This window comes from Dendrobates tinctorius, unplaced genomic scaffold, assembly GCF_039654945.1.
Source record: "Dendrobates tinctorius isolate UK_male_01 unplaced genomic scaffold, ASM3965494v1 ptg000016l, whole genome shotgun sequence".
Classification (NCBI taxonomy): domain Eukaryota; kingdom Metazoa; phylum Chordata; class Amphibia; order Anura; family Dendrobatidae; genus Dendrobates; species Dendrobates tinctorius.
The window spans coordinates 88,801,006-88,945,184 of record NW_027361684.1 but is presented as its reverse complement, the minus strand read 5'-3'; the positions used below and the strand labels follow the sequence as shown (position 1 = coordinate 88,945,184).

General features: G+C 45.1%; 1 protein-coding gene across 1 annotated transcript; it reads right to left on the bottom strand.

The window, feature by feature from the left end:
- Positions 1-63,563: 63,563 nt before the first annotated feature.
- NYX (nyctalopin) lies at positions 63,564-139,691 on the bottom strand. Its single transcript, XM_073566073.1, has 3 exons — positions 139,627-139,691; positions 72,412-72,482; positions 63,564-71,568 (listed from the first exon to the last, which is right to left on the bottom strand). The coding sequence occupies exons 1-3, from the start codon at positions 139,689-139,691 to the stop codon at positions 70,196-70,198; spliced, it is 1,509 nt and encodes a 502-aa protein (XP_073422174.1). The 3' UTR covers positions 63,564-70,195.
- Positions 139,692-144,179: the final 4,488 nt, after the last annotated feature.

Sequence of the window (144,179 nt, the reverse complement as noted above, 5' to 3'; positions counted from 1 at the left end):
TGTGTAATGCACATAATGTCAGAGCCCGCATCATTTACCAAATGGAGCATGACAAGTTCTCACATTGAAATTAAATTACAGAATTCTATTTGAGAAGATTAGGCTACGTGCCCGTCTGTTGCATAACAATCACAATGTCTGTGCCACAGTTTTAGTTTCCTACCAAATTCTGAAATTCAGGGTTAAAAAATAATATACACACACACTGCTCAAAAAAATAAAGGGAACACCTAAACAACAGAATATAACTCCAAGTAAATCAAACTTCTGTGAAATCAAACTTTTCACTTAGGAAGCAACACTGATTGACAATCAATTTCACATGCTGTTGTGCAAATGGAATAGACAACAGATGGAAATTATTGGCAATTATCAAGACACCCTCAATAAAGCAGTGGTTCTGCAGGTGGTGACCACAGATCACATCTCAGTACCAATGCTTTCTGGCTGATGTTTTGGTCACTTTTGAATGTTGATTGTGCTTTCACACTCATGGTAGCATGAGATGGACTCTACAACCCACACAAGTGGCTCAGGTAGTGCAGCTCATCCAGGATGGCACATCAATGCGAGCTGTGGCAAGAAGATTTGCTGTGTCTGTCAGCGTAGTGTCCAGAGCCTGGAGGCACTACCAGGAGACAGGCCAGTACACCAGGAGGTGTGGAAGGGGGTGTAGGAGAGCAACAACCCAGCAGCATGACCGCTACCTCCGCCTTTGTGCAAGGAGGAACAGGAGGAGTACTACCAGAGCCCTGCAAAATGACCTCCAGCAGGCCACAAATGTGCATGTGTCTGCACAAACGGTTAGAAACTGACTCCATGAGGATGGTCTGAGGGCCCGACGTCCACAGATGGGATTTGTGCTCACAGCCCAACACCGTGCAGGACGCTTGGCATTTGCCTCAGAACACCAGGATTAGCAAATTCACCACTGTGCTCTTCACAGATGAAAGCAGGTTCACACTGACCACATGTGACAGACGTGACAGTCTGGAGATGCCGTTGAGAGCGATCTGCTGCCTGCAACATACTTCAGCATGACCGGTTTGGCAGTGGGTCAGTAATGGTGTTGGGTGGCATTTCTTTGGAGGGCCGCACGGTGTTGGGCTGTAAGCACAATCCCCATTTGTGGACGTCGGGCACTGAGACCATCCTGTGAGTACAGTTTCACATAGTATTCAGAAATTTAAGCTTCATGGGACTGTAGCCAACCTCCCTGGACGTGGCCGCAGGAGGAAAATTGATGACAAATCAAAGAGACGGATAATATGAATGGTAACAAAAGAGCTCAAGAAATCTTCTAAACAGATTAAAGGTGAACTTAATGCTCAAGGAACATTAGTGTCAGATTGCACCATCCGTCGTTGTATGAGCCAAAGTCGACTTCATGTGAGATGACCAAGGAGGACACCATTGTTGAAAAACAATCATAAAAAGAGCTAGACTGGAATTTGCCAAACCTCATGTTGACAAGCCACAAAGCTTCTGGGAGAATGTCCTGTGGAAAGATAAGAAAAAAATGGAACTTTTTAGCAAGGCACAACAGCTCTATGTTCACAGATGGAAAAATGAAGCATATCAAGAAAAGAACACTGTCCCTACTGTGAAACATGGAGGAGACTCTGTCATATTCTGAGGCTGATTTGCTGCATCTGTGCAGGGTACAATGAAATCTCAAGACTATCATGGGAGTCTAGAGATAAATGTGCTGCCCAGTGTCAGAAAGCTTGGTCTCAGTTGCAGATCATTGGTCTTGCAACAGGATAATGACCCAAAAAACATAGCTAAAAACACCCAAGAATGGCTAAGAGGAAAATATTGGACTATTCTGAAGTGGCCTTCTATGTGCCCTGACCTAAAACCTATTGAGCATCTTTGGAAAGAGCTGAAACATGCTGTCTGGAAACGGCAACCTTCGAAAATGAGACAACTGGAGCAGTTTGCTCTTGAAGAGTGGGCCAAAATATCTGTCAAGAGGTGTAGAAATCTCATTGACAGTTCCAGGAATCATTTGATTGCAGTGATTTCCTCAAAAGGTTGTGCAACAAAATATTAAGTTAAGGGTACCATCATTTCTGTCCAGGCCTATTTCACGAGTTTTATTTATTTTTTTTAAATTCTGTGGAAGCATGGTTGAAAAGCAATGTCTGACTTTCAGTTGTTCAGTTTCATAGATTTTTAATTTATTATTACTTTTGTCAGATTCAAGTTATTTCTGTGACATTGTGGGTTTTTCTGTCATTAAACGAGGGGCAATTTTCACAACGTTTGTGTGTATATCAATAAATATATATATATATATATATATATATATATATATATGTATATATTTAGTACTCACTACTAAATATTTTTATGAAAAAATATATATAAAGAATAAAAGTACACACATTTGGTATCGCCTCTTCTGGAACGACCCAGCCTATAAAACTGTCCCAATAGTTAGTCACTTTAGTGAACGCCGTAAAAAAAACAAACAAAACTAGGTAAGGCACATTTATCCTGTGCTCTACGCTGAGCGCATACACTGGGGTTTCCATGTAAATCTCTGAAAAATGTGATTCAAACAGAGGCACTTTGGACGCCATCTGGCCTCTGAACCGGCGTTGTCCATCTTTTTTAGGCATGCATAAAAGTGCAGTCAGCCACAGTTTTGTATACTTTTGAAAAGAAGGACACCACTGAACAGATGCCAGACAGAGTTCAGATTAAATCTGCTGCCTCATTATAGTGAATTGATCCCTCAGGGGTTTCATCTGAATCACGTCACTTAAAGATTTAGTTGAAAACGTAGAGCGCAAGATAAATATGATCCCAAACGTTATGTAAAATGTTCCTAATAAAAGGTTCAACTCAATCCACAAAAAAAAGACAGTCACCACTCAGGTCCGTCATCAACCGAAATATAGGGGACTTCTACGTAATTGGTAGTACAAAGACTCTGGAAAAGTGAAATGACTCCTCACCCTCCAAAAGAAATTCAGCAAATTCTGTACTCCCAAATCCAAATTGCCCCCCCTCCCTTCAGAGCCCCAGTGTGCCTAAACCACATATAGAGTCCACATGTTTGGCATTTCTGTGACTATGAGAACCCCCTAATATATGGGTGCGTACCTCCAGAAGCATGAACTGGGCGTAGCATACCAGTCACTATAGGTTCCTGGTCACTACAGCGTACTAGTCACTAAAATGACAGTTTGCAATTTTCACTCAGCAACATCAACCGTTGATTGTTACTGGAAAACACCCATGGAGTCAAAATTGTCACTGCATCTGTAGATAAACTCCCAAAGAGCTATAATTTCCAAAACGGTGTTACTTGGGTGAGGGATTCTGCTCTTCTAGCACTTAGTGGCTCTGTATATGGAGACCGCAAAGTATTCTAGGAAAATCTGTACTCCATGAGGCAAATAGCGTTCCCTTCGTCCAGAGTCTCGCCGTATGGCTAAGCAGTACTGTACCGCTGCATATGGGGTTTTGCTACGTTCAGTAGAAATTGTGAGATAAATTTTGGTGCCATTTTTCCCCACTTTTTGTGTGAAAAAGTAAAATATGGGGCCAAAACTAAATTTTGGTGGTAAAAATGTAATTATTTTTCTTCACTGCACAATGGTATTGTGACGGCATCAGCTTACCCTGAGTCGTTTTCTTTAGAGTGGACCCTCTGGGTCGTGGCACCCACTCACCTAGGGCGAGCTAACCTTGTGAGGAACCACCCCCTATACAGGGAGTGTCAGGGGCAAGACCAAGGGGGTGAGCCACCAACCAGACGGCCGGCTCAGGTAGACACTTGCAGGAACAGGACAAGACAAGACGTGAATTCAAGGTATCTTCATTAAGGCAAACTCAGGGTTACATCAGGTGCAAAACGTGATAACAGGGAAAACACAGCAAGGTGCGTGCGAGGGCACGCCAAGGTCCATGTCATGGTACGTGCCAGGTGGCACGCCTGGGTAGAGGCAAGGGCACGATGACGTCGGACTCCGGACAGCAGGCAACCATCAACTGGGTCATCAGGTTCCGGAGCTCTGATGGCGATTGGCAGGATCCGGGCATCCGGAAAGAAGACCAGGTTCAGGCAAGGAGGCACGACAGTGTTCAAAACATGGTGCATGTTAGGGAACACGCCAGGTCCAAGGCAAGGTTCTAGGCAGGGTGCGTGCTAGGGGAACACCAGGGTGCAGGGCAAGGTGCATGTGTAGGGGACATGCCAGGGTTCAAAGTTCAAAGTACAAGACATGGTGCGTGTGTAGGGACACGCCGGGGTTCAAGATCCAAGGCAAGGTCCTGCACGTGCCAAGGGACACGTCAGGGTACAAGGCATAGTCCTGCACGTGCAGAGGGGCACGCCAGGGTCAGGGTTCAAGGCAAGGTCCTGCGCGTGCCGAGGGACACGCCAGGGTCAGGGTACAAGGCATTCAATTCTGGGTGCGTGCTAAGAGACACTTGTTGTGAGTTCATTCTCTGGTTCCCCTTCTGGACTCCCTCTGGTGGTGTCGGGAGGTGGTGCGGCTGGTTTGATCGGTGGAGATCTGCCACCTGAGAATGAGGATGACGATTGGATCTCAGGATTCTCAGATTGGATTTAAGACAGCTGACTCCCTATTCAGTTGCTGGTGATTCCTTCTGGCTTGTCAGCTCTTGGTTTTCAGCTTTGTTCCAGTCATCTAAAGATAAGTTTTTCTGCTAATGTTCACACTTGATTTTGTTGGTCTATTCAGTTTTTTGTGTGGTCTGCCAGCCCCGGCTGGGGGCTGAGCTGAATTTCCACTCTTATTTATTAGTATTTTGCCAATTGGCTTTTTGTCCCTTACTAGTTTGGTCTCTTTTTGCTCTGTCTCAGAATATTTCAGAGTGCTGATATAGTGGGAGAAGTCTAGTGACTTCAGGGTTAATTTTGCTATCAGAAGTGTTGGACATTATTTTTGTAGGGTTTTTTGCAGGTTGCAGACAGTGTCTTCCCTTTCCTTTCCTGTCTAGTTAGTTTGGGCCCCATCATTTGCTCAGCCTAATTTCCTGCCTGTGTTTGTGCGTTCATCTTGTTTCACCGTCAATATATGTGTGGGGGCTGTCTATTCCTTTGGGGTCTGCTCTGGGGCAGTTAGTTTTCCCTTTTCTTGCTTTAGGCTTATGTAGTCCTCCGGCCGTGACGAGGCGTCTAGGTTCATCGTAGGCACGCTCCACGGCTACTGCTAGTTGTGTGGTAAGATCAGGGATCTGCAATCTGCATAGTTACCAACCACTCTGGTTTTCCGTGGCTTAGCTTGTTTTGCCTTTTTCTCCTCGGTGACACATTCATAACAGACACGTCAGGGTTCAGGCTAGGGCCTCTGCGTGCAAGAGGGCACGACAAGGTGCAAGCTAGGGCCTGTGCGTGCAAGAGGGCATGACAGGGTATAGGCTAGGGCCTGTGCGTGCAAGGGCACGACAGGGTACAAGCTAGGGCCTGTGTGTGAAAGAGGGCACGACAGGGTACATGGCAAGACGACCTGCGCGTACTTTTACAGAAGCACGGGGAGGTATGCCAAGGAGCAGGCTAGGGCCTGCGCGTGCTATTAGAGAAGCACACAAAGCACAGTGCAGAGACAGCGTGGGTGCAAGGAAGCACAGAGAGCATGGCTGGGGCACTGGCTAGCTGGTCGGGCTGAGGCACAGACAGAAGGGCAAGACTGAGGCGAACCCGGCTGAGGCATAACAGGCGACACAGCTGTTACTGGCCGACGAGCACGGTTGAGGCACAAGCAGGCGGGCACAGCTAGGGCAGGCACGGCTGAGGCACAGACAGGAGGCTAGGAAGGCCAGGCAAATGCAAAGGGCACACGAAGAAACAAGGCAAGAAACAAGGCACAGCTAGACAAGGTACGGAATAAGGAGCGGAACGTAGGCAGAAGCACAGACCGGGGTCAGAGAGAGTATAAGGCTAGCAGCGGAGCGTAGGCCGAAGCCCAGAGCCGGGTCAAGGGAGGACCTTGAAACTAGCCATGAAATGTGCTAGAGAGCACGATAGGACAGAGTCTAGCAGTGGAGCGTAGGCCGAAGCCCAGAGCCGGGTCAAGGCAGAACCTTCAGACTAGACATGGAATGTGCAGAAGAGCATCAGATGACAGAGTAAGAAAAAACAGGCAGAGACAGAGAACATGGAAGTACTACAAGGCTCAGAATAGCAAAGGCCAGACATGGCGAAACAGGCAAGGCAGAGAACATAGGAAGTACTACAAGGCAAAGCATAGCAAGGACAAGACATGGTGAAAACAGGCAAAGGCAGAGAACATAGGAAATACTACAAGTCCAAGGATAGCAGAGACAAAACATGGCACAAAAGACAACACAAGACGTGGCATAAGACAAGAGGCAGAATACAAGCACAGAGCGTGTGCAGAGAAGCACTACAGGGCAGAGTGCAGGGGCACAGAATACAGGGAGCGACCAAGCAGACCAAGCAGCTATGCAGGGAAGCAACACGATACTCAGCTCCCGACCATAGGAAGGGGCGGTCTGATATAGCACCATAGCAACTGCACTTCTGGGTCAGGACCAGGAAAGGACTCCCGGTTCAGATACTCCAGGATCATAGAGAGCATTGCTAGATCAGACTGGGCTGGACCATAGAGAAGGTCACATGATCAGGGGCTCCAGAAACACTGAGAGTTTAGCTGGGTCAGACAGTGCTGGAACATAGGAAAGGTCACATGATCAGGGGCAGAACCACAGAGATAACCACAGCAGGCAGAGCAGAGACCGGCGCGCATACAACAACGGCGTGCAGCCATAAGGTACTCATGCGCCGCCCTACACACTACTCCAAGAGTCACGCAGCACAACAGTCATGAGGTGTGCAGGCACACTGCTCCAGGGATCTTGCAGCATAGCAGACATGAGGTGCGCGTGCACACTGCTCCAGGGATCTTGCAGCATAGCAGACATGAGGTGCGCGTGCACACTGCTCCAGGGATCTTGCAGCACAGCAGACATAGCGGGCATGACAGGTATAAAATTCTGTGACACACCAGTGGTTTCAATATGATCACTGTACCCCTAGATGAATTCATTGAGAGGTATAGTTTGTAAAATGGTGTCACTTATGGGGGATTTTTACTGCTTACAGTTTGAGCTGTGGATACCGCAGAGCCTCACCTGGTGCTGCAACACACAGCATCCCCTTTATCCAGGTGACTGATGATGGTCTTGTAGTGACGGAAACGTCTCTTGTTATTTTTCCTGGATTTTCTACAATTACTATTTATATTCCAGGTGAATACACCGATTGAGTGCCAAGTCTTTTTTCAGTACTGCCGTCAGAGATTGACAGCGGCATTTAACATGTTAACAGCCACATGTGAATCGTGAATCCACCCGCGGCTTTTAGAGGCACATGATAGCTGATCAGATCAGCCGTCATGTGCCTGAAAAGATGTTGGCTAAGCACCAGAGCCCGCCTCAAAGGGAGGGAAGAGACCTATGAGGTACTTATAAGTCATAGGTCATAAAGTGGTTAACTCCATATCTGCAGGCTATTGGTGTTTTTCACATGTCAGATTCTCTTCAAGTCCTGCAAAACCCTTTTAAAAGTAAGGAAAATGTGAATCTACCTGAGCTTCTCCAGATAACAACCACCATTCAGTCACTAGTTGTCCCTGGCATAAAGAATATTGCTATTTACATAAGAAATTACATCAGGAAATGAAGAGTCAGCATCAAACATTTCCATATCTCTATTATAAATCTAAGATATTTTTCACTTTAGGTTATAATTAAGTTATTTTTCTTCTGTGCTGCTAATTCATCTTAAAAAGGCCACAAGATTGAAACGTTCTTCGACCTTTACTACTTAAAACATAATGGAGCTTAAACGGTTTAGAGTAAGTAGCTAGCTCATAGTCATTAGTAGGTGAATTATGGCTACATTTTTAGCATTTTATATATGTCAGATTTACTTCCAGAATGGGTTGTGACTTAGTGCTGAGGCAGCACATAGGAGTGTGGTCTTTCATCAGTGCAGAATTCTGGAGTAAATGAAGCCCATTATTTTACTTCTTAATTTGCTCCTATTTTCTTTTAACTCATGATGTGCATTTCCAATATTTCTGAAGATAACCTTCTTCATTGTGGCATGAAACTGACTAAGAATGTATAAGGAATTACAGAGCTATATTAACATATGCTGTTTGCAGTTAGCCCAGTGTTTGTGTATTTTACAGCATCATGTATTTTTGGGATATATTACTAGGACTTGCCAAACCATTATGATCAATGACAACAAAGCATTCACCCAGCTCCGATTAAGTACACTAATTTTTTCTGGGAGGAGACATCATTAGCAAATTAATTTATTGGCTAACCTTGTGTTTCAAACCCCTAAACTGTGGACAATGGATAAAACCTCATTCAGACAAGTGTTTTTACTTGCATGTTCTATCTGTGATTTTCACGATTAGAGCATGTAACCATTACAGTCTATGGGGCTTGTGGGAGATCAGCTCACTCGGCTGCACAAAGAGGTAGACATTAGCGATGAGCGAGCATGCTCGTCATTACTTGGTGCTCGCCCGAGCATCGCAGTGCTCACGATGCTCGGAGCTCGCCGAGTATTTCCGAGGTTGCTTGGCGGGAGCTCAGGTCCCTGCCCTGCACGTTTGGCGCTCTTTAGAGAGCTAGTGAACATGCAGGGATTGTCTACCACATACTGTAATGCGGCAGCCATGTTGGTTGTGGCATTACAGTGATTGGCTGGCCGCAGAGCGTCATCAGGTCTAAAGCAGACCAGGCGGCGCCATGCTCATCACAGTGTGCTCCAGACTCAGGCAGTGTAGGGAGAGTTGCTGCTGAGCTAGGGAGAGATTTGGTTGTTTTATTGTTAAGTGTGGGTATACCATCTCTAATACACAAATTCATCTCAACCAACAGTCCTTCTGAGGACTAATAAAGGTGCGTAGAGATCAGTGGTAGGCAGGCAGGCAGTGTATGTGTGCAGACTTCATTGCATAAAACAAGAGGGTTCATTCCAGTCCTGTCTGCTGCTGCTGCTGTCTATTACAGATATTTAAAGACATAGCCCCAGGTATCGGGCCAGGAATTTTTTTTATCTTATTCTTGATTATTTTATTTAAAAGCAATACAGAGAACACCATTTTTCTGCTCCATTTGCTTTTTGGTACTGCAGAATGCAGCCAGATCCTTTCCATATTATAGCACATCCCACGGATCACATCTCAGTGCGCTAAAAATTGTGCCATTTCAGGTCTCAATTTAATTTCTCTTTTTCAAAGTTTTAAGGAAGTTATTAAGACCAGTTTGCTGAAAACAAAAGTTACCTACAGTTCAGATATTTTAAACTGTGGTTTGTCTGTCAAATGGATCACATAGTGCACTCGAAATTGTGCCATTTCAGGCCTCAATTTAATTTTTTTGAGCGGTATTTTAGGCAAGTTATTGAGACCAGTTTTCTAAGAAAAAAAAGATAAAATAAATAGCTACCTACAGGCCAGACATTTCAAACTGTGGTTTGTCTGTCCAGTGGATCACATAGTGCGCTCAAAATTGTGCCATTTCAGGCCTCAATTTAGTTTTTTGGGAAGTGTTTTAGGCAAGTTATTGAGACCAGTTTTCTGAGAAAAAAAACAGTTACCTACAGGCCAGATATTTCAAAAGGTGGTTTGCCTGTCAAACAGATCACATAGTGCGATCAAAATTGTACCATTTCAGGCTTCATATTATTTTTTTTGTTTTGCAGTGTTTTAGGCAAGTTATTGAGACCAATTTTCTGAAAAAAAAAATTGTTACCTACAGGCCAGATAATTCAAACTGTTGTTTATTGTCACAAGGATCACATATAGGTTCGTTCCAAATTTAGCCATTTTTAGTGAACGTGGAAAATATTGTCCTCCATTTAAAATGGGCAAGGCGCATGGCAAGGGATGGGGAACTTGATGTGATAGTGATGGTGCATGCAGAGACCGAGGCCGTGGGCAAGCTGAAATTGTGTCACAACAAACAACTACATCTTCTTTCCCCGAACTTCCTGTCCCAATTACTAGGGGACCGCAGCACCACACCACTATTGAACCCAGAGCAGTGTCAAAAGGTTGTTGGTTGGATAGCGGATAATGCTTCCAGTCGGTTTGTCACCACCACCACCACCACCCTGTCTTCCGCACGGTCATGTCTCAGTAGCTGTGAGTCTGGACCGCGTATTCATCACCCTAATCCTCATTCGAACCACCATGTCGAGTGCCTGGAGACAACTGATCCTATACTTGAACACTCCGAAGAGCTGTTCACTTTTCCATTTATAGATTCGGGTCTCTCGCCTGGTCCACAATGAAGCGGGGTAAGAGGAGATGATATTCAGCGATTCCCAAATATTTGAGCAGCCACGGTCACACGAAGGCGACGGTGGGAACGTGTTGTAGAAATTGCAGGAACGCGGGATGCAGTGACGAGCAGGAGGCAGAACAAGAGTTAACGTGTTTATTACAGGGAATACTCTATGCAGGGAGGTAATGGGTTAATAGAGAATAAACGTGAATACTATGTCTAACTAAGAAAAATGGTTCATGACACAGGTAGACTTTTCAGTCTGCTGGTGTCCTGGCTGTGAAGGCTTGCAATCCCACGGCAGCGTCCACGTAGGTGATGCGTAAAGTCTCTGGCGTGATCCTGAAGATAGTTGAGGAGCTGGCTCCCGACGAAGGCGGAGTATCCAGGCTCTTTTGAGCATGGTCCTGCGTTACCAGGTTGACAAACATGCGGTGTCACAGTCTGTGGAATCACCGAAGTGTGGCTCAGTTTATCGGTGGCAGCAAGGGTGAAACTGCCCGGCTCTGTGTGAAGCACCACGTCAGTCTTAGGCCGCAAACCCGTGGCAATCAGCGGGACGGTGAAAGGAGGCTTCTCGGTGTCAGATGTGAGCGGACTCACAGCTACTGTCTGTTCACAGTCAATGCGCGCATAGGCCGGGGAAATATAGCGCGGAACTGTGGTATCGCGTCTCTGACAGGAGAGTGAACCAACCTTCTCCTACTGCGCACTCTGTCTTCCCGCCAAGTCCCCTGCTTTCCCGCGTGCCATCCCTTTTATCCCAGACACGCCCCCTACAGTCCAGTGCAAGGGTCTGTCTGGGTTAGAAAGCGTTCCTCATTGCAACAATGGTGACATCCCCGACAGGTCCGGAACCGGCGCAAGAGAGATACCACCAGCCCGGTCCATCTTCCTACACTCCACCTCTCCTTTTACTCGCCATTCCATGGGTGAGTGCTCCTGTAAAATGCATGGGCAGTCTTCCATTCTCTGGACAATTCATTGCCAAATAAATTAGTCCTGATTGTATCGGTTGGGGGCTATTCCGGCTGTTGTTGGATCGTAGCACCGTAAGTCAGCAGTAGCCAAGTCACATTGAGTGGTCGAATCTGGTTGTATTGGTGAGGATGGAAAAGCGTCTCCTTCCCTTAGATTTTCGGATAGCTTTTCAGGACTTTCTTCTTCACAATCTATTTGGTTTGGCGGAGGTAACTCAGGGGCATCTTGCACCTCCGCCAATTGATCAGGGTCTCCTGGCAGACAGGGCCGCAGCATATTCCGATGAACGATATGAGTGGCAGCGTTCTCTCCCCCTTCAGGCTGAATCTCGTAGACAGGCCCTTCGGCGTTAATTCGCCGTTTCACCCTATACGGTTTTCTCTCCCACCTGTTTTCCAGTTTATCTCAAGGACGTTTTTCCCAAACTAGTACATGGTCACCAGCTTGGAGATCTGTCCCCTGCAGAGGAGTTTTTTCTGCATGTTCCAATTCCTAAAATCGGGTCCGCACCAGGCGATGCAAAGTCTGTAGATGATGACGATGTTCTCGGACCCAGGTGGACATCCCCGTCCGTGGGTAGTCCTCCTCTGGATCAGGCTCCAGCTCGGTGATCTTTCCTGAATGGCCAAATAGCAAGGTATATGGAGTATAATCAGTGGTTCGATGTATTCGATTGTTGTATACTCACACTCACTCAGCTACGTACTCGGGTCATCGGGCCTTCCGAACTTGCTCCTCTGTTCTCAGGATCTGAATTAGAGTGCGGTTAAACCATTCACAGGCTCCATTTCCCTGAGGATGATACGGCGTGGTGCTAATTCCTCATCTCAGTTGTGCCCAGGTTCTCCATGTGTCACTCTGGGTAAGGCGTCAGCATGAGTATTTTCGGCTCCTCTCTAGTAGGTGATTTTATATAGAAACTTTGCCATCCTTGCCACTCACCATTGTTCCAGAGCTTCAAGTTTTGCATTCTCCAGATGGGCCAAAGGATTGTTATCAGTTCACACCAGTACTTCAGACCTGGATAGGTATTCAGCGAACTTCTCCGTCATAGCCCACACCAACACCAGCAGCTCTAACTTGAAGGAACTGTAGTTGTCTGGATTTCGTTCTGAATCATGAAGGGACCAACTTGCATAAGCGATCACCCTCTCTCTCCCGTCCTGCATCTGTGACAACTCAGCCCCAAGTCCATGCAAGCTTACGTCGGTGTGTGAGAATGAATGTTTGAGAGAAGTCCGCATAAGTCAACAAGGGTGCTTCAGTCAACGCCTTCTTCAGAGCTTGAAATGCCTTTTCCTGACGATCTCCCCATTGTATAGTCTGGGTCTTGGCGCCTGAGGGTACTCCCTTTAGAAGTTCTAGAAGAGGATTCACTATGTGGGTAAAGTTTTTCACGAAGCGGCGATAATACTCAGTCAGCCCCAAGAACAATCTGACGTCTTTCACAGTCGTCGGGGGAGGCCAATCCTGTACCGCAGCAATTTTCTCTCGACACGGTTTTACTCCCTCAGCAGAACCGACATGACCCAGATATTCAATTTGAGTGCGAAACAAATGACATTTCTGAGGATTCACTTTTAAGCCATGTCTCTGAAGGCGACTCAGCACCTGTTCTAGTCTTCGTAGATGATCCTCAAACAAAGCGGCATATACGATAATACAATCTAAGTAGATGAGCATGGCTTCAAAGTTCAAGTCACCTAAACATCTCTCCATCAACCGTTGAAAAGTACCAGGGGCATTGGCCAACCTGAACGGCATCCAGTTGAATTCATATAATCTCATGGTGAGTATGAAGGCAGTCTTCGCCCGATCCTGTTCAGACATGGGCACCTGCCAATAACCGCTGGCTAAATCCAACGATGAAAAGAATTTGGCATTTCCAAGTGCAGACAAGGATTCTTCAATCCTGGGTAACGGATAGGAATCTCGCACAGTGCGGGTATTGAGTTTGCGGTAGTCTATACAAAAACCTACTGTCCCATCCTTCTTTCGCACTAGCACGATGGGGGTGGCCCCCAGGTTTTGACTCTCCCTTATGACACCTTTCTGCAGCATCTGAGTTAGCATATCTTTCACCTCTTGATATTGTTGCGGTGGAATATGTTGATACCGTTCTCTTATGGGTGCAGCATTTTCAGTGGGAATCTCATGTGTGATTACTGTGGTGCAGCCGAAGTCATCCTCATGACGTGCGAACACATCCTGGTATCGCCCCAGTAAAGCTTCCACCTGCTGGATCTGTAACGGAGTAAGGTCTGCCAGCTCAGCCCGCATCTGCTCTAATATACGACATCCCTCCTGTATATGTTGCGGTTCTGGTGTCAGAGATGTATCTACAGTCACGGTCCAAGGGTCTCCCTGTTTCACCGTCAATTGTATGGCCTGTGGTGTTATCAATTCTTCCGGCATGCCCAGAATCCGTGCCACTTCACTTCTAGAAGATAGCGTGATGTTATCTTCTCCCAAATTGACACAGCATACTGGGACCTTCCCGTCATGTACAACGGCTAACGTTCACGCCACCAGGAGCCCTGGAGGTAAGTGTTTCACAGTAGCTGGCTCAATCTGTATCTCAACTCCTTCCAGAGGGGTGCAAACCTGTACGGGCAGGGTAAGCATTGTCTGTCCTGGTGGCAAAACGAGTTTAGCAGAGACTGTTACAATCACCTTTCCCAACGTCCCTCCATCACTGAAGGATTCCTGAGCTTGAGCCACACGTACTAACTGTTGAAATACTCTCCTTTGGGGAGTGTGCGGGCTTCACTGCTTCAAGGCATCACCTGATGGCTCATGGATGAGGAGGCTCCCGAACTCCTTCAGGACATTCATCCCTAGGGTGATGGCATGCCAGTTACCTGCTTCCCCATTGGTTAACACTACTCCCTTTCGACTCAGGTCTTTGCCGCAGATGGAAATTTGCATCCAGACCACACCTGCGATCGGGATGGGTAAATGATTGGCAGCTATCAATTTTATCACTGGGCCCCACTCAGGCCATATTGCCTCAGGAAAGTGTCACCGGAAGTAGGTTTCAGGCATCACAGTCAGTCACTTGTGAACTCGTGTCCACCAGATAGCATACTGCATGATCATCCATTTCAGCCAAGATGAGAGAGCACATAGAAACTAAATTTGTGGGACTTCTGATACTCCTTCGCGACTGTTCCGTCTCCGGGTGGCGTGAAAGGAGCCTACTCCGTCGTGTGCACTCCCGAGCCAAATGTCGTTTCTCCACAATTATAACAAGTGAGGAGCCTCTCCTGACGGAACATCCTTGCTTCACGGCGAGGTTCAGGGCCATCTCTGCCCCCTGATGAATTTGAGGTCCCTACTGACTTCTTTTTTTGTCTCAGCCAACTCTTCTCATATATCCTGGATTTCCTTCTGCAATTCCTCCACCCATCGTGTTTCGGTGACCATGTTCACAGATACCTCCCCGCTCCAGACATTCCCTACTGGAACTATCACCCCCTGCTCTTGCTCACGTGTGCATGCCTCGCTTCCTATCTCTGAAAAGGTCATGCGGTTATTCACTCGCAAGCGCTCTCGCAACGCCTGTGTCCCCAGTTGACCCCGCAACAATGCGTCAGTAGACCCTACGTCTATGCCATATTTTCTAGTGATAGCAGTATGGATCTCCTGAAGGGCGTTCATGTACTGAGTCACCATCTCCCCCTCCCTTTGAATACGGCGAAATAGATGCATCCGTAATTTCCCTACATCTGTGGGGTCCCCATTGGTCTCCTCCAAGATTTGGAGCACCTTGTTAAAGGTGTCTCGCTCTCTCAGGGGTCGTAACATAACTGAATCTCTGGCTTCTCCATCCAGCGCCATCATGGCCACGTCGGCTTCTAATGCAGGAGTCATGGGGTGCATCCTCATCATCCCTCTAATTCGCTCAGTCCAGCTCCATAACATGGTATTTTTCCCTGTGAACTTAGGGAGGTTACTCAACATTGCCCCAAGGGAGATACTGGACGGGCTCACCCCAACTGCTTGATCTGCCACCTCTGCACCTGTAGACTGCATCCTGCTGACTACGCGAAGAAATCACAGGAACACGGGATGCAGTGATGAGCAGGAGGCAGAACAAGAGTTAACAGGTTTATTACAGGGAATACTCCACGCAGGTTAGGTAATGGGTTAATAGAGAGTAAACATGAATATTATGTCTATATAAGAACAATAGTTCATTAAACAGGTAAACTTATCAGTCTGCTGGTGTCCTGGCTGTGAAGACTTGCAATCCCATGGCGGCGTCCACGTAGGTGACGCGTAAAGTCTCTGGCCTGATCCTGAAGATAGTTGCGGAAGAGGAAGATGAGGTGGTGGATGATATAGTAATTGACACAACCTGGCAGGAGGACATGCAGAGCAAGGACAGCAGCACACAGGAGGAGGGAGGTATAGCACCCCAACAGGCAGGAAGAAGCAGTGTGGTGGCCGCAGACAGAAGGCGGGCAACCGTTCCCCGTAACACCAATACGACGGAAGTTGCCAGTCCAACTGTTAGGTCATCCTGAGTCTGGTTGTTTTTAAAGACTCTGCCAATAACCCCAAAAAGGCCATTTGCACCACCTGCCAGGCCAGCATCAGCAGGGGTAGCAAAACTACCAGCCTGACCACCACCAGCATGATCAGGCACATGGCAGTAAAGCACCCGACTTTGTGGGCTGAACCCCAGGATCCAGGAACACTGTCTGTGGGTGACACCACTGCTTCTTCCACTGTTGTTCGTGCAAGCCAATCAGCTGTCCATGGTGCTTGCAAAGATGCCTCTTGCCCTGCACATGTCGTTGTGCACACTCAACTAGCACCATCATCAAGCACGTCCACGTCCTTGTCCCAGCCCAGCGTTCAGTTGTCTATACCCCAGTCCTTGAAACGCAAGCGCAAATACGCAGCCAATGGCCCACAGGCCACACTACTAAATTCACACATTTTGCGACTGCTTGTGCGCAAAATGTTGCCTTTTAGGCTCATGGAGAAGGCACTATTTCTCCCGGTGTGCCATCCCCGCATTACACAAGCACGTGTCTCACAACATTAACTGTGCCCTCGACAATGCAGCTACTGGGAAATTCCACCAAACAACGGACATGTGGACAAGTGCATGGAGGAAGAGATGGTACATTTCGTTGACATCACGTTGGGTTAATATAGTGGAAGCCGGGACCCTGTCGGACCATGGGATGGAACACGTCCTCTCGACACCGAGGACTGCGGGCCCTAGCTCAATCAGGGTTGTCCCCATAGTCTACAGCTCCTGCACCTCCTCCTCCTCCTTTTCAGCCTCCATCTCCGAAATGAGTGTATCAGTCACAAGCTGGAAGCACTGCAGCACTGCCTCAGCCAAGTGGCAACAGGCTACTATTAGAGTTGAGCGATACCGTCCGATACTTCAAAGTATCGTATCGGATGGTATCGGCCGATCTTTAAAAAAGTATCGGTATCGCCGATTCCGATACCGGAAGTCCCATTCAAGTCTATGGGACTTCCGGTATCGGAATAAGAAAAACCCTTTCCTGCCCTTGTACAGCCTCTCTGGGGTCTGTACGGGCCTTTCGGGGGGCTGTGCCGGCCTGCCAGGGGGTCTGTGCAGGCTCCGGTGGTCTGTGCCGGCCTGCCGGTGGTCTGTGCAGGCTCCGGGGGGCTGTGCCGGCCTGCCGGGGGGCTGTGCCTTGCCTGCCGGGGGGCTGTGCCGGCCTGCCGGGGGGCTGTGCAGGCTCCGGGGGGCTGTGCCGGCCTGCCGGGGGGCTGTGCCGGCCTGCCGGGGGGCTGTGCTGGCCTGCTGGGGGGCTGTGCCGGCCTGCCGGGGGTCTGTGCAGGCTCCGGGGGTCTGTGCAGGCATCGTCCGATGGGACTACAAGTCCCATCGGGCGATGCCTGCTACCATGACAGTGATTGACACATTAGCCAATGATGGGACAGTAGTAGTCCCATCATCCGGCTAATGTGTTAAATGTAAAAAAAAAAAAAAAAAAAAAAAAAAATTACATGCTACATACATACAACATGCATACTACATACATGCTACATTCATACTACATACTACATACATGCTACATTCATACTACATAAATACTACATGCAACATACATACTACATATATACTACATGCATGCTACATACATACTGCATGCTACATACATACCACATATATACTACATACATACTACATGCATGCTACATGCATGCTACATGCTACATACATAACACATATATACTACATGCATGCTACATACATACTACATGCTACATACTACATATATACTACATGCATGCTACATACTACATGCTACATACATACTACATATATACTACATGCATGCTACATACATACTGCATGCTACATGCATGCTACATACATACTACATACATACTACATGCTACATACATACTACATATATACTACATACATACTACATACATACTACATGCATGCTACATGCATGCTACATACATACCACATACATAACACATATATACTACATGCATGCTACATACATACTACATGCTACATACATACCATATACATACTACATGCATGCTACATACATACTACATGCATGCTACATACATACTACATGCTACATACATACTACATATATACTACATGCATGCTACATACATACTACATGCTACATACATACTACATATATACTACATGCATGCTACATACATACTACATGCTACATACATACTACATATATACTACATGCATGCTACATACTACATGCTACATACATACTACATATATACTACATGCATGCTATATACTACATGCTACATACATACTACATATATACTACATGCATGCTACATACATACTACATGCATGCTACATACATACTACATGCTACATACATACCACATACATACTACATATATACTACATGCATGCTACATACATACTGCATGCTACATGCATGCTACATACATACTACATACATACTACATGCTACATACATACCACATATATACTACATACATACAATACATTCATACAATACATACATAGACATACAGTACATATAACATAGAGTAACATACTTACCAATACTTGTCACATTGTTCCCCGAAGCCATTGTCTTTTCCGGAATAAATATTAACATAACAAACCACAAAAATACTCACCCACGATCCGAAGCAGTCCACGAGTGTGTCCCACGACGATCTTGGGTAGAGAACTGCAGCATCAGATGATGCTGCCGTTCTCTACGGGCTGCAGGAATCCAATGACGGAAGGTAGGTATCCTTCCGCACTGTATTCCTCCGCCACTTAAAAAAAAAAAAGTCCCTAGTCTCACTTTATGCCATTGCTGTGTGGGAAATTCCCACGCAGCAATGGCATAAAGTGAGACTAGGGACTTTTTTTTTTTTAAGTGGCGGAGGAATACAGTGCGGAAGGATACCTACCTTCCGTCATTGGATTCCTGCAGCCCGTAGAGAACGGCAGCATCATCTGATGCTGCAGTTCTCTACCCAAGATCGTCGTGGGACACACTCGTGGACTGCTTCGGATCGTGGGTGAGTATTTTTGTGGTTTGTTATGTTAATATTTATTCCGGAAAAGACAATGGCTTCGGGGAACAATGTGACAAGTATTGGTAAGTATGTTACTCTATGTTATATGTACTGTATGTCTATGTATGTATTGTATGAATGTATTGTATGTATGTAGTATATATGTGGTATGTATGTAGCATGTAGTATGTATGTAGTATGTATGTAGCATGCATGTAGCATGTAGTATGTATGTAGCATGCATGTAGTATATATGTAGTATGTATGTAGCATGCATGTAGTATATATGTAGCATGTATGTAGTATGTATGTGGTATGTATGTAGCATGTAGTATGTATGTAGCATGCATGTAGTATATATGTAGTATGTATGTAGCATGTAGTATGTATGTAGTATGTATGTGGTATGTATGTAGCATGTAGTATGTATGTAGCATGCATGTAGTATATATGTAGTATGTAGTTTGTATGTGGTATGTATGTAGCATGTAGTATGTATGTAGCATGCATGTAGCATGCATGTAGTATGTATGTAGCATGCATGTAGTATGTATGTAGCATGCATGTAGTATGTATGTAGTATGTATGTAGTATGTATGTAGCATGCAGTATGTATGTAGTATGTATGTAGTATATATGTAGTATGTATGTAGCATGTAGTATGTATGTAGCATGCATGTAGTATGTGTGTAGTATGTATGTAGCATGCATGTAGTATGTATGTAGTATGTATGTAGCATGCATGTAGTATATATGTAGTATGTATGTAGCATGCATGTAGTATGTATGTAGTATGTATGTAGTATGTATGTAGTATGTATGTAGTATATATGTAGTATGTATGTAGCATGCATGTAGTATGTATGTAGCATGTAGTATGTATGTAGCATGCATGTAGTATGTATGTAGCATGTATGTAGTATGTATGTAGTATATATGTAGTATGTATGTAGCATGTAGTATGTATGTAGCATGCATGTAGTATGTATGTAGTATTTTTTATTTTTTTTTTAACATTTAACACATTAGCCGGATGATGGGACTACTACTGTCCCATCATTGGCTAATGTGTCAATCACTGTCATGGTAGCAGGCATCGCCCGATGGGACTTGTAGTCCCATCGGACGATGCTTGCACAGACCCCCGGACATCAGCACAGCCCCCCGGCAGGCCGGCACAGCCCCCCGGCAGGCCGGTACAGACCCCCACAGGGTGCACAGACCACCGGCAGGCCGGCACAGCCCCCCGGCAGGCCGGTACAGACCCCGGGCAGTCCACACAGCCCCCCGGCAGGCCGGCACAGCCCCCCGGCAGGCCGGCACAGCCCCCCGGCAGGCCGGCAGAGACCCCCGGAAGGCCCGAAATGACGGCGCATCATGATGCGCACACACCGCGCATCATGATGACGTCAGGCCGTCAATCAACTGAACTTCCGATTCCGATGCCGAATTCCGATATTGAAAAAATATCGGAAGTCGGTATCGGAATTCCGATACAGCAAGTATCGGCCGATACCCGATACTTGCGGTATCGGAATGCTCAACACTAGCTACTATGCTTTGGTGACAAACTGCACAATGCTGAAGAGTTGTGGACAGCTCTGAAAGAGCAGGCAGATCTCTGGCTGACACCACTAAACCTACAGTCAGGCATGGTCATGTGTGACAATGGCCGGAACCTGGTGGTGGCTCTGAGGCAAGGTGAGCTCACCCATGTACCATGCCTGGCCCATGTGCTTAACCGTGGTTCAGCGGTTTCTCAAAACCTACCCGGAGCTGCTGGATCTGCTGGTGAAAGTATGCCGCCTGTGTGCCCATTTTAGAAAGTCAGCTTCCGCCTCCCTTGCCATGCTTCAGCAGCATTTGCAGCTTCCGGCTCACCGACTAGTGTGTGATGTCTCCACGTGTTGGAACTCTACACTGCAGATGTTGGGAAGGATTTGTGAGCAGAAGAGAGCAGTTGTTGACTACCAGTGTAAGGGAGTGAGATATGATGTCTTTTTTGCTTCCCTTCCTCAGATTGTCCCTCCAATGTTATTGTGTAAACTAGTAAACTATATATTGCTTGTCATGATCCAGGCTGGATCTGACAGCTTAAATGGACAAAGTTGAACTTTTTTCCTTTGGCTAGGTGCCAAAGTGATGTGATTGCCCCCGGTGGCCATTAGAATTATTACACATGGTGTTTCATTCTAAGTTGCCCGGTGGTGGTGAGTGGTATCGCACCTTAGCGTTAGGGTTAATGTGCACGCAATTACAAATCAGGTGTTAGGCTCTATAAAAGGGAGCCAGGTGGGTTCAATCACGGTTGGTGATATTGATTGTGTGTTAGTCATTCACAAGGAAGCCTGGGTGAATGAAGGAGCTGAACATGAGTCCTGCGCAGCCCAGCCAGAGGGGACGAGTGGCAGCTAGGTGGTCTGCAAGAAGGGCTGGCATGGCGTGGTGGAGTCCCAGTTTATGGTGTTGGCAGGAAGTGCTTGCATGGCTTGGTGGAGTGACGACTATGGAGAGAGTTGCACTCAGCATGCGGGACTTGGTTGCTGAGAGCTGGACTCAAGCATGCTTGACTTTTTGGGCAGGAGCTGAACTCATCTTTGGGACTCTGCTACTGGACTTCTGCAATTGGTGGTGGACTCTGCTCCAAGGCTGCACTATGGTGAAGGATCCAGTTATGGTGATGGATCCGGGTGGAGGAGAAGATGCACGCAGGTGGTGGGCTCTGTTGCTAGGAGCGTACGCAACAGAGCAAAGCTAAGTGGCGTTTCGCCTGTTTTGTCATCTTTCCTCATGTGTGTTTGAGTGCAGTGGTGGGATTAGTTTCCGCACCTACCAATTCCCTAGTGAGGGTTTAGGTCAGGGCGAGCTAGGGTTGTGCGGAACCGGCATAGGGAACATGAGGAGTGCAGGGACACTGGCTCAGGGGAGGTCAGGAGGTCTCCACTTCCCTATTCCCTATCACAGGGCCCACCATTGTTAATGTTTCCCAGGTTTCCCTTATTATTTAAATTCGCCTTACTGGAGGCGGGTTTTCCAGACTTGTATATACGTGTAATGTCTAAATTCGCCAGTTGGAGGCGGTGTATCCAGCTGCACATGTTTATTATTTAAACTCGCCCCACTGGAGGTGACATTGCTAAGTGATAATATTTATGATAAACGTCTGCAGTACTTCTACATAGAAATATGTATTATCTCTCGTCTTTAATGGTATTGCCACATGTATGTGTCACCATTGTGTAGAAAGCTGTAACATATTGTCTTGTGTTTCTGTATTATATTATTGCATAATATAGTGTGCCTGTTGTGCATTTACAGTTAGGATAAGTTAGTGCATCCTTGTGGGAACACTAGAGGAGAGCACTTTAGTATATAGTTTACATAGTCATGGGTAAGTGTAGTTCTGTTGCGGGTCACTAGATGGGGGGATACTTCTGGGCTCTAAAGGTATAGCTGATAGGATGTTCATAGAGGGTTAAGTGTAGGAGGGGATGCCGGGTAGTAAGTGGGGACCTCGTAGGAAGTTAGGTCAGACGGGGCCAGGCTGCCATAGTGTCCACAGGGGCTATAGGCCCGAACAGCTTGGCAGCCACACAACATTCAATCTGTGCAGCCCACGTTACCCACGGCACTGTATGTCATAGCAGTGGGCCAGTACAGAAACGGAAAGATGTGGCGACTTGTCACCTGGGTCGATGCTTTTAGAGCAGGAGTCAGCTGGACAGCTGAAGAGAAGGAAGCTGGAGCTTTGACAAGTTCAGTACAGATGGGCCGGATGCTTTACCAAAGGCAACCAATCCTGGTAGCTGATGATTTCGAGTCTGGGGCGAAACAGGCAGAAGGAATTGTCATCATGGCAAGGTTAGGCCAGGAAGGAACTGGGGAGCAGTCTAGGACGGTCTGATCCGGGCGTGTACTGCACAGAAGCGACAGCCAGAAAGGAAAAGATAAGGAAACAAGCAAATGTCACAATGTACCAACTGTGGATGTAACGTGTGAAGTACTCAGTAAAGAAAGTGTTAAAGTTAAATTGGACTGTGTCTCCATTGATGGGGGTTGCCTGAGAGAGGGACTGCCGTTGCCTGGGAAGTGCCCAGAGGAAGCTGAATCTGGAGATGCAGTTAGAACAGAGAGAAGAGTAGAGTTTTCTGTAGAGGAAGGACTGGACATCGATATTGCGGATATCCGGGTCACGACTTCAGTCTTGTCCCTCCCTTACACCAGCATCAACTCCACACATAAGACCTCAGGAGTGGACATGGATGTCAGACATATGTACCATCCTCCAAAACTTGGAGGACTCCACCAAGATGGTGAGTGGCGATGACGTCACAATTAATGTCACGATCTTGCTTCTCATCTTCTGCTCACAATCAAAGAGGATGCATTGTAGGCTGAGCACGATGAGATGGTGCAAGGAACCATACAGGGTGATTTCACACAGCCCAGCCTCATCTCATCCCAACGTGGATGCTAGTTTCATGCGCTATAGACGGTACTCAGGGCTGGCATTAGGGGCAGGCAGACCGAGCAGCTGCCTAGGGCCCCTGCTCCCCCAGGGGCCCCCCACTAGCGACACATCACGCAGCCGCTATGGGGCCCGTGAGGCAGGGGGGCTCGCCTGCTGCCAGCGCTGACTCCCCCCGATGCCGCATTGAACTGTACCGGCGTCTTAGATGCCAGTACAGTTCAAAGCAATGATGGAGGAGAGAGCGTCAGCCTGTGTGCCAGGCAGAGCTGGCTGAGACAGGAGCCAGGAGCAACGCGAGCATGAGGAGAAGGTGGAGTTTTTTTTCCCATTTTTTTAATGTAACAGACTGAGGGGCCATTCTCGGGGGGGGCTGTGCTGTATACCATGGGCCTGTGCTGTATACCATGTGGGGCTGTGCTGTATACCATGGGCCTGTGCTGTATACCATAGGCATGTGCTGTATACCATGTGGGGCTGTGCTATATACCATGTGGGGCTGTGCTATATATACCACATGGGGCTGTGCTGTATACTATTTGGACTGTGTGATATACTATGCGGCTGTGTTATATACTTTGTGGCTGTGCTATATACTATGTGGTTGTGTTATATACCATGGGGGGTACATTATACATTATATTCTAAGGGGGAGGCTATGTTATTTAATATGGGGGCTACATTATATTCTATGGGGAGGAGGGCTGCATTATATTCTATTTGGGGCTACATTATAATCTATGGGGAGGCTGTATTATATTATATTCTATGGGGGGTAATTGCATCATGAGGGGGCTACATTATACTATATGAGGAGGCTACATTGTATTCTATGGGGGGCTGCATTATATTCTATGGGGGCTAGATTATATTGTATGGGGGCTTCATTATACTTTATGAGGGGGCTACATTATATTCTATTGGGGCTGCATTATACTATATGAGGAGGGCTACATTGTATTCTATGCAGGGGCTACATTATACTATATAAGGGGCTGCCATATATTCTATGGAGGGGCTGCATTATACTATATGAGGGGGCTGCATTATATTCTATGGGGGTTACATTATATTGTTTGGCAGGGCTGTTTTATACTCTGTGGGGTGGCTGCATTATGCTCTATGGGCTGGTTGCATTATAGTATATGTGGGCTGCATTATACTGTATCGAGGACTATGGGAATACATTATCATATAAGAAGAACTATAGGGTGCATTATATTGTACTATGGGAAGTGAATTATACTACATTGATGATTGGTGGTGTATTATACTATATGGAGCACTATGAGGAGTAGACTATACTATATGGAGGACTATGGGGAGTGTATTATACTATATGGAGGACTGAGGAGTGTATTATGCTATATGGAGGACTATGGGGCACTGTTGTGAACTCTTTTTCTGGTTTACCTCTGGCTTCTGGTGAGGGTGGTGGAGCTGGCTGTGTTGACAGAGGAGTCGTGAGTTCTCCATCTGGGCTCCCTCTAGTGGTGACAGTAGGTAATGAAGCTGATCTAAATGGCAGAGACCGGCCACCTGAGGAGGAGGACTGTGAGTGGACATCAGGAGTCTCTGACTGGATTTAAGACAGCCGACTCCCTAATTTTGTGCTGGTGATTTTTCCTGCCCTGAGGTTCTGGTTTCCAGTTCTGTTCCTGCCTTCTCAAGCTAAATGTGCTCTGCTATTTTTTCACATGAGATTTGGTCTGGTTTACTCAGTTTTTGTGGTCAGCCAGCCCCTGCTGGGGCTGTGCTGAATTTCCATTTTTATGTCTCTGTTTATGTCAGTTTGCTTTTTGTCCCTGATCAGATTGGTCTCTTTTTGCTCTGTCTTCAGAATATACCAGAGTGCTGATATAGGGAATTGAAGTCTAGCGACTTCAGGGTTTTTGTTACCAGAAAGTGTTGGACATTTTTGCAGGGTTTTGTGCATGATTGCAGACAGCATCTTTCCTTTCCTGTCCTTTCCAGTTAGTGTGGGCCCCATCATTTGCTCAGCCTATTTTTCTATCTGTGTTTGTGTTTTCATCTTGTCTCACCGACAATACATGTTTGGGGGCTGTCTATTGCTTTGGGGTCTGCTCTGGGGCAGTTTAGATTTCCCCTTTTCTTGCTTTAGGCTTATTTAGTTCTCCGGCTGTGACGAGGCATCTAGGATCATCGTAGGTACGCTCCACGGCTACTGCTAGTTGTGTGGATAGGATCAGGGGTCTGCAATCCGCTTAGTTACCAACCTCTCTGGTTTTCTGGGGCTTAGCTTGTTTTTGTTTTTCCTCCTCGGTGACTCATTCATAACAGAATCACCAGCCATACCGCAGATTCTAGGGTACTCAAAAGCAGGAAAAAAAAAATTGTTAAAAAAAGTGTCCGAATTTTATTTTTTTTGTATTTTTTCCTCTTTTTCTCTGGGGCCGTAGGAGTATTTTTTTTTCCTTAACGGAGATTAAGCAATTGTCTGATCGTGTGGAGCAGCTCACTGCTGAAGTGCGGGGAATTTCCGTCTATCTCGCTCAATCACATGCTGTTGAACCAAAAATCCCTAATCCTGATGTGTTTTCTGGGGATCGGTTTAAATTTTTGAATTTTAAGAATAATTGTAAATTATTTTTTGCCTTGAAGACGAACTCATTGGGGAGCTCTGTGCAGCAGGTTAAAATTGTCATTTCCTTGCTGCGCGGTGATCCCCAGGATTGGGCGTTTTCTTTGACACCTGAAAATCCTATTCTGACTAATGTGGATGCATTTTTTCAAGCCTTGGGGTTGTTGTATGATGAACCTAATGCTATTGATCAAGCTGAGAAAGCCCTATTGGCATTGAACCAGGGTCAGGATTCTGCAGAGTTATACTGTCAAAAATTCCGAAAGTGGGCGGTCCTTACTACATGGAATGATGGTGCCTTGGCAGCTCTCTTTCGCAAGGGTTTATCAGAAACCATAAAAGATATTATGGTGGGATTTCCTGTTCCCTCTGGTCTTGACGATTCTATGTCATTAGCCATTCAAGTTGATCGGCGTTTACGTGAACGTAAAACTACACGAGAGGTGTTGCCACCTTTTCAACAAATGTCTGAACCTATGCAATATGATAAAGTTTTGTCTAGGGTGCAACGTCATGAGTATAGAAGGCGTAATAAGCTGTGTTTTTTCTGTGGAGATGCCTCTCATATTATTTTTGTCTGCCCTAAACGAGAGATACGTTTTGCACACACATTTGCTGTGGGTGGCGTACAACCTAAGTTTCTTTTGGCAATTACTCTGATCTGCTCTTTATCCACATTTTCCGCCAAGGCTTTTGTGGATTTAGGAGCGGCTTTGAATCTGATGGATTTGGATTTTGCTAAACGTTGTGGTTTTCCCATGATACCTCTGCGGACACCTATTCCTTTGAGGGGTATTGATGCTACTCCTTTGGCGGAGAATAAACCTCAGTTTTGGACCCAGGTGATAATGCGGGTCGCCCCAGACCACCAAGAAAATTGTAGATTTTTGGTACTGCATAATTTGCATGATACTATTGTTCTGGGTTTTCCCTGGTTGCAAATCCATAATCCAGTTTTGGATTGGAAATCTGTGTCTGTGGTGAGTTGGGGCTGTCGGTGTGCTCTTGGTGACACTCCTGTTTTCTCCACCTCTCCCCAGTCTCATGATGTTCCTGACTATTTGGCTGATTTTTATGGTGTATTTAGTGAGAGTAAGTCTGCGTCCCTGCCTCCTCATAGGAGTTATGACTGTGCAATTGAGTTGAGGCCTGGGTGTAAATTTCCCAAGGGTCGGCTTTTCAACTTATCTGTACCTGAACACGAGGCTATGCGATCTTATATTAATGAGTCATTGGAGAAGGGTCATTTTAGACCATCCTCTTCACCCTTAGGTGCTGGGTTTTTTTTCGTGGCTAAGAAAGATGGTTCATTAAGGCCTTGTATTGACTATCGTTCCCTTAACAAGATTACGGATAAATATCAGTATCCGTTACCCCTGATTTCTGATTTATTCTCCAGAGTTAAAGGTGCCTGCTGGTTCACTAAGCTTGACCTCAGGGAGCGTATAATCTTATTCGCATCAAGCATGGGGATGAATGGAAGACGGCGTTTAATACTCTGGAGGGACATTTTGAGTACCTTGTGGTGCCTTTTGGGCTCACTAATGCCCCTTCCGTCTTCCAATCCTTCATGAATGATATTTTCCGGGACTTTGTGGATAAGTTTTTGATCATCTATTTGGATGATATTCTGGTCTTTTCCAGGGATTGGGATTCTCATGTGGAACATGTTCGGACTGTGTTCCAGATTTTTGAGGGAGAATTCCCTGTATGTTAAGGGATCGAAATGCCTTTTTGGCGTACAGAGGATTTCATTTTTTGGATTTATTTTGTCTCCGTCAACTATTGAAATGGACCCGGCCAAGGCACAGGCCATTTGTGATTGGGTTCAGCCCACTTCTTTGAAAGCTCTCCAGAAGTTTTTGGGTTTTGCTAATTTTTATCGTAAATTTATAGCTAATTTTTCTGGTATTGCCAAACCACTGACTGATCTGACCAAGAAGGGCGCTGATGTGCTGAATTGGTCTCCAGAGGCTGTTTCTGCCTTTCAGGAGCTGAAGCGGAGGTTCACTTCTGCTCCGGTTTTACGGCAACCTGATGTCTCACTTCCATTTCAGGTAGAGGTACTGTAGATGCTTCGGAGATTGGTGCAGGAGCTGTTTTGTCCCAAAAAGATCCAGTGACTTCTAAAATGAATCCCTGTGCATTCTTTTCCCGAAAGTTCTCCCCATCTGAACGCAACTATGATGTGGGGAATCAGGAATTGTTGGCCATGAAGTGGGCATTCGAGTAGTGGAGACATTGGTTGGAGGGAGCTAGACATCAAGTTGTGGTCCTCACTGACCACAAGAATTTGATTTACCTGGAGTCGGCCAAACGCTTAAATCCTAGACAGGCTAGGTGGGCCTTGTTTTTCACGCGTTTTGATTTTGTGGTCTCCTTTCTTCCGGGCACTAAGAATGTTAAGGCAGACACCCTTTCTAGGAGTTTCTTTGCTGATTCTCCTATTGTGACCAAACCTACTACCATCCTTGGTGAGGGGGTAGTTCTTTCTGCCATCTCGCCCGATTTGAGACTTGCCCTGGAAGAATTTCAGGAGGACAAACCTGAGCGTTGTCCTATGGGAAAATTGTATGTTCCTGACCAGTGGAGGAAGAGAGTGATGTTTGAAGTTCATTGCTCCGCGTTGGCTGGTCATCCAGGTATTTTAGATTTTCGAAGAAGGTCCATCTTGTACCACTCCCAAAGCTGCCATCTTCCTCAGAGTTGGTGCCCTTGTTTTTACAACAGGTGGTTCGGTTGCATGGGATTCCTGAGAACATTGTGTCGGACAGAGGAGTCCAGTTTGTCTCCAGATTTTGGAAAGCTTTTTGTTCCAAGCTGGGAATTCAGTTATCCTTCTCCTCTGCGCTTCACCCACAGACCAATGGGCAGACCGAGAGAACAAACCAGACTTTGGAGTCCTATTTGAGATGTTTTATATCTGCTGATCAGGATGATTGGGTCTCATTTTTGCCCTTGGCCGAATTCGCCCTAAATAATAGCGCTAGTTCTGCCACATTGATGTCACCCTTTTACTGTAACTTTGGGTTTCATCCTCGATTTTCTTCAGGGCAAGTGGAATCTTCAGCCTACCCAGGTGTTGACACTGTGGTAGAGAGAATGCAGCAGATTTGGGACCAATAGTAATCAACACAAACCCAAATAAATAGTACTGTAGGCAAAAACTCAAAAGTCTCAATTAATGCACAACACCAAACTAGTATAAATTGCCAATAATTACAAAATTTTATTAAATACAATAGCATGACATTACAAGAAATTTCACAGATAAAACAGGGATACTGCGATCCTAAAGAGGAGCCATATTGCACATTTGCCCGAAGTTGGCATTAACAAATGCATAATATTGCAAAGGCCTTCATGCCTACAAAAAATGCCAAACTTATATGTCCATGGTAACACCCATATGAATTGCTTTCATATCACCTGAGAAAACATGCTAAAAATATTCCTTATGGACAAGGGCATAACCCAATATGTGAAAATACTCTATGAGCAAGCAATACCATCTAGCTCTAAATGAACATCTCAAAAAGGTGAACTAAGAAATTAGAAATTTAATCAATGGAAAATTTCCCAAACGGACACTTACATGGAGGGAGTGTGTAGCACTGGCGTCCCCGTCGCCCCAACGCGCGTTTCGCTTCTTCGTCAAAATTTATTTTAAATCCCAGTGTAATACACTCTTCAGGGAAGCTTGGATTGGCATAGTGATTTCAGCTCCTGCTGAGTGAGTGAACTGTATAAGGGTATTTCAATCTGTTTCTTCCACATATTAAGTTCTACTTTATCTGCTGTTTGTGTAAAGATACTTTTGGGATTTCTGTCTCAGTCACGATTTGTGATACACTGGATCTTATTCGGACCTCTGGTCATTACAAGTTCAACACACCTCAATTTTTGTAGTAAAAAAAGTAGACATGTCCAAGAGCGGTAAAGGATCCAGCTTTCAGAATATCATTTTTTTTATTTAATACATTGAAAAAAGTGAAAAAATATACAAACTTTGCAAAAGTTTGAAGTGAACACTTTCTGTAAGAACCAACGTGTTTAAAACGTTACAACATTCTTAGTCCTGGTACGAAATGCGTCATTTTTTGTGAAGAGTGTTCAGATGGTGAAATCTCTATTCCCCTGTACTTTATACACTCTTCCCTGCTCCAGGACTGAATCTCTGGTGCCACTCATGGTGTCTGTTATTGTCTTCAGCGCTGAATTCACATCGGCAGCGCTGCCGGTGGTTAGTGAGCTCAGCAGCTTATGTTATCAACTCGAGCAGAGTCATGGAGATAAGTTGTCTGGAGTGCTGTCATCGATGTAATGATGAAGTCAGTAAGGATTTAGGGCACTTTTACATGGAGATATTTTGCATCAGTATTTGTTAACAGACTCCAGGAGTGGATCCAAAACACAGACGAGGTGAAAGTGATTCAGTTATTTTTTTCTCTGCGTTTGCTCCTGTCTGTTTTTTAGCTTCCAAATACTGATGTAACATACTGCCCCAAATACTCACTGTGTGAATGAGGCGAGGAAGCTGCTTGTAATCCTGCTGTAATATAAATCCTTATTCCAATGATGAATGCACACTTGCTTGTCTTCTCTGCTCCATGATATTCAGCAGAGCAGGAGCAACACCTGGGGCAAAACTGTGGCCGGCAGATGTCTGGCCCTATGACACAGTGACGTGATAGACCCCGACTCCCAAACAAAATGAATCTGACAGATGCACACAAAATAAATACACAAAGCATTGTAATTAGGTGTCAAACATTCTCAATTTTATTTAAATTCATGACATCAAAAATGGCACAACCCCCGACTCACGAAGAGTCACCCTCCAGCACTCAGGAGAGGAAAAACCCCCTGTGGTGGAAACCTCTAGGAAACCAAAGCTGGAGGATTGCCCTTCCCTTGGGCTTAGAAAGTTAGTGCTGATATAGCAGATGAAACTGCAGAATTTTGCAATTTGTACATTTTACTAAATTTACAGAGAACGACATAACAAATATAAAATATAAATGTGATAACCAGATGTGGGAGAGATCTGGCAGCGATATCGGTCACCACATTGGTTGCTAGACCCAATTTAGTTGATCTGATTGTCCTGATGGATGAACCATTTCTTCCTTATAGATCCAGGTCCAACTCTCAAAAATGTAGACTTTTGGTTACTGGGATTGTTCATAATGAATAATCCCTAATAGGATAAATACTCCCCCCCTTCCTCCACCCCAATTTATCACCCATTAAAGTCATAGGTGCTTCTATGAAATCCCAAATGAGAGCAGCTCTTTGTAGAGGGTGATAGAAGGGGATCCGGTGCTGGGGACCCCCCTCTTTTACCTTCCCATGCCCTGGGGGTGTCTAAAGCAGACAACCCCTTTCCCTGCTAGAACCTCCAAATTTCTCCAAGGTCGGCACATTACGTGGGATGATCAAGCTCAACGTCCTCAGGCGCATCAGTAATGGCGCTGATCGTGGCAGCGCGCCCTTCTATTATGGAATCTTCTTTATCATGCGTGTTTATGACCTCATAACAGTTGTCATGGTTACTACAGGGCTATTACTGATTCAGGACCCAAGTATTAACCTTTTCATAAATGGTAATTCACTTCATTATAGAGGCAACTTACCGCGCTTGTCACCAAGCAGGCTCCTATCATTATGGCTTTACTTAGGCACCATAAGAAATACAGATTAAATGTGTAATTGTTTCAGGAGGGTTTTGCAATTTTTTTGATCCAGGGATTGGGTTTATAGGTAGCACGTTACACTGAAACAAATAAGTGAAATTCTTAGAATATAATATTATAGGGAATTGCATTTCAAGGATTTTCCTAATGTACAGCTTACATAATTACATAGGTTGAACTTGATGATTCTAGGTCTTTTTTCTTTTTTTCTATAATATATTTCTTTACTAGCTGAAGAGCCTGGCGTTGCCTGGGCCTAGTAACCAACTGTGGTTAGTTATAACAAATTATAATGATTATATTGCACATAAAAACATTTCACATCATATATTCAACACTACAGATTTGCAACACAAATGAACTAAACGATTACCCAAATATCCTCTCCTGTGTGATACTTTCTGCTGAGCTGTGTATCTAATCCTATCGTGTGTTACTGACTGCTCAGCCGTGTATCTAATCCTATCCTGTGTGATGCTGACTGCTGAGCAGTGTATCTAATCCTATCCTGTGTGATACCATCTGCTGAGCTGTGTATCTAACTCTATCCTGTGTGATACTGACTGCTGAGCCGTGTATCTAATCCTATCATGTGTTACTGACTGCTCAGCCGTGTATCTAATCCTCTCCTGTGTGATACTGACTGCTGAGCAGTGTATCTAATCCTTTCCTGTGTGATACCATCTGCTGAGCCATGTATCTAACCCTATCCTTTGTGATACTGACTTCTGAGCCGTGTATCTAATCCTATCATGTGTTACTGACTGCTCAGCCGTGTATCTAATCCTCTCCTGTGTGATACTGACTGCTGAGCCGTGTACCTAATCATATCATGTGTGTTACTGACTGCTCAGCTGTGTATCTAATCCTATCCTGTGTGATACTGACTGCTGAGCTGTGTATCTAATCCTATCCTGTGTGATACTGACTGCTGAGCCATGTATCTAATCCTATCCTGTGTGATACTGGGCTTCCCCTGCTAGTCTGTGTCAGAGAGTGGTCTGTGTTGGTACGGTAATAAATTGTGTTATTTCCAGCTTTACAGAAGGACGATAACACCATAGAAATGATAAGAATAATAGGCCTTAGTTACCACAACTGTCTACAAAGAAAACTGTTGCTGATAGCAACCAATCACAGCTCATTTTTCATCTTTTAAACAGCTGTGGCACAGCGTGGCGAGTTTTGAGTGGCGACTTTTGTGTTTCAACTTTTATGTGGCGAGGTTGGTGTATGTGTGGTGAAATGTGTGCTGAAGGTGGTATATGTGTTGAAGCATGTGGTAGTGTGCGGTGCATTTTGTGTGTGTGTTCATATCCCCGTGTGTGGTGAGTATCCCATGTCAGGGCCCCACCTTAGCAACTGTATGGAATATACTCTTTGGCGCCATCGCTCTCATTCTTTAAGTCCCCCTTGTTCACATCTGGCAGCTGTCAATTTGCCTCCAACACTTTTCCTTTCACTTTTTCCCCATTATGTAGATAGGGGCAAAATTGTTTGGTGAATTGGAATGCGCAGGGTTAAAAATTCACCTCACAACATAACCTATGATGCTATCGGGGTCCAGACGTGTGACTGTGCAAAATTTCGTGGGTGTAGCTGCGACGGTGCAGGTGCCAATACATACACTTTTCCCCCATTATGTAGATAGGGGCAAAATTGTTTGGTGAATTGGAACGCTCGGGGTTAAAATTTTGCCTCACCACATAGCCTATGACGCTCTCGGGGTCCAGACGTGTGACTGTGCAAAATTTTGTGGCTGTAGCTGCGACGGTGCGGATGCCAATCCCGGACATACATACATACACACACACATACATACCCACATTGAGCTTTATATTTTAGATTGAAGAAAAATATAGCAACAATACAGCTAATGAGTACTTTTCAAGTAAGAATGCAAATATTAAGCAGCATTTCACAGAAATTAGAAGGTTTCACTAACAGAGTCAAACCAAATACAACAACAAAATTAACAGTAAAACTTTGCATTGGTACAGGGTTATGAAGAGATTAATAAATGATTATGTCATCTATGATATATTTCCGAAGAAGTAGATTCCTTTAGAAGCTTTGTTTGGGGCTTGAACCAGTGAGGGAAGTGTAAATGTCTATATAGCCAAGATCTGTTAGCGGGAGGGAGCATTTAGAAAAGGGCAGCAATCAGCTAGTGGACCAGCCTAAAAGAAGATAGAAGGTGTCAGGGAACTTTTAGAGGATTAGGTTTGGGCATATTTTAGCCTCCATGTGGCCCAGGCCTTTATAAAAAAGGGTGTGAGTGAGATTCCCAACTGGAGAGCTCCTCCATTCTGTATATGAGTTTGATTTCTTCGAACCATTCGGCAAGGGGTGGAGGAGATGGATTCTTGCAGTGGGATGAGATTAAGTGTTTGGCTGCGCTCAATAACAGAGCCAGAGGCCCATGCTTCTTTAGCCTACAATCTGATGTGGGACAAGAGAGCAACATTTCCTTGGGAGCAAGGTTTCTGGTTATTAACTTTAGGTCTATCAGCGTTTTGCTGACCCCTGACCAAAAGTCTTTCAGAAGAGGGCAGGTCCAGTAAATATGCGACATATTGCCTATTCCCAAACCGCACCACCAGCATGATTTTGACTCGATTAATCGTAGATGATGCGGAAACTCAGGTGATCTATACCATCTCGTGAGGATTTTGTAAGCGTTTTCTTGTAACAGAGTGCATCTGGAGAACCCTTTTGAGTTAGCCAGAATCTTATGTATTTCTGAGTCAGTTAGCGAAATGCCTAGCTCTTTTTCTCATGAGAGTAAGCAGACTGGTTTCGGTGTGCTGGAGGGGGAGATAATGTTTTTGCAAATTCTGGAAAGCAGCTTGGGGATAGGCATGGGGAGTTTTGTCAGCATTTCAATCCAGGACCAGTTTCTGGTCTTAGTGTATTTTTCATTAAATTATTTTAGAATTTCAGAGGCATGAGCTTCTTGTATAAAGTTCTCCGGGTGCGTGCGTGCGGGCGTCTTTGGGCCAAATATCTAATAAACAATTCCCAAGTCCAATTGGGAGACTACCTGGTACGGGAGTCGGTACCACAGATTGAATATGTCACTATAGTTGGGGATAAAAAAGTATGGAATGATGTTAGTGGGTGTTAATGCGGAAAGTTCGTCTGATATGGGTGAAGTTTTGCTTAAATCTCTTTTGACTTTTAAAGTAGTCAGGGTGATTGGGTCTAATTTTAAATGAGTGGGGGGTATCAGATCGTTCCAGATATAGTGGTACGCATTCTTCTCAAGGAGAAGTGATTCTAGGTTATTGTGATGCGGGGATTGATAGGCTAGTGCGAGTTTTAACCATCTATTGATGTGAATGGCTTTATGATAGGAAATGAAGTCTGGAAAGAATAAGCCCCCTGATAATTTCGGGAGAGTAAGAAATCTGTGGGAAAGCCTTGTTTTTTTGAACTTCTAAACATATTGTGAGATAATTCTCCTAATGGTCGTAAAGAAAGTTTTGGGGAGTGGAATTGGTACATGGACATTGTATATAGTATTTTAGGTGTGATATTTGTTTTGATTATGTTTATTTTTCCCAACCAAGAGATTCTAGGTCTTTTTTCAACCTGGGTTTAGTAATGGATAATATCTTTTCCTTTACTTGATCCATAAATAAAACATATTTTAATTGCAGTTATTTCAGGTAGCAGGGCAAATATTCTTCGCTCACGATTACATAATGTTATCCCTGGATTAAAAGAGGCAGAAGAACATAAAACAAGCAAATGATCCCAGATGGTGATTTGTTCTGGTTGAGCATTAAAGGGAATCTGTGAGCAGTATGATGTGGGGGCAGAAAGCAGCCAATCAGTGGTGGGCGGGGTTACACAGTGATCATGAATAAGGAGAAAGATCACATGACAGCAGGTGTATTAGTCCTTTAGTGATAATCTCCTGCTGATAAATCAGTCATTTTATAAGAATTACAGCAAGCAGCCAAGTAAGTGACATATCACTGGAATCAGGGTCGCTGCCCCTGCATTATGCTGCTCTCAGATTAGGTGGCCAAAACCTGGTGACAGATTCTGTTTAATGGCAGTAAAATGAGTTTTAAATGTTTCTGGAAGCACAAAAAACAAACAAAAAACGCCTGTTTAGTGTTTGCTGAAGTCAACACCCCCCTAACGAGTGCCCTGTAGTTGTCGTATGCCTGGTTTGACACCCCATTTCTGTTGTACACAGATGGTAGTCTTCATGGATTGGGGGCGGTACTAGCACAGGTGCAGGATGGCCGAGAGTGAGTGATTGCCTATGGCAGAAGGTCTTTAAGAGACAGAATGCTTTGCCAAATATCTATCAGGAGCTGAGGTGCTAGTCATGATAGATAACAAACCGCTGGCTCACTTAGAGAATTTAAAACTGGGAGCGTTGGAGCAGCAGTGGGTCGCCCGCCTTGCTAAGATCAATTATTGCAGTAAATTCCTCTCTGGCTGAGAAAATGGAAATGCAGATGCATTGTCAAGGGTACCCCATGGGTCCTCAGGGGGAAGATGTTGATGACCAACTTGAGGACACTGAAACTACGGCCTTGGGGCAGATACCTATCTTATAAAGTGTGGTACACTCAAGTGGGGTGGCTTCCGGGATGCCCTGTGTCCTGGCTAAACCGCCCTTAGATTGGGCAAAGGTCCAGGATGAGTGTCCGGACATTGCAGTTGGGTACAAAACGAGGTCTGTATGTGCACATGTATTCTCCATAAAAATCCTTTAATGATTCAATTTAAAATACACCAGCCCAGTGAAAAAAGGTATATGTTGAGAATATACCCAAAATAGACTAGCCTGGGGGGTGTGGCTATGTAGCGGCCGGGAGAGGACGCGTTCAGGGAGAGCTCTTTGCATCCTGAATCGATCCTGTTGGCGGACCCGTGGTACCGTGGCAGACTTGCCGGTATCAGACCCCCTGACCTGTGGTGCATCTCGGGACCCCCACGGGAGGCCGAATTTCGGTGGACCGATGGCGGTGAGGGCTGGGGTGGCCGGCGGGGCCTGCATGGGGCGGTGGCCATTTTCAGAAGCGTGCACTCTGGATGTGAGAGACGCGGCGCTGGCTCCCTCCTCGCAGCGCTGACAAGACGGTGAGCACATATCCTATGGATTTGAAGGGGAGTAGCGGTGAGCACTCTAGAAGATTGGGCCCCGCACTCCTCTCTGCTAAATCGCCCAGCTAGTCGGTGCCATTACTTCAGGGTCCTTTAGACTCATCCCTGGTTGCTATCTCTGTGGGCACTGCGGATCCCTCCCCTGCCATAGGGCCTCTTGGTTGCTCCTCAGAGCAGAGTTCCATTCTCCTGTGTGGCCCTTCTGCTTTGTGCCGCCCTTGGGATGCTTATCATATTATAACACTGCTGTGCATAACTTGGACCTGGGGGTCTCCTCGACACACCATTTCTGCTACCCGGTTGTGCCATATTGCTATTGAGAATGAACCGCTCCAAGGGGGCAGGAGCAGCTGAAAAATTGAAAGAATTTGCTAGACCTGACCACTCTGATACTAACCAGTCCCTCAGAAATAACCCCTCACAGACTCAACATAAAAACCGTCCCTCTGAGGGTGAAGAGGAGCAGGAAGAATTAACCCTCAAGCAGGCATCTGAGCAACTGATGCAGGCCATCTCCTTAACTAGGACATCACTGACGGGGAAAATAGAGGACGTGCATACCGAGGTGGGGCGTCTTCGGCAAGATATGCAGGCCATGAGAGGGCGCATGACGGAGGTGGAGACAAGGGTGTCCAAGGTAGAGGACACCATTGCACCCATGGAAGCCAAGCTTATGAAAGCGGCGGGCTTGGTGAACGCATGGAGGCAAAAAGCAGACGACCTGGAGAATAGAATGCGTCAGAATAACATCCGGGTTATTGGTCTGCCGGAACGCTCGGAAGGTCAACATCCGGAACAGTTTTTAGAAGAGTGGCTCAAAACTTCTCTGGGAGATGAATTCTCCCCAACATTTGCTGTGGAAAGGGCTCATAGGGTCCCTACAAGACCTCTTCCTCTTGGAGCCCCACCTAGACCCTTCTTGGCACGTCTCCTCAACTGCAGGGCCAGAGATGTGATCCTACGTCTGGCTCGACAGAAAAGTCCCATCAAGTTCAACAATGCCACAATCTCAATTTTTCGGACTTTTCCATGGAACTCCAGAAACACCGAGCACAATTCATGGAAATCAAGAAGCGGCTCCGGGAGAGGAATGTTTTGTACTCAATGGTCTATCTGTCCAGGCTTCGGGTGGTCCACGAGGGTTCTTCTATATTTTTTACGGATCCGGCGGAGGCGGCTGAGTGGTTGCGGCCCCACAAAGGGTCTGCTGCGAAGGAATCCTAATGTTTTTTTTACTGTTAATCAGAATCCTTTCTTTTCTCTTTGTTATTAACGGTCTGATTGGAGCTTTTTCCACAGGCGTCCGGATTACCAACAATACCTGACACTGAGCCCAGTGATGGTATCCTCGTGTTTATTTCGTGTTGGGAGAGCAGGACTTTGTTCCCGTACTGTTTACTTTTCCACTTTGATGTTTTTTTTGTAGTGGTTTTATTTGTTCTCTAGATATAATTCGCAGCCAGCAGCACTTTCAGTTTATGTGTGGTGTCTCTAAATTTTACTCGGATATTGATGTAGGCCATGTCCAGCGGAGTAAATATGGGGTCTGAAATGATATTTATGACATGGAATGTGAGAGGTATAAAAAACCCCCGGAAAAAGATCAAAGTTTTCTCGCAGATTAGACATTACCTCCCTCACATTGTGGCCTTGGTGGAGACGCATCTGACCAGGGATACAGCCCGATGCGTGCACAAGCCTTGGGTACAATGGTCTGTTCATGCATTCCATACAAGTTACTTGAGAGGGGTTTCGCTGCTGGTACACAGAGATGTTAGATGGGAAGCCAGGGTGACCCAGAGGAATCCTGAGGGTTGATTTGTTTTCGTATATGCATAAATAAATGCCAGGAAATATGTAATTTTATGTGTTTATAATCTGCCTCTGGCTAATTTGTCCATTCTTCAGAAGGCGGTGAGTTTCGCCCTAAATTATCCGGACACGGATGTTATCTGTATGGGGGACTTTAATATGGTTATGAACAATTGTCTCGACAAATTGAGATTGGATGACGGAGTAGCTGGGGGGGTTCCTTCGCCGACAACAATCCAAATGTCGTTGTTTATGGAGGGTAGTGGGTGGCTAGATTTGTGGAGAGTGCGGCACCCTGAGTTGAGAGAGTATACCTGCCACTCATCCACTAAGTGCTCCCTATCGTGCATAGATTACATTTTCGGAACCAGCGGTCTGGCGATGTGGGTGGATAGTGTGGAGCATGGTCATCCTCAGACTCAAGTACAGGCAATTAAATAACAGGATGGCTTGGAAGTTGAACCCTTTCTGGCTGAAATTGATAGTAACTCCCGATAGAACAATTGATCAACTGCATTGTTTCATTTTGTCTCACCAGGAACCTCAGGATATTAATATATTTTAGGATGCCCTTAAGGCATATCTGAGGGGTTGCTTGTCCTCCACAATCTCTTATATTAAGCGGGTAACGTCAAGAGAGGATGAGGTGGTGGAACGGCGATTGAAGGATTCAGAGGCTGCATACATATCTAACCAAACCAGTGGCAATAGGATTGAGTGGTTGGCGGCCCAGCGATAATACACCCAGCATATAGACACTAAGTCTAAGCGCAAATTATTCTTTGCTCGCCAATCCTATTTTGAACTGGGAAACCAAGCAAATAAGCTTTTGGCCTATCTGGTGCGCCAACATAATACCTCTAGGCTCTAATACAATATTGCAGATCCGGAAGTCGGATGATTCGTTGGTGTCTTCAACTGAAGAGATTCCTGGGTGCTTTTGTAATTATTATAAGTCATTATATGAATCTAAAAGTGGCTTTGATAATCTGGAGTGTTTGGATTACTTGTCGGATGTAACATTCCCTACCTTAGATCCTGATCAGCAAGCCTTTATGGACGCTGAATTCACTGTGGAGGAGATAGAGAATGCCATAACAGACATGGCCTCTGGGAAGGCCCCTGGGCCGGACGAGTTCCCTATTGAATTGTATAGGAAGTACCGAGACATATTAATGCCACTTTTGGAAAAGGTATTTCGTGGAATATGGGAGGGGGAATCTATGCCTGAATCCTTTTACGAGGCCAATATCATAGTGCTTAGGAAGGAGGGAAAGGACCCTTTGGAATGTGGCTCCTATCGTCCCATATCGTTAGTAAATGTGGACTATAAAATCTTTACTATGATTCTCGCCACCAGATTAAATTCGATTATACTGAACCTTATACATCCTGACCAGACGGGCTTTATGCCTGGTAGGAGCACTTCAATTAATATCAGAAGAGTCCAGTCAATAGTTCAATATAGTTCTCTAATACCAGACAACAAATGGGCACTGGCATCGTTAGATGCTGTCAAGGCTTTTGACTCTCTTGAGTGGCCTTTCCTCTCCACATGCCCACAGAGGTATGGCTTCGGTGATAAGTTTATAAAATGGGTTAAAACACTATATATGAAACCTAAAGCCCGTATTATTGTGAACAATTCCATATCTGAGTCCTTTTCATTACACAGGGGGACCCGTCAGGGGTGCCCCCTTTCCCCGGCCCTCTTCGCCCTTGCAATTTGAGGCATTGGCAATATGGGCAATATGTATAAAGTCTTCCCCTGGTATTAGGGGTATAGATATAGCGGGTCAGGTAGATACCATAGGTTTATACGCAGATGATATGGTGATATTTATGGATGAGGCGGAGGAAACTTTGCCTCAAGTGATTGCCACCATAGATAGATTCAGTAAATATTCGGGCTTATATATAAATTGGGAAAAGTCTGCTCTGCTACCCCTATCCGATGTCCCGATGCCCCGACTTGAGGCTCTTTCCTCGTTGTCTATTGTATCTAGTTTTAAATACTTAGGGGTTCATATATCCCATAACAGCATGCTCGACTTACAACTTAATATCTACCCATTGCTGGAACTGGTTAGAGTTAAATTTGCAACTTGGAGCAAATTACCGCTGTCTGTGGCCGTATGCTTCAACCTGATTAAAATGATATTACTTCCCAAACTTAGCTATTCCCTTCAGCACAGTGCTGTAATGGTACCTAAAGTAGGTCCTTTTTTGTGAATCTTAATTCCCAGGTCACATCTTTTATATGGGGGAAAACCAGACCCAAACTTAAATTGTCCACTCTACAGAGGCCTAAAAAGGGAGGTGGGGCGGCGCTACCAGATTTCTTTCTATATTATTTGGCTGGACAGGCTAAAGCACTCAGTGAATGGATGCCGGGTAATGATCTCCATAATTCTGAAAGTCACTTGCTTCACGCTGCAAGAACTGATTGCCCACTGGGTTTCCTGGAGATAGAGAAGCCTAGTGTCACTCCTTTACTGCCCCTGCTCCGTCTGGCATGATTAGTATGGAGGCATATTAAAAAAGTGATTGGATTTAAGGATACCATAGCTGAAATGCCCCTATGGAAAAACGCCTATTTTCCGATATTACTAAATCACCCGTCCACTGATTTTTGGATTCAACATAATGTCTCCCTGATAGGAGACCTGTACAATCATGGGACTTTATTGTCTTTCGAGCAGATACAGGCTAAACATGATGTCCCAAGATCTCAATTTTTCCACTATTTACAACTAAGATCTGCTCTTCAGTCGCACATAAGGTGTGTAGGTGTGGGCCGTGCCATTTCATCCCCACCATTGATAGGAGTACTTACAGTAATTCACAGGGTCCCCAGGGCCTTATCTCCTCTTTATATACGTACATGCTGTCGGTGGGAGCAGTGTCTACCATAAGCTCAGTTAAAGGGAAGTGGGAAAGACTCATCCCTAATTGGCAGGGAGAGGAGCGGGAAGAGATACTGGAGTCTCCGATCGGAGTATCACCATCTATTAATAATAGAATGATACAGCTGTATATAATAAACCAATCATATTTGACTCCGATACGACTTTTTAAGATGGGTCGATTCCAATCATCAGAATGCTTGCACTGTTATGCACCAGATGCGGACTTTATCCACATGATATGGCAATGTCCCACTATCCTACAGTACTGGAAAGAGGTGACGCTATTCTTGTCATCACTGGTGCAAACTTCTGTCCCTCTTGAGCCACTGGTCTGCTTATTTGGGGTATGGGAGGAGGAGATTTGGGGTCACCATGTTGGGATATTTCTACGTGAAACGCTGTTTATGGCAAGGAAAGTATTGGCACTACGGTGGATGGGCAATTCATGTCCCTCTCTCAGAACCTGGATTGACCTAGTAAATACGATTGTTCCATACGAGCGCATATTATATCAGAACAGGGGATGCCCGGGTAAATTTGAAAATATCTGGGAGAAATGGAATTCTTCTCATCTTACATTGTAGAATGGAGACATGGCATGTGAGACACTATGGTGAAGGACAGTAGGCTGCGAATTGGTAAATAGTTGATGTAGTTGTAGTTTAGTTTAGGAATTTATAATCGATTCGCATTATCTAAGCGACATGATAGAGGCCTGTGAGATATGATTGATGTATGTGGCGCCCCCAGGAGTATGGTGGCGTCAGGAATCACTCATAAACTTTATTCCATCATTTCACCACCTTTTACATGGGCGCCCAGGGCCACGGACCGGGTCACCGCTGCTGTGACACCTCCCTCTGAGAGACCGGCCCGGTACCGAGTACCCCACAGCCCTGGGAGGGCGACCCATTTTGGCATCACAAACAGTATTTACAGAGCCCGGTGTCCCCGGGTCCTGTGTGCCAGAGACTGTGTTGTGTGCATTAGACTGTTTGTACCATTGCCGTCATTATCCCGCTGCTTGGCGCGTGCGGGAAACCAAAGAGGCGGGCCGTCATGGGCGGAGCCAGCCGAAGAGCACGAAGGAGTGAAGTGCCACGCGGGAAGAGGACAGTGCGCGAGAAGTGGGAGGAGCAGAGGCCTGCAGCCGGTAAGCCTGCTCAACTCCGGGGCCTGGCTAACGTTAACTAGGGGGGAAGAGAATGTCGGAGGCACGCGCCGATGCAGTGGCGGACACCCCCGCCAACCCCTCAGCGCCACAAGATGCAGGGCCCAACGCGGCTGCGGCTCCAATAGCACCCACCGCAGCGGTCCCCATAATGCCGCTGTCTGTGCCTTACATACCGGGAGCAGCATGGCTACCGCAGTATTCAGGGGAGTCACATACCCTGAGTGACTTCAAAGAGAGACTGTGCAGTTTGTTTGAAGTGTATCCTCTGTCTGAAAGCCAGAAGGTGAACATCCTTATTGGGCAGCTAACAGGTGCAGCACAGAGAGAAGTAAAAGCCTGGCAGGACACTGATAAGGAGACTGTTTAAAAGATCCTGGCTAAGCTAAGACGCACCTTTGACACCCGCAGTGCCGCTGAAATCAAGATGAGATTCTTTGGGTGTGAGCAGAAGCGCAGGACAGTATACGGGACTATGCTCTTAACCTGCAGGAGGCACTGCGAGCCGTCAAGCAGATTGACCCAGACAGTGTGAAAGATGGAGACGGACTGTTAAATAAGCAATTCTTTGAGGGACTCCTATCCAATACCCACAGAGCACAGCTGCGCATCATAGCCCTACAAAACCCTGACCTAGACTTTGCTGATTTCAAAGACAGGGCTATCCGGGTGCTGCATGAGCCAAATGTCAGCCGTCCAGCGCCCTCTAGGCGCCCAGCGATTACATACCACCAGGAAGCAACATCTTTCCCTTCCATCTCTGTGGAGGCTGATGCACAGACTCTGGACAAAGATCCATCTGCAGAACTGCGTTTTCAGGTCCAGGAGTTGACCAAGGGTGTGGCTGCACTTGCTAAAACCGTGCAGTCCCTGCAGGTATCCTCCAAGGAGAAGATCCAGCTCCACTCCAGTCCAGAGGATGTCCCGTGGCTAAAGAAGAAGAGGATCCCGCCACTCCGAGGAAGGAACAGCGATCGCTATGACCAGGACGGACGTCCCATCTGTCGTCACTGCCACAAGGCAGGCCACATCGCAAGATTCTGTTATTTTAACGAGCAACCCCTGGGGCAGAGGGCCAACCCTCAGGAGTAGGACCACAAGCCCCAAAGAACTGGCGAGCCAAGTATGTTGGAGGGAGACCGATCCTCCCAGTGGTGATTGACGGCATTCCCATGAACGCTTTGCTAGACACTGGCTCCCAGGTGTCAACTATGCTCCTTTACAAGCGGTATTGGGCTAATTCTGAACTTACTCATGGCTAGTGTTGAGCATTCCGATACCGCAAGTATCGGGTATCGGCCGATACTTGCTGTATCGGAATTCCGATACCGACTTCCGATATTTTTTCAATATCGGAAGTCGGCATCGGAATCGGAAGTTCAAAGTTGATTGACAGCCGAAATGACGTCATCATGATGCGCGGTGTGTGCGCATCATGATGCGCCGTCATTTCGGGCCTTCCGGGGGTCTCTGCCGGCCTGCCGGGGGGCTGTGTGGACTGCCCGGGGTCTGTACCGGCCTGCCGGGGGGCTGTGTCGGCCTGCCGGTGGTCTGTGCACCCTGTGGGGGTCTGTACCGGCCTGCCAGGGGGCTGTGCCGGCCTGCCGGTGGTCTGTGCACCCTGTGGGGGTCTGTACCGGCCTGCCGGGGGGCTGTGCCGGCCTGCCGGGGGGCTGTGCTGATGTCCGGGGGTCTGTGCAAGCATCGTCCGATGGGACTACAAGTCCCATCGGGCGATGCCTGCTACAATGACAGTGATTGACACATTAGCCAATGATGGGACAGTAGTAGTCCCATCATCCGGCTAATGTGCTAAATGTTAAAAAAAAAAAAAAAAAAACTACATACATACTACATACATACTACATGCATGCTACATACATACTACATGCTACATACATACTACATATATACTACATGCATGCTACATACATACTACATGCTACATACATACTACATATATACTACATGCATGCTACATACATACTGCATGCTACATACATACTACATACATACCACACATATACTACATACATACTACATGCATGCTACATACATACTACATACATACCACATACATACCACATATATACTACATACATACTACATGCATGCTACATACATACTACATGCTACATACATACTACATATATACTACATGCATGCTACATACATACTACATGCTACATACATACTACATATATACTACATGCATGCTACATACATACTACATACATACTACATGCATGCTACATACATACTACATGCTACATACATACTACATATATACTACATACATACTACATACATACTACATGCATGCTACATACATACTACATACATACTACATACATACTACATGCATGCTACATACATAACACATATATACTACATGCATGCTACATACATACTACATGCTACATACATACCACATACATACTACATACATACTACATACATACTACATGCATGCTACATACATACTACATATATACTACATGCATGCTACATACATACTACATGCTACATACATACTACATATATACTACATGCATGCTACATACATACTACATACATACTACATGCATGCTACATACATACTACATGCTACATACATACCACATACATACTACATATATACTACATGCATGCTACATACATACTGCATGCTACATGCATGCTACATACATACTACATACATACTACATGCTACATACATACCACATATATACTACATACATACTACATACAATACATTCATACAATACATACATAGACATACAGTACATATAACATAGAGTAACATACTTACCAATACTTGTCACATTGTTCCCCGAAGCCATTGTCTTTTACGGAATAAATATTAACATAACAAACCACAAAAATACTCACCCATGATCCGAAGCAGTCCACGAGTGTGTCCCACGACGATCTTGGGTAGAGAACTGCAGCATCAGCTGATGCTGCCGTTCTCTACGGGCTGCAGGAATCCAATGACGGAAGGTAGGTATCCTTCCGCACTGTATTCCTCCGCCACTTAAAAAAAAAAAAGTCCCTAGTCTCACTTTATGCCATTGCTGCGTGGGAAATTCCCACACAGCAATGGCATAAAGTGAGACTAGGGACTTTTTTTTTTTAAGTGGCGGAGGAATACAGTGCGGAAGGATACCTACCTTCCGTCATTGGATTCCTGCAGCCCGTAGAGAACGGCAGCATCAGCTGATGCTGCAGTTCTCTACCCAAGATCGTCGTGGGACACACTCGTGGACTGCTTCGGATCATGGGTGAATATTTTTGTGGTTTGTTATGTTAATATTTATTCCGTAAAAGACAATGGCTTCGGGGAACAATGTGACAAGTATTGGTAAGTATGTTACTCTATGTTATATGTACTGTATGTCTATGTATGTATTGTATGAATGTATTGTATGTAGTATGTATGTAGTATATATGTGGTATGTATGTAGCATGTAGTATGTATGTAGTATGTATGTAGCATGCATGTAGCATGCAGTATGTATGTAGCATGCATGTAGTATATATGTAGTATGTATGTGGTATGTATGTAGCATGTAGTATGTATGTAGCATGCATGTAGTATGTATGTAGTATGTATGTAGCATGCATGTAGTATATATGTAGTATGTATGTAGCATGTAGTATGTATGTAGCATGCATGTAGTATATATGTAGTATGTATGTAGCATGTAGTATGTATGTAGCATGCATGTAGTATGTATGTAGTATGTATGTGGTATGTATGTAGCATGTAGCATGCATGTAGTATGTATGTAGTATATATGTGGTATGTATGTAGCATGTAGTATGTATGTAGCATGCATGTAGTATATATGTAGTATGTATGTGGTATGTATGTAGCATGTAGTATGTATGTAGCATGCATGTAGTATGTATGTAGTATGTATGTAGCATGCATGTAGTATATATGTAGTATGTATGTAGCATGTAGTATGTATGTAGCATGCATGTAGTATATATGTAGTATGTATGTAGCATGCAGTATGTATGTAGCATGCATGTAGTATATATGTAGCATATATGTAGTATGTATGTAGCATGTAGTATATATGTAGTATGCATGTTGCATGCATGTAGTATATATGTAGTATGTATGTTGCATGTAGTATATATGTAGTATGTATGTTGCATGTAGTATATATGTAGTATGCATGTTGCATGCATGTAGTATATATGTAGTATGTATGTTGCATGTAGTATATATGTAGTATGAATGTAGCATGTATGTAGTATGTAGTATGAATGTAGCATGTATGTAGCATGTAATTTTTTTATTTTTTTTTTACATTCAACACATTAGCCGGATGATGGGACTACTACTGTCCCATCATTGGCTAATGTGTCAATCACTGTCATGGTAGCAGGCATCGCCCGATGGGACTTGTAGTCCATCGGACGATGCCTGCACAGACCCCCGAAGCCTGCACAGACCACCGGCAGGCCGGCACAGCCCCCCGGCAGGCCGGCACAGCCCACCGGAGCCTGCACAGACCACCGGCAGGCCGGCACAGCCCCCCGGCAGGCCGGCACAGCCCACCGGAGCCTGCACAGACCACCGGCAGGCCGGCACAGCCCCCCCGGCAGGCCGGCACAGCCCACCGGAGCCTGCACAGACCACCGGCAGGCCGGCACAGCCCCCCGGCAGGCCGGCACAGCCCACCGGAGCCTGCACAGACCCCCCGGCAGGCCGGCACAGCCCCCCGGCAGGCCGGCACAGCCCCCCGGAGCCTGCACAGCCCCCCGGCAGGCCGGCACAGACCACCGGAGCCTGCACAGACCCCCTGGCAGGCCGGCACAGCCCCCCGAAAGGCCCGTACAGACCCCAGAGAGGCTGTACAAGGCAAAAACAGGGTTTTTCTTATTCCGATACCGGAAGTCCCATAGACTTGAATGGGACTTCCGGTATCGGAATCGGCGATACCGATACTTTTTTTTGAGATCGGCCGATCCATTCCGATCCAATACTTTGAAGTATCGGACGGTATCGCTCAACTCTACTCATGGCCCAAGTGATGAACTCACAGTAGTTGCCAGTAATGGTCAGTCTTTACCGCAAGTGGGATGTAAAGAAATTACTGTTAAAGTGGGTAGAGTAGAGTTAAAATCTCAAGGTCTGATAGTTGTAGATATTGATCGACGAGAATGTAACCCAATGATGACTCTTGGTACCAATGTGATTGAAAATTGTCTTTCCGAGGTTATTGTCTTGTTGCAACAGGTGGCTGAGACTGCTGGTTCCAGTGAACAACGAGTCCTGCAGAAGGAGATCAGGGCCCTGATGCAAAGACAGCAGGTAGAACTCTCTGGCGGAGAAAATGGCAGCGTCAGAGTGAGTGATTCTTTCCCCATTGCAATACCCCCCAGATGTGACATGTTGATTTGGTGTCGGGCAGCCATAGGCCTCAGAGGAAAAGATTACCAGGCAATGGTAGAACCAGTGTACTCTGATAGCAGGCCCACTGTCCTGACAGCCAGAGGGGTAGTTGATACCCGTAAAGGGAGGGTACCTGTACGCCTCTGAATTGTGGGGAGGAGGAGGCCACAATACCTCGGTATGCCACAGTTGTTAAGCTGCTTACTGTCAGTAACAATGCAATGAGGGCAGCAGAGCCCTTGGTCTCATCTGACCAGGTGGAGGACAATGGCTCTGTAAAGCAGCTGGAGGAGTGGTGTCAGCAGCTGCAGGTGAGAACTGACTCCACCCCTTCATACCAAAAGAATGGGGTTTACCGGGTGACCCAGGAGTATGAGCGGGTATTCAGTAAACACCCTCTAGATTTTGGGAAGGCAAAAGGGGTTCAACATCATATCCCCACTGGAGATCATCCACCCATTAAAGAAAGGTACCGGCCTGTACCCCCAACACAATACCAACGTGCCAAAAGTATGTTGAGACAGATGAAGGAAGCTGGGGTGATCAGAGACAGTTGTAGCCCTTGGGCAGCCCCAATAGTCTTTGTGAAAAAGAAATATGGTACCATGAGAATGTGTGTTGATTACAGAAAAATTAACAGCATTACACATAAAGATGCCTACCCATTACCCAGAATTGAGGAGTCATTAGCTGCACTTAAAACTGCTATTTTTCCACCTTAGATCTCACTACTGGGTATTGGCAGGTTCCCGTGGCAGAGGCAGACAAGGAGAAAACAGCGTGTACCACCCCAATGGGTCTCTGTGAGTTCAACTACATGCCATTCGGGCTCTGCACTGCTCCAGGGACATTCCAACGGCTAATGAAATGCTGTCTTGGGCACAAGAACTTAGAGACAGTCCTCTTGTACCTTGATAATGTCATTGTTTTCTCCAATACTTATGAAGACCATCTGAAGCACCTAGCTGAGGTGTTTGAAGCCTTGTCCAACTTTGACCTGAAGGTGAAGACTTCCAAATGCCACCTCCTGAAGCACAAGGTTCAGTACCTTGGTCATGTAGTGACTGCAGATAGTGTAGCACCGGATCCTGACAAAGTCACAGTCATCCAGGACTGGCAGAAGCCCAGCAACCTCCATGAAGTACGTCAATTCCTCAGGCTGGTAGGCTACTACCAAAGGTTCATCAAAGGCTTCACTGAGATAGCCACTCCTTTGCAAAATCTTCTGGTGGGTCAGCCCAAGAAGGCCAGAAAGCAGTGTCCTACATTCGAATGGAATGAGGAGCTGGAGAGGTCCTTCACTCGACTGAAGATGGCTCTCACAGGAGATGAAGTTCTGGCCTACCCAGATTATGACCAACCCTTTGTGTTATATACTGATGCCAGCAACATGGGACTTGGAGCAGTACTGTCACAGGTACAGAATGGCAAAGAAAGAGTGATCTCCTACGCCAGCAGGAAGCTTCGTCCCACTGAAAGGAACTCTGACAACTACAGTTCTTTCACGCTGGAGTTCCTCGCCATAGTCTGGGCTGTGACTGAACGATTCAAGCATTACCTAGCTTCAGCCAAGTTTACCATCTTCACGGACAACAACCCGTTGACTCACTTGGAAACTGCCAAACTAGGTGCACTGGAGCAGCGATGGATGGCTTGGCTGTCTAACTATGAATTCACCATCAAGTACCGAGCAGGGCACAAGAATGCCGATGCTGATGCACTATCCAGAATGCCTAATCTGCCAGATGGAGGAGAAGACCCTGAGGCACTTGAAGAAATCGAGTTACCTGCCTTCCACCGGCCAATTGTGGCCCAATGTGCCCAAGGAGTGAGAAACAGACGGTCTGGCTTGAAAGAGGCCACCCTAAATCCATTGCCTCATTATGACTGGGCAGAAACGCAGGATAGCGACCCCACAGCCCGCCTGGTGAAGGAGCTACTGTCACAAGCTGACTCACGCCCAGCGTCGGATGCTCCTGAAGAAACCCAGCAGTTGTGGAAGGAAAGAGACCGGCTGTTCACCTATGAAGGAAAGCTGTGTCAGAGGAGTATCAATGCCAGCACTCATGAGTTGGTTTGGCAAGTGGTAGTCCCAAAGAGGGAAGCATCCATGGTCTTGGAAGCATACCACAATTGAGCTGGACACTTCTGATGGAAGAAGTTGGAAGCCTTGCTCCGAGAGAGATTCTACTGGGCTGTTATGAGGAAGGCTATTGAAAATTGGTGCCGGGAGTGTGGACAATGTAACCTGCACAGAAAGGACTGTAACAGCCAACGAGCTCCTTTGCAGCCAATAATAACCAAACAGCCACTTGAGTTGGTCGCCCTGGACCATGTGAAGCTGGTTCCAAGCCGTTCAGGCTACATTTATGCTCTTACCATCGTTGACCACTACTCGAGATTCCTAGTAGTCGTTCCTGTCAAGGATCAAACAGCCAGGACAGCAGCCAGAGCATTCCAACAGCACTTTTGTCGACAACACAGATACCCCGAGCGAGTGCTTACAGATCAAGGTCCAGCCTTTGAGGCAGAAGTGTTCCAGGAATTCTGTAACTTGTACGGTTGCAAGAAGATCAGGACAACACCGTACCATCCACAGACCAATGGCATGTGTGAATAGATGAATCAGGTGGTGATCGACCTACTGAAGACCTTGCCTTTGGAAGAGAGGAATCTGTGGCCAGAAAAGTTGCCAGATCTGGTAGACCTCTGCAACCACATTCCTGTGAATTCCACCAACTGCACTCCAGCCTACCTAATGAGAGCGAGGCCTGGTAAGCTGCCTATCGATTTGGATATGGGAGTCCTTACACCTGAGGTGACGTCAGCAGATGCTGACTGGGACACAGAGAGGCAGCAACGATATCGAAGAGTGCAAGAGTGTGTAGAAAAGAGTCTAGCTCAGGCAAGACAAAAGCAAGAAAGGCACTACAATCACCATGCACCTGCAGTTCCCTTGTCACCAGGAGGACAAGTCCTAAAAAGGAAGAGGAGGATGCACAAATTAGATGACCATTGGGAAGCTGAACCCTACACCATCTTACCATCAAACTTCGATAACACCAAGGTGTGCCTTATCAGTAAGGATGGGGGAGAAACCTCAGCAGCAGTATCAAGGGATCATTTGAAATTGTGCCCTGACCAGTTAAAAGAAAGAATGGAAGAGCAAAACAACATCCAACCCATAGAGGAAGAAGAAAAGGTCAGCACTGTACTTAGAGAATTCCCTGCAAATTGGACTCGAGCAAATAATGCCATAGTGGTGCCAGTTTTGACCTTTTCTCAACTGGTAGTACAAGAAGAAGTGACTCAAGAGAACTCTGAAAATCAGGAAGTTCAGGTAGCAGATGCCACACCAGCAGTGGAGCCAGAGAATCCTCGCCATGCCAGTGGTGAATCTATCATACCCATGGTGAGTCTAAGAGTCCGTAGACGGCTACTACCCAGTCTACCCAGTTTACCCACACCAGAGCTACGTAGGTCTGTCCATAGTACCCAAGGTATTCCACCCCTCAGATATCAAGTATAAATCCGTTAATGTAAATGTTAAACTGTATGTATATATGTAACGTTTAAGTTTTGTGCCTACAGAGACTCTGTAAGAAAACCCCTTTTTGAATTTTCCAGTTTATTTTGATGGACAATTGGGCCACAGGACTAGGTGTGGCCAAAAACTTTTTTTGTACATAGTTCACCATTTGCCCAGGAATGGACCATGGACATTGACGCATGAACTAATCCTCACAGGACTATTTTTGAGCTTTTGGTTTTTGTAATGTTTCATTTTTCTTAATTCTTGTACATTTATAATTGTTTATTTGTTTATATGTTCATATTTTTTTTATCAGTCCAGGAGTACTGAATTGCACTAGGGGGGAATGTGGTGCCCCTAGGAGTATGGTCGCCACAGTGGCACTGCCTTCCTCCAGGGAGGGTGATGTCAGGTTTGGAAGCAATGAAGGGTCTCTCTAGCAGTTAACCATAACATGCAACACAGTTCCCACTCCAGGCCAGCAGAGGGAGCTCTGAACCAGAATTGGGGGAGGATTGCTCTCTGAGGGCCAGGAAGGGAAATGAGGAGTTAGTGTGAGGAGGCCGAAGTGTGTAGACGTGGAGAGAGAAGCTGGGAGACTGAGCGGAGTTGAGAGCTCATTCCCAGCTAGAGCGCATGATCTGGAGCCTGGTCTCCACGGTTGTATGGATACAGAAGGTCCTGCAACAGAAACCAGAGGAATAGGAAGCTGTAAATGCTCTATTCCCACCTAAGACTCGGAGGCACAACAGCAACGGGTGAGCCAAGAGAAGAGATAGAAGGCTACAGCTGTCTGCCATACGAGGTAGATCTGAGAGGGAACAAGAAGGAGGAACTTCAGTGTAACACAGTACTGCATGTACCTCAAGTAAGCGCTAGGAAGGAGACTACACAACCTATCTGCAGAGAGAGATTCCTGAGTTGCTTCCAGGCTAATCAGCTCCTGTGCCATCTGTAATCTGGACCCTGTACTGCACTTACAAAGTAAAGGTAAAGAAACTGCACCGTGTTGTGTCCTTGCCTTCTTCCTACAAACTCTCCGGCACTGCTACATCCCGGTGCCTAACCCTGCACCCTCGTCCCCAACACCTATTCTCTTCATCTACTCTGCCCTGGGACTACAGCCCTACCTATGGAGGGCTATAACATCACTGCTGGACCCCACCATCTGTCCCAGAGGATCTGTCTGCAGCGTCGGCTTAGCACCTCCCTTGCCGAACACCACAGGTGGCGTCACGAATCACTCATAAACTTTATTCCATCATTTCACCACCTTTTACATGGGCGCCCAGGGCCACGGACCGGGTCACCGCTGCTGTGACACCTCCCTCTGAGAGACCGGCCCGGTACCGAGTACCCCACAGCCCTGGGAGGGCGACCCATTTTTCACAGTCTTCTACTAAGCATTGCTCCTACTGGCCAGTTACCAACTCCACACTGATGAGGGGCAATACCCCGAAACAGCTGTCTGTGGATGGATACCATGTTTTGGCATAGGTGGTTTCCTTCATTGGACAATAAAAATGAGGATGAGTGATCTCATGGAGATCAACATCCAACACTGCGGAGACACCATCACATGTTTCTCAACGCAGTGATTCTAGAGCAATGCCCCCATCCCTTATGGGAAATATGCAAAAACATGTAAATCAATCAGCCGCGGAGACACCATCACATGTTTCTCAACGCAAGCAATGACTAGCCAAGTCTTTCACCGGGAAGGAACAACCACGGGAAGGGCAGTCTCCAATGAAGGAAACCACCTATGCCAAAACATGGTATCCATCCACAGACAGCTGTTTCGGGGTATTGCCCCTCATCAGTGTGGAGTAGGAAACTGGCTAGTAGGAGCAATGCCTAGTAAAAGACTATAAAAATGAGGATGAGTGACCTCATGGAGATCAACATCCAAAACTGCGGAGACACCATCACATGTTTCTCAACGCAGTGATTCTAGAGCAATGCCCCCATCCCTTATGGGAAATATGCAAAAACATGTAAATCAATCAGCCGCGGAGACACCATCACATGTTTCTCAACGCAAGCAATGACTAGCCAGGTCTTTCACCGGGAAGGAACAACCACGGGAAGGGCAGTCTCCAATGAAGGAAACCACCTATGCCAAAACATGGTATCCATCCACAGACAGCTGTTTCGGGGTATTACCCCTCATCAGTGTGGAGTAGGAAACTGGCTAGTAGGAGCAATGCCTAGTAAAAGACTATAAAAATGAGGATGAGTGACCTCATGGAGATCAACATCCAACACTGCGGAGACACCATCACATGTTTCTCAATGCAGTAATTCTAGAGCAATGCCCCCATCCCTTATGGGAAATATGCAAAAACATGTAAATCAATCAGCCGCGGAGACACCATCACATGTTTCTCAACGCAAGCAATGACTAGCCAGGTCTTTCACCGGGAAGGAACAACCACGGGAAGGGCAGTCTCCAATGAAGGAAACCACCTATGCCAAAACATGGTATCCATCCATAGAAATACCCCGAAACAGCTGTCATGTGATGGTGTCTCCGCAGTGTTGGATGTTGATCTCCATGAGTTCATTCATCCTCATTTTTCACCACCTCCCTCTGAGAAACCGGCCCGGTACCGAGTACCCCACAGCCCTGGGAGGGCGACCCATGTACATGTTTATAATATATAGGCCGTTGTTCTTTGTATATGCTTGGGGGATTACGCATGTATTACCCGTATATTAATAAGAGTGTTTATGCTCTGTATAATGTTCATAACCACAACTAAAAATGTATACTGTACATTACATCCTTTTCTTGTTTCGAATTTAATAAACGAATTTAAAAAAAAAATAGACTAGCCTAACAGATACCCTATAGTAGGCCTATGATTGCCCCTACCTGACTATGGAGGTTGGCACCCTAAAAAACGATTTTTTTTGGCACCCCCACTCAACGTAGACAATCCCTTACTGCCCTATTACGCCCTACCACAAAGCTGAGAAAACAATATATTAAAGGGCAGAGATGAAGAGAGTCTTGGAACTAAAGATGATTTCCCAAAGGGTATCTGATAAACATATAAATACTTCAAATATAAACATCATGAACCATGATTAGTGCTCCATCTCATCATCCGTTATAAAAAATTATCTGATACAAGCCCACAGTAATGAACTCATAAGATGGACTCAGTATTTCATTCTAAGTCAAGGGAACATATGTACCCCACAATGGCAACTGCAGTCATGATTAAAGCCCCACAATATAGAAAATGAACTTAAACCAGTGCCGTATTGCTGCACAAAGGCTGCAAGATCTTTTGGAGCGTAACTTATCATGATTCAGATGCACCCAAATGCATTTCCTCATCAATAGCACTGTTCATCAGGAGGTTACAGAGATACAGATGCCGGATGCCATGATGGATGATTACATACATCGGCAGTTCCAGGGTGGACTTAAATTACCCCCATCAATTAAGAATACCTCAATAATCTCTGCCCACCCAATTGCTGGCGACATTACCGGGTCATAAAACTATGCTACTTTGTAGATATACCAACAGGGCCGCCATCAGGGCATTACTGCCCTTACTGCTGTATGGGGCTGGTGAGCAGCAGTACAGAAGGGGGCCCGCAGGTGCTGTGTGCGCTGCGGCACACACATAAACAGAGCCACCACAGCGACCAACATCAGAGAGCTACATGAAGTGGAAGAGCTGAAGGACCTGTGGTGACGTCATTGTCACAGGCCTTCACTATTTATCAGCTCCGCCATCTGATCATATGACGATGATGTCACCACAGGTCCTTCAGCTCACACAGCAGCAGCTGTCCTGGTTGTGTGCAGCTAGTGTTCTCTGGTATGATACCATCTTAGCCGCAGGAGTACAGCCAGGTAAGAAGAAAGTTTTTTTTAAAATTTTATTATTGAAAGTGGCAATATGTTTCACCGGCAGGATGGAGACACATAGACCAAGTGTCTCCATCCTGCCGGGGCAGAATGGAGACACACAGGGGCAAAATGGACATACGGGGCAGAATGGGAGACAAGGGGCAGACTGGAGACACACAGGGGCAGATTGGAGACACACAGGGGCAGATTGGAGACACAACAGTGGCAGATTGGAGACACGGGGGGCAGAATGGAGACGTGAGGGCAGGATTGGAGACAAGTGCAGGATTGGAGACAAGGGGCAGAATGGAGACAAGGTGCAGATTGGAGACACATAGGTGCAGGATTGGAGACACTGGGGCAGAATGGAGACACGGGGCAGAATGGAGACACGGGGCAGAGTGGAGACACACGGGCAGAATGGAGACACGGGGCAGAATGGAGACATGGGGCAGGATGGGAGACAAGGGGCAGATTGGAGACACACAGGGGCAGATTGGAGACACACAAGGGCAGAATGGAGACAAGTGGCAGATTGTAGACACACAGGGCAGAATGGAGACACAAGGGCAGAATGTAGACACGGGGCAGGATGGAATACAGGGGGCAGATTGGAGACACACAGGGGCAGAATGGAGACAAACAGGGGCAGAATGGAGACAAGTGGCAGATTGGAGACACACAGGGGCAGAATGGAGACACGAGGGCATAATGGAGACATGGGGCAGGATGGGAGACAAGGGGCAGATTGGAGACACACAGGGGCAGAATGGAGACACAGGGTTAGAATGGAGACACGGGGGCAGAATGGAGACATAGGGCCAGGATTGGAGACATGGGGCAGAATGGAGATACAGGGGTAGAATGGAGACAAGGGGGCAGAATGGGAGACAAGAGGCAAATTGGAGACACACAGGGGCAGAATGGAGACACGGGGTCTGGATTTGTAACACGGGGCAGAATGGAGACACGGGGGCAGAATAGAGACAAGGGGCAGATTGGAGACACACAGGGGCAGATTGGAGACAAGCGGAAGATTGGGGACACTCGAGCAGAATGGAGACTAGCGGCATATTGGAGATACACAGGTGCAGAATGGAGACATGGGGCAGAATGTAGACAAGGGCAGGATTGGAGACACGGGGCAGAATGGAGACAAGGGGCAGAATGGGAGACAAGCAGCAGATTGGAGACACATGGGGGCAGAATGGAGACACGGGGCAGAATGGAGACATGCGGCAGTTTTGGAGACACGGGGCAGAATGGAGACAAGGGCAGGATTGGAGACAAGGGGCAGAATGAGAGACAAAGGGCAGAATGGGAGACAAGGGGCAGGATGGGAGACAAGGGGCAGGATGGGAGACAAGTAGCAGGATGGGAGACACATGGTGCTGGATCATAGGGCAAGATAGAGACACATGGTGCAGGATCATGGGGCAGGATGGTGCCTGGGGGGGTCTCAAGGGGGCCCTGAAAATGTTGCCAGTATTGGGCCCTGAAATTCCTAGTGGCAGCCCTGATACCAAAAAGTGTCACCCCTAACATCCCCTCCAATGACTTATTTCTGGTACACCAAGACACGTGCTGTAATATCCGGAGATGAAACTCCCGCTCACAGGATGCACTGTGTGGTCCAAGACGTGGAACGCACACATCATTTCCGCCTCCCTACTTCCATATGGAAGTATGAAGAACCTGACAGTCACATGCTGCGTTCCAGGTTGTGGAACGCTCGGGAATAAACAATGGGAGAGACTAATACACTGTATAACATAGAGGAAATCCCCCACTTCAGTCCTAATATCCACCATTCATAAAAGAAGCAGGGAATTGTCTTTTGGATACAAAATCTATCAATATCAATAAAGAGCATAGATTATATACAATAAATACTAAAGAACAACTGATACCAATGTTTTAACACCTAATAGGGACATGTAAAAAACATTTAATAATATGGTGTTTAAACATAGCATATCATCAAAGAGAGACAAAACAGGAGCATAATCAATTCAAATGAAACATGTACAGTGCTTTGCAAAATTATTCGGCCCCCTGGAACTTTTCAACCTTTTCCCACATATCATGCTCCAAACATAAAGATACCAAATGTAAATTTTTGGTGAAGAATTAACAAGTGGAACACAATTGTGAAGTTGAATGAAATTTATTGGTTATTTTAAATTTTTGTGGAAATTCAAAAACTGAAAAGTGGGGCGTGCAATATTATTCGGCCCCTTTACTTTCAGTGCAGCAAACTCACTCCAAAAGTTCATTGTGGATCTCTAAATGATCCAATGTTGTCCTAAATAACTAATGATGATGATAAATAAAATCCACCTGTGTGCAATCAAGTCTCCGCATAAATGCACCTGCTCTGTGATAGTCTCAGGGTGTGCGCACATGTTGCGGATTCTGCTGCGGAATTTTCCGTGCGGATTTCGCAAAATACGCAGGTAAATCTGCAGGTCAAAAGTCCTGTAGTTTATCTGTGGATTAGTCTGCGGTTTTCCCCTGTGGTTTGACACCTGTACAATGGAGCAGGTGTGAAACCGCTGCGGATTCTGCACAAAGAAGTGACATGTTGCGGATTTGAATCTGCAGAAAATCCGCGAAGAAAAATCCGCAGCATGTGCACTGCTGTTTTTGTTTTCTATTGAAAATAAAGGTACTGTACACCACAGCAGAAACTGCTGCGGATCCGCAGGGCCAAATCCGCTGCGGATCCGCAGCAGAATCCGCAACGTGTGCACACACCGTCAGAGTTCTGTTTGATGCACAGAGAGCATCATGAAGACCAAGGAACACAACAGGCAGGTCCGTGATACTGTTGTGGAGAAGTTTAAAGCCGGATTTGGATACAAAATGATTTCCAAAACTTTAAACATCCCAAGGAGCACTGTGCAAGCGATCATATTGAAATGGAAGGAGTGTCATACCACTGCAAATCTACCAAGATCCGGATGTCCCTCTAAACTTTCATCTCAAACAAGGAGAAGACTGAACAGAGATGCAGCCAAGAGGCCCATGATTACTCTAGATCAACTGCATAGATCTACAGCTGAGGTGGGACAGTCTGTCCCTAGGACAACAATCAGTAGTACACTGCACAAATCTGGCCTGTATGGAAGAGTGGCAAGAAGAAAGTCATATCTCAAAGATATCCATAAATAGTGATGTTTAAAGTTTGCAACAAGCCACCTGGAAGACACACCAAACATGTGGAAGAAGGTATTCTGGTCAGATGAAACCAAAATCGAACTCGATATGTTTGGCGTAAAGGCAACACAGCTCATCACCCTGAACACACCATCCCCACTGTCAAACATGGTGGTGGCAGCATCATGTTTTGGGCCTGCTTTTCTTCACCAGGGACAGGGAAGATGGTTACAAATTGATGGGAAGATGGATGGAGCAAAACACAGGACCATTCTTGAAAAAAACCTGTTGGAGTCTGCAAAAGACCTGAGACTGGGACAGAGATTTGTCTTCCAACAAGACAATGGTCCAAAACATAAAGCTAAATCTACAATGGAATGGTTCACAAATAAACGTATCCAGGTGTTAGAATGGTCAAGTCAAAGTCCAGACCTGAATCCAAACGAGAATCTGTGGAACAAGTCCTACCATTGGCGGCACTACAAAATGTCTTCACCTGAGTCAATATACCACATCTAGAGCAATTTCCACACTTTGTAGAAACCTAGAGACTTCCTGTTGAGCCAGGTACCTGCCTTACCCGGTCTCTGATAGAGTCTATGGACCAGCCGGTCCCCGATCGAGCGACCCCCCTCCTATATGTAATACTTGGTCTGGCCGAGACAAATTTACATACATTGGGGTCCGCTAGAAGAACCCCCCAGTGTTTTTTTACAACCTGGTAAATCCTTTCAGATTGCCCATCAAATGTTCCAATGAGTCTAACCAGATTCTTTTGATCATCAGTCTGGACCCTATTATTACTAAGGAGGGTTTGCCTATCAACAGAAGAAGCCTCATTTAGCGGTCCATCCAAAGCTTGTTAAGATGGACGAGTCATAATCCAACCCCTCTTAAAAAGGGAATACCCAAGGGACAGTTTCCCCGGATCAGAAGGAACTGTTCTGATTTGGGTACCTTTAGTAGGCAATCTAGGGACCTGTATTACAGAGTTAGGAGGAGGGGTTATCCATGCAGTGCTCACCAAGGTGTTGCCATTGTGGAGTACATTTGTTCCCTTGACTGACAATGAAATACTGAGTCCATCTTTTGAAGTCATTACTGTTGGCTTGTATCAGATAATAATTTTTTATAACGGATGATGAGATGGAGCACTAATCATGGTTCGTGATGTTTGATATTTGAAATATTTATATGTTTATCAGATACCCTTTGGTAAATCATCTTTAGTTCCAAGACTCTCTTCATCTCTGCCCTTTAATATATTATTTTCCCACATTTGTGGTAGGGCGTAATAGGGCAGTGAGGGATAGTCTACGTTGAGTGGGGGCACCAAAAAATTGCTCTTTAGGGTAACAACCTCCACAGTCAGGTAGGGGCAATCATAGGCCTACTATAGGGTATCTGTTAGACTAGTCTATTTTGGGTATATTCTCGGCATATACCTTTCTTCACTGTGTTGGCGTATTTTAAATTGAATCATTAAAGGTTTTTTAAGGGAAATACATGTGCACCAACTAATTCTTCATGTCCTTAGCTTATTTGATACGTCAATACAAAACGAGGTCTGGCCTAGTCCAGAGGACAAGTCTCAACTGTCCACGGAAGGAATGAAACTACTGCGACAATGGGACAAGTTGTGTGTGGAACAGGGCCTTTTATATCAAAAGGTGTACCTACCATCTGAGCTGCAGCACTGGTACCAACTGATAATCCCTGTGTGGATGGGTCCGGTGGTTGCTTGCGAGGCGAATGAGAAGGGCGGCTCACTTTGGAAGTGAAAAGACACTTCAGTGGTTGCAGCGAATCCTCTATTGCCCTGAGATGGGAGGGATGGTGGCAGACGCATGTAGGTAGTGTCGGGTCTGTGGGCTCAGCAAAAGCCCTGAGCAGCGGGCTCCCAAGCAGTCTATTAAGACTTCGGCTCAGCTAGAGCTATTCATGATTGACTACACATTTTGATAGGGTACTCTATGTCGGGGTACTCCTATTGCCTGCTAATGACAGATCACTTTACCAAGTATGCTGTAGCTGTTTTGACAAGAGACCAGATGGCAAAGTCGGCGGCTGAGGCCGTGTGTCGACATTTCTTCCAAGTGTTCGGGTGTCGGCAGAAAATACACCCGGATCAAGGGTCATGCTTCCAGGGGACGCTGATGAAGGTGCTGCACCAGCTGTATGGTATTGAACAGTCGAGAACAATGTTTTTTCACCCCCAGGGTAACAGGGCATGTGAGCGCTTTAATCGGATCCTGTTGAAAATGTTGAGGACATTAGAGGGTCAACAGCAGTCACGCTGGCCTGAGTATCTCCCGTAATTGATGTGGGCCTACAATAATAGAGTGCAGAGCACTACTGGCTATTCACCACACATATTGATGTTTGGGAGACCCAACCAGGACATTGAAGATTTGAACATGCTGGATCACTCCTCCAATCCCCCTCAAACTGCATCTGAATGGATACAAGAACACCGGCGGTTGTTGAGGGTGGTGCTTCAAATGGTGGGTGATCCTCTTTGTCAGGTGGCCCAAAGGGACACGCGACCGGTGCAAACAGAGATGTTCTCTCTGTGAGATAGAGTGTTAGTGAGGGCAAAATGATGGTCAGGAAAGCTTAGTGACCGATGGGAGGCGACTCCGTATCTGATAAAAAAATAGGTAAATCCTGAGATTCCAGTGTACGTGGTGAAGCTGGTGGGGACAGGGGGGCCTACCCATAAATTGCACCATAACATGCTACAACGGTGCTGGTTTGAAGATTTGGCTCCCATTCCCAAGGAGCAAGACGCCACATCCCAAAGGATGGTTACTCTTAGTGATCTTGAATTTGATGGTGTGCTATCTCCCTCGCCTGCTTTCTTGCCACCTTTGACCACTCTGTCGCCATGTGACGAGAGTGTTGAGAATGTGGTGGATCCTGCTGAGGAAAGAGAATCAGGTCAGCTGCTTGGTCCAGACGCTGTGTCACAGAAAGCTGTGCTGCAGGAGTAGGCAACCTCACTCGTTCCCTCTGGCAACACCATAGAAGAGGCTTCCGCTCCCTCTGGGGCTGCGCCTGTTGAAGTAGGCCTCAGGAGAACTACCCAATCTATAGCAGGAATACTGCCCCAGCGATATGCTCAGGATGACTTTAAGTGGGGAGGTATGTTGAGGACGCTAACCTCTAGTGGGGTGGCATGTAAGAGGGTGAACTGTGATTACACCAAGAGAGCACTAGGACCCTGTGGTGTTTGCCTGCTGCAGCTAAGAGTAGGTGCTGTGAGTGCTCGGGAGTCTGTGTGTGCTGGGGGGTGGGGCCCAATGTCGACTGTCTAGAGCTGTAAGGAAGCTTCCAGAAACAGAGACACTGCCCAGAGAGACACTGTGTGTGTGGAGCAGCTTATGAGAAGCTGTGTGGAGCAGCTTATGAGAAGCAAGGAGACTGGACACTGTATGAGACTGTTTACTGCAACCCTTTCATCTTGGGAGCCTGAGGCCTAGCTGTGGAACAAAAACACAGAGTTCCTGAGAGCTGTGTCACTTTGGAGCTTTGTGGAGTCCCTGTTGTGATGAGCTGAGAAGCAATATTGGACAGATGTTTTATAGAGAAACAGGCGTATTGCTTCTAGGAGAATTCATGAGGATTACTGGATGAGAGATGGCATCTTGAGGCTACAGAACTATAAGTCTGGGCTCGGCACCAGCCGACGAGGAACCTTGTGTTGCTGCAACTGATTGGTGGTGAAGATTGGGACTGGCTGTAGCCTTTGTATTCTATATGCATGAGAGGAGACTCACCTCAGGTTAAAGGTACCATAATCATAGATACCCGGTTATCCCTAGTTGAAGCGCTTAAGGACCTTTGTATTATATTTATATGTATTGTTATTGTAGATTTGTGTAGGTTATACACAGTGTGCCAGTCCCTTGATATCACTACATTTGATTTACACCTGTTCTCTGAGTACCTAAATTGACCTTTCTGTTAGGTAAATTTATTTTAAATCCCAGTGTAATACACTCTTTATCTGCTGTTTGAGTAAAGATACTTTTGGGATTTCTGCCTCAGTCACGAATTGTGACCCACTGGATCTTATTCGGACCTCTGGTCATTACAAATTCAACACACCTCAGTTTTTGTAGTTAAAAAAAGTAGACATGTCCAAGAGCGGTAAAGGATCCAGCTTTCAGAGTATCATTTTTTTAATTTAATACATTGAAACAAGTGAAAAAATATACAAACTTTTGAAAAGGTTGAAGTGAACACTTTCTGAAAGAACCATCGAGTTTCAAACGTTACAACATTCTTAGTCTTGGTACGAAATGCATTGTTTTTTATGAAGGGTGTTCAGAAGGTGAAATCTCTGTTCCCCTGCACTTTACACACTCTCCCCTGCTCCAGGACTGAATCTCTGGTGCCACTCATGGTGTCTGTTATTGTCTTCAGTGCTGCCTGCGATTACTGAGCTCAGCAGCCTATGTTATCAACTCGAGCAGACTCATGGAGCTAAGTTACTGTCTGCAGCGCTGTCATCGATGTAATGATGAAGTCAGTAAGGATTTAGGGCACTTTGACATGGAGATATTTTGCATCAGTATTTGTTAACTGACTCCAGGAGTGGATCCAAAACACAGACGAGCTGAAAGTGATTCAGTTATTTTTTTCCACTGTGTTTGCTCCTGACTGTTTTTTAGCTTCCAAATACTGATGTAAAATACTGTCCCAAATACTCACTCTGTGAATGAGGCGAGGAAGCTGCTTGTAATCCTGCTGTAATATAAGTCCTTATTCCAATGATGAGTGCACACTTGCTTGTCTTCTTTGCTCCAGGATATTCAGCAGAGCAGGAGCAACACCTGAGGCAAAACTGTGGCCAGCAGATGTCTGGCCCTATGACACAGTGACGTGATAGACCCCGACTCCCAAGCAAAATTAATCTGACAGACGCACACAAAATAAATACACAAAGCATTGTAATTAGGTCTCAAATGTTCTCAATTTTATTTAAATTCATAACACCAAAAATGGCACAACCCCCGACTCACTAAGAGACACCCTCCAGCACCCAGGAGAGGAAAAAACCCCTGTGGTGGAAACCGCTAGGGAACCAAAGCTGGAGGATTGCCCTTCCCTTGGGCTTAGAGAGTTAGTGCCGATATAGCAGATGTAACTGCAGAATTTTACAATTTGTACATTTTACTAAATTTACAGAGAACTACATAACAAATATTGACTATAAATGTGATAACCGGATGTGGGAGAGATTTGGCTGCGATATCGGTCACCCCATTGGTTGCTAGACCCAATTTAGTTGATCTGATTGCCCAGATGGATGAACCATTTCTTCCTTATAGATCCAGGTCCAACTCTCAAAAATGTAGACTTTTGGTTACCAGGATTGTACACAATGAATAATCCCTAATAGGAGAAATACTCCCCCCTTCCTCCACCCCAATTTATCACCCATTAAAGTCATAAAAGTCTGTTACCTTCCCATGCCTTGGGGGTGACTAAAGCAGACAACCCCTTTCCCTGCTAGAACCTCCAAATTTCACCAAGGCCGGCACATTACGTGGGGTGGTCAAGCTCAACACGTCCTCAGGCGCATCAGTAATGGCGCTGATCGTGGTAACGCACCCTTCTATTATGGAATCTTTTTTATCACATGTGTTTATGACCTCATAACAGTTGTCATGTTACTACAGGGCTATTACTGATGCAGAACCCAAGTATTAACCCTTTCATAAATGGTAATTCACTTCATTATAGAGGCAACTAACTGCGCTTGTCACCAAGCAGGCACCTATCATTTTGCACTTTTTTGATCCAGGGATAGGGTTTATAGCTAGCACGTTACACTGAAGCAAATAAGTGAAATTCTTAGAAAATAATATTATAGGGAATTGCATTTCAAGCATTTTTCTAATGTACAGCTTACATAATTACATATGTTGAAGTTGATGATTCTAGATCTTTTTTCAACCTGGGTTTAGTAATGGATAATTTATTTTCCTCTACTTGATCTGACTCTCCCCCAGAGGCCGTGGGGTACTCGGTGCCTGGCCCGTTGGTTTCAATGGGAGATGTCACAGCGTCAGTGACCCGGTCCGTGGCCTCAGGCGGTCAATGTAAAAGGGGTAGAGTGATGGGGATAAAGTTGTTGAGATGATTCGTGATGCCACCTGTGGTTTCTGGTCAGGTTGACCAGCGCTGCAGGGTTGCTTCTCTGGGACAGATGGTGTGGTGCAGCAATGATGTTGAAGCTCCCCACAGGTGGAGCTGTAGTTCCAGGGCAGTGAAGATGAGGTTGGCAAGTGGGGAGATGGTGTAAAGAAGTAGATGTAGCAGAGCCGGGTGTAAGGCGCAAGAATAAGTGGAGGATGCACGGGCATGTAGTTCCAAGGCATTACTCACAGTCTGGTGCACACAGATGCCCGCTTCGGTGCCGTGTCCTCCAGGTCAGGGGCTCAGCTAACTCCCAGGCAAGATAAAGTACACCTTTCCAGCACTCCTCCAATATGTGCCTTCTCTGAACGTCTCCACACTAGCGCCTAATCTGAAGTACTTGTAGTTGCGTATTAAACTCAAGTTCCTCCTTCTTGATGTTACTTAGAACTCTACTTGTACGGCAGACAGCTGTAGCCTGCTTCGGGGACTCCTTGCTATCATGTCCCGGCTCACCCACGTTGCTGTTGTGCCCCCAAGTCTTAGATGGGAATAAATTCCTCCGGTTTCTGCTGCAGGAACATCAGTATCCATACAAACTCGGGGACCGGACCCCGGCCATGCGCTTCAAACTTGAGGAAGGGCTCTGCTCTGACCCTAGTCCTTAGTTCTCTTCTTCTCCTTACGTTCCATACTAAACTATCTTCCTTCTGAAGAATCAGGCTTTCTATGGCTCTTTCTTGTGCCAGCAGCTCCAGGTCACAGGCGTCTGCTGCAGCACTTCCTTCACTCCATCCCTCTCAGGGGATCTTCTCTCACAGACTGACTTTTTTTTCCTAATATTCTCCCGCTCTCATGTGCAGTCTAAGCTCCACCCACCTCCCAGCACTCTTCGTGTTCCAAGCAGGGAGCCACAAAGGTTGCTCTGCTACACTACTGGTGTGCGTGTGGGATGTGAGTGTTGGAGTGTGGTCAGGTGTCTCCACCTTACCTGGATAGTGGGGTACCACACCTCAGGAGGACAGGGGGAGGTGCAGTACCTCTGTGGCGACTGAACCCTCAGGGGCACCACAGATCTATAAATAAAACATATTTTAATTGCAGTTATTTCAGGTAGCGGGGTAAATATTCTCCGGTCACGATTAGGCCTGTTTCACACGTCAGCTTTTTGACGTCAGTCAAAATCCGCCAATTTTTGGAAAAAAAAACTAATCCGCCAAAAAAGGGGCGGATCTGTTTTTTTCCCCCCATAGACTTACATTATTGGCGGATCTTGACTGACGGTCGTCCGTCACCCCCGGTTTTTGACGGATCCGCCAAAATTTTTCTGTCTCCCGGGCGGATAAGACGGACTCTGCAACGTTTTTTCTGCTTAACGGTCCGCTATTTTCATGTGCTCATGCCCGGAAGCGTTGCTCCGGGATCATTTTTAACCCAGAAATGCCGTTCCAGGATCGTAAAGAATATTCTCTCTCTCTCTTTCTCTCTCTCCCTTCGCCGGATCCGTCAAACAGTGGCACACGTTGTTGTCAAAACGCTGATGGATCCGTTTTCCGCCATTTTCGCGGATTACAACTGATCGAAAAAACGTAAGTGTGAAACAGGCCTTACATAATGTTATCCCTGGATTAAAAGAGGCAGAGGAACATAAAACATGCAAATGATCCCAGATGGTGATTTGTTCTGTTTGAGCTATAAAGGGAATCTGAGAGCAGTATGATGTAGGGGCAGAAAGCAGCCAATCATTGGTGAGCGGGGTTACACAGTGATCATGAATAAGGAGAAAGATCACATGACAACAGGTGTATTAGTCCTCTAGTGATAATCTCCTGCTGATAAATCAGTCATTTTATAAGAATTACAGCAAGCAGCCCAGTAAGTGACATATCACTGGAATCAGGGTCGCTGCCCCTGCATTATGCTGCTCTCAGATTATGTGGCCAAAACTTGGTGACAGATTCTGTTTAATGGAAGTAAAATGAGTTTTAAATGTTTCTGGAAGCACAAAAAACAAACAAAAACCGCCTGTTTAGTGTTTGATGAAGTGAAAACCACCCTAACGAGTGCAACTTTGTTGGCATATGCCTGGTTTGACAGCCCTTTTCTGTTGTACACAGACAGTAGTCTTCATGGATTGGGGGCGGTACTAGCACAGGTGCAGGATGACCAAAAGCGAGTGGTTGCACATGGCAGCAGGGTTTTAAGAGACAGAATGCTTTGCCGAGTATCTAGCAGGAGCTGAGGTGCTAGTCATGATAGATAACAACCCGCTGGCTCACTTATAGAATTTAAAACTTGGAGCGTTGGAGCAGCAGTGGGTCGCCCGCCTTGCTAAGATCAATTATTGCAGTAAATTCCGCTCTGGCTGAGAAAATGGAAATGCAGATGCATTGTCAAGGGTACCCATTGGGTCCTCGGGGGAAGATGTTGATGACCAACTTGAGGACACTGAAACTACGGCCTTGGGGCAGATAACTATCTTCCGAAGTGTGGTACACTCAAGTGGGGTGGCCTCCGGGATGCCCTTTGTCCTGGCTAAAACACCCTTAGATTGGGCAAAGGTCCAGGATGAGTGTCCCGACATTGCATTTGTGCGCAGTTGGGTACAAAACGAGGTCTGTATGTGCACATGTATTCTCCTTAAAAATCCTTTAATGATTCAATTTAAAATACACCAACCCAGTGAAAAAAGGTATATGCTGAGAATATACCCAAAATAGACTAGCCTAACAGATACCCTATAGTAGGCCTATGATTGCCCCTACCTGACTTTGGAGGTTGGCACCCTAAAGAATAATTTTTTGATGCCCCCACTCAACGTAGAATATCCCTTACTGCCCTATTATGCCCTACAACAAAGCTGAGAAAACAATATATTAAAGGGCAGAAATGAGTAGAGTCTTGGAACTAAAGATGATTTACCAAAGGGTATCTGATAAACATATAAATACTTCAAATATCAAACATCATGAACCATCTCATCATCCTTTAGAAAAAATTATTATCTTATCTGATACAAGTCCACAGTAATGACCTCATAAGATGGACTCAGTATTTCATTCTAAGTCAAGGGAACATATGTACCTCACAATGGCAACTGCAGTCATGATTAAAGTCCCACAATATAGAAAATGAACTTAAACCAGTGCCTTATTGTTGTACAAAGGCTGCAAGATCTTTTGGATCATAACTTAACGTGATTCAGATGCACCCCGACACATTTCCTCATCAATAGCACTGTTCATCAGGAGGTTACAGAGATACAGATGCCGGATGCCATGATGGATGATGACATACACCGACAGTTCCAGGGTGGACTTAAATTACCCCCATGAATTAAGCATACCTCAATAATCTCTGCCCACCCAATCGCTGGCGACATTACCAGGTCATAAAACTATGCTACTTTGCAGATATACCAACAGGGCCGCCATTAGGGCATTACTGCCCTTACTGCTGTATGGGGCCTGGTGAGCAGCAGTACAGAAGGGGGCCCGCAGGTCAGGGGCCCCGCTCCTGTGCTTCTAGTCATCGGGCCCCAAGTGCTGTGCGTCATCAGGCCCCAAGTGCTGTGTGCGCTGCGTCCGGGCCTGCGGCGCACACATAAGCACAGCCACCACAGCGGCCGACATCAGAGAGCTACATGAAGTGGAAGAGCTGAAGGACCTGTGGTGACGTCATGATCACAGGCCTTCACCATTTATCAGCTCCGCCATCTGATCATATGACGATGACATCGCCACAGGTCCTTCAGCTCACACAGCAGCAGCTGTCCTGGTTGTGTGCAGCTAGTGTTCTCTGGTATGATACCATCTTAGCCACAGGAGCACGGCCAGGTAAGAAGAAAGTTATTTTTAAATTGTATTATTGAAAGCGGCAATATGTTTCCCCGACACGATGGAAACACATATACCATGTGTCTCCATCCTGCCGGGGTAGAATGGAGACACACAGGGGCAAAATGGAGACACAGGGCAGAATGGGAGACAAGGGGCAGATTGGAGACACACAGGGGCAGATTTTAGACACGGGGGCAGAATGGAGACATGAGGGCAGAATGGAGACAAGGGGCAGATTGGACACACAGGGGCAGAATGGAAACACGGGGGCAGGATTGGAGACACTTGGGCAGAATGGAGACACACAGGGCAGAATGGAGACACGGGAGTAGAAAGGAGACACGGGGGCAGGATGGGAGACAAGGGGCAGATTGGAGATACACAGGGGCAGAATGTAGACACAGGGCAGAATGGAGACACGGGGACAGAATGGAGACATGGGGGCAGGATGGGATGCAAGGGGCAGATTGGAGACACACAGGGGCAGAATGGAGACACGGGGTAGAATGGAGACACGGGGCAGAATGGAGACATGGGGCAGGATGGAAGACAAGGGGCAGATTGGAGACAAGGGGCAGATTGGAGACACACAGGGGCAGATTGGAGACAAGTGACAGATTGGAGACACACAGGGGCAGTATGGAGACAAGTGGCAGATTGGAGACAAACATGGACAGAATGGAGACACGGGGCAGGATTGGAAACACGGAGGCAGAATGGAGACACGGGGGCACAATGGAGACAAGGGGCAGATTGGAGACACACAGGGGTAGATTGGAGACAAGCGGTAGATTTTGGACACACGAGCAGAATGAAGACATGGGGCAGAATGGAGACAAGGGCAGGATTGGAGACACGGGGCAGAATGGAGACAAAGGGCAGAATGGAGACAAGGGGCAGAATGGGAGACAAGCGGCAGATTGGAGACACATGGGGAAGAATGGAGACACGGGGGCAGGATTGGAGACAAGGAGCAGAATGGGAGACAAGGGGCAGGATGGAGACAAGGGGCAGGATGGGAGACACATGGTGCAGGATCATGGGGCAAGATGGAGACACATGGTGCAGGATCATGGGGCAGAATGGAGCCTGGGCGGAGTCTCAAGGGGGCCTCGAAAATGTTGCCAGTATGGGGCCCCGAAATTCCTAGTGGCAGCCCTGATTGTGAAGTTCTATGTTGTAAGACCGAAATGTCATATATGAATTATGTTAGATTGCTACAATTAATCCCATCTCAGCATTACTATCCAGAGCGCTAAGTTCTAGGTACAAAATAGGGTAGAATACTTAAAAACGCAAACAAATCAATTAAGGGCAAAGGTAAGGATAGCAGAGCTCATGATTACAAGAACAACACAACACAACACAACACTAGCTTCTCACTAAAAGAACAAGCAGCAAATAAAACAAAGTGATTCTTTTTTTAACTACAAGGAGTCCAGTTAGTAATATACTGTTGAGTCCTACCCCTGTTGGGGCAGTATAAATCTGGTTACAGATTCCCTTTAACCACTAGACATAAAAAATAACATTGAGTGTTGCAATTGTGTAAGTTAGTGAGCAGCTGTCAAGACGTCATTTTTTCAGTACAGTTCATGAGATCCTTATTGACAGCCTAAAATATATTTATTTCCCAATAAACTAGAAACAACATAAAAGTTATATTCTGTGATGATGGAACAGTAGCGGCCTTGCTAGTTTCACTATATGTGCTGTTATCAAAACTTTCAGTTGTGTTTCCAAAATCTTCATTAATTGTTTTAGGCAAAAGTAGTTTGGAGATCAAGCTGCTAAGTTTGGATTCCATTGTAGAGAGAAGCCGTTCTGTAGGAAGGGGAATATAGTAAGTAAAATTTTGCTCTGTTGGGTCCAGGCAGACTCCTTCGCTGGACTTCAGAAAGAAAACACTGCTGAGGTCTATACCGGCCAATGATGATGGTGATGAGCATGGAATATCTCGTACAAGCTTGTAACTCTCCATCCATTCTCTTAACCATTCAATTCTACAGTCGCACTCCCATGGATTCTTGAAAAGATATAGCCTTCCTATGAAATATACTGGTTTAAAAACTTCAAAGGGTAAAGTGGTCAAGTTGTTACTATTTAGATGCAAAGATACTAAGCTGGTGAGGTTTGCAAAAGCTTCTTCTTCAATGAAGCTTATCTTGTTTCGGTCTAGATAAAGAACTTCCAGCTCAACCAAATCTTGAAACCAAACACCTGAGACATTTCGTATATAGTTACCACCTAAATTTAGCATCTTCAGTTTCTTTAGTCCTTTGAAGGAGTTTTCTGGAAGCTCATTCAGTAAGTTATCATTAAGAAAAAGATACTCCATTTTCTGACAATCTTGAAAAGACTTATCATGGATCACATTTATTTTATTGTCTTGGAGGTTAAGATAGGTTAGATTAGGTATACCTTGTAGAGAATTATAAGCCACAGCCTCAATCCTGTTACTTTCCAGATACACGTGAGTCAAACTCTTCATTCCTCGAATAGCTCCTGGAATCCTCCGAAAGTTGTTTTGAAAAAATATTAGCTCTCGTAGTAATGGAAGATCAACAAAAAGCCTATCGGGGATGTTGAACAAATTGCAGTCTGCTAAATCCAATTTTATTAGCTTCTTTGATGCTGAAAAGGTTTGAGTGTGCAAATATCGAATGTACTCATTATGGGCCATTTTGAGCTCGATCAGATTGGGCAATCCTTTAAAAGCCCCTGGAGTAATAAATGATATGTTGTTGTGGCTCAGTGAAAGAAGTTTTAACGAAGGCAAAGTCCCAAAAGCCCGTTCTGAGAGAAATTTGATATTGTTTTTATCTAGGTTAATAAAGGAAGCTTCACATGGAAATTCATTAGGGATCTCGAGAAGTCCTATTCGATCACATAAAACAGAGCAGTTTCGTTCGTGAGTACAAGCACAGCTTGATGGACAGGAGCGGTAACAAGCCCATATGGCATAAAGTGGCTGAATAAAAAGAACAGCTACAAGAAAAAAAAACAATCCTTGTTAGATGTAGTGTGAATGAAAACACATTCCTCATTTTTTACATGACTTGTGAAATTGATGTAATTTTCTGAATTTAATAATTAAAATATATTATGCTTGTTCCAGAGTCACGTGGCAGAGCACGTGTCACATTGTACATTCCGTCCGATCTGTGGACAACATTGTATAAAGCAGGAGAAGCGAAGAAGAATACTCTATATGTTTGAGGAAAAAAAAATCAGTATAACTTGTTATTTATTCATTGAAATCTCTGGTGTTAATATGCATACGAGTCCAGTAGGTGGGTCCTGTATGACCGCACATGCAGAAATAACTGCTAAACACAAAGTAGGACCACCCACTGGACCCATATACATACATTTACCAAGGATTTCAGTTAATGGAATACGACCAGAGGGTGGCCCTAATCAGTGATTGGTAGTTATATCTGCATGTACAATCATGCAGGGACCGCCCACTGGACTCATATGCATACAAACAGCATGGTTTGCAATGAGTAAAATGCAAGCTTTACTGAAACTTTTCCCACAAAAATGTATATGATTCTGAACAGCTCCTCCTGCTCTATAACATCCTGATGCAAATCAGATACCATTTTCAACATGACAGGTCCCTTTAGTTAATATTCCATGTAACTATATGGATCACAGTGTAGCACTGAAAGAAAAGACAATTCCTAGGCTACGCTCCCACAGTGAGCTTTTGGTGCCTGTTTTTGCTGCATCAAAAACACAGCATCTTACAGTTCTAGCAAAGTGGATGGGATTTATAGAAATCTCAAGTCCTCTGTGCTTCTTTTTAACGCTATGTAAACTCACCTTCAATGAGTTTTTCAAATCTGATTACTTTCAGTGGGAAAAATGAGATAATAATCTTGTAGTTATGATACCTTTTAATGGATAACAAAAATAAAATAAATTATGTTACAAAGTAAGCTTTCGAGACTTCATAGGTCTCTTTCTTAGGCATGGTATAACAAAGTATCTGATGAAACACAAATATATACACAAGAAAGCAGAGGCATGGTAAGATAAATGGACATTTAAATAAACAAACTGAGCTCAGAGAATGTATCCTTAATTTGTTTAGATTAGTGGTGTGAAAGTGTGAAGGCCCCGTTACACATAACAATGTCCCAGCGATCCCAGCAAGGATCCGACATGGATGGGATCGCTGGGACATCGTTAGGCTGATCGCTGGTGAGCTGTCACATAGACAGCCCCTCCAGCGATCAGGACCAGCGTGCACGCTGGTTTCCAAGGTAAACAGCGGGTAACTAAGAGCTGCGCGGCTCTTAGGTACCCGATGTTTACATTGGAAACCAGCGTCCAGCATCGCTGATCGCTAGTCTCTCGCTGCCACACGCAGCGATGCGCGCTAGCCAGCGGGAGACCAGCGATCAAAACCGGCCGAGGACGATGGAGTGCGATCAGCGATACCCGGCAGGTGGGCCGGTCGTTGATCCCCGTCACACACAGTGATCTCGCTGGTGAGATCGCTGTGGCGTCACAAAATCAGCGATCTCGCTAGCGAGATCACTGCGTGTGACGGGGCCTTTATAGTCCCAATATCCCTGTAAGATCAAAACCCTGGTGCACTCACTGTCTCTGGAGCAGATTGCTCAGATTTTGTAGTGAGTCATAAATCCTCCTGACAGATTCAAGGGCCTTTTACACATAGTGAGATCGCTAGCGATATCGCTAAAGTGTCACCGATTTTGTGACGCAACAGCAATATCGCTAGCGATCTCACTTTGTGTGACACGTACCTGCGACTGGCCCCCCCACTGGATATCGCTGATTGCGCTGGAATGTCCTGGGCCATTTTTTCCTCGTTGGCGTCCCGCAAGCACCGACTAGCGACGCATGGACGCAGGCGGAAGTCGTCATCATCGCAGCGGTGTGACAGGTAAGAGTGACCGCCGACAGATCGCTTATCGCTGCTGCGTCGCTGGTGAGATCTGCCTGTTTGGCAGCTCACTAGCGACCATTTAGCGATGCACCAGCGATCCTGCCCGGGTCGTATCGTTGTCGGGATCACTGGTGCATCGCTAAATGTAACGGGATCCTTAGCCCTGCGTGGAGGAAGTCAAAAACTGCAATAAGTTGTATTCCTAAACCCTTTGATGTTTTTGTGATTTTAAAGTTGCCTTTTAATATGACAACTTTCATATTGTTTATGTTGTGTTCTGGACAACATAAATGTTTGGCCACCAGGTAAATGTTTTTTTTAATTACCGTATATACTCGTGTATAAGCTGAGATTTTCAGCCCATTTTTTTAAGGCTGAAAGTCCCCCTCTTGGCTTATACACGAGTCATATACGGGGGTCGGCGGGGAGGGGGAGCGGGGTGTTACCCCTCCTGGCACGTCTCTGCAGCCCTTCTGCTTCTCCATAGGTCTCCTGCGCCTGTGTTCAGGGTTACGTGGTACCGCTCATTAAAGTCTTGAATATGCGCATATTCATGCCTTTAATGAGCGGAACCACATGACCACTGAATGCAGGAAGAAGACAACCGAGGGAGAAGCAGGGGCTGTAGAGAAGACCATGCGCCAGGAGGGGGTGAGTATGACAGTGGGCAGAGCAATATTCACCTGTCCCCGTTCCATCACCGTGCACCGCTGTGTCTCCCGGGTCCTCTGGCTGTGACGTTCAGCAGAAGGCGTGATGACGTAGTCAGTGCGTGCCCTCTGCTGAACGTCACCGCAGAGACCCGGGAGACAGAACGTCGATGGAGCGGGACCCTGTAAATATCGCCACTGCTGGGGGCCTGAGTCAGCGGCGACACTGGCACCTGGCCCACATAGCGTGCCAGTGTCATCGTCTGCTCAGGACACCGGCACCTGGCCCCCAGCGAGAGATGAGTATGTCATTTTTTTTTAATTGCAGCAGCAACATATGGGGGTATTTATGGAGCATCTTCTTGGGTTACCATTAACCCTTGTGCAGCAGCATATGGGGGGTATTTATGGAGCATCTTCTTGGGTCAGCATTAACCCTTGTGCAGCAGCATATGGGGGGTATTTATGGAGCATCTTCTTGGGCCACCATTAATCCTTGTGCAGCAATACAGCAATATATGGGTTTTTTTTATCTATGGAGCATCTTCTTGTACCACCATTAACCCTTTTCCCAGTTTTTTGTGGCAAAATTAGGGGGGTCGGCTTATACGCGGGTCAGCTTATACACGAGTATATACAGTATCTTTAATCGTGTGGCAAGGAGACTTCACCCTTGCTCTCAGTTTCTGTCCTGTCTCTCCCATATAGAGACCCCCATAGTGCACAGAATTAAGTACACCACATTGGAAGAGGAACATGTTAATGTTTCGTGAATCTTAAAGTCCTGCTCTGTGTTGGGAATCTGTATCCTATCTTTGGTCTCTACATTTGGATGACCAGCTAAAAACAATATTCAAAGACCCTCCCTTGCTGTGCTACAGAAGACCTTCTAATTTAATAAACTTTATGATCCGAAGTTCAATAACCTCGGATACACCAAGAGGAACTTATCAATGCAATGGGAAGAGCCACAAAACCTGCACTCATGTAGAGACAAAAGATAGGATTCAGCCTAACACAGTACCAAACCCTTTCTTTCTTATTTCAAATCTGCAGCGTATCCATTTCTCTTGCTGGTACGCTGAGTTTTCTGTGCGGATTTTCCCCATAGACTTACATTAGATGCGGAAAACCTGCTGCTAAAAAACAGGCATCACTTTTAGTGCATTTCCGCCATGGAAATGCATCAAATACACATGTTCTCACCACCTATGTATAGCAATAAAGTTTTGTCAAAGCAAAAAACCAAGAAGTATAAAAAATAAAGCAACTTTATTTAAAGCATGACACTCTAGAGTCAAAAATACAATGAAACATGCAAGTAAATTAATTTAAATAATAGGTGCAGCAATTCTGCAACATCAAAAATGCTCCAAAAGCTCATTGTGGGAACATTACCTTAGTCTTCACCTACCCAAAGCATTATTTACCTTCTTATCCTTGGGTATTAAAAAGTTGAAGGCTGCATAATTACTTGACTAAGGCTACCTCTATGAACATTCATCTTTATAACACCACCCATCGTTAATATCTGTCCATCCAGAATGAATAAGGCTCACCATATACCAGTGACAATACATGGGCTCATATTTATTACTCAGTTTATGCCTGAACTTGGCAGAAATTGCACACATTAACAACTGTGGAATGTTTTTAACATAGAAGAAAATTGCACAGTCATGTAAATGTACTGTACTTTTAGACATACTGTATCTACAAACAAAAGGCAAAAAAGATGCAAATTAGTGGTGCATATGTTCGGCTGCTCACATCAAGAAGAAATTTACAGAATATGAAAGGCACATATTCATTAAGAGGTGTGTGTACTTAACGCATAACCACCATTTTAATTTTTATTTCATAAATCAATAGATAACATGAAAATAACCATCTTTGTATTATATCTTATCCGAGAAATCTCGTTTTTTTCCACCAGGAATGATAATTAATTTTCAATATTTTCAATTCACAGGCAAAATCTGTATTCAGTTATTACAGAATGTTACATTACAGAGATAGGAGATGGCAGTCACTACCGAGATTCTATGTAGATGGGAAACGAGGAGAAGTAAGGAGCTAGAGAGACAGATCCTCCATTCTTCCCACTGAATCTTATCAGTAGTAACTGCCATTTCCTATCTCAGTAATGAAACAATCTGACTTCACTGAATACAGATTTTACATGTGAATTGGTAATTTTGAGAATGAATGATCAGTCCCGGACAGGGTCGGACTGGCCCACCAGAGAACCAAGGATTCTCCGATGGGCCCAGGCACTGACACCTGCTGGAATACTGGCCAGCAGCTGCCTAGGACCCCAATGCTCCAGGGGCCCCCAGCCAGTGGCGTGTCACTAATAGCAGCACACCCAACCGATATTGGGCCCCTGAGTCAGGGAGGCCTTCCCGATGCCAGCGGAGCAGCAGCTGGAGACAGGAGCCTGTCCCCGCTGCTAAAGAGAAATTAATATTCCCACTTCCCCATGCCCCTATGGGCATGGAGAGGAGTGTATACCATTGTACTTTAATAGCGGGTAGTGTTAGCCGTAGGCTGAGGTTAACCACTGCCTGCATGTAAAGCCAGGGCAGCTGCATCAGGGCCCCGAAGGTGGGCCCCTGCAGGGTGGCTAACCCTGAGGGCAATCGGCGGGCAGGGAGTGATCCCTGATGCTTGGCTGCGAAGTGGAGCTGTAGGGATCCAATGCCGTCTTGCTTCCTGCCCGTCACTTCCTGTCTGACACAGGGCAGCTGGATGATGTCATCATTCAGCTCAGCTGTTTCAGAGAGAAAGCTGCCGAGAAGTGCTGCTTCGAACATGCGGAGAGGTGAGTGGTGCTGTGTGGGTCTGTCTGTGTGTGTTCGTATATGTGTATGTGATGCGGTGCTTTGTGTGTGTGCGTGCGTGTGTGTGTGTGTGGGAGAGAGTGGTGTGGTGGTGTTTGTGTGTGAGAGTGGTGCTGTGTGTGTGTATTTGAGATTGGTAATGATGTGGGTGATGGAGAGAGCAGTGATGGGGTGATGGGGAGAAGGCAATGTAGGTGGTGGTGGAAAGAACTATGAGGGGGCTACCCCAACCCCTGCTACATAATTAAGAAGTGTACTACCTTTAATTATACCCTGATATAAGCGCATTTTACCACACAATTGGTGGTCTTGTATCTATTTCTATGTAGCTACATAGTGGACCACAAGAATGAATTTCTCTGGTGGGCCCAAGGTGCTCCAGTCTGACGCTGGGCCCAGAGGAGGACGAAGCAGATTTCCCTAATAAAATATATATTTTTTATTTTCCTGTGAACTATTGAGTTAAGAAATAATAATTATAATAACGGTTACTCTGTAAGTAAATTCAGGACATTATAAAACTAAACAACTATTCTCCTCACTTTTATTGGCGCTGCAGCATGATCGCATCTATAGTATGCATTAAATTATTTTATTTAGTGATACATATTCTGAAAAAAATTCTGTCTCAAAACAGTGCCATTTTGCGAGAGAAAAAAAATTGTCTCCACCAAGATGGCGCCGGCGTCACCTACAAAGTAGCATCTATCGGATTTCAAACAGATGCTACTGTGCAGGTGTCTATATCACTAAATAAAATAATTAAATGCATATTATAGATGCAATCATGCTGAATCGCAGGCGCTGCCACCAGCGCCTGCCTGCTGAATATGATTTTTTTCTCAATACATATTATATTAGTATGTAAAATAGGGGGCAGGTCTCTGAGTGATCAGTGACCTGTCAGAAGCCATACACATGAATACCTAATCAGTGCAGCACATGAAAACCCCCTCCAGGTTGACCCCGGCGTACGGGCATATCATTAACTCAAAATTGAAAATAAAGATTAAAAAACAACCACAAGACGGATTTCATCAACCAGTGTCTGTAGGTTACTCACCACAATCATGCTGACAGGTTCCATTTAATAAGTGTGGACTATAAATTGGTATATTCTCCACCTAATGGTAAAATCCAGTAGGTACAGAAAGTATTCAGACCACTTTAAATTTTTCACTCTTTGTTTCATTGCAGCCATTTGGTAAATTCAAAAAAGGTCATTTCTTTTCTCATTAATGTACACTCTGCACCCCATCTTGACTGAAAAAAAAAACAGAAATGTAGAAATTTTTGCAAATTTATTAAAAAAAATAAACTGGAATATCACATGGTATAACTATTCAGACCCTTTCCTCAGACACTCATATTTAAGTCACATGCTGTCCATTTCCTTGTGATCCTCCTGACATGGTTCTACTCCTTCATAGGAGTCCAGCTGTGTTTAATTAAATTGATAGGACTTGATTTGTAAAGGCACACACCTGTCTATATAAGACCTCACAGTGCATGTCAGACCAAATGAGAATCATGAGGTCAAAGGAACTGGCCAAGAAGCTCAGAGACATAATTGCAGCAAGGCCCAGATCTGGCCAAGGTTACAAAAGAATTTCTGCAGTACTCAAGGTTCCTAAGAGCACAGTGGCCTCCAAAATTCTTAAATGGAAGAAGTTAGGGACCACCAGACGTCTTCCTACACCTGACTGTCCAGCCAAACTGAGCAATTAAGGGAGAAGAGCCTTTGTGAGAGACGTAAAGAAGAACCCCAAGATCACTGTGGCTGAGCTTCGCAGATGCAGAAGGGAGATGGGAGAACGTTCCACAAAGTCTAAGGAATGGCTTCAGTACAACTCTGTGACCATCCTTGACTGTCTCAGCCAGAGTCCTGACCTAAACCCAATTGAACATCTCTGGAAAGACCAGGAAATGGCTGTCCACCAACGTTCACCATCCAACTTGACGGAACTGGAGAGGATCATCATGAAGAATGGCAGAGGATCCCCAAATCAAGGTGTGAAAACTTATTGCATCATGCCCAAGAAGACTCATGGCTGTACTAGCTCAAATGGGTGCTTCTACTCAATACTGAGCAAAGATTCTGAGTACTTATGACCATGTGATATTTCAGTTTTTCTTTTTTAATAAATTTGCAAAAATGTCTACATTTCTGTGTTTTTTCAGTCAAGATGGAGTGCAGAGTGTACATTAATGAGAATAAATGAACTTTTTTGAATTTAGCAAATGGCTACAATGAAACAAAGAGTGAGAAATGTAAAGGGGTCTGAATACTTTCCATACCCACTGTACATATCAAGCAAAAGTGTCAGATTTTAGCTCTCAGGGCTTTTAGGACTCCAAGTGCTGCTGTATAGATTCTGGCTCAATGTACATGTGTTGCTGTATAGGTCTTTTGTATATTACTGCGCCATGGAGTTATCTTTCTCTGGAAACAATGCCTTTAGGAGAGATTACTTTTGTGATATAGCATCCAATGTATCATGCTAACATTTTCATTGTCTCAGACGCGACTCACCACAGGGGCATAGAGTAGTGTGTATGTCCGGGGATCATCCGGAGCTCTTGCTCTGGACACAGTTTAAGGGAGTGACAGAGGCCACATATGCCTCCCCCTCTCTAAACCGTGTTAGCATGGAATATGAGCTTCTTCATAGAGTTTTATGAATGCTAATGTATTTGTTATTGTTATTATAATGTTTATGTGCTTTACATCTATTTTGTACAAGATTAGAGAAAGGTATAGAATAGGAGGGTAGTTGTTGAATAGGACAAGTTTGGGTATAGATTAGTGGGGCACCATAGAGATAGGGAATGAGCGTCTCAGCATAAGCATTGCTAAAAGAAGAGGTTTTCCAGGTTGGGAGGAGTTAGAGATGGGTGTAGTGCAGAGCAGTAAGGTATAGTGGTGAGACTTCCTAATTAGGTGAGACATGAAGTGATGTAGCAACGAAAGAGGAAAAACAGATAACCCGGGGGCTGGAGGTTGCTGAGGCAATGACAGACCACAGGCTAAGCAGCCTGCAAGCGTTCACCATCTATTGAAGCAACCATTCCAAAGAGGATCCGGGGCTAACGGCCGGGACTAGGCAGAGCTGAGCGCGCCTTTTACCTTTTTCCAATGGAAACCGAACAAGGGGAATGGGAAGAAGATGGTGGACCTAGGGGCATGGATGCCGCAGAAGTGAAAGGAGTGTCTGCGGGACAGAAGTTGTCAGAAGAGTCAAGGAGAGCTCAAGGAATGCAAATGGATGTGAACTGTGCTATATCTCTATCAAGATCCCTGTTTTCAAGTAAAGTTGCTTCCGTCAATTTATAGGTGATATGGTATTTTGGCAGTGCCTTTTGTAGCTATGTCATTCCTCTTGTTTTTTTGTCCACAATATAATAGCTGCGAAATAGCATTTCTTATTAATTATGCAGGACTTAAACTGAGTAGGCCCAGAATAATAAACTGTTGTCTAAAGTATTGACTCTTCTTGTAGGACAAATATTTACCTCTAATATTGTCTCCTACAGTTTATTTTCTGTTATCTTTGCAAAACAGTAATGCATGACCACTGAACAATGATGTTTGTTGATATGTTGATTACATACATTATCCATGCCAACCAGTTTGTTGACATTCAAAAAAGAGGAGGATAAACTATGCAAATAGATTACATAATCGAACAATGCAGGTTGGCCTCATTCAGATCTCTCTCTGACCTCTGGATGCTGGTTGAAGACCAGTTGTGAACTATATAAACAGACTTTTTCTTCTGGTTCCAGTGACTCTACAGGATATCCGCTTAGGGGACCACAGCCCCAGTTGGAAGAACACAAGACTGCTTCATTAACCATCACTGAAACCCCAGAGACGTCTTAAAGTATCCAGGTAGGGAAAATCGGGTCACCTGGTCAAATACCTCACTGCTCTTGGTTAGCTTCCTAAGCTTGTTGTTACCTCCACTCTGTGGGGGCTCACCAAAAGTGGGGAACCACTGATGGGGGTATTCGGCACTGGAGGCAGCTCTAATCCCAGTGAGTCAGCAGAAGGGTGAGACTCTGTAATTTGCACCATCTTGGGTATTTTCTGGAACTGTTCTGTGTCCTATTGTGTGTTGTTGGTTCAATAAATTATTGCCACGCTGTTTTACCCTTACCCTTTGTTGTCTGAGTAGTGTCCTGCCCACAGGGAGAGAGAGTGGATGTTCTATGGTATGAGCCCTGGTCCTTGCAGTCTTTCTAGAGATAGCCAGGCCAGTGGACAAGAGCACCCACTGACCCCAGTGTCTCTACAGCTGCCAATGGTAGTCACGGCAACTGGAGGTAAAATGATGACCTTCGGATCTGCCAGCTACAGTGATCTTTAGGGAAATGCAAGGAGTATGGTCTGATAGGCATTCTGTCAGTGTCTCACTGACAGCTATAATGCATTGCAGTACTTGGGAATTGCCATGTATTATACCATTGATCAGAGCAATAAAAGTATAAAAGTTAAGATCCCATAGAGGTACTAAGTAAAAAAGTTTAAAAAAATCACAAAATAAATTTAAAAAATAATATACCAATCAAGAAGTAGATTTATGCAAAAACAAAAATAAACAAAGTACACATATATTGTATCGCCATGTTCAGAATGACCTGATCTGTAAAACTGTCACTCTAGTTAATTGCTTCAGTGAACAAAATGGAAAGAAACCTGTTTCTTCATTATAACGTTAAAAAACAGTGGAAGAAAACGTAATCAAAAAGTTGAATGTAAATAAAATGGTATTGCTGAAAACGCCATCGCGTTCTGCAAAAAACAATCAAAACAGCTCTGTCAGTGGAGAAATAAAAAAGCTATAGCTCTCAGAATAAAACAATTCATAGACAATTATTGTTTCTATAAAATAGTTTTTATTATGTAAAAGAGGCAGAAAAAATCGTATAAATGTGGTATTGCTGTAATTGTACTGATCTGAAGAATAAAGCTGCCTTATCACTTTTACGACATAGTGAACACAAAAAATCCTGAATTGCTGTTTTTTGATCATCACTCTGCCTTCCAAAAACCACTAAGGCATTTCTGTAGTGATAAGAGCTCGATTAATTTACAGGCTCTCCAAAAGCATGAGCTGGTCATAATGTTCCAGCACTACAATGCATATAACCAATCAAAAAAGAGGAAGCATATACCATAAAATAGAAAAACACTTTATTAAAGAAATAATTAGAAAAAATACATTAAAAAAATTAAAAATAGTAGGGACATAATTGCAAGAAAACCGCTTGTATGATATTGCTCCATAAATAATAGCAAATGCTACAAGTAGTCCACCAATATTTGATACAGATAAATCAATAATTAATAAAAAAAAAATGGCACAAGAAGGATAATCACGCAAATGATGTAAAAAGCTTTTAGGTAGGTATAATGCCTTACCAGTAAATATTTCTAGCAGCAAATAAATTGTCCAATGTGCAAATTAATCCAAACAACTATAACAATAGAAATATGTATATGTGCCAAATATATAAAAAATTATTATTTCATCAGCAAAATACAATAAAGGTATATTAATTCAGTAGATATAAAGTGCTCATTCTAAATCATGGTAGGCAAAAAATGCCTTACATGAAGTATAAATTATGATAGCAGCAAATAAACCTATAAAGTGCAAGTGTGCAAAATATATGCTAGCAAATATGGCAGCTGAGAGCTATACCTAAATATGCAAAGAGATGGTTCAACAAAGTACTGAAATGGTGAACTAACCTGGGGAGCAGACTTACGGCGGCACAGAGGAGCCCCGACGCGCGTTTCTTGTTAGCCTTGTCTCAGGGGAAGTGTGTGCACTACAATGCACTGGTATAAAGTTTTGTGACATACCTGTGGCGTCAATATGGTCACAGCACCCTCAGATTAATTCATTGAGAGGTGTAGTTTGTAAAATGAGGTCATTTATGGAGGGTTTCTGCTGTTCTAGCATCTCAGCATCTCAGGCTCTCTCTCAGTGGGTCATGGCACCCGCAAACCATAACAGTAAAATCTGCATGATAATATGGCGCTCTTTCCCTTCTGAGCTTTCCACTGTGCCTAAAAAGTAGCTCCTGATTACATGTAGGGTTTTGGTGCACTCAGGAGAAATTGCACAACAAACTGAAGTCCATTTTAACCCTTATGACATAAATTTAGTTGGAAAAACGTAATTATACTTTCTTTACCACCCAATAGTATAAAATTCTGTGAGGCACATACAGTATGATGTCCACCTGCTTAATTCACCGCTACATGAATTCATTGGGGAGTGTAGTTTGTCAAATGGGGTCACCTATGGAGGGGTTCTTCTGTTCTGTTCTGGCATCTCAGGGGCTTTAACAATGTGATATGGCACCTTCAAAACATTCCAGGAAAATCTGAACTAAAATATGGTGCTTCTTCCCTTCCGAGCTTTACACTGTAACTCAAAATTAGTTTTCAACTACATACGGGGAATTGGTGTGATCAGTAAAAATTATGTAACAAATTGCACCATTCATTTTCTCCTATTATCCCTTTTGAAAATTAAAAACTTGGGTCCAAAGCAACATTTTATGGAAAAAATTGTAATTTTCCATTGACTCAGCCCAATGTTATACAATTCTGTGAATTGCCTGAGGGTTAAAAATGCTCACTACACCCCTAGATGAATTCCTCGAGAGGTGTAATTTTTAAAATGGGGTCACTTGTGGCCGTTTCTGCTGTTTTGACATGTCAGGGGCTCATCAAATGTGACATGACTTCCATTATCTATTCAGGCCAAAATTCCCTCCAGAATTCAATTTCCGCTCCTTCTCTTCTAAGCCCCGCCATATGCACAAACAGTAGTTTTCCACCGCATAGGGGATATTAGTGTACTCAGGAGAAATTGCACAACAAATTTTGGCATCAATTGTTACCTGTTACTCTTGTTAAAAAGAAACATTTGGGGCTAAAGCAACATTTTTATTGAAAAAAAAAATTTTCATTTGTTCCTTCCACATTGCTTTAATTCCTGTGAAGAAACTAAGGGCATAATAAACTGTTTGAATGTAATTTTGAGAACTTTGAGCGGTGCAGTTTTTTAAAATGGTGTAACTTTTTAGCATTTTCTGTCACAAAGGCCCCTCAAAGTAATTTCAAATGTGAGATGGTCCCTAAAGTAATTGGTTTTATAAATTTTCTTGGAAAAATGAAACATTGCTGATTAAATTTTAACTCTTTTAAATTCCTAACAAAAAAAATATATATTTCAAAAATTATATAATGATATTGATGTAAAGTAGACCTGTGTTAAATGTTATTTTTTATCTATTTTGTGTGATATAACTATCTGGTTTAAGAGCTTAAAAATTCAAAATTTGGAAAACTGCTAAATTTTCACTTTTTTTGTCAAATTTTTGATATCATAAATAAAGGCAACTCATATCAACCAAAATTTACCACTAATATGAAGAATAACTTGCCATTTAAAACAACCTCAGAATCACTGAGATGCGTTGAAGTGTCGCTGGTCATAATTGTAAAATTTGGCATGGTCACGAAGGTGAAAACAGGGTTGGGGTGAAGGGGTTAACCACATATAAAGTCTAGCTGTTCTAGTAGAATTTTCCTGACATTTTCTTAGTTGCATTTTAGTTTGCATAGCAAAAGCCATGATTCATAAACAGCTCACAACACAGAAAAGGGATCTCATTGTTGAAATCTATCAGTCAGGAGAAGGATACAATTTTTTTTCCAAGGAATTAGATATATCATGGAACATGGTGAAGATAATTATCAAGAAGTGGCTTAAATTTGGTACAACAGTGACATTACCTAGAACTGGATGCCCATAAAAATTGACAAAAAGGCAAGAAAAAAAATTGTCCACGAAGAGGCCTCCAGTAACATTAAAGGAGATGCAGGAATATCTGGAAAGTGTTTGTTATGTACTGAATGTGAAAACAATCACCTGCATTCTTCATATGTCTGGACTGTGGGTTAGGGTGGCAAAATGGAAGCCATTTTTTATAAAGAAAAGCATCTAAGCTCAGCTATGTTTTGCCAAAAGCTACACCAAATCTGTCAAAAGCATGTGGAAAAACGTGTTATGGTCTGATGAGACCAAGATTGAACCTTTTGGCCATAATTCCAAAAGGTATGTTTGAGCAAAGTCAACACTGCACATCACCTAAAGAACAATATACCCAGAGTGAAGCATGGAGGGGCATCATTATGTTTTGGCACTGTTTTTTGGCAGCTGAAACTGAGGCTTTAGTCAAGGCAAAGAGAATTGTGAACAGTTCCAAATATCAGCAAATATTAAACCTTCAGGTCTCTGCTAAAAAGCTGAAGATTAATTTCACCTTTCAGAATGACAACGAGCATGCCTCCAAATCAATAAAAAAAAGGCTTCACCAAAAGAAGATAAAATAATAGAATCATGTAAGTATAATTACTTGAAGTTTGAAAAAATGAAGATAATAAAAGTAAAAAATTAGCTATAATTTTGAATAATAAACAAAAGTCTCTGAATAATAAGTGTATATCAGCTTCGCATAAATTAGACAGAACTCAAGAACAGGATTCCTTAGGAGTTGAACATATTTACTAATCCCCAAAGGTAAAGAAATGTTGGCACTTACTAATATAGAAAGTATAGAATAGAATAGAAATTGTTTCAGCTACTCACAGGGGTGAACCTAGCCTCTCTGCTGCCTGAGGCGAACTGCAAAATGGCACCCCTGTAGTAAAATCAGTACAAATGAATCTGGTTTACTCTTTACCAGCCTAACCTGACGCACATGTAAAATACACACACTTTTAAATAGGAATATATTTGAAACATCGATCTTTACACTTGTCTTCAGGGACTCAATGCCGCCTGAGACGAAACGATCAACTTGCTTCATTTTAGGTGCGCCCCTGTCCGGGGAACAGTGCTTACTGTAGCGCTTCTTCCCCGGCGGCCGTCCATGTGGTACTGATGCGGCACACATTTGCCACACATATTACACACATATTACACAGGGATATCTCCACTACCATTTTTTCCGGTACCGGAAATATCAGAATGTGTGAAACCAGCCTAAAGCCACATTCACACGTTCAGTATTTGGTCAGTATTTTACCTCAGTATTTGTAAGCCAAGTCGGGAGTGGGTGAGAAATCCAAAAGTGGTGACGTGTTTCTATTATACTTTTCCTCTGATTGTTCCACTCCTGGTTTTGGCTTACAAATACTGAGGTAAAATACTGAACGTGTGAACGTGGCCTGATAGAGGGTTTCTGCTACTTCTGACTTCCCGCAGACAGAAGTTGCAGTCACAAGATGGCGCTGATAAAAGGTGGAGACGGTGACATTATACACAGGAGCTCTGCATATAGTGTATAGTGTACAGGTAATACAGTGATCACCGGTAACCTTATACACAGGAGCTCTGTATATAGTGTCAGTGTACAGGCAATACAGTGATCACCGGTGACATTATACACAGACTCTCTGTATACAATGTCATTGTACAGGTAATACAGTGATCACCGGTGACATTATACATGGGGCCGCTGTATATAGTATGCAGTGTATAGTTTCAGTGTACAGGTAGCACACTAACTCACCGGTGACGTCTCTAGGTGAAGTCCTTCATCTTTGGTTTTCATCTTTCTCCAGCCACAAACCGCCGTCACTTCTTCCAGCCAGGGCTCATCTCTGCAGGAAATAACACAGTTATCTAGAGCTCCACTTCCAGAACACATTACTTAATTTTATCCCAAATACTAAACTACACCAGATGAAGAAAAAAACAGCGACAGTGTCGATCTGCACATTAACGGGACCACCCACCCATTTAAAACAATATCCTCAAAGAATAAAATAAATACATCACTGCAGTAATAATATCCCTTAATTAGCATGTAAAGCAGGAATAGAAAAATCCACAAAATAGATTATCTGTGCAGCAAGGTGGATATTAAAACTAAACCTTTATTAGGGAAAATTGTAAAAAGCCAAATTAGTCAAACAAAAACAAAGGGGTACCACAGTGAAGGAAGTGCCCTATAACCAACGAACAGAAAAGGGGGTGGGGGTGTTAAAAAGGTACTACTGGTCTCTCAGATCCTCAATATTAATCTGACCTGATAGCAAAATGACTATAGTTGCCCATAGGCTATGTCATCCACTTTCCCAAGTAAGTCACAATAACGTGTATGGGTATAACATCCTTTTCTTATAAGCACCACTTATTTGTACGATATAAATGAGATCATGTATATACTATTCATCCTATGGGCAACTATAGTCACTTTGCTATCAGGTCAGATTAATATTGAGGATCTGAGAGGCCAGTTGTACCTTTTTAACAACCCCCCCTTTTCTGTTTATTGGTTATAGGGCTCTTCCTTCACTGTGGTACCCCTTTGTTTTTGTTGTTTGATTAATTTGGCTTTTTACAATTTTACCTAAAGGTTAAGTTTTAATATCCACCTTGCTACACAGATAATCCCTTAATTAGCCCTTATGGTATATACTGGCCCCCATGTGTCAAATTCCTGGCTCCAACCATATGTTCTCCCATCCTGCCCTCATGAGTATCCATTCTGCCCCCATGAAATGTCCCATGATCCTGCCCTATCTGTCTCTGTTGCATCCATCCTGCCCCATCATTCTGCCCCATCTGTCTCCATCCTGCCCCCTGCTCCTCTGCCCCCCTGTACTCTATTCTGCCCCCTCCGTGCTCCAATCTGCCGCCCCATGCTCCATCCTGGCCCCCGGCAAATTTTATGCCACGCTCCTGACCACACCCATTTCACAACTATTCACACCCATATTCACGCCCCAATCACACCCATTTAGCACTACTGATCACACTGACTGGTACTGAGGGTACAGTGGCTGATACTGAGGAAAAGAAAGAAAGAAAAAAATGAGAGAGAAAAAAGAAAGAACAGAGAGAGAGAAAGAAAGAAAGCAGAGAGAGAGAAAGAAAGAACAGAGAGAGAGAAAGAAAGAACAGAGAGAAAGAGAAAAAGAAAGAAAGAAAGAGGGAAAAAAGAACACAGAGAGAAAGAAAGAACAGAGAGAGAGAAAGAAAGAAAGAGGGGAAAGAAAGAACAGAGATAAAGAAAGAAAGAAAGAAAGAACAGAGAGAGAGAAAGGAAGAACAGAGAGAGACAATAAGGACAGAGAGAGAAAAAAAGAAAGGAGAGAGAGTGAAAGAAAGAACAGAGAAAGAAAGAAAAAGGCAAATGAAAGAACAGAGAGAGAAAGAAAGAAGAACAAAGAGCGAAAGAAAGAACAGAGAGAGAAAGGAAGAGGGGAAAGAAAGAAAAAACAGAGAGAGAGAAAAAGGAAAAAAAGGAGAGAGAGAGAGAGAGAAAGATAGAACAGAGAGCGAAAGAAAGAACAGAGAGACAATGAAAGAAAGAACAGAGAGAGAAAGAGGGGAAAGAAAGAAACAGAGAGAGAAAGAAAGATTCTATAAAGATACTATAGCAGCAAGGCTCCCATTGTAATGCCCACCTGAGCCTCCCGGTGCAGAACAGATCATGATCCGCTCAGATGGCCAGAATCCCCGATTTCAAGGCGATCCCGCTGTCTGCGCTGTTGGAGGAGGACACGGTGATGGATCTGAAACATTCCTTGAAGTGCCTCCATGGTTCCGTCACAATCTTCTCCCGAAATTACCTCTGTTGTGAACACTCTTAACCTGACTTCTGAATTTGGGCTCCTTCTGGTGGTGGCTGCAGGTAGTGGAGCTGGTCGGGTTGACAGAAGTCCATCACCTGAAGACGATGAGTGGAAGTCAGGTGTTACTGACTGGGAAGATTTAAGTGAGCAAGCTTCCCTCAGTTGCTGCTGGTGATTTGTTTTTCTTCCTGTGTATCTTGAAGTCCGCTTGTCCCCTGCTTGGTCCTGCATCGTTCAGATAAGTTATTTGTTTGCTGGAATCTTTTTGCATTTCATCCAGTTTTCTCTTTCTCTGCTTTCTGCCTTGCTGTGTGGGTTCAGCATTGCTCCCTGCTGGGACCGTTACTGACCCCGCTCCATATGCAACAGCTTATGTCAGTCTGTTCAGTATTGCTAATCCCCTGTTATAGCAGTGTCTTTGGTTTTGCTTACAGTTCACACCAGAATGCTGAAGCCAAAGAGTTAACTAAGCCTAAAGCAAGAAAGGGGAAAGCTAAACTACCCTGGAGCAGAACCCCAAAGGAATAGATAGTCCCCAAACATATATTGCCGGTGAGACAAGATGAGGCACAAACACAGTCAGAAAATAGAGTAAGCAAATGATGGGGCCCAAACTGTCTAGATAGCGCAGGGCAGGAAAGATACTGTCTGCAATCACGCAAAAACCCTAAAAAATCCAACACGTCTGATATGCAAAAATACTGAGGCCACACGACCTCTCCCCCACTAGATCAGCATTCTGGTGTGAACTGTAAGCAAAACCAAAGACACTGCTATAACAGGGGATTAGCAGTACTGAACAGACTGACATAAGCTGTGGCATATGGAGCGGGGTCCAGCAGCGGTCCCAGCAGGGAACAATGCTGAACCCACACAGCAAAGCAGAAAGCAGAGAAAGACAAAACTGGATGAAATGCAAAAAGATTCCAGCAAACAAATAACTTCTCTGAACGATGCAGGACCAAGCAGGGGACAAACGGACTTTAAGATGCACAGGAAGAAAAACAAATCACCAGCAGCAACTGAGGGAAGCTTGCTCTCTTAAATCTTCCCAGTCAGTAACACCTGACTTCCACTCATCATCTTCAGATGGACTTCCGTCAACCCGACCAGCTCCACTACCCGCAGCCACCACCATAGGGAGCCCAAACTCAGAAGTCAGGATAAGAGTGTTCACAACATACCTCATTTCCTGTCAGCTTCCAGCATGTCACTTCCGGTGGAACATCACATGTGAGTTTTAAAGTGCTCCTCGGGGCTCTGCCGTGTACTCCTGTGTCCAAGTGAAAAGTAAGCTCCTGACCGGGACAGCGGGGCAGACTCTCAAAATTGTGACTGTCCCACTGGATCTGGGACGGTTGGGAGGTATGAATACTCCCCATCATACACCGACCTTGTACGCGCATGGCTCCGCACACCTCATACACACACGGTTCCGCTTTGAATGCCTCGTACACACACGACTCCGCTCCGTACACTTCGCACACACATGGCTCCACTCAGTACACACATGGCTCCACTCCGTAAACTTCGTACACATGCGGCTCTGCTCCGTACACCTTGTACACACGGCCATGCTACGTACACCTCTTACACACATGGCTCCACTCCGTAAATCTTGTACACATGCGGCTCTGCTCCATACACCTCTTACTCAGCGAATCCGCTACATACACCTCATACTCATGCGGCTCCGCTCCATACACCCCGTACACACACGGCTCTGCTCTGCTCTGTACACACCAGCTCAGCTCCGTACACACAGGGCTCCATTTTGTACACCCCATACACACGCGGCTCTGCTCCGTGTACACCCATGGCTCCGCTCTGTCCACCTCGTACACACGCGGCTCCGCTCCACCCACCTCGTACACACACGGCTCCGCTCCGTCCACCTCGTACACACACGGCTCCACTCCGTACACCTCGTACACACAGCTCTGCTGCATCCACCCTGTAAACCCTTCCTGAACCCACACTTAAACTTCCCCTCATCCAGCACCATGGCAACCAGTCCTGCATACACCTAGGCCCCTGATCATGTGACGCTTGACTCCTCCCATCCTGTGACCTCATCACAGGTCCTGTGCACACAGAACAGCCATGTATGAGCAACCTGAGCAAATGATGAGAATCTGTCACCCCCTCTCTTTAGGGATGCACCGCCGCCTGAGGCAGAGTGTTCAACTTGCCTCATGGCAGGTGTGCCCCTGGCTACGCAAAACAATATATTTTAGAACAGGGGTAAGCAACTTTTTTCGCCTGATGACACCATTGTCATATTTTAATGGGGTTTCCAATAAAACTGTTTGGGTCACAATTATAATTTTTTTTCCTAATTTTCATGCATATATGTGGTGAACTGATAATGGAAGTATAAAATGCTTTGTTTTGATTGACTGATTGATCATTTAGATGTTATGGCCCATGCTAACAGCAAGGTTTTATCTCTGTGCCTGTGTCATCACAATGCCTTACATTTATTGAACTCACACTGGCTGCTCCCCTATGATATAGATAGGGCACACCTGATTTGAAATTTGGCTCCATGATTTGCTTGGACCACTGTTTGGCATCTTTATTGAAGCCCTTTGATTGGCAGCATTTTGGGGTTTCCGTATTTGGCAGTTTTATGAAGATCCAGCAGCTGGCAGTGCTATGAGATCCCTCTGGCTGGAATTGCTATGATTGCCCTGTTGCTGTAAGTGTTATGGGGGTTCTCTCTAAATTTGCTGCTCACTAACCAATACACTCATCTCTAGAGATGAGCGACTTTGCCTTTTTTAGGGTCGAGTCGGGTTTCATGAAACACGACTTTCTCAAAAGTCGAGTTGAACGAAATCGTCCGACTATCAGGAAAAGTCGAAGGTCCGACTAAAACACGAAACCCAATGCAAGTCAATAGGGAAGCAAAGTCGGCAGGGAGTGGAGGACACCTACATGCCTGACCGCTTTTCTAAAGTGCGCAAAAATCAATCTCTCTCTCTCCGGACGCTGCACATGTCATCTCGTTGCCCACAGTGTACGTCCTTGCTCATTGGCTGAAAAAAGTCACGTGCAAGTATTCTGTGAAATCCGACTTTGACGTTTGGGTCGACGACCGCATGGCCGACCTCACGCTGTGGTCGGGTTTCGCTCAGCGAAACCCGACTTTGGCGAAAGTCTTCGAATTTTGAATCTGACCGACCTGTTTCGCTCAACTCTACTCATCTCCTTAACCATTTCCCTCACTGCTCTCCATGAATAGATGGTACATGGCAGATGGCTTCTTTTAATACAACTATTCTATGCAGAGAGGTTTCCCACTGCTGAGCCTACAGAAGGGGCCACAAAGGGCCTGAAGTACAACTCTGATGAGCTGATAGAGTTGAGCTGTAGTACCACACACAACCTGTGGACAGGTGTGGCGCAAGTAAAAAAAAATCATGTTTTTCTAATCCTGTAAAGTCTTTCCAAATGCAAACAGGTGTAGTCCAGCTCACCTTGGTTGAGGCTTTCAATGATTCTCCACCCGGAAATTTCACTTCTGCCCCTCGTGGCCAAAGACTGCATAACAAATTGAAGATTTTCACGCCGATTTTTGATTAAAATATTTTAAAAACTTTTACTCCATATTGTAAAAATTGGCACGCACAATAAATCCAAGCATGATAAAGTTTCCTACTTATTTCAGACTAAAAAAATCCTTAATCATAGAAAAAAAAATCCATAATTAAATGTAAGAATCAGCTGGACAATCTTCTATTTGTGATAAAGTCTTTCTACTGCAGCTGGTTAAAGCTGTAATATACTATAAACGTTCATAATAATTGTAATTCTGAAAGTGACATTCATTAGAGTTATCAGTGCTTAACTGATATTGAGAATGTCATACATGGTAAGCGCTGTTTCATTACATTATGCCTGGCATTAATATGCCTGGTATTTACAGAATTAAATGAACTGGCTGGTAATATATGGTGAGGAGGATTAGACTGTACCAGAGCTTTAGAAATGCAGACAAAATCCCCTAGAGAAGATTTCTGATACATTTCACAGTGGAGCAGCTGTTCGCTTCCACATATATCAGCACAAGATACATCATGAAAACACCTAAATTATGTGAAGAGTTAAATAATGAGGGTTGCAGAAAATAATTAGTATAGGTTTCAAAGCTTGATTGTAAGTGTATTAAGCGCCTTGTGACCGTACATTGTGCTGCATCCTGTGAGGCTGCAGAACTGGCTGTCTAATCAAAGTGTTGGAAAATGATTTCAGCTTTTATACAGCAGAGTCTCAGTATACCTAATATAATGCATTCATCAGAGTCTTGGTGCATCCTACGTGATGTATACAGCACAGTCTCAGTGCATCATATGTGATGTGTACAGCAGAGTCTCAGTGTATCCTATGTGATGTGTACAGCAGCATTTTGGTACATCTTATATGATGTGTACAGCAAAGACTTGTATCCTTTGTGATGTATACAGCAAGGTCTCTGTATATCCTTTGTGATGTATTCAGCAGAGTCTCGGTATATCATATTTGATGCAATCAGTAGAGTCTTGCTGTATCCTATGTGATGTATTCAGTAGAGTCTTAGTGTGCTGTATGTGTACAGCAGCATCTTGGTGTATCCTATGCCATGTGTGCAATAGAGTCTTGGTGCATCCTATGTGATGTGCACAGCAGTATTTAATTGTGTTCTATATGATATGTTCAGCAGAGTCTCATGTATCCTATGTGATGTATTCAGCAGAGTCTTGATATATCCTATGTGATTACAGCAGAGTCTTGATATATCCTATGTGATGTATACAGCGGAGTCTTGATATATCCTATGTGATGTATTCAGCAGAGTTTTGATGCATCCTATATGATGTTTTCAGCAGTCAGTGTATCCTATGTGATGTATACAGCAGTGTTTCAGTGTATCCTATGTGATTTAAATAGCAGAGTCTAATTGTGTCCAATGTGATGAATTCATCAGTATCTTGGTGTATCCTATATGGTGTACACAGCGCAGTCTCAGTGCATCATATGTGATGTGTACAACAGAGTCTCAGACTTTCCTATGTTATGTGAACAGCAGAGTCTTACTTTATCCTATGTGATGTATACAGCAGTTTCAGTGTATCCTTTTTGATGTATACAATAAAGTCTTGGTGTATCCTATGTGATGTATTGTGATGTATTCAACAGAGTCTCCATGTATCCTATGTGATGTATACAGTAGAGTCTCTGTATATTCTCTATGATGCATATATATTCTATGCAATGTCTTCAGCAGAGTCTCAGTGTATCTTATATGATGTGTACAGCATCACAGTGTATCTTATGTGATGTATAAAGTACAGTATGAGTGTACCCTATGTGATGTATACATCAGAGTCTCAGTTTATCCTGGTGATATATGAAGCAGAGTCTCGGTGTACCCTATGTGATGTAAACAACAGAGTCTCAGTGTATGATATGTGATATATACAGCAAAGTTTTAGTGTCATATGTAATATACAATATATAGCAGTCTTAGTGTATCCTATGTGATGTATACTCCAGAATCAGTGTATGCAGTGTGATAAATTCAGCAGAGTTTTGGTGTATACAGTACAGCCTCCAGTGTATCATATATGATGTATACAGTAGAATCTCAGAATTTCTTTTGTGATGTAAATACAAGGGCGTATCTATGGGGGGCAGGTGGAGCATTGCCTGGGCGCAGCTGGCTGTATTCATGTACTGATGATGGTTTTGATTTTGCATTTCTATACTGATGGGGTTCTAGTGATGTGCTATTATTGGTTCTGATCCTCTAAACATGTAACACTCCATAACGTGTAAGATGACATAAAGCATTGTGTCAACTGACAACTTAAGGGTTACTACAATTGTATTTATGCTAGGAGCATTAAATGCTTCAGGTCTGTGACAAAAGTCTGCAGTCATTCTATGTGACCTCAGACTTCTGAACCCTCACATTGTGCACACTGCACGCTGTCAGAATTCTCTGGTACTGGTGGTGAGAGCGGGAGGTCAACAAATATGTTTATATTTACATTGAGGGAGGCTGCACACATTGAGTCAGAACGTGAACAGAAATATGCAAATCTCATATTTAGGGTCACATCATCACCCTCTCCTAGCACGAGAGCATCCGGACAGCATGCAGTACGCATGCTGTGTTGATTCAGAAGTCTCCAGTCACATAGAGTGACTACAGACTTTCATCACAAACCTGCACAACCCCTTTAACCCCTTTCTGACATGAGATGTACTATCCCATCCATGGGACCCAGGCCCCTATGCCCATGGACGGGATAGTACGTCTAGCGCGATCAGCGGCGCTCACAAGGTGAGCGCCGCTGATCGCGGCCGGGTGTCAGCTGATTATCACAGCTGACACCCGGCACTGTGTCAGGGCCGGTCACGGACCACCCCCGACACGTTAACCCCTGGCACACTGCGATCAAACACGATCGCAGTGTACCGGGGGTTTAGGGAAGCATCGGCAGGGAGGGGGCTCCCTCCGTGCTTCCCTGAGACCCCCGGGGGCCTCCTTCCCTGCAGATCCAATATGGCGGCGGGGACCTTCAGGGGCCTGCAGGGAGCCGGCTTCCTCATACCTGCAAAGCGATCTGTCACGTGACAGTGATGTCACCCCTGGGACAGTATAATAAAGTTTAAAAAAAAAAAGTGTAAAAATAATTTATAAAAAAATCGCTAAATAAATTTAAAAAAAAAAATATTCTCTAATAAATTCATTTTTTGGAAATAAAAAAAAGCAAAACAATAAAAGTACACATATTTAGTATCGCTGCGTCCGTAACGACCCGCCCTATAAAACTGTTCCATTAGTTAACTCCTTTAGCGAACCCATTAAAAAATAAAAATAAAAAACAAAGCAAAAAATAATGCTTTATTATCATACCGCCGAACAAAAAGTGCAATAACGCGCGATCAAAAAGACGGATATAAATAGCCATGGTACCGCTGAAAACATCATCTTGTCCTGCAAAAAACGAGCCACCACACAGCATCATCAGCAAAAAGATAAAAAAAAGTTATAGCTTGCAGAATGAAGCGATGCAAAAATAATTATTTTTTATATAAAATTGTTTTCAGTGCATAAAAGCACCAAAACATAAAAAAAGACATAAATGAGGTATCACTGTAACCATACTGATCCAAAGAATAAAACCGCCTTATCAATTTTACCTCACGCGGAATGGTGTAAACGCACCCCCCAAAAGAAATTCTTGAAATGCTGGTTTTTGTTCATTCTGCGTCCCAAAAATCGGAATTAAAAGCGATCAAAAAAGTCATGTGCCCGAAAATGGTACCAATAAAAACATCAACTCGTCCCGCAAAGAATAAGACCTCACATGACTCGGTGGGTCAAAATATGGAAACATTATAGCTCTCAAAATGTGGTGATGCAAAAACTATTTTTACAATAAAAAGCATCTTTTGAATAGTAAATCAAACCCCCCCGTTATCACCCCCTTAGTTAGGTAAAAATAATAAAATTAAAAAATGTATTTATTTCCATTTTTCCATTAGGGTTAGGGCTAGGGTTAGGGCTAGAGTTAGGGCTAGGGTAAGGGTTAGGGCTAGGGTTAGGGCTGAGATTTGGGTTAGGGGTGTGTTGGGGTTGGGTTGGAGTTAGAATTGGGGGGTTTCCACTGTTTGGGCACATCAGGTGCTCTCCAAATGCAACATGGCGTCTGATCTCAATTCCAGCCAATTCTGCTTTGAAAAAGTCAAATGGTGCTCCTTCCCTTCCAAGCTCTGCCATGCGCTCAATGTTTTACCCCTACATATGGGATATCAGCCTACTCAGGACAAATTGCAAAACAACTTTTGGGGTCCAATTTCTCCTGTTACCCTTAGGAAAATAAAAAAATGGGGGCAAAAATATCATTTTTGTGGAAAATAAATGATTTTTTTATTTTCATGCCCGGGCGTTATAAACTTCTGTGAAGCACTTGGGGGTTCAAAGTGCTCACCACACATCTAGAGAAGTTCCGTGGGGAGTCTAGTTTCCAAAATGGGGTCACTTGTGGGGAGTTTCAAAAGTTTAGGCACATCAGAGGCTCACCAAACGGGACATGACACCAGCAGACCATTCCATCAAAGTCTGCATTGAAAACCGTCACTACTTCCCTTCCGAGACCCATACTCAGGAAAAATTGGACAACAACTTTTGGGGTCCAATTTCTCCCATTACCCTTGGGAAAAAAAAAAAATTGGGGACTAAAAAATCATGTTAGTGGAAAAAATATGATTTTTTTATTTTCACGCCCGTGCGTTATAAACTTCTGTGAAGCACTGGGGGGGTTCAAAGTGCTCACCACACATCTAGATAAGTTCCTTAGGGGGTCTAGTTTCCAAAATGTGGTCACTTGTGGGGGGTTTCCACTGTTTAGGTACATCAGGGGCTCTCCAAAGGCAACATGACACCAGCAGACCATTCCATCAAAGTCTGCATTCCAAAACGTCACTACTTCCCTTCCGAGCCCCAACGTGTGCCCATACAGTAGTTTTCTCCCACATATGGGGTATTAGCGTACTCAGAACAAATTGGACAACAACTTTTGGGGTCCATTTTCTCCTGTTACCTTTGGGAAAATAAAAAAATTGGGGACTAAAAGATCATGTTTGTGGAAAAAATATGATTTTTTTATTTTCACGCCCGGGCGTTATAAACTTCTGTGAAGCCCTTGGGGGTTCAAAGTGCTCCCCACACATCTAGATAAGTTCCTTGGGGGGTCTAGTTTCCAAAATGTTGTCATTTGTGGGGGTTTCCACTGTTTAGGCACATCAGGGGCTTTCCAAATGCGGCATGGCATCCAATACCAATTCCAGCCAAAAAAGTCAAATGGCGCTGCTTCCCTTCTGAGCTCTGCCATGCGCACAAATAGTGGTTTACCCCCACATATGGGGTATCAGCGTACTCAGTACAAATTACACAATAACTTTTGGGGTCCTGTTACCCTTGGAAAAATAAAAATTGAGGGTGAAAAGATCATTTTTGTGGAAAAAATATGATTTTTTAATTGTACGACTGTACGTTATAAACATCTGTGAAGCCCTTGGGGGTTCAAAGTTCTCACCACACATCTAGATAAGTTCCTTGGGGGGTCTAGTTTCCAAAATGGTGTCAATTGTGGGGGGTTTCCACTGTTTTGGCACATCAGGGGCTTTCTAAACGTGACATGGTGTCCGATCTCAATTCCAGCCAAAAAAGTCAAATGGTGCTGCTTCCCTTCCGAGCTCTGCCATGCGCCCAAATAGTCGTTTACACCCACATATAGGGTATCAGCGTGTTCAGGACAAATTGCACAATAACTTTTAGGGTCCTGTTACCCTTGGGAAAATAAAAATTGGGGGTGAAAAGATCATTTTTGTGGAAAAAATATGATTTTTTAATTGTATGGCTGTACGTTATAAACTTTGGTCAAGCCCTTGTGGGTTCAAAGTTCTCACCACATATCTAGATAAGTTCCTTGGGGGGTCTAGTTTCCAAAATGGGGTCACTTGTGGGGGGTTTCCACTTTTTGGACACATCAGGGGCTCCTTCCCTTCTGAGCTCTGCCATGCGCCGAAACAGTGGTTCCTCCCCACATATCAGGTATTAGCGTACTCAGGAGAAATTGCACAATAACTTTTGCAGTCCAATTTCTCCTGTTACCCTTGGTAAAATAAAAAAATTGGACCTGAAGTAATTTTTTTGTGAAAAAAAGTTAAATGTTCATTTTTCTTTTTAAACATTCAAAAAATTCCTGTGAAGCACCTGAAGAGTTAATAAACTTCTTGAATGTGGTTTTGAGCACCTTGAGGGGGGCAGTTTTTAGAATGGTGTCACTTTTGGGTATTTTCTATCATATATACCCCTCAAAGTGACTTCAAATGTGATGTGGTCCGTAATAATAAATAAAATGGTGTTGCAAAAATGAGAAATCGCTGGTCAACTTTTAACCCTTATAACTTCCTAACAAAAAAAAATTTTGGTTCCAAAATTGTGCTGATGTAAAGTAAACATATGTGAAATGTTACTTATTAAGTTTTTTTTGTGCCATATCTCTGTGATTTAAGGGCATAAAAATTCAAATTTGGAAAATTGCGAAATTTTCAAAATTTTTGCCAAATTTCCATTTTTTTCACAAATAAACGCAAGTTATTTGAATGAAATTTTACCACTAGCATGAAGTACAATATGTCACGACAAAACAATGTCAGAATCAGTGGCATCCATGGAAGCGTTTCAGAGTTATTACCTCATAAAGGGACAGTGGTCAGAATTGTAAAAATTGGCCCTGTCATGAACGTGCAAACCACCCTTGGGGGTAAAGGGGTTAATTATAAAATTAAGCATTGTAGCATGTCCAATCCTAACAGCGTGTAATATGCTTACTGTCAGGATTTGGCTCTGCTTGCCAGTTCCAGCAGTCATCACATGAAAAGTTATGTAGTTTTCATACTTCCGATAAGGTGCCAACTAGCGTTTTTTCCTGCTTCTTTCAATGAACATTGAGAGAATTATGAAGAGAAGCAAGTCAGTACACGACTAAGTGTGTAAATCGCATAAGAGCAGTCACATATCGACTAGTCAAACCGCTTAGGCTGTGTATATAAGTGGGTCGCCAAACTGAATTCTTACCCTGGGTCCTGGAAAATCTAGATTCATCTTTGTGTAAGTAGCAGATTCTCAGTGTATCATATGTGATACAAGGCTAGAAGAATACAACTTATTTGCAAGAAACAGACTTGATAAACGAGGAGGAGGTGTTGCATTGTATGTTAGAAAAGCATATATCTGCACAGAGATTGAAGTTTCAGAGACTGGGAGTTCTGTGGAAACAGTTTGGGTAAGAATACAAGGGGAGAACAACAGAAAGGGCACCATTGTAGGCATTTACTACAGGTCGCCTGTGCAAGTTGAAGATATGGATGAACGCTTTATGCATCAAATGGCCAAGTTCTCCAAAAAATATGACATAGTGGTCATGGGAGATTTCAACTATCCAGACACTTGTTGGGAATCTCTCTCAGGCAAAACTAACAGGTCAAGGAAATTCTAATCCTCTCTTGCTGACAACTTTATCTTCCAAAAGGTAGGGGAGAAAACAAGGGGAACTGCTACCTTGGATCTAATCCTTATAAACAGGGAGGAAATAGTTGAGGAGGTAAGAGTGGCTGGGACCCTAGGAGGTAGCGACCATGCTATTTTAGAATTTTGGATAACTAAAGGAGGAAGACCTGTGAAGACTCAGGCGTCAATGTTAAATTTCAGAAAGGCAGATTTTAAGGAACTCAGAAAGAGAATCGGAGGATCCAATGACTCGATATCCTTGAGAACAAAAATGCCCAGGAAGGATGGGATGTCTTGAAAAATGAGATTCTCAAAGCACAATCGTTAACAATTCCAAAAAGAGGGATGAATACGAAGCATTTAAGGAAACCAGGATGGATAGACACAGAGCTTAAACGCATGCTAAAAAGGAAGAAAGAAATGTTTATCAAATGAAAAGAGGGAGGCATATCTAAAGAAGAATATAATGCTGTCTGCAGAACCTGGAGGGCACGAATCAGATTATCTAAAGCTGACAATGAATTAAGGCTTGCAAGAGACATCAAAAGCAATTAAAAGGGATTTGGGGGCTATGTCAAAAGTAAAAGAAAAGTCAAAGATGCTATAGGATTTTTACAGGATGAAAATGATGAAATGGTAAGACAGGATGTTGGGAAGGCTGAACTTTTAAATTCCTATTTTGCATCTGTTTTCTCTCAGAAAGGAAATGTAACATCAACTGATTTTCACTGCCTTTTTAAAGGAATAGAATAATCCAGGATATCTATAAACAGAAAGATAGTGAGGAAACACTTAGCTAACATAAATGAATTCAAGTCTTCAGGTCCAGATGAACTACACCCCAGAGTGCTGAAGGAGATAGCAGAAGAAATTTTTGAACCACTCTCCATAATCTTTGAAAATTCTTGGAGAACAGAAGAAGTCCCAGAAGACTGGAGAAGAGCAAATGTTGTTTCCTATCTTCAAAAAGAGGAAGAAGGTGGACCCAGGAAACAGGTGAGTCTGATTTCTATACCAGGAAAGATCTTTGAACAAATTATTAAACAACATGTATGTAAGTACCTGGATAAGAATGAAATGATTAACCAGAGTTAGCATGGGTTTGTAACTAATAAGTAATGTCAGACTAACTTAATTTCCTTCTATGACAGAATCACTGACTGGGTGGATCAGGGAAATACTGTAGATATAGTATATCTTGACTTCAGCAAAGCATTTGACAAATTATCTCACACCATCCTTATTGAAAAAATGACTAAGTATGGAACGGACAAGGCAACTGTTACGTGGATTCATCACTAACTTAGTGATCGAACCCAAACAGTGGTCGTAAATGGCTGCACATCCAGTTGGAAGAATGTCTCAAGTGGGATACCACAGGGTTCTGTCCTGGGCCCTGTATTGTTCAACATCTTTATCAATGATTTAGATGAAGGAATTGAGGGTACACTGATTAAATTTGCTGATAACACAAAGCTAGGAGGGATAGCTAATACTAGGGAAGAGAGAGAGGATTCAAAAAGATATAAATAAACTGGAGCAGTAGACAGCAACTAACAGAATGGTTTTTGACAGGGAAAAATGCAAAGTACTACATCTGGGGAATAAAAATGAAAAAAGCATATACAGAACGGGAGGAATAGGGCTAAGCAACAGCACATGTGAAAAAGAATTGGGTATACTAATAGATCATAAACTGAACATGAGTCAACAGTGTGATGCAGCAGCAAAAAAGGCAAATTCAATTCTGGAATGTATTAACAGAATCATACAGACTAGATAATGTTAAGTAATTATTGCCCTCTACTCTTTTTTAGTCAGAACTCATCTGGAATACTGTGTCCAGTTTTGGGCATTACATTTTAAAAAAGACATCAACAAACTGGAGCAATTTCAGAGAAGAGCGACCAGAATGGTGACCGGTCTGCAAACCATGTCCTACGAGGAACAGTTCCAGGATTTGGGAATGTTTAGCTTGCAAAAAAGACTGAGAGGAGACTTAATAGTTGTCTACAAATATCTCAAGGGCTGTCACATTGTAGAAGGCTCTTCTTTATTCTCATTTGCACAAGGAAAGACTAGAAGCAATGGGATGAAATTGAATGGGAGGAGAAACAGATTAGATATTAGAAAAAACTTTTTGACAGTTAGAGTGATCAATGAGGAACAGGCTGCCACGAGAGGTGGTGAGTTCTCCTTCCATGGAAGTCTTCAAACAGAGGCTGGACAGACATCTGTCTGGGATGATTCAAAAGACATACTGATAGGGAATTTAGATTGTGAGCCCATCGGAGATAGTGATGATAATGTGTGCAAACTGTAAGGCGCTGCGGAATATGTTAGCGCTATATAAAAATAAAGATTATTATTATTATTATGATTTAGTGAATCCTGCTTTGAGCAGGGGTTTGGACTAAATGATCCAGGAGGTCTCTTCCAAGTCTACCATTCTATGATTCTATGATGTATACAGCAGTCTCAGTGTAAACTATGGTTTGCATACTAAAGAGTCTCAGTGTATTGTATGTATGTAATCTCAGGGTATCCTATGTGATATATACAGTATTCTCAGTGTATCTAATCTAAAGCCCCCTATACATTTAGCGATGCACCAGCGATCCCGACCACGATACGACCCGGTCAGGATTGCTGGTGCATCGCTAAATGGTCGCTAGTGAGCTGCCACACAGAAAGATCTCACAGCGATGTAGCGACACAGCAGCGGTCGTTACTTACCTTTCAGACGCGGCGATCCTGACGTCCTCCTGCTCGTCGGCGCCAGCAGGAAGCCCAGCAGGAAGCAGCCGATGAGAAATGGAGCTGCACGATCTCGCGCGATCAGCGACAGACAGCGGGGGAGCCGGTCGGGGGTAAGTATCACACATAGCGATATCGCTGCTGCGTCACAAAATCGGTGACGCGCTAGCGATATCGCTATGTGTAAAGGCCCCTTAACACTTACATGTGAATTTAAGTTTTTCACTTCTAAGGCTAGGTTCACATTGCGTTAATGCAGTCCGTTCAACGCATAGCGTTGATGGACTGCATTAACGTTACTGTCATTTTGTGATCGCGTTTAGCCATCTCGCTAGTGCAGCTTCCCTGCCTGTGCTAGCGGTGACAGACCCCCGAACGCTGCAGCCCGCATCCGAGGGTCCATCACAGAATGACAGCACATCACGAACACATGCCGATTATGGCATACGTTAGCGATGCACTACATAATGGCGGTCTTTGGCTGCGCTAACGCATCCATTACATAGCGTTAGTGCCGCTATGTAACGGATGCCGTCAGCGCATTGCCATTAGCGCAATGTGAACCCAGCCTAGGCTTGAATAGGCTGCAGTCACATATTAGATTGTTCTTGAGCCTCTTTATGAACACCCCCACTAAAATATTGATTTTGTTTTTAATCAGAACTAACTAAAATTCAAGGGAAATTCAAGTAATGGACCATTTTGGAAAATAAGAATTATCAACCCCTTTCACATATTGCTTTTTTATTTGTCTTTATTTTATCCAGAAATGTATTATACAGTAGGTCCTATTCAAGTGCATGGGTTGGGATTACTGAACTTCCTGATGCCTTTAGTCTGTTTTATATGGAGTCACATGAAATTCTGAACAAATACAATTTTGGGGGGAAGAACACCGTCATACAATGAGTTCACTGTTGTAAAGACAATGGGAATCTGTCACCAGGTTTTTTGCTACTTAATCTGAGAGCAGCATGATGTTATCGAAGAAACCCTGATAACAATGATGTGTTGTTTGCTTAGCTGCTTAGTGTAGTTTTCATAAAACCACTGTTTTATCAGCAGGAGATTATCACAGGGCTGTGGAGTCGGAGTCGGTGCTCATTTTGGTGGAGTCAGAGTCGGTATAAAATGGACCGACTCCTAAAATATATAATAAATTGGGTACAGTGGTTCAATGCAGAATGTGCTGAATATTTTTTCATAGGAATTTGGGAAAGTTATGAAATGTCCTATAAATGGCTGTTCTATTCCTGATCTAAGACTACATTCACACACAGCGTTTTTGCTGCGTTTTTTGAGGATACGTTTTTCAGCTGCAAAAGCAGATCTGTTTTTAAAAAAAACGCATCACCTGAAAGGTTTTTGAGCTCATAAATAATGTTTTCAATAGCAAAAGCAGATTAGAAAAACGCCGCACAAACCGACATGTTCATTCTTTGTGAGGATCCGTTTTTGAGCCCAAAAACGGATCCTCACAAAATGGTGTGTCTGAATGTCATATCTTGAAACCCATTGACTTTGCTGGGATGCCCAGAGTCACTGCATTTTACTGCAAAAAACGGATCCGCAAAAACGCTGTGTGTGAATCATGGCCGTAGCCAGCGAGGGGCAGGGGGGCAGCTGCCCCCCCCAGAAGCAGGGGCACGCACCTATCAAAACTCACTTGAATGCTGCAGTGCTCCCGTCCTGCACCAGCTCCAGACTACAGGGGCAATCTCCCCTCCTCTGTCCTGTCTTCTGTCGTCTTCACCAGAGAGAGGAGAGGGAGGGGTGCCTGCCCTGCCCAGGATCCGATTCTTGGGCCCCGAGCTGGAGAAAGTGAAAGTACTACTGGTCATCTCTGTCACAGGAAGGTAACTAATGCTAATATTGTAGGTGATTATTATGTGCTCTCTGTAAGGCTAGGTTCACATTGCGTTAGGGCATCCGTTTAACGGATCTGTTAAACACATGCACTAACGCTGATGTCATTTTTTACATCTTTTAGGACATAGCGCTAATGGTATGCGTTAACGCATGGTAGCGCTAAGGTACTGTAGTAACCGCAGTTACGCGGGATACAGTGACGAGACGGGATGAACTTTAAGATGTAACTTATATATAAATATAGATGCCTATAGGGGCTATCTCGAGCAACCAAACAAGCTAACAGCAGTTATACTCGCAGGGATCAAAACAAGAATACACTGGTGACACAAACACGACTAACCTGGCAAAGACCGGTCACTATACGGCCACGGTATGGCCGACTACGGGTCCAGAATGTTAACTATAACGTGTCACTTATCCTCTCTGACGTCCGGCAGAGCAATAGTCGACGATGCTTCGGCGTATCAGCCGCTGGGCCCAGCCAACAAAGATTTGGCGGAGACTTCGTGCGCTCCTATGCCCCGGCGAAGTGGGGGCACAGCAGGCCCCTGAAGAGTTCCTCTGCGTCGCACCTCCCTGCGCAGGTGGGACGGCATTGCTCGGGGACCGGACGGTGTAGGCCGCAGCCACCAGCTGGGGACGGGCAGCGGCAGTTGCAGGTGGTGGTAATCAGGCTGCATCCGTGGGCCAGAGCCAAGCTGTGGGGGCCGTGGGCAGCAGCGGATGGGCTGCACCTGCGGGATGGAGTCGGGTGGCGGCGGCTGCGTACGGCAGGGGACGGGCCGCACCCGCGGGGTGGAGTCAGGCGGTGGCCGCGGGTGGCAGTGGACGGGCCCCACCAGCGGGGTGGAGTCGGGCGCGGGCGGCAGCAGACTGGCCGCACCCGCAGGGTGGAGACAGGTGGCAGCGGATGGGCCGCACCCACAGGGTGGAGTCGGGGGTGGGGCCGTACCCATGGAGTGGAGTCGGGCGGTGGCAGCCGCTGGGAGCGTGGGCAGGCGGTCGGTGCCTCTCCGTTGGACGGCTTGGTGCCATCTCCTTTCTGCCGGCGGTGAGTCTCCCTTCAGTCTCTCCCATCGCTGCTCTGCTCCTTGCTCTGGCTCTCTGGTACCCTCTAGCTTCCTTGCTCCTTCTCTCCTGCTCCATCGACTGCCCTCTGCTGGCGTCCTCAGTCCCTTTTATATTAGCTCCTCCCCCAACCTTTCTAGAAGTCTCTGCAGTCAGTCATCTAATTATTTCCCCACAGGAACCTTGGTGACGGCCCCCTTGGTTCCGGCCCGGACACACAGCGGGGACTCCTCCTCCTACAGTACCATGCACAACCATGCGTTAGCCCATACAGTTCTATGCACAGCGAACGGGGCCGCTATGTAACGGATCTGTCAGCGTATTGCCCCCTAACGCAATGTGAACCCAGCCTTAAAGGAAGATCTTAAAAAGACGCTTCATGTTTCTTAAAATGGATGTCTGCACATGTCACAGAGTGAACTATTTTGCCATTAATGTTCTACAGTATATGTTTGTGACAACAAATAAATTGTTACCAAAACACTGGCAGTAAAAGATACTAAAGCTCATCCAGGTCTTACTGGAAAAAGTTCTGCAAGATTACGAACTCAAAAAAGAATAGGTTCTTGCTATTGTAATGGACAATGCTTCAAACATGATACAGTGGGGAAAAAAAGTATTTAGTCAGTCAGCAATAGTGCAAGTTCCACCACTTAAAAAGATGAGAGGCGTCTGTAATTTACATCATAGGCAGACCTCAACTATGGGAGACAAACTGAGAAAAAAAAATCCAGAAAATCACATTGTCTGTTTTTTTTTTCATTTTATTTGCATATTATGGTGGAAAATAAGTATTTGGTCAGAAACAAAATTTCATCTCAATACTTTGTGATATATCCTTTGTTGGCAATGACAGAGGTCAAACGTTTTCTGTAAGTCTTCACAAGGTTGCCACACACTGTTGTTGGTATGTTGGCCCATTCCTCCATGCAGATCTCCTCTAGAGCAGTGATGTTTTTGGCTTTTCGCTTGGCAACACGGACTTTCAACTCCCTCCAAAGGTTTTCTATAGGGTTGAGATCTGGAGACTGGCTAGGCCACTCCAGAACCTTGAAATGCTTCTTACGAAGCCACTACTTCGTTGCCCTGGCGGTGTGCTTTGGATCATTGTCATGTTGAAAGACCCAGCCACGTTTCATCTTCAATGCCCTTGCTGATGGAAGGAGGTTTGCACTCAAAATCTCACGATACATGGCCCCATTCATTCTTTCATGTACCCGGATCAGTCGTCCTGGCCCCTTTGCAGAGAAACAGCCCCAAAGCATGATGTTTCCACCACCATGCTTTACAGTAGGTATGGTGTTTGATGGATGCAACTCAGTATTCTTTTTCCTCCAAACACGACAAGTTGTGTTTCTACCAAACAGTTCCAGTTTGGTTTCATCAGACCATAGGACATTCTCCCAAAACTCCTCTGGATCACCCAAATGCTCTCTAGCAAACTTCAGACGGGCCCGGACATGTACAGGCTTAAGAAGTGGGACACGTCTGGCACTGCAGGATCTGAGTCCATGGTGGCATAGTGTGTTACTTATGGTAGGCCTTGTTACATTGGTCCCAGCTCTCTGCAGTTCATTCAGTAGGTCACCCCGCGTGGTTCTGGGATTTTTGCTCACCGTTATTGTGATCATTCTGACCCCACGGGGTGGGATTTTGCATGGAGCACCAGATCGAGGGAGATTATCAGTGGTCTTGTATGTCTTCCATTTTCTAATTATTGCTCCCACAGTTGATTTCTTCACTCCAAGCTGGTTGGCTATGGCAGATTCAGTCTTCGCAGCCTGGTGCAGGGCTACAATTTTGTTTCTGGTGTCCTTTGACAGCTCTTTGGTCTTCACCATAGTGGAGTTTGGAGTCAGACTGTTTGAGGGTGTGCACAGGTGTCTTTTTATACTGATAACAAGTTTAAACAGGTGCCATTACTACAGGTAATGAGTGGAGGAAAGAGGAGACTCTTAAAGAAGAAGTTACAGGTCTGTGAGAGCCAAGAATCTTGATTGCTTGTTTCTGACCAAATACTTATTTTCCACCATAATATGCAAATAAAATGAAAAAAAAACAGACAATGTGATTTTCTGGATTTTTTTTTCTCAGTTTGTCTCCCATAGTTGAGGTCTACCTATGATGTAAATTACAGACGCCTCTCATCTTTTTAAGTGGTGGAACTTGCACTATTGCTGACTGACTAAATACTTTTTTTCCCCACTGTAAGTACAATTAAACTGATGAATGAGAGTAATGAACAACAGCTAGAAGAAAATTTAGGATTCAGTATGTTCGAGATGGAAGGCCACAGTGCTGTTCATGTAACTGAGGAACAAACAGATATTACAACAGAAGAACAGCAAAATTATACTTTAGAAAGAGATGATCTTGTTGAAGCTGAATCAAAACACTTTCATATTCATCACATGCGCTGTGTTGTGCACATGCTGCAAGAGGGACATGCCGGAAATCTGATTGGAAAAGTGAGGAAATTGGTTATTGCCGCCAGAACCCCTAAAATTGATTCCATCTTGAAGAGACGAGCTGGGAAAGGGGCAATTGTCGATCAAGCCACTCGGTGGGGCAGCACTTATTTAATGATTGAGCGATTACTTGAACTAAAACCGTTTCTTATAGATATGATGAACCCTCAGGTAACCCTAAATGAAGGTCAATGGACACAGGTGGCTGAATTGAAGGAATTGCTTAATCACCCATTTACCGTGACTAAAAAATTACATGCTGAGGATTTAACTCCTGGCATTTTCATAAGGGAGTGGAAGAACTTGCTATTTTGCCTGTCCCAAAGAGGAGGTTTAATGGCAGATGGAATTTCTGCTTCAATGAATCGGAGAGAGATACAGCTATTGGAAAATAAAATTTTTCTGGCAGCTGTTTATGTGGACCCAAGTCGTATATTGCTTGATGATCAACAGCTTACTAAAGGAAAGAAGCTCTGACTGAGGTAGCAGTTAGGATGAGTGGCCTACAGGAGGACTGCCAGGCGCAAGAGGACTTGGGGCCTGACAGTGCTACTGCTGCCATATCTTCATCCTCATCAGATGAGGAGTTTGACTTTGACAAGAATTTGGATGACATGGAGCAGGCAAAGCGTTGCTGCAAGGAAAAAGATTTCACTCCATCTCCTATAGCAAGCAGATTGACCATATTTCAGCAAAATGTTTCACTTGCTCTCAAAGAAAAAGAAAAATTCAACCGTTCATCAAAACTGACTGTGCATGAGGCAATTCATTTATACCCGGAAATTGTTAGAGATGTTGCAGATGTGGTTACAGCTTTGCCTCCAACCCAAGTTAGTGTAGAGAGGTTGTTCTCTAGCCTTAAAATTATTAGGTCAGATTTGAGGTCATCTGTGAAGGAGGATCTGATGGAGGCAATTCTATTTCTTAGAACAAATTCATAGACTGCACAAATGTTATTTAGTATGTTTTTGTTGAAAACTGTTTTTTGCCACTTACATAGTTTATATATATATATATATATATATATATATATATACACAATATCTAATATATAAAGCTCAAAGTGTGTGTGTATGTATGTATGTATGTATGTATGTATGTGTGTGTGTATGTCCGGGATAGGCATCCGCACCGTCGCAGCTACAGCCACAAAATTTGGCACAGTCACACGTCTGGACCTCGAGAGCGTCCTAAGCTATGTTGTGAGGCGAAATTTTAACCCCGCGCGTTCCAATTCACCAAACAATTTTTCCCCTATCTACATACTGGGGAAAAAGTGTGTGCGCGTCAAGCCCCGCCCCTCATTATGATGTCATAATGCCCCTATCTACATAATGGGGAAACTGTGTGCGTATCAAGCCCCGCCCCTCATTATGATGTCACAATGGTTGCCATGGCGACGCTGATGTCATCATAGTTTGCAAGCCCCGCCACTCATTATGATGTCATAATGGTTGACTATGGAATGGAGGATATGTGATGGGTATATGGGCACTGGACTATGGGATGGAGGATATGTATGACGAGTATATAGGCACGGGACTATGGGATGGCGCATATGTATGATGGGTATATGGGCACGGGACTATGGGATGGAGGATATGTATGATGGGTATATAGGCACGGGACTATGGGATGGAGGATATGTATGATGGGTATATGGGCATGGGACTATGAGATGAAGGATGTGTGATTGGTATATGGGCATGAGACTATGGGATGGAGGATGTGTGATGGGTATATAGGCACTCGACTATGGGATGGAGGATATGTATGATGGGTATGTGGTCGATTCATCATAGGTTGCAATGGTGACGGTTATGTCATAACGGTTGCCATGGTGATGGTGATGTCATAATGGGTATATGGGCATGGAACTATGGGATGGAGGATATGTATGATGGGTATAAGGGCACGGGACTATGGGATGAAGGATATGTATGATGGGTATATGGGCCGGGACTATGGGATGGAGGATATGTATGATGGGTATAAGGGCACGGGACTATGGGATGAAGGATATGTATGATGGGTATATGGGCCGGGACTATGGGATGGAGGATATGTATGATGGGTATATGTGCATGGGACTGTGAGATGAAGGATGTGTGATGGGTATATGGGCACTCGACTATGGGATGGCAAATATGTATGATGGGTATATGGGCATGGGACTATGGGATGGCGAATATGTATGATGGGGATATTGGCATGGGACTATGGAATGGAGGATGTGTGATGGGTATAGGGGCATGGGACTATGGGATGGAGGATGTGTGATGGTATATGGGCACTCGACTATGGGAGCGTGGATATGTATGATGGGTATATGGGCACGGGTCTATGGGATGGAGGATAATTATAATTTACTATAACCACAGTTAGTTACTATGCCCGGGCAGCGCCGGGCTCTTCAGCTAGTATATATATATATATATGTAATCGATATTACGTAGTGTATTACATATTTACAATTTATTACAGTTTTTTGTGTTCTAAAGTTGTATTCCAATAAATATATTATGTTCTATCTAAATATCTTGATTATTGTATCATAAAAATGATTAAATGTCTGATGTTCACATTGTTCTACAATAAATTTTTCACTTAAATATAAGCAATATATGTGGGAGTCGGAGTCGTGGAGTCGGAGTTGGAGTCGGTGTAAGGGAAATTGAGGAGTCGGAGTCGCAGGTTTGGCATACCGACTCCACAGCCCTGCTAGTAAACCTGCTGCCATGTAGGCCATCCTGCCTTTACCACTAATTGGCAGTTTTCTGACTATGCAATGTGCACAGAAAGATGCCAATCAGTGTTGTGGGTGGAGTCATACAGCACTGAGCATTTATGGAACTAGTAAGTGTGTAGCAGATAAAATCATTTTTAGTCAAAATTAAAGCACCAACTGACAAATCTGTGGAATCAAATTCTCTGTCAATATGTCATGATACTCTCAAATGTAGCAATAAACATCTGGTGACAGATTGCCTTTAAGGTACACAAAAAAGACTAACCAGTTCAAGACCAGGCCATATACAGTGGTATGTAAAAGTTTAGGCACCCCTAGTCAAAATTACTGTTATTGTGAACAGTTGAGCAAGTTGAATATTAAGTGATCTCTAAAAGGCCTAAAGTTGAAGATGACACATTTCATTTGTATTTTAGGAAAAAATATATATCTTCATTCTTTATATTTTAAAAATCACAAAAAGGAAAATGCAAAAGCTTGGGTACCCTTGGAGATTTGTGTGCTCAGACAACCTTAACCAAGGTTACAGATCTTAATTGGCCTGTTAGGGCTATGATTTGTTCACTTTCATCATTAGGAAAGGCCAGGTGATGCACATTTCCCCAGTTTTATAAAAACCCATTCTTCTCTAACCTTGCGTCAAAAACCAGCAGCCAAGTGCTGTTCTAAACAGCTACCTAGCGTTCTGAAATGATAATGGTGGAGGTTCACAAAGCAAGAGAAGGCTATATGAAGATAGCAAAGTTTTTTCAAGTTGCACTTTCCTCAGTTCAAAATGTAATTAAGAAATGGCAGCTATCAGGAACAGCGGAGGTCAAGATAAGGTCTAGAATATCAAGCAAAATTTCAGTGAGAGCTGCTCGTAGGATTGCTAGAAAGGTAAATCAGAACCCTAGCTTGACTGCAAAAGATTTAGCAGACTATGGAGTTCTGGAGTTGCAGTACATTGTTCTACTTTTCAGAGACAACTGTACAAATATGTCCTTCGTGAAAGAGTCATCAGAAGAAATCCTCTCCTGCATCCTCACCATAAAATTCAGCATCAGAAGTATGCAAAAGAACATCTAAACAAGCTAGATGCATTCTGAAAATAAGCCCTTTGGACTGATGAGGTTAAAATAGAACTATTTGGCCACAATGATCAAAGGTATGTGTAGAGAAAAAAGGGCACAGAATTTCTGGAAAGTTAAATCTCAACAAGCATTAAAGGGAACCTGTCACTAGGGTAGACCAATATAAGATGCGACCATCACCTTTCAGGGCTTTCCACACAGTCTCCACAGTACCGCACTCCTGCACTGTCCTGTTGAGGACAGAGTAAAGTATTGCGGTATGCAGGTGCCTGGAAAGGTCAAAGAACCCTGGACCTGTGCACTGCAGTACATTGCTCTGCCCTCAACAGGGCAGGGAAGTATGCATGCGCAGGGGCGCGATGCCGGGGAGACTGTGTGGATGATGCAGGGATGTGTCATCCACACGTAGCAAGCAGGAGGGCAGCATCGCAAGAAGATGAGAGGCACCGGACCAAGAAAATTGACACCCCCCAGACCAGACCATCCCACAGGTGAGTATAATAAAAGTCATTTTTCTTCTCTTACAGAACAGGTATGGGACAGATATACAGCATTATAGAATGCTGTATATCAGCAATGAAAGGTGATGGCCGTATCTCATATTGGCCAAACATGGTGACAGGTTCCCTTTAAGCATGAGGGTGGATCAATCATGCTTTGGGGTTGTGTTAAAACCAATGGCACAGAGAACATTTCAGGTGTATAGGAAAAAAATGACTCAATGAAATTTCAACAAATTCTTGATGCAAACATAACACCATCTGTTAAAAAGTTGAAGTTTCATAGAGGATGGCGTCTACAAATGCATAAGGATCCTAAACACATGTCAAAATCCACAATAGACTACCTCAATAGGTGCAAGGTGAAGGTTTTTATTGGCGCTCACCGTCCCCTGATCTGTACACTATTGAAAATCTGTCGCTAGACCTCAAAATTGCAGTGCATGCAAGACAACCCTAGAATCTAACAACTGGTAGAATTTTCCAATGAAGAATGGATGAAAATCCCTTAAACAAGAATTGAAAGACTCTTGGCTGGCTATAAAAGCGTTTCAAACTGTGATACTTGCAAAAAGGGATGCTACTTGGTACTAACCATTAGAACACAAAGAAAGATAGAGTAAATCCTGCTCACCAAGGAGATTTGAATAAAACTAAGATATTTTTTGGAACAAAGATAAAAACACATAAAAATATTTGTGGCCGTCCATTAGACAGAATGCAAGAAGAATGATAGCAAGGTGACTTATTTAAGTGATAGGTGTAAAGCCATAACATCATGGCTGAATGAGAAAATCAAGTTCACATGATACATGAACCCTGCCAAATACAGATAAACATCTATACATATAAGTCATTTCACCAATAATCTGGCATGAGGAAACGACTTCCAGGTAGTTCATAGAGGTGTATATGATTGTTATGGCTTTATACCTATCATTTAAATAGGTTGTCAACTTGCCGTCATTCCTCTTGTATTCTGTCTAATGGACCTCCACAAATAATTTTACTTGTTTTTAGCTTTGTACCAATAAAATATTTTTTCTTTATTCAAATTTCCTTTATGAGGAGGACTACATCTTTCTTTGTGTTCTATTAATTGGGAGTAAATCACCTCTTTACTTTACCTGTGGGGAAATTTTTTGGTAGGTTATGTTCTCAGCTTAATTGTTCACAATAACAGTAATTTTGACCAGGGGTGCTCAAACTTTTACATGCCATTGTATCCCCATTTTTGACCAGACACATTTTTATGGTTTTTTCATACCTCCAGTGTAAAGATATAACAAGAGAACATAGAATGGCAGATTTGCAAAAATTTGCAAAAATTCTCTGCAGCCAAAAATATGGCAATAATCAGCAAGTGCTGAATAACAAATACAGGGTATTTAGTCGATACGTTTTTTTGCGTATTTAATACCTGAACATCTGAACAGTGTCTTGACATGAACAGGGTGGTATGAACATTGTCTGACCGACGTGTTCACATTTGTGCATTTCACATGTGTTTTTAATCTATTTTTTCCTTGCTTAGCATGGTTTGGGAGACCCCACCCCTCTCCTGTGTGAGGTGTACAAAGGAGCTGTCTCAGACCATAAGCCCACACTGTGGAGCAGCCTGTCTGAATCCTGTTCATGTCAAGACACTGTTCAGATATTAAATACATTAGATAGGGACTGCTTCGACACGGGTTACCTTGACGTTGGTGAGGCAGCTTGGTATAAATTTTTTTGCAAAAAAAACTTATCGACTAAAAACCCTGTATTTGTTATTCAACACTTGCTGATTATTGCCATATTTTTGGCTGCAGAGAATTTTTGCTAATTTTTGCAAATCTGCCATTCTATGTTCTCTTGTTATATCTTAGTTAATGGGTGGTGTGAACATTGTCTGACCGACGTGTTCACATTTGTGCATTCTCCAGTGTAAAGAGCTGTAAAAAGTTTTCTTGCTTGAATATTCAAATCATTTTTACATGCTTTTTTTTTCCAGTTTTATAGGCCTAATTTTTATGCTGTTTGCATAGTCTTTTTATTTTATTTTTGCCAATATTAAGCAGTATTGATGAGAAAAACAGGAAATACATTTTTGTTTTTGACACTTTTTTTATCATCACAAATGACTGCTGAATTATGTTTTAAAATCTGTTCCCTGTTCCACTATAACAATTATTTTTATGTATCAGACAAAACTGTTTTCACTGTGTGCAGGGTCAGTAACAGCAAAAACACAAGAATCAACATAATGCATTTGCATTTAACCAATGAAAGACAGCTGCGAATAGTAAGGGATCTGGATAGGATGCTTCAGGAAAAAGACCATTTTCTCAAAGCATCTTTGCCTTGAAAATCTCAATGGATACGCCACCATTTTTAAGATGTGTGACCAAAAGGGTTTGTGCACACTGTGCTTTCTGTTGAGGATTTATTGGAGCAGAAACTGAACAAAAATTCTCCAAGTCCTCCTCAAAAATTCAAAGCTTCTCAAAAATTTGGCATTTCTGCGAAGCAACCAACTTAGTATCTAGGTGAAGTCACTTCAGGAAAATGACAATGGAGTTTTTATAGATGAATTCTAGGTGGTAACCACCTGAAAATATGCTGTGTGCACAGCCTTAAGGTCCCGTTACATTTAGCGATGCACCAGCGATCCCGACAACGATACGACCCGGTCAGGATCGCTGGTGCATCGCTAAATGGTCGCTAGTGAGCTGACAAACAGGCAGATCTCACCAGCGATGCAACAGCGGTTGGCGGTCGTTACTTACCTGTCAGACGGCAGCTCTGATGACGATTTCCTCCCGCGTCCATGGAGTCGCTCGTCGGCGCCAGCAGGAAGCCGATAACGAGAAATGGACCAGGACGATCTCGCGCGATCAACAATAGCCAGCGGGGGGGGGGCCGGTCGGAGGTAAGTGTCACATGTAGCGAGAGCACTAGCGATATTGCTGTTGCGTCATAAAATCGGTGACGCTTTAGCGATATCGCTAGCGATCTCGCTATGCGTGAAGGGGGCTTTAGGGTATGTGCATATGTTGTCTTTAAAATGCTGAAAACCTGCCAAGGTTTTCCTAAGCAAACCACTTCAGTAAAAAGCCAGAGGTCTTTTCCTTTGCCAACATTTTTTGAAATACTGAAGCAGTCAATATACTTCAAAGTCTAGGGGGAAAACCGCCATCGGCAAAGCTGAGACAAGAGTGGCGGCAAATCAGCTGGTAGTCTCACATCAGAATAACGGCGGCAGTCATTTTTTCGGATGTGGCTTCTTCTTGTAAAACTCATCTAATGCACCTGCATTCAATTCAAGTGTACACACCACAAATTATCCCCAAAAAACTTTTTTTTTCTAAGTTGTTTTTAGTGGAAACTAATCAGAACCTCCAAGTCTTGGTAAAGTTTTTTAAGGAGGATTTGAAGAGTTTCCTTTCATTTTTCGCTCAGTTTCTCCTCCAAAAACTCCTTTAAATACTCTGTGTGCACGCAGACCAAGGTTTGTGCACAGTGAGCCTTTTTAGAGTTTTTGGAGCAGAAGCTGGCTGTGAGCACACAAAGTGTTATTACTAGAGTTGAGCGAAACGGGTTGAAAAATTTCAAAAGTTGCCGACTTTTGGCAAAGTCGGGTTTCATGAAACGAAACCCGACCCTAGGATGAGGTCGGCCACGAGGTCGGGGACTTAAGCGCCAAAGTCGCGTTTCAAAAGTTTGTTGTGCGCTCTTTTTCAGCCAATCAGGATCCACGGACACTGTGGGCAACGTGATGACATAGGCAGGGGTCACCACCATCTTTCAGAAGGGCATGCAAGTGATTGGCTTGCTTTGGTGGGCGTCACAGGGGGTATAAAAGGGCGTACACTCCGACCGCCATGTTACTCATGCTGATCTCAGAATAGGGAGAGCGTTAGGCAGGGAAGAAGACACCAAAAACTGCTTCTGCTGCTAGCGATTTTGCCTGTACAACACACCAGTCACTGTGTGTGCAGTGCAAGTGGAGGCTATATTTTGCTGGATCAGCGGTGTTGGTTGTTAGGCTGCCTTCTAAGGCTTCCTGACGGCTGCATTGCTGTTTACCCACTGCTCTGCAAACTGCTTTTTTAAAAGCAATCCCAATTTTTTTTTTTTTTTTTTGTCCTGGTGAGGTACTGAGCGTGCATTTTTTTCACACCATACAGCGGTGCACACTCCTCACACAGTACCGTGTAACGGCTTTTATCACAGCCACAGTGAAGCTGTGTGTCACTCTGTAAGGATAAGTCGAGGACATGTTCCGTTCTTACAGACCTGCACCTTCTAGTTTTGTCTAGTTTTCAAGCAGCTAAATATATTTGCTGTTTGATCACATTCAAAACTATAGAGAGACAGCGTGTGTCAGTCCGTATACTTAAAAAAACACGAAGCTTGACAATTTTACGTACACTGGACAGCCGTGTACGTGCACGCTCCTCTCTCAGTACCGTGTAACGGCTGTTATCACGGCCACAGTGAAGCTATCTGTGTGTCGCTCTGTAAGGATAAGTCGAGGACTTATTCCGTTCTTACAGACCTACACTCTAGGGAGATTCCTATTCTGCCCAATTCTATATACACCTTGTAGTTTGTCATACACTAGCCAATTTCTGCCTGTGACATAGCGCTGTGATATTCACTGGGCCTCACACAATCCAAAAGTGTCCAGTGTCCGCAAGTGTGTGCTGAAATTCAAAATCTCCATTATCCTCTAGTGACAATTTTCACACTTGCGACATCGAGCCTGTGATATAGCACTGTGATATTCAGTGGGCCTCACACAATCCAAAAGTGTCCAGTGTCCACAAGTGTGTGCAGAAATTCAAAATCTCCCCTGTCCTATAGACACCTTGTACCTTGTTTTACATTACTATATAGTTTGTTGGATCTTGTCTACATTTTTACCAAAAATGAGGAAGGCTGGTGGAAGAGGCCATGGAATTGGGCGGGGGTTGGCAGCTGGTTATGATGGTGTTGGTGGATCTGATGGTAGTGGCAAAAGCCTCGAAGGCTTAGTTTTCTACGAGTTGGCAAACCGCTTTTAAAGCCAGAGCTTCAGGACAAAGTTTTGTCTTACATTGCTGACTCAGCCTACAGCTCTATCGCCTCCTCTTCTGAAGTTGTAAAAAATAAAAGCACTGAGTCGTCATTGGAGGCTCATGTTCATGAACCACACCTTTCCTTGTGTCCTTCACTCCAACCAAGATTGAAGGATGACGCAGGCCGTACTACTGATTACTCCATGGAGCTGTTTTCACATACCATGCCTGGATTATCAAGTGAAATGGTGAATTACCCAGGCCAAGATGAATCTGACATGGAGTGCACTGATGCACAGCCACTGATAGATGATTCTGTTGGTACATTCACTCAGAGCACTACATTGTCCTCGCAGTGTACAGAGCAAGATTCTGACCCTGATGAGACTCAGGTGCCCCTTCCTGCACACTATACCACCATACACGGTGACACAGAGGAAGGTGAACATGACATTGAAGAGGAGGTGATGGATGACCCAGTTGTTGACCCAGATTGGCATCCATTGGGGGAAGAGGGTGCTGCTTCCAATAGCTCAGATGAGGAGGAGGAGCATCCACAGCAGACATCGACATTGCAACAGCTGTTATCTGGCAGGCCCGGAGCACTCCAAAGACAGGTTCCAAAAATCAAAAGAGTTGCTGGACAGCTTGTCCAGAGGGTCAAAATATCACAGCGTGCTAGGCCGCAAAATGTCTGCCAAAGTAGGAAGAGTGCAGTGTGGCACTTTTTTGAACAAAATCCTCATGATCAGGCCAAGGTTATCTGTAATAAGTGCGCAAAGACCTTTAGCCGAGGGAAAAATCTGAAAAATTTGAATACCAGCTGCATGCTTAGACATTTAACCAGCATGCACTTGCAAGCGTGGACACAACACCAAACCTCAAGTACCACATGTGCAACTGATCACAAAGAAGGTAGTCAGCAACGCGACATTGTTTCCCCCACTGTAAGCCCACCGGTTAGCACAGCAGCAAATGTTGAGGTGTCCTTGCAAGGCCACAGCAGTCAGGGAATCCCACTGTTATATCAACGAAAGACTGAATCTAGTCCTTCAGAAAGAACACCAACTCCATCACTACTCCTACTACTTCCACCATATGCAGCTCTCAAGTCCAGCCCACCCTCCCAGACACTATGAGTAGGTCAAGAAAGTACTCAGTCTCTCATCCGCGTAGACTGGGTTTGAACGCCCACATTGCCAGACTAATCTCGTTAGAGATGATGCCCTATCGGTTGGTGGAAAGCGCAGCTTTCCGCGAACTCATGGCCTATGCAGTACCACGCTATGACCTACCCAGTCGCCACTTCTTCTCTCGCAAAGCCATCCCAGCCCTCCACCATCATGTGAAAGACCGCATTGTCCATGCACTCAAGCAGTCAGTGAGTGGAAAGGTGCACCTCACAACTGATGCATGGCCAGGGCCGTTACATGTCCATCACTGCGCACTGGGTTAATGTGGTGGATGCAGGGTCCACAGGGGACAGCGGTGGTGGGACAGTGCTGCCTAGCCCACGGTATAGGAAACAGTTCGCTGTAGGCGTTCGACCCTCCTCCTCCTCCTCCAGAAGCGAAAGCTCGTCCACAGAGCGCAGTCGTACGAGCACTCCATCTGCAGCTGCCACTGTTGCACACGAGGTGTCCCCCTATCGAGCAGCTAGTGGAAAGCGTCAGCAGGCTGTGTTGCAGATGATGTGTTTGGGCGACAGACACACCGCCGAGGTGTTGGCCGAGTACTTTCAGCGACAAACTGAGTCATGGCTGGGCAGTGTACATCTTGAGGCAGGCAAGGTAGTTAGTGATAACGGCCGTAATTTTGTGGCTGCCATAGCCCTTTCAAAACTCAGCCACATACCTTGCTTGGCTCACACCTTGAACCTGGTGGTGCAGTGCTTCCTCAATAATTATCTGGAGTTAACAGCCCTGCTCCAGAAGGTGCGAAGACTGTGCGCGCACATCTGCCGGTCGCCTGTACACTCCATTCGTATGCAGAAGCTGCAGCGATTGCTCCACCTTCCCAACCACCGCCTCATTATCAACATTGCAACAAGGTGGAACTCCACCCTGCACATGGTTGAGCGGCTGTGCAAGCAGAGGCAGGCCATAATGCATTTGTGGGAGGATACACGGCCAGACACTTTGAGAGCAGACATGGAGTTGACAGGTGTGCAGTGGTCGAAGCTGAAAGACCTCTGTAAAGTCCTTCAGTGTTTTCAGGAATGCACACAGCTGGTAAGCGCAGACGACGCCATCCTAAGCATGAGCATCCCACTTATGCGTCTGCTCATGCAAACTTTGACGCACCTTAAGGAGCAGGCGTCTGCAGCCAATGTTGACGAGGAGGAAGAGGTGGAGGGAATCCTTGATGACATTCAGCCATTTTCTGCTCAGGGACCTCTCCTGGACGAGGTGGAGGAAGAAGAGGAGGAGGATGATGATGGGGATGATAACTTAGGGGAGGAGGATGCATCTCGTGGGGCAAGTGAAAATGTTGGCGTGGCAAAGTCTGGTACAGGGTTTGTGCGTGACTGGAGGGATGTGGATTTGCCAGAAAGTGCTCCTCCACCCAGCACTCGCAGTGCATCATTGACACCGGGAACATTGGCCCACATGTCAGATTATGCCTTGCAGATCCTAAAAAGGGACCCACGCATTGCCAAAATGATGAACGATGACGACTACTGGTTGGCCAGCATCCTGGATCCACGCTATAAAGGCAAATTACAAAACATTATGCCACAGAAGAACCTTGGCCTAATATTGGCTACTAAACAAGCAACTCTGGTTAACCGGTTGGTTGAGGCATTCCTAGCACACAGCAGCGGTGATGGTTCTCACACGAGCCGTACGAGCCGGGGGCAGCTTGGCAGAGGTGTTCGTGGTGCACACAGCAGAAGTGGCGTTGGAGACAGGGGTTTCATGACAATGTTGTGGACTGAGTTTTCACGGACCGCTCACACAACTGGTAATACTGCATCGATGGAAAGTGACAGGAGACAGCAGTTGTCAACTATGGTTAACAACTACTTTTCCTCCCATATCGATGTTCTCCTGCACAGGTCATTCCCCTTTGACTATTGGGCCGCTAAACTGGACACCTGGCCTGAATTGGCACAATATGCCTTACAGGAGCTCGCTTGCCCAGCTGCAAGTGTGCTATCGGAAAGAGTCTTCAGTGCAGCTGGATCAATCCTGACAGAAAAAAGGACCCGTCTGTCAACCCAAAATGTGGATGATCTAACCTTCATTAAAATGAACCATGCATGGGTTTCCAAGGATTTTGTCCCACCTTCCCTTGATGACACATAGGTTGCCAGAAAAATGGCTTGCTTTGGTCCTCCTCCTATTCCGCGAACTTGACCTATTTCGCCTTTTGCAGCAGCTGAATGACCCACATTTACATATGCCACTTTGTAAACCTCCCTAAGTGGGCGGGCCCCCCCCATGGCCGGGGTCACCACCTAGCGCACAAAACCGTGCGAGTGCTGTTGCCCTGGACAGGTGAGTAGGTCGACTCTTGGGCGCGGACACAGGCATAGGGTCCCTCATAGTGCAATCAAGTGTCTCTGACAGTGGTGGTGCACACCCGCCGTCAGACACACCGCCGTACTATGAGGGGCCCAGTGCCAGTACCGACGCCCACGAGTGTGCCCCCCTTGCTTGGGCAGGGCCCCAGCATTTGCAATGTTTACCTCTCCCTGCTCCTCCGCTGTGTAGTCTGGGATGTCAAATCCTTCACTGGGACTGTCACTACAAATTGATTGAACTGAAAGATGATGGTTAAGATGTAGCTATGCCCTGTCCTGCTGCCCGGGCTCTAGCTCCAGATGATCAGTGGCTTCCATTTCTTATGGACATCGACTCACAATTACATGCAGTGGTGGTTTATCATCAGCTTTCACAGTTTTCCTACTCACAAACGTGTGACATTCCGGCGCACATTTCAAAATGTGCCCTCTCATGCCAATCAAATAGAATCGCCTACGGCCTGTGGCTTCTGTCTTTTGCACTCCAAAGTTACGTGACAGATCATGATAGCCAGTGAGCACCATGTTTACATCGCTCCCTGTGATAAAAATTGGATTGAGATGAGTAACAGTGATGGAATCAACGGAAGTGCGATACAGCAAGACTTTATTCACAAAAAAATGTTTTCACTGTCTCAACACACAAATTAATTGAGGGTCAGCATTGCCTATGAGAATTGTGACGGAAGTTTTTCCCATAAATAATAATTCCTAGATTTCTGCAATCAATAGCCTTTATGTCACTAATTGTATGCATCTCATTTCCTATTGCGGAGAGGCTGGACTGTATTACTGAGACAGAAATATATATAAAGATTTAAAAATAACACCAAAAGTATATAGTTGTGTACGCCTCAAATGCATTTCCTTTTTTCCACTTTTTAGATTGCTGTGTAATCCATACTGAGAACATGGAGATTTTACATGTTTAAACTATGCTATATATACCTGCTATCCAGTGATAAAGTACCCTTTCTCAACTTTGTACATTCTGGTCAAATCCATACTGGGCCTGAGAACATCTGAGTCTGCCTCCTGATCTATAGACATATATTTTTAATGTGTAAACTAGGCTACATATATACGTGTTATCCGGTGAAACTGTACCCTTTATCAACTTTCTACAATGTTGTTGAATCCATACTGGGCCTGAGAACGGCTGTTAAGCAAGCTACAGCACCTGTGGTTTGGACACGTAATTTTTTCAGGAATGACGGTTAGGCCTAACTCCGGAATTGCGGTTGACCTGAACCTACTGGGAAATCATCGTTCGCGGGGAATAATCTGAATCCCAGATCACCATCACTAACGGAGTTCAGCAGGTTATCTGCACCTGTAAGCGACAAAAGCTGGTCCTTTCAGTGTAGCGTGCATGCAGCCCCGGACATGTACTGGAATGCTAGACCTGTTATTGCTCGATCCCATGTGCCACAGTCTCGCGTATCCCTCTAGTAAGCTTGACGCGTACCGCGGGGCCATGCCGGAGTCTCTGTCGTTAATGGAATAAAGCTGAGAAATTGCTAGCACAACTACAAACGGACATACCACACCACACGCAGAATCGACAAAGCTTGCAATCTGTCCATCTTTTCTGTAGCTTGTATGGTAGTGGTTTCCCGGGTGCAGTCCAATTAAGCCACAGGCTCCACTCCTGGTGGTGCCCTTTTGGACATTCCTTTAAGGTTCAGCTTTGCAATCATACTGCCCCCGGAAGCCAAAAACTTTGCCTTCAGGGACGCTGTTTGGAGGTTCGTGGGAATAACGCCGCCCGATCAGCAGTCGGCATATGGGTCGCCCTGCCAGGGCTGTGGGGTACTGGGTACCGGGCCGGTGTCAGTGGGATGTGTCACAGCAGCGGTGACCCAGACGGTGGCCCTGGGTGCCCATGTAAATGGCGTGGTATAAAGGTAAAGAGTTTATATAGATAGTTTGATGCAACCTGTGGTGTTCGGCAACATAGATGTTAGGCCGACGCTGCATGCAGATCCTCTGTGACTGATGGTGTTGTGCAGCAAAGATGGTGAAGCTCCCCACAGGTGGAGCTGGAGTCCCAGGGAAGTGTAGATGTAGTGATGGGGGAAAGGCACAGGCGGTGTAGGTGCTGGTACCCAGATGTAGCGGTGCTGGAATAACTGTAGGACACCAGAGCGTGCAGTTCCAAAGCTTTACTCACAGTCTGCAGGTTACACAGATGCCTGCCTCCGTGCTGTGTCCTCCGGGTTAGGACCTCTGCCAACCTCCGGGACCAGAATGGAAAGCTCCCTTCCAACACTCCGCCAACATGTACCTTCCTGAACGTCTCCTTTCTAGCACTTGTGGGGGAAGCACTCACAGGACCGTGGTTCACTGAAACGCCTCCTGTCTAACAGATGTTCCTCAGACTTTACTTGTATGGCAGACAGCTGTAGCCTTTTCCTTCTGCCTCGCACACGTCGATGCTGGGGCCTCCGAGCCTTAGTTGGGTACAGAGCATTTATAGCTGCTACTTCCCCCGGTTTCTGCTGCAGGAACGTCAGTGTCCCTACAAACTCGGAGACCGGAATCCGGACCATGCGCTACAGCTAGGAGTGAGCCTTAACTCTGCTCATCCTCCAGCTCCCCTTCTCACGTCCACACACTTCCCCTTCCCTGCACAGAGTGCCCTAACTTACCTCCTCCCGACCACAGAGAGCAGCTCCTCAGCAGTCAGGTTCAGAGGTCTCCCTGCTGGCCTGGAGTGGGAAATGTGTTGTGTGTTGGTTTCACTGCTAGAGAGATCCTTCGTTGCTCCCAAGCTTGACAACACACTCCCTAGGAGGAAGGCAATGCCACAGTGGCGAACGTACTCTTGGGGACGCCACAAGTGCACTGAGGCCCAGCCACTGCTGGATGATGCTGCTGGTACATTGACCCAGACCACTACAATCTCCTCGCACTCTACACAGCCAGAATCTGACCCAGAGGAAACTCAGGTTCCCCTTCCCGCATACTATACCACCTTACACGGTGACAAAGAGGAAGGTGCAGGTTCCTTGAGCAGGTGGGGGGGCATACTCATGGGCGATGGCACAGGGCACCGCATAGTACATATATTTTTAATGTGTAAACTAGGCTACATATATACGTGTTATCCGGTGAAACTGTACCCTTTATCAACTTTCTACAATGTTGTTGAATCCATACTGGGCCTGAGAACGGCTGTTAAGCAAGCTACAGCACCTGTGGTTTGGACACGTAATTTTTTCAGGAATGACGGTTAGGCCTAACTCCGGAATTGCGGTTGACCTGAACCTACTGGGAAATCATCGTTCGCGGGGAATAATCTGAATCCCAGATCACCATCACTAACGGAGTTCAGCAGGTTATCTGCACCTGTAAGCGACAAAAGCTGGTCCTTTCAGTGTAGCGTGCATGCAGCCCCGGACATGTACTGGAATGCTAGACCTGTTATTGCTCGATCCCATGTGCCACAGTCTCGCGTATCCCTCTAGTAAGCTTGACGCGTACCGCGGGGCCATGCCGGAGTCTCTGTCGTTAATGGAATAAAGCTGAGAAATTGCTAGCACAACTACAAACGGACATACCACACCACACGCAGAATCGACAAAGCTTGCAATCTGTCCATCTTTTCTGTAGCTTGTATGGTAGTGGTTTCCCGGGTGCAGTCCAATTAAGCCACAGGCTCCACTCCTGGTGGTGCCCTTTTGGACATTCCTTTAAGGTTCAGCTTTGCAATCATACTGCCCCCGGAAGCCAAAAACTTTGCCTTCAGGGACGCTGTTTGGAGGTTCGTGGGAATAACGCCGCCCGATCAGCAGTCGGCATATGGGTCGCCCTCCCAGGGCTGTGGGGTACTGGGTACCGGGCCGGTGTCAGTGGGATGTGTCACAGCAGCGGTGACCCAGACGGTGGCCCTGGGCGCCCATGTAAATGGCGTGGTATAAAGGTAAAGAGTTTATATAGATAGTTTGACGCAACCTGTGGTGTTCGGCAACATAGATGTTAGGCCGACGCTGCATGCAGATCCTCTGTGACTGATGGTGTTGTGCAGCAAAGATGGTGAAGCTCCCCACAGGTGGAGCTGGAGTCCCAGGGAAGTGTAGATGTAGTGATGGGGGAAAGGCACAGGCGGTGTAGGTGCTGGTACCCAGATGTAGCGGTGCTGGAATAACTGTAGGACACCAGAGCGTGCAGTTCCAAAGCTTTACTCACAGTCTGCAGGTTACACAGATGCCTGCCTCCGTGCTGTGTCCTCCGGGTTAGGACCTCTGCCAACCTCCGGGACCAGAATGGAAAGCTCCCTTCCAACACTCCGCCAACATGTACCTTCCTGAACGTCTCCTTTCTAGCACTTGTGGGGGAAGCACTCACAGGACCGTGGTTCACTGAAACGCCTCCTGTCTAACAGATGTTCCTCAGACTTTACTTGTATGGCAGACAGCTGTAGCCTTTTCCTTCTGCCTCGCACACGTCGATGCTGGGGCCTCCGAGCCTTAGTTGGGTACAGAGCATTTATAGCTGCTACTTCCCCCGGTTTCTGCTGCAGGAACGTCAGTGTCCCTACAAACTCGGAGACCGGAATCCGGACCATGCGCTCCAGCTAGGAGTGAGCCTTAACTCTGCTCATCCTCCAGCTCCCCTTCTCACGTCCACACACTTCCCCTTCCCTGCACAGAGTGCCCTAACTTACCTCCTCCCGACCACAGAGAGCAGCTCCTCAGCAGTCAGGTTCAGAGGTCTCCCTGCTGGCCTGGAGTGGGAAATGTGTTGTGTGTTGGTTTCACTGCTAGAGAGATCCTTCGTTGCTCCCAAGCTTGACAACACACTCCCTAGGAGGAAGGCAATGCCACAGTGGCGACCGTACTCTTGGGGACGCCACAAGTGCACTGAGGCCCAGCCACTGCTGGATGATGCTGCTGGTACATTGACCCAGACCACTACAATCTCCTCGCACTCTACACAGCCAGAATCTGACCCAGAGGAAACTCAGGTTCCCCTTCCCGCATACTATACCACCTTACACGGTGACAAAGAGGAAGGTGCAGGTTCCTTGAGCAGGTGGGGGGGCATACTCATGGGCGATGGCACAGGGCACCGCATAGTACGCAAAAGTGTCTCTGCCGGTGGGAGGGCCTAAACAGCCAAGTGCAGTGAGATGGAAGATGGGGACGACAAGGAGTTCAGAGTAGTGCAGGGATTCCCTAGCAAGGAGACTTATGCAATTGTTTTCAATGTTGGGACAGCAATTTTTGGGGAGCACTAAACTCTGGTGAATGATATATGGGGCCCACCATACACTGGAGCGTTCCAAAGGTGGACATCAGACACTGGAGCAGCATTTACAGGGCCCATTATACACTAGAGCAGTAGAAATGGGGGCCCATTATATATGGAGCATTATTTGGGCCCATAAGACAGTGGAGCTTCATCCATTGGGACCAACATATACTGTAGCATTATGTGGAGCTCATCATATACTGTTTGAAACATTATATGGGAATAATGATTCCGTATGGAGAAATATATGGGCCTCATTACTCTGTATAGCGCACTAAGCGCTGGCCATAATACTGTATGGAGTTATATACTGTCCATTTTTGGAGGTATTGGAGAATTTAAAATGGATATCAGTCATGAGATGTAAGAGGTGAAGTATTTTTCATTGTACTATACTGCTATTTCTCTGCCGTATCGGAGCATCATGAGTTGTGGTATGTGTTAAAGGGGCACTCTTTGGCCCTGGGCCCACGAAAACCTGGAGCCAGCCCCCCCCCCCACAACTGTAGCCAAATAACCCCCATTTTTCAGTGCGTAACTAGTATTATGAAGTTAATTAAGGTTGACAAGCTTCAGTAACAAGAATTTATGCTTTTGGCATTCAAATGGGCACTGTTGGTGTGTTTCCTGTCCTCCTCTCACTGCCGACTTTAATTCTCCATTGACTTACATTGGGTTTCGTGTTTCGGGACGACCCCGACTTTTCCCTATAGTCGGCCGACTTTGCTCGACCCGACTTTTGGAAAAGTCGGGTTTCATGAAACGAAACTCGACCCTAAAAAACCAAAAGTCGCTCAACACTAGTTATTACAGTGTTTAAAAAGCAAAAACTGGGCAAAACCTCCAAGCTTTTTAGGAATTTTGTGTTTTTGAGTAGGATTTATTTTATGTTCACAAGGTGTCATTGAGACACTGGTGCAGCCGCTGAGTTTTCCCACACAAAGATTTCATTCTTGAGGTAGAAGCAGAAGACACTGTGTGTGTGTGTGTGTGTGTGTGTGTGTGTGTGTGTGTGTGTGTGTGTGTGTGTGTGTGTGTGTGTGTGTGTGTGTGTGTGTGTGTGTGTGATATATATATATATATACTAGCTGAAGAGCCCGGCGCTACCCGGGCATAGTAACTAACTGTGGTTAGTTATAGCAAATTATAATTATCCTCCATCCCATAGTCCCGTGCCCATTTACCCATCATACATATCCACGATCCCATAGGCCCGTGCCCATATACCCATCATACATATCCTCCATCCCATAGTCGAGTGCCCATATACCCATCACACATCCTCCATCCCATAGTCCCATGCCCCTATACCCATCATACATATTCGCCATCCCATAGTCGAGTGCCCATATACCCATGACACATCCTTCATCTCATAGTCCCATGCCCATATACCCATCATATATATCCTCCATCCCATAGTCCCGTGACCATATACCCATCATACATATCAGCCATCCCATAGTCCCGTGCCCATATACCCATCATACATATCCTCCATCCCATAGTCCAGTGCCCATATACCCATCACACATCCTCCATCCCATAGTCAACCATTATGACATCATAATGAGCGGCGGGGCTTGCAACCTATGATGACATCAGCGTCGCCATGGCAACCATTATGACATCATAATGAGGGGCGGGGCTTGATACACACACACTTTTTCCCCATTATGTAGATAGGGGCAAAATTGTTTGGTGAATTAGAACGCACAGGGTTAAAATTTTGCCTCACAACATTACCTAGGACACTCTCGGGGTCCAGACGTGTGACTGTGCCAAATTTTGTGGCTGTAGCTGCGACAGTGCAGATGCCAATCCTGGACATGCACACATACATACACACACACACACACACACACACTTGAGCTTTATATATTAGATATATAGTCAGACCAAAAGTTTGGACACACCTTCTCATTCAAAGAGTTTTCTTTATTTTCATGACTATGAAAATTGTAGATTCACTCGGAAGGCATCAAAACAATGAATTAACACATGTGGAATGATATAATTAACAAAAAAGTGTGCAACAACTGAAAATATGTCTTACTAGATTATGGCCCGATGCTATCGCATCGGGAGGATGCGATAGCATCACACCTCTTTCCATGTTAACCCTCAACACACACACACACACACACACACTCCTCAACACACACTCCTCTCACTCTTTCACTCCACATACGACCACTTCTCTCACTCCGTCTCTCATACTCACGCCGTCATCGCCGCTGCTCCACGAATCCCGACATCTTCTTCCGCCGGCGCCATCCTGGATCCAGACGTTGTCCACGCCGGCGACATGTTCTTGCGGCGACGCCATCTTGAGTATCGTGAAATCCCGCGATAGTCAAGATGGCGTCGCCGGAAGAACATGTCGCCGGCGTGGACGACGTCGGGATCCAAAATGGCGTCGGCGAAATCTCGCGAGTTTTCGCCGACGCCATTTTGGATCCCGACGTCGTCCTCGCCGGCGACATGTTCTTGCGGCGACGCCATCTTGACTATCGCGGGATTTCGCCGATCCAAAATGGCGTCGCCGCAAGAACATGTCGCCGGCGTGGACGACGTCGGGATCCAGGATGGCGCCGGCGGAAGATGATGTCGGGGATCGTGGATCAGCGGCGATGACGGCGTGAGTATGAGAGACGGAGTGAGAGAAAGGGTCGTATGTGGAGTGAAAGAGTGAGTGGAGATGGTGAAAGGTGAGTGGAGTGTGTGTGTTGAGGGTTAACATGGAAAGAGGTGTGCGGTGACGTCACCGGTTACAACTGGACGGAAGTTGTTACAACCGGAAGTTGCTTAGGGCATTTATTATTATAGATATTCTAGGTTCTTCATAGTAGCCACCTTTTGCTTTGCACACTCTTGGCATTCTCTTGATGAGCTTTTGAAACTAAAGAAAACTCTTTGAATGGGAAGGTGTGTCCAAACTTTTGGTCTGTACTGTGTGTATATATATATATATATATATATATATATATATATATATATATATATATCTCCACAGTGGCTACAGAAAGTACTCAGACCCCTTTAAATTTTTCACTCTTTTTTTCATTGCAGCCATTTGGTAAATTCAAAAAAGTTCATTTTTATTTTCTCATTAGTGTACATTCTTCACCCCATCTTGGCTGAAAAAAAAACAGAAATATAGACATTTTTGCAAATTTATTAAAAAAAGAAAAACTGAAATATCAGTCATGAATATTCAGACCCTTTGCTCAGTATTGAGTAGAAGCACTATTTTGAGCTAGTACAGCCATGAGTCTTCTTGGGAATGAGGCAAAAAGTTTTTCACCCCTTTGGAACCTCTGCCATTCTTTCTTGCAGATCCTCTCCAGTTCTGTCAGGTTGGATTGTGAACATTGGTGGAATGGTCACAGATTTGCTCTGAAGCCACTTCATTGTTATTTTAGCTGTGTGCTTAGGGTCATTGTCTTGTTGAAAGTTGCACCTTCGGCCAAGTCTGAGAACCAGAGCACTCTGGAAGAGGTTTTCATCCAAGATATCGCTTTACTCTTTACTGCAGCTGAAAAACACCCCCATAGCATGATGCTGGCATCACCATGTTTCACTGTTGGGATTGTATTGGGAAGGTGATGAGCAGTGCCTGGTTTTCTCCACACATACTGCCTAGAATTATCACCAAAAAGTTCTATCTTCGTCTCATCAGACCAAAGAATCTTATTTCTCATAGTCTGGGAGTCTTTCATGTGTTTTTTAGCAAACTCTATTCAGGCTTTCATATGTCTGGCACTGAGGAGAGGCTTTTGCCCGGCCACTCTGCCATAAAGGCCTGACTCATGGAGGGCTGCAGTGATAGTTAACTTTGTGGAACTTTCTCCCATCTCCCTACTGCATCTGTGGAGCTCAGCCACAGTGATCTTGGGGTTCTTCTTTACCTTTCTCACCAAGGCTCTTCTCCCATGATTGCTCAGTTTGGCTGGACGGACAGATCTAGGAAGACGTCTGGTGGTCCAAAACTTCTTCCATTTCAGGATTATGGAGGCCATTGTGCTTTTAGGAACCTTGAGTACTGCAGAAATTCTTTTGTAACCTTGGCCAGATCTGTGCCTTGCCACAACTCTGTCTCTGAGCTCCTTGGCCAGTTCCTTTGACCTTATGATTCTCATTTGGTCTGCCAAGCACTGTGAGCTGTGAGGTCTTATATAGACAGGTGTGTGCCTTTACAAATCAAGTCCTATCAGTTTAATTAAACACAGCTGGACTCCAATTAAGGTGTAGAACCATCTCAAGGAGGATCACAAGGAAATGGACAGCGTGTGACTTAAATATGAGAGTCTGAGGAAAGGGTTTGAATACTTATGACCATGTGATATTTCAGTTTTTCTATTTTAATAAATTTGCAAAAATTTCTACATTTCTGTTTCTTCAGTCAAGATGGGGTGCAGAGTTTACATTAATGAGAAATTATGCAAATTGTCTCTTCACAGAGGAAGAGGACTAGAATTCTAGTGCCACCTATTGGAAGTAGCAATCCTAAAAGTCAATGTCGACCCTTTAACGAGCCTTGTTACATGACTTAGGATAAACGTCTAACCAGCCTCTCAATTTGCAGACACTGTGTTTCTTCTTTGTTTTTTTTTGTTTTTTTAAAAAAAAAAAAAAAAAAAATTCAGGTTAGTTATAAACAACTAAATATAAGCTCATCAGCTTAAACGTCATTGTTTCAACTCTCATCATCATGGTTCATATTTATTTTAGTATAGCAAACCAAGGGTATACACAAAAAACATCCTATACATCAATAAACATCACTAAAATTCACTGATATTTGATCAGGTGCTGCCATTTTTTAAATTTCGACACCCTCTGCATCAGGACCACCACCGCCTTTGCTGTCTAATTTATAAATCAAGTATAATCTAGAAAGGATCAGCCCGACACACTTATTCACAAATACATGATTCTCTTTGAAAATTCCTAAATTCCACACATCCCACAAACTCTGCATCACACAAGTCATAATTAACCATAGGATTCTATTTTTCACACGACCACATGCACCAATTCCAAACATTACAACACGCCAGTCAATAAAACTCACACCCGCTAACTCCTTAGGCCGGCGTCACACTACAGCGAGATACGGCCGAGTCTCGCAGGTTAAAACCAAGCTCTGGCGCCGGCACTCCGGAGCGGAGCGTGCAGCTCCATGTATTGCTGTCCGGCTGCACGCTCTGGTCCAGAGTGCCGGCGCCAGAGCTTGGTTTTAACCTGCGAGACTCGGCCGTATCTCGCTGTGTGTGATCCCGGCCTTACACAACCCACCTAACACACTTCCACACACTGCACGCGTAATCACAGTCCCACATAGTATGCCACACAGTCTCACATCCACCACATCCTTCCCTCGGGCACACATCAGTTCTGGTCAGACCTCATCTCTTCTGAACCTGTTGCACAGGCAAAATATTGTGCAAGGACATCCATACAATATCCCTTTGTATATTAGACATTCCGTGCGTTCCCAAACTCTTCCATGCAACCGAAACTTCATTCCCTCGCAATTCCACATCGTTCTTGCGTATTATTTTCATCACATTCTTAGCCATTCTAAAATCATTCATCGGCACACTCAGTAAATCATGCTTCCTCACAAACTTCTCAATCACCTCATACCAGACTGGACACTTGAAAGCAACAGGCACTCTAGCATCCCTCTTTCTCCAACATAAGCCATATAACATCCAATCAGCAGAATAACTTGCCATATATGCTCCCTTATTTCCTTTATTCAGCAAAATAACAACAGTTTTGATATACTGAAGCCCTAGAAAAATCTGAATGTTTGGAAAGGCCATGCCACCATGGTGACAAGCCTTGAAAAGACTTTCTCTCTTAAGTTTCTCTATTTTACTGCTCCAGAAAAAAGCAAAAATTAACTTTTCCACTCTTTTTATTTTCCTACACGACGGTGGAAAAACTGTTGCAATAAAAAGCAAAATCGGAAGAATCACCGCTTTTGAGCAAAATCTTACCACTCAAGGTCAAGTCTCTCAGTCGCCAAAAATTTAACTTACGCTCTATGCGCAATCCACACTCCTCCGAGCTCTCCTTACCTTCCAAGTCCTTATTAAATAATACTCCCAGCACTTTGATAGCACCCTCCTCACACTTTACCCCCTCCCATTTTAACCCTGTCATCCCAAAACATTTAAAACTACATTTATTCCAATTCACTCTAAAGCCAGATACAACACAGAAAAACTCCAGAAGCAACTTAACCCTACTCATAGACGCAACACTTTCACTCACAGCCACAACATCATCCATATATCCAAGAACTTTCACATGCTTTCCACCACTCCCAGGTACCAACAAACCTCGCATCAATTTATCATGTCTCACCAAGCACAACAAGGGTTCAATCACACATACAAACAAGACGGGACATGGGACACCAGACTTAATATTCACTTTCTCACTCAACCACCCATTAACAAGAAACTCACTTGACACACAATCATACAAAGACATTATCCCATTCACAAATTTTTGAGGAAATCCCATTCTCTCCAGAACTTTAAACAAAAAAACATGCGAGACCCTATCAAACGCTTTCTCAAAATCAATTGACAGAACCATACACTTCCGTTTCCTTCCCATGCAGTCTCCAATCAAGTCCCTTAATAACAATAAGTTATCACTCATACTTCTTCCAGGCACAGCACACACTTGATCCACAACACTACCAATCACCTCACGCATACGATTCGCCAACAATTTGCTATAGATTTTGTAATCTGCATTCAGCAATGTTATAGGTCTCCAATTCTCTAAACACTTTCTCTCACCTTTCTTATGCACAAGCACAACCACCCCCTCTTTCATTGATTCACACAACTTACCACTCTCCCACATATACTTACATATCTCAGTCAAATCAGCACCAAGAAAATCCCACGCCTTCACATAGAAGTCTACCAGCAATCCGTCTTTACCTGGTGTCTTATTCTTTTTAGCACTCTTCATCACGTTTTCTACTTCTTCCATAATTACATCCTCATTCAAAATATCACATTCTCCACTATCCAACTTGTTCTCTAACCCATTCAGCACTTCTGAAACAAGACCAGAAACAATCCATTTTTTATCATATAACTTGCCATAGAACCTATTCACCTCCTTTATCACATTCTCACCTGACACACACAAACCGTTCCTATCCAGGATTTTATGCATATCAACCTTTCTTCCATTCATTTTCTTAAAAAAGAACCTCGTGCACTTTTCATCTTTCTCAAGATGTTCTATTTTGGTGCGATAGATTATTTATTTTCCTTTTTCATCCATAACACGCTTTAATTCATTCTTTGTCTCAGCCAGCAGATCAGACACATCCATCCCACTTTCTCCACACTTCCTTAACCAGTCTAAACGCCTATTTAAATCATTAAATCTATTCCTATAAATAACAACTTTTTTATAGCCCCATTTTTTTGAAGAATTTTTTGCAACACACCTTAACCCAGTCCCACCATTCCAGCACACACGCAAAATCCCTCTTACATACTTTCCACTTTTTATACTTTATTTTTAATTCATTCATCACATCCTCATCTTCTAACAATTTTACATTCAGCTTCCAAACCCCACCCCCATACACACGGTCAGGGGTGGATTAAGGGTAGCCAGGGCCCGGGGCAGTTCAGACTCTGTGGGCCCCCCTCGTCACGTGACGGGGGTCACGAATCGTAGAGCCACACTCTACATAGAGAATAATGGGGCCTCCAGCACCGACCTCCAACTGCAGAGCCGCACTCCACATAGAGAATAATGGAGCCTCCAGCACCGACCTCCACCCGCAGAGCCCCACTCCACATAGAGAATAATGGAGCCTCCAGCACCGACCTCCACCCGCACTCCACATAGAGAATAATGGAGCCTCCAGCACCGACCTCCACCCGCAGAGCCACACTCCACATAGAGAATAATGGAGCCTCCAGCACCGACCTCCACCCGCAGAGCCGCACTCCACATAGAGAATAATGGGGCCTCCAGCACCGACCTCCACCCGCAGAGCCGCACTCCACATAGAGAATAATGGAGCCTCCAGATCCGACCTCCACATAGAGAATAATGGAGCCTCCAGCACCTACCTCCACCCGCAGAGCCACACTCCACATATAGAATGGAGCCTCCAGCACCGACCTCCACCCGCAGAGCCGCACTCCACATAGAGAATAATGGGGCCTCCAGCACCGACCTCCACATAGAGAATAATGGAGCCTCCAGCACCTACCTCCACCCGCAGAGCCACACTCCACATAGAGAATAATGGAGCCTCCAGCACCGACCTCCACCTGCAGAGCCGCACTCCACATAGAGAATAATGGGGCCTCCAGCACCGACCTCCACCCGCAGAGCCGCACTCCACATAGAGAATAATGGAGCCTCCAGATCCGACCTCCACATAGAGAATAATGGAGCCTCCAGCACCTACCTCCACCCGCAGAGCCACACTCCACATAGAGAATAATGGAGCCTCCAGCACCGACCTCCACCCGCAGAGCCGCACTCCACATAGAGAATAATGGGGCCTCCAGCACCGACCTCCACCCGCAGAGCCGCACTCCACATAGAGAATAATGGGGCCTCCAGCACCTACCTCCACCCGCAGAACCACACTCTACATAGAGAATAATGGAGCCTCCAGCACCGACCTCCACCCGCAGAGCCGCACTCCACATAGAGAATAATGGGGCCTCCAGCACCGACCTCCACCCGCAGAGCCGCACTCCACATAGAGAATAATGGAGCCTCCAGCACCGACCTCCACCCGCAGAGCCGCACTCCACATAGAGAATAATGGAGCCTCCAGCACCGACCTCCACCCGCAGAGCCGCACTCCACATAGAGAATAATGGAGCCTCCAGCACCGACCTCCACCCGCAGAGCCGCACTCCACATAGAGAATAATGGAGCCTCCAGCACCTACCTCCACCCGCAGAGCTGCACTCCACATAGAGGATAATGGAGCCTCCAGCACCGACCTCCACCCACACTCCACATAGAGAATAATGGAGCCTCCAGCACCGACCTGCACCCGCAGAGCCGCACTCCACATAGAGGATAATGGAGCCTCCGGCACCGACCTCCACCCGCAGAGCCACACTCCACATAGAGAATAATGGGGCCTCCAGCACCGACCTCCACCCGCAGAGCCGCACTCCACATAGAGAATAATGGAGCCTCCGGCACCGACCTCCACCCGCAGAGCCACACTCCACATAGAGAATAATGGAGCCTCCAGCACCGACCTCCACCCGCAGAGCCGCACTCCACATAGAGAATAATGGAGCCTCCAGCACCGACCTCCACCCGCAGAGCCGCACTCCACATAGAGAATAATGGAGCCTCCAGCACCGACCTCCACCCGCAGCGCTGCACTCCACATAGAGAATAATGGGGCCTCCAGCACCGACCTCCACCCGCAGAGCCGCACTCCACATAGAGAATAATGGAGCCTCCAGCACCGACCTCCACCCGCACTCCACATAGAGAATAATGGAGCCTCCAGCACCGACCTCCACCCGCAGAGCTGCACTCCACATAGAGAATAATGGAGCCTCCAGCACCTACCTCCACCCGCACTCCACATAGAGAATAATGGAGCCTCCAGCACCGACCTCCACCCGCAGAGCTGCACTCCACATAGAGAATAATGGGGCCTCCAGCACCGACCTCCACCCGCAGAGCTGCACTCCACATAGAGAATAATGGAGCCTCCAGCACCGACCTCCACCCGCAGAGCCGCACTCCACATAGAGAATAATGGGGCCTCCAGCACCGACCTCCACCCGCAGAGCCGCACTCCACATAGAGAATAATGGAGCCTCCAGCACCGACCTCCACCCGCACTCCACATAGAGAATAATGGAGCCTCCAGCACCGACCTCCACCCGCAGAGCTGCACTCCACATAGAGAATAATGGGGCCTCCAGCACCGACCTCCACCCGCAGAGCTGCACTCCACATAGAGAATAATGGAGCCTCCAGCACCGACCTCCACCCGCAGAGCCGCACTCCACATTGAGAATAATGGAGCCTCCAGCACCGACCTCCACCCGCAGAGCCGCACTCCACATAGAGAATAATGGGGCCTCCAGCACCTACCTCCACCCGCAGAGCCGCACTCCACATAGAGAATAATGGAGCCTCCAGCACCGACCTCCACCCGCAGAGCCACACTCCACATAGAGAATAATGGGGCCTCCAGCACCGACCTCCACCCGCACTCCACATAGAGAATAATGGAGCCTCCAGCACCGACCTCCACCCGCAGAACCCCACTCCACATAGAGAATAATGGAGCCTCCAGCACCGACCTCCACCCGCAGAGCCGCACTCCACATTGAGAATAATGGAGCCTCCAGCACCGACCTCCACCCGCAGAGCCGCACTCCACATTGAGAATAATGGAGCCTCCAGCACCGACCTCCACCCGCAGAGCCGCACTCCACATAGAGAATAATGGAGCCTCCAGCACCGACCTCCACCCGCACTCCACATAGAGAATAATGGAGCCTCCAGCACCGACCTCCACCCGCAGAACCCCACTCCACATAGAGAATAATGGAGCCTCCAGCACCGACCTCCACCCGCAGAGCCGCACTCCACATAGAGAATAATGGGGCCTCCAGCACCTACCTCCACCCGCAGAGCCACACTCCACATAGAGAATAATGGGGCCTCCAGCACCGACCTCCACCCGCAGAGCCGCACTCCACATAGAGAATAATGGGGCCTCCAGCACCGACCTCCACCCGCAGAGCCGCACTCCACATAGAGAATAATGGGGCCTCCAGCACCTACCTCCACCCGCAGAGCCGCACTCCACATAGAGAATAATGGGGCCTCCAGCACCTACCTCCACCCGCAGAGCCGCACTCCACATAGAGAATAATGGAGCCTCCAGCACCGACCTCCACCCGCAGAGCCGCACTCCACATAGAGAATAATGGGGCCTCCAGCACCTACCTCCACCCGCAGAGCCACACTCCACATAGAGAATAATGGAGCCTCCAGCACCGACCTCCACCCAGAGAGCCGCACTCCACATAGAGAATAATGGAGCCTCCAGCACCGACCTCCACCCGCAGAGCCGCACTCCACATAGAGAATAATGGGGCCTCCAGCACCTACCTCCACCCGCAGAGCCGCACTCCACATAGAGAATAATGGAGCCTCCAGCACCGACCTCCACCCGCAGAGCCGCACTCCACATAGAGAATAATGGGGCCTCCAGCACCTACCTCCACCCGCAGAGCCACACTCCACATAGAGAATAATGGAGCCTCCAGCACCGACCTCCACCCAGAGAGCCGCACTCCACATAGAGAATAATGGAGCCTCCAGCACCGACCTCCACCCGCAGAGCCCCACTCCACATAGAGAATAATGGAGCCTCCGGCACTGACCTCCACCCGCAGAGCCACACTCCACATAGAGAATAATGGGGCCTCCAGCACCTACCTCCACCCGCAGAGCCGCACTCCACATAGAGAATAATGGGGCCTCCAGCACCTACCTCCACCCGCAGAGCCGCACTCCACATAGAGAATAATGGAGCCTCCAGCACCGACCTCCACCCGCAGAGCCGCACTCCACATAGAGAATAATGGGGCCTCCAGCACCTACCTCCACCCGCAGAGCCACACTCCACATAGAGAATAATGGAGCCTCCAGCACCGACCTCCACCCAGAGAGCCGCACTCCACATAGAGAATAATGGAGCCTCCAGCACCGACCTCCACCCGCAGAGCCCCACTCCACATAGAGAATAATGGAGCCTCCGGCACTGACCTCCACCCGCAGAGCCACACTCCATAGAGAATAATGGAGCCTCCAGCACCGACCTCCACCCGCAGAGCCCCACTCCACATAGAGAATAATGGGGCCTCCAGCACCTACCTCCACCCGCAGAGCCACACTCCACATAGAGAATAATGGAGCCTCCAGCACCGACCTCCACCCGCAGAGCCACACTCCACATAGAGAATAATGGAGCCTCCAGCACCGACCTCCACCCGCAGAGCTGCACTCCACATAGAGAATAATGGAGCCTCCAGCACCGACCTCCACCCGCAGAGCCGCACTCCACATAGAGAATAATGGAGCCTCCAGCACCGACCTCCACCCGCAGAGCCGCACTCCACATAGAGAATAATGGGGCCTCCAGCACCGACCTCCACCCGCAGAGCCGCACTCCACATACATGGCTGCTCTCAGTGCTCAGTGCTGTGCGCACAGGACCTGTGATGAGGTCACAGGAGGGGAGGAGACAGGGGTCACATGATCGGGGGCCCTGACACCTTACCTCCTGTGATCTCATCACAAGCCTTTGCACGCTACCAGCAGCATCAGCGTTCACGCTACTTGTAGATGCTGCTGGTAGCAGAGCACATAATGCCGCCCCCACGGTCACTCGCTTTTAGGTGGGGAGAAGATGGAGTGCCATTGCAGCAGCCAGCAGGAATGTGGTGGGGGCCCCCTTAGAAGCTCTTGTGGTGGGGGCCCCGGGGCTGAAGCCCCGCCTGCCCTGCCTATAATCCGGCCCTGCGCGGTGGCGGATTATAATGGGGCAATTTACTGGCCTGGGCTGTGGGCCCCTTAACCCCACTGGGCCCGGGGCAACTGCCCAAATTGACCTCATTATAATCCGCCACTGCACACGGTCATCAATCACATTAAACACACCTCTCAAACACTCATGATCAGAAAAAGGTACAGCATTTTGTTCAAAATTCATACACAACATATTTTTGGAAAACAACATTTTATCTATCCTGGATGCAGTACCACCACTATCAGCATGGTACGTTTGGCGGTGGTGGGATGCCAAATTCAGAGCAGCAGCATCTAGAAGAGAAAAATAAGAAATAAGATTGGATAACTTTTTACCAGTTATGTCACAATTCCCTTCTGTGATGCAATTAAAGTCACCAACGAAAACTGTAGGCATTTTGCCCGGAAGAAACAAACTTAATTTTTCCAGAAGAGCCAGACATTCCTTTTTCCTGTTGTGTCCTGATGGACAATACACATTAATAATTGTAGCCCGCCAGCCCCTATAGCTGACATGTGCAATTATACATCTGCCCACCTCTACCACTGTGTAGCTATCTAAACTAATCTCCCTGTTACCCATTAATATCCTTACACATCATGCCTATTAACACATGAGCCAGACCATACAAGCTGTATGTAAGGCCAGTCCTTATCGCTTGGAGCGTCCACAATCCCACATTCCTGAAGACAAAAGATGTGAGCATTCATCTGTTTAATATAATCTAGAACGATTGCCCTCCTGAATTTGGATCTAATTTGCCTGACATTCAGGGTCGCAATGCCCCAACCAGCTTGGGGAGCCATAACATGACTGTGTTATTTACATGACAACAAACACGCCACTTCTTCTTCAGCCGTTTTCGTCTTCCTTCTGGAACTGCAACTCCTCGAATTTGTTTACGTCTGCGGGAATGCCTAAAAAAGCATTGGTGTCAGGAGAGAAGACATTCTGAGGGTAACGACGTTTACTCACCGGACGTAAACCAACTTCACCAGGGTCTGCCCAATCCATTCTGGGCTTCTTACAGGAAGTTCCATGCTCCTCATACTCAGAGGACCTCGCAAGAGTGAAGTCACCTTGATCTCCACAACTGGCCAACTCCTTCTCAGTAGCAAACCAAGATACACTGGGGGTATTGCCAAGAATACTCTCCAACTCCCCCTCCCCACAGACATCAGACTGATGAGGGAGCTCACATTCAACATCAGCAACTTCCAAAACTGCCACCTCTGGGCTGGGAGACTCCATTTGGGGCAGGGCCTCCTCATGTGCATCCATGATTTCAGGTTCCTCAATAAGATCCGAGTCTGAAACCTGTGGAATGTCAACAACAGCAGTAGGGGGCGCAGCTGCCCCACCTGAGACCTCAGCGTAAGACCTAGGACTGATCCTGGCCTTACAGTCCCGATACTTATGGCCCTCCTCATCACAAGCATTACACATAACAGGATTTGTGCAGTCTTTTGCCATATGGCCAGAAGCATTGCAATTCCTGCAAGTTGGCATCTCCTTGCAACTATCCTGGGTATGCCCAAAATTTTTACACCTCCTGCAATACATCGGGACATCTGGAAAGAACAAAAAACCACTATTTTTCCCAATTGAAAAATTAAGAGGGGGGTAATGGATGCCTCCCGGGCCTTGGGGATCCATCTCAAATCTCACAAAAAATTTGTACTTCCCGGTCCAGAGCCCTTTTTCATTCAGGACCCTGTGGGAGTACTGAACATAAATGCAATGTCTTTTCAAAAATAAAGCAATGTCCTCCAGGCAAACAAAAGGGTTGTGCATGAAAACTACCAAGCAGGATATCTCCCTTAGAGTACAGCACAGTAAAGGTAAGACCTTCCAGCAAAGGATTTGCAACTCCATTTTTCAGGGCAGTAAACAAATTCTGGCAAGTCGCTATAGAAGATTGCACCAGTACATACCTGCCTTCCCTCCTAAACTCCTGCAGGCATACTATATCAGATTTCTGAATCTTCAGGATGTCATGAAACACCATGTTGACCAAATATCCCAAGGAAAAATGCAACTTATCTTCAGCGATGTCAATCCTGAATCCTTTTTTGACCCGGCTATCACCGGTCCCAGGGAATTGAAGTCGGACTCCCATCGTCCACAACTCCAAGGATCTCCTCCTTGAATCCTCCTGGCTATCTCCCAAAAGCAGCGACCGGCTTAAGCCACCGAAGTGGCGATGCCGGAAGGCCAAGAGACAGCACTCAGGGTATTCAGGAAACTTTTCACCTCGTCAGTGCAAAGTGTGAGATCTAGTTTGGCTGTGAGAGAGGCGTCTGACCGATATCCTAGAAGTATCATTTCTCCTTTTGGAGAATGACATGCTAAGCATGTCAAGATGAGGAGACTTAAAGCCGCAATGCTCCTCTGGGAAATATGCTAATTATGCAAATTGTCTCTTCAGAGAGGAAGAGGACTAGAACTCTAGTGCCACCTATTGGAAGTAGCAATCCTAAAAGTCAATGTCGACCCTTTAACAAGCCTTGTTAAATGACTTAGGATAAATTAATTGATGAGAAAAAAATGAACTTTTTTGAATTTACCAAATGGCTGCAATGAAACAAAGAGTGAAAAATAAAAATTTAAAGGGGTCTGAATACATTCCATACCCACTATGTGTGTGTGTGTGTGTGTATGTGTGTGTATATGTATATATATATATATATATATATATATATACACAATACAGACCAAAAGTTTGGACACACCTTCTCATTCAAAGAGTTTTCTTTATTTTCATGACTATGAAAATTGTAGATTCACTCTGAAGGCATCAAAACTATGAATTATCACATGTGGCATTATATAATTAACAAAAGCATGAAACAACTGAAAATATGTCTGATATTCTAGGTTCTTCAAAGTAGCTACCTTTTGCCTTAATTACTGCTTTGCACACTCTTGGCATTCTCTTGATGAGTTTCAAGAGGTAGTCACCGGAAATAGTTTTCACTTCACAGATGTGCCCTGTCAGGTTTAATAAGTGGGATTTCTTGCCTTATAAATGGGGTTGGGACCATCAGTTGTGTTGTGCAGAAGTCTGGTGGATACACAGCTGATAGTCCTACTGAATAGACGGTTAGAATTTGTACTATGGCAAGAAAAAAGCAGATAAGTGAAGAAAAATGAGTGGCCATCATTACTTTAAGAAATTAAGGTCAGTCAGTCTGAAAAATTGGGAAAACTTTGAAAGTGTCCCCAAGTGCAGTGGCAAAAACCATCAAGCGCTACAAAGAAACTGGCTCATATGAGGACCGCCCCAGGAAAGGAAGACCAAGAGTCACCTCTGCTGAAGAGGAAAAGTTCATCCGAGTTACCAGCCTCAGAAATCGCAGGATAACAGCAGCTCAGATTAGAGACCAAGTCAATGCCACACAGAGTTCTAGTAGCAGACACATCTCTACAACAACTGTTAAGAGGAGACTTTGTGCAGCAGGCCTTCATGGTAAAATAGCTGCTAGGAAACCACTGTTAAGGACAGAAAACAAGCAGAAGACACTTGTTTGGGCTAAAGAACACAAGGAATGGACATTAGACCAGTGGAAATCTGTGCTTTGGTCTGATGAGTCCAAATTTGAGATCTTTGGTTCCAACCACCGTGTCTTTGTGCAACACAGAAAAGGTGAACGGATGGACTCTACATGCCTGGTTCCCACCGAGAAGCAAGGAGGAGGAGGTGTGATGGTGTGGGGGTGCTTTGCTGGTGACACTGTTGGGGATTTATTCAAAATTGAAGGCATACTGAACCAGCATCGCTACCACAGCATCTTGCAGCGGCATGCTATTCCATCCGGTTTGCGTTTAGTTGGCCCATCATTTATTTTTCAACAGGACAATGACCCTAAACACAACTCCAGGCTGTGTAAGGGCTATTTGACCAAGAACGAGAGTGATGGAGTGCTACGCCAGGTGACCTGGCCTCCACAGTCACCAGACCTGAACTCAATCGAGATGGTTTGGTGTGAGCTGGACCGCAGAGGGAAGGCAAAAGGGCCAACAAGTGTTAAGCATCTCTGGGAACTCCTTCAAGACTGTTGGAAGACCATTTCTGGTGACTATCTCTTGAAGCTCATCAAGAGAATGCCAAGAGTGTGCAAAGCAACAATCAAAGCAAAAGGTGGCTACTTTGAAGGACCTAGAATATAAGGTATACAGTATTTTCAGTTGTTTCACACTTTTTTGCTAATTGTATAATTTCACATGTGTTAATTCATAGTTTTGATGCCTTCAGAGTGAATCTACAATTTTCATAGTCATGAAAATAAAGAAAACTCTTTGAGAGGGTGTGTCCAAACTTTTGATCTGTACTGTGTGTGTGTGTGTATATATATATATATATATATATATATTTCACCTTTTACGTTAAATAATTACAAAAAGGAAAATGGGCTGATGCAAAAGCTTGGGCACCCTTAGAGATTTGTGTGCTCGGATAACTGTGACCAATGTTTCAGACCTTAATAAGCCTGTTAGTGTTATGGCTTGTTCAGTATCATTGTTAGGAAAGGCCAGGTGATGCCAATTTCCCAGCTTTATAAAAACCCAGCCTCCTCTAACCTTGTGCCAAAGAATAGCAGCCATGGGCTCTTCTTAGCAGCTGCATACCACTCTGAAAATGAAAACGGTGGAGGCCTACAAAACAAGAGAAGGCTAAAAGTAGATACCAAGCATTTTTAAGTTGCCCTTTCCTCAGTTCGAAATATATTTAAGAAATAGTAATTAACAGGAACAGTGGAGGTCAAAATAACATCTCAAAGACCAAACTAAATTTCAGTGAGAGCTGCTCATAGGATTGCCTGAGAGGAAAATGAGAACCCTCACTTGACTGGAAAAAACCATGATCAGCAACTTTCCCTGTCAATGCAGAACTGACAGTTTGTACAGCATGGGGATGCTGCTACATCCCTATGCTATACAAGCAATCAGCCTGCAAAAAATGCTAGTCCCATAGTGGGACAAAATAAAAACGTTTTAAAAAGTAATGTTTTAAATAATTGTAAAAAAGTTTTTTTAGATAAAAATATAATAATTAAAAATCAAAAGATATTGTACTCACAAATAAATATTGGTATAAAAAAACACAAAAAGTACACATATTTGGTGTTGTCAAGTCCAGAACTACCTGACCATAAAACTGTCCCACTAGTTAACCCCTTTAGTGAATACCATAAAAAAACAAGGCAGAAAACAATGCTTTATCATCATACCACCGAACAAAAAGTGGAATAAAACGCAATAAAAAGGATATAAATAAACATGGTACCGCTAAAAACGTCATCTTGTCCCACAAAAAACAAGCTGCCATACAGCTCCATCAACGGAAAAATAAAAAGTTAAAGCTCTCAGAATAAAGCGACGCAAAAATAATAATTTTTTCTATAAAATAGTTTTTATTGTGTAAAAGCACCAAAGCAAAAAAAAAAAGATATCGCTGTAATCGTACTGACCTGAAGAATAAAACTGCCTTATCAATTTTACCAAACGTGGAATGACATAAAAATCTC

Bases quoted from the DNA above. Each gene is read 5' to 3' on its own strand.
- NYX (XM_073566073.1), bottom strand. From the start codon at position 139,691: ATGGAACTTCCTGTAAGAAGCCCAGAATGGATTGGGCAGACCCTGGTG. The intron at 72,483-139,626 runs GTGAGTAAACGT...ATCCATTAAAAG, and splicing joins GTGAAGTTGGTTTACGTCCG to GTATCATAACTACAAGATTA. The intron at 71,569-72,411 runs GTGAGTTTACAT...TTTTTCTTGTAG, and splicing joins ATTTGAAAAACTCATTGAAG to CTGTTCTTTTTATTCAGCCA.